We start from the raw sequence: 111063 nt of genomic DNA, 5'->3' as shown, positions 1-111063 counted from the left end.
TGCTTGTTGGCCGTGGTCTGTGTGTTATGATATGTATTTATGAATATGTATATATGTAGCTATATGTAGTTTATCAGTTGTGTTAGCACCCATAACACAAGTTAATTAATAACTTACCATGGGGCTAACCGACCGTGTGTGAAAAATGTGTCCCGACATTATATAATTAAATATTCACCTACATAAAGTGCTAAGCGGCCCCAAATTTGACACGTAAGGTTTCTCAAATCAAGTTAAATCAATTGAAATTGACAAGAAGCCGAGCAATACAATCCGTGGACCTTTATTGCGTTGTTGGAGAGATATACTATCTATGGTTGAACAAGGCATGGTTCATCGTATCTTTACTAGACAATAAACAGGAAACATGTTTTTGTATCCCAGCGGCTCCGAAACTACTGAACTGATTTGAGAAATTCTTTCATTGTTGGAAACCTACACACTTCCCGAGTCACATAGGCTACATTTTATTCCGGTACAGGTAGTTGTTCCCACGGGACGCGGGTATGACCGCGGGAAAACGGTTAGTTTATAAAGTCACAGCAAAAATAGCGGGCTTTAAATCAACATACCTACCTACATAAACGTGCCTGGTCGCTTAATGGGCTACTTACAGACGTTTGTTCGACGTAGGTACCTATGACATTGAAGTTTAGGAGCTGCTACAATATTTCAGTACATCTTGTTCATTAAGTGGTCTTCTGGTACCTATTCGGGAGTTAGACACACTAACGCTCCCTCTACCGCTGTTAGATAACTTTCTAGGACAAAATAAAAGACAGGATTTAAATAACTCTATATTTGATATCTGTATAACGTATTAACACTGGCCTTCCCCTATAATGCCAAAGTGCAAACCATATCTTGTGGATTCGTTTAGCGTAACATTCAAAAAGCACTACTTTGCAACACCAACCTACGTTTAAAATAATGCCTTTATAGTTAAATAAGATCCTATAGCACATTATAATATCTAAATATATGAAGTTTGATCGATAATACGTAACACCATTGTAAACTCAGTACTTCCACGTATAGCTGAAATAGGAAAACAATCAGGTACCTACTACGCGATGTATCAAAACTTTACACGTATAATAAAATATATTTAAAAATAGGTAAAAAAACTAGCTAGGTAGTATAAAAACTAAAAAAGGGTTAAAAAATATTTTTGGAACTTTTAACCATCAAATCAGATACATAAAATAATAAATATAGTACCTATCGGTTGACGTCCGATCTCCGTTATTTACTAGATCATGAAATGTTACAACGTAAGAACAAGTCCAGGTAGTGTAGGGCAAAATTATTTCAAAGCTTGGTTCTTAGCGCACTAAGAAAAAAACAATTTCATAGTCTGGCCAATAAATGAGATCGTAGGACAAACCTATTGAGATTTCAGCATTCTATCCCGTGACACAAATGCGCAACACAGCCTTTAAGGATTAAGGATAAAAATAGATAAATTCCTTTCATTTCCAAATATTACATAATACTCAAAATTAACACAAGTTAATGATATTAAATTTCTTAACGAGATACTGTAAATATCAACTAATAGCTACACAAAAATATTTTAAAAAAATATTCAGCTCTTTTATACCTTAATTCGTGGATAAAATCTATCGAAACAAAGAAAATGATAATAATTTCATAGTAACTATTTATGTAAGTACATTAATAATTTAAAATATTGCAAGTTTTATAAAAGCTTGTAAAAATGACTAAAGCATTTCGTGTAAATAAACTATTTTATCAATAAAATAAACATATACAGAATATTCCTATGTGGATTAGAACAACATGTAAACAGTTTCATTTGCATTGAACTTAACTTTCTCATAAACTAGCTTTAGCTGCAAGGTTAATCTGATCGTCAAAATTGACACATTGGATTAACTATGCGCTAAATATACACATCGTTATGTAAATAATAGAGCTGTAAAGTATTCTAGATTTGGTTTTACCAAAGGAAATTAACAGAAACTGTTGCAATGTACTTTCCATGAAATATTAATATGTACTTGCGTATAAACTAAGTATCTAGTTTATATAAGATCGTGGACTCGCGACTTTAAGATTACAATTCGATGCGCGACTGTTTAATGTCTAAATACTCAATGGCTATGCGATTAACACGACCAATTACACTCGCCAATACCTACTTCAGTGTAATCAGGATTGAATATTATTGATCAATCGAACTAAGTAATGCTGTCACTAAGACCTAAGAGAGTACCACATCTATAACACTTTTAAATACGAACAAGACGCCTACAAGGCTACAATTTATACAAACGTGTAGGTAATAAAGTTAGAACAATACCATAAGACGACATATACCTCTACAATGTCATTATAAAGAGAACACTCGAATGAATTACGTAAGTAAATCTATACTGGCTAAGCTGACCATTCAGAACGAGGCAAGTAAATCCTATGTAAAAATGAACAGATATACATAGGTATAGGTATCTAGTCGTGATGCGGAGTATCGTTTCTGTAATAGTAAGTAAGCCTAGGACCTAATGTCTCCAGAAGTTATGAAGATTTTCAACAATTGAATTTTCCACAAAGAAAATTTTTGGTAGAACTGCACAGTTGAAAAATTATCGTTTTTAAAAGACCTGATATAAGTGAGCCACTAACAGTATACAACATTACCTTTCAAATAAAAATCTGTGATTCCAAAATTTATAGAAAATATGGAACAGTTTACATCACATGGGTTTTTATGAACAACATCGGGTCGGCATTTAAAATCGATCGTTAGAAGAAGGCATGCGCTGCATAGTTGCAGGCAAAGAAGAGTTATGTTTGTTAAGTTTTTTTTTTCAATTCTACTCCGCTCAGATATTTATACAAAGTAATTTTATAGTAATAGTTATCGAGGATAGGCGCTCATGTAACGTAGGTCTTAGACCGATGCAATTAAACCGTAGATGAGATCAAGATGACAAATAAATGAAGCGTTATTCATTATAGTTAATAACAACAGTAGGTCTAAAGTAGCTGCAATGCTGTTGCTGAATAAATGTATCATTAACAGACAAGAACTTAACTGGGTCATTGTATTCTGATATTGGAATCACTCCAACTCTTTGAAAATAGTCGTATTTTTCGTATCGTTATCTTCATTGACTGATAGTAAGTAAATCTATAGATAGCTGTAGCTATTCAATAAACATAACATTTATGTATAACAACATGCATAGTGAATTTATATTGTATGTATATATATATTTAGACATAATCTCGTTTAACACCAATATCGATTTAATTTTTATAGATATGCCTATGAGCCCCTTACAAACACTGGAATAATCAACGCAATAAATGTAAGTAGAATATTTGTGTAGTTATTTGAACTCATCATTATAAAATCAATACAAAAAGAAGTCATTTTGTAAATAATATTTCTAATATTATTTTGTTTGCCACCGTTCTACTCTGTAAATAAAGTACTTATAGGCAAGGAGAGCAGCGAAGATTTTGTAAAGGTAATACTTATTAGATAACCGCACAGTCTTTAATCGTGCATAGACAAACCGGTACTTAACTCCAAGCTACGTATAAAAGTTAGCGAGATATAGATATTTAAATTCTTCTAAAATTAAAAAGCATTACGAAGCAATGCTCTGGAATGGATGAGGCACCTTGGGCCTATGTAATGCAATTTTCAGTTATATTTAATTTGTTAACAGCTTTTGTATCACAAAGTAAAGTTGAACATGTACGTACAATGACAATAAAATTAGTAACGTAATTCATAAATATTACTGATCTATCAGACTGATCAAACCTAAGTGAAAATAAGGAGAAAAAAATAAATTAAGGGTAACATAACTACACATTATTCCAACAATATGTTATGCACCTAGCTTACTACACTGGTCTAGGTCTCGCTGGCAACGGTGGTGGTGCACCCTGTCTGGCAGGGACCGGAGGCGGAGGCCCGGCGGGAGGCGGCGTGCTGCTCTCCGGGGGCGGCGGCGGCGCACACGTGGGGGGCGGCATGCTGTCCGCGGGCGGGGACGCTACGGGCGGCTGGGCCACCGACTTGCCTGCGTCGGGCGGGAGCGGAGCGGGGCGCGGGGGCGGCGGCCGAGCCGGGCTTATTGCAGGCGCTCTGGATGGCACCAGGGGAGTCGGCGAAGGTGCTGGAGGTCTGCTAGGTTGCTGTCTGCGAGGCGTTGGAGGAGCTGATCTAAGCGGACGTTCCGGTTGAGCTTCTCCAGACAGAGGCACAGTATTGTTTGAACACAAACCTATTTCAGATCGGACAATGTCAATCCAATTAGGAGTTTTTAAAGTGATTTGAAGAGGGATTGAACAAGCAGATATTTGCCCTTTCTGTGCCGCTGCTAGGGCATTTTGTCCTTCTCGAAAAGTAATACTGAGAGAAGAATCGTCAATGAACCGAACTAATGTTACTTCACCAATGGTGGATAATTCCTGCAGCACAGCTGCTACAACGTTATCGTCAAACGCTGAGTCTTCACTGTTGTATTCTTCAAAAGGTTGGACAATTATGCTAGCATCAGGGGGTCCAAGGTCCTTCACTACTTCGTAAAACACTTCCATGCATTTTGTATAACTAACCTGCAGTACTTCGATTTCTAGAATTGCGATAACTGGGCGATGATCGCTTTGTTTCAGTTCTGCGCGACCATAATGTAACAATTTGCCTGCTGCTAGTTCTGACGTGCTATCTGGATCAATAGTATATTTTCTGCTTCTCCACAACACGCGGTCGGTCCAGGCAGGGGCTCTACATTTCTCACTCGTATCGTAATCATCACTGAATAAATCATACTTATATGTGGGGGGGAATGTTATTTCACCCTCAAAACAATTTTTGAACACCAAACCTTGTTCTTTCTGCTGTATCAATTGATCATGGTCTAAGATTCGTTGTAAATTATTTTGTGACACCAATAGACGTATTTCATCTTTATCGAGATCGACGCGGTAGTTAAAGTCTCCACACCAGAATACATAATCGTGAGAGTATAGAGAGCGGCCCATTGGGAAGGCGGTTTTTCGAGTTATTTCAGTATAGTCGGCATTACGCTCTGTAACCTGAGATTGGCCTGCAGCAAAATGAGCACATACAAAGCACAGAGATGTTCCATAGAGAACCATTCGAATGCCAACTGATCCTTTGTTTCCCGTGGTTCCACCTAGACCAGTTTTGACGCAATCAAGAGCAACATCTCTTATGTGAGGTATTAGGTCTTTCCTGACAAATATGAAAAGGCAAACCCCAACAAGTTGATGACTCGAGAGCAATGTGTAGGGAGCATCTCTGCATAACACCTTTTCCAACTCTTCACTCCAAGCTTTTGCATTGTCAGTGCTGGCTGCCATGATATTGCTAGCATTTAAGTCCACAATTTCTTCAAAGCCAATTGCAAATATATCAGATGGGTGTTCTTTTAAATTAACTGTGTTGACTAAGGCTGAGTTAGGACAATCCAGTAACCAGTCTGCTAATGAAACATCTTTATAGGCAAGACTTCTAAAATGTTTTCCTCCATTTACATTGTATGTGCCAATAGTGATTCTTATAGTAGTTGGTTGTGTGAATTCACTTGATCTGCGACACATTTCCCTGAGAACTGGTGTGGAAGTATGCAATAAGTTAGACGGTAACAAAATACGCGAGCGATCAGCAAGTTCAGAGTTCAAAGTAGAGCCTAAGAGTAATATATCAATTGCCTCTTGTTTGGAATTATCTAGTAAATTATTTTGAATTGTTCGAGCAGCAGACCTTGCACCATCAATTAGTTTAGAGCCCCCTTGTATGGCACCAGTGCCAGCATATATTTTAGAAATTTCATTGCCATTATTGACCCACATTTGTTTAAATACTTCTTCAAATCTGCTGACATTTTGTTTTTTGTCAATACATTGCAATAGCATCAACTGAATTGCCAACATTTCCAAACCTATGAATGTTTGTATAGAATTGGTTCTGTCCAAACAATCTAAACAATTTGTTCTTATGGCTCCTTTTTGGATGTTATATATATCTGACCCTTTGGCACTGAAAATGCTTATTTCATCATAATGTTTTTCAATAATTTTCCTGAACTTTGCTAATGCATTTTCTATAGAAGAGGCTCTAACTTCTTGATGATAGTCAAAAATTATTTGAACTACATCATTATGTGCAGAGTCATTTAAATGTTTTTGAAATGCATTACTGAGAGTGGCTTCACCTTCACTGCCTCCAATCAAACTGGATCCCAACAAGTTAACAACAATCAATGATCCGTAGTTACGTTTTAGCTGAGAGAAATGTCTATCACATGCACTGGTAGATGCATCATATCCTCTAGACATCTTCACTTTGTGTGACCCTACCTGTATACCAGGTTGCTCCCAAAACAGTGGGACTGAACCTCTTGTCTGTATGTAAGAGGCTACTGAATCATCAATGTAAATAGCTTGCTCAGTTTCAACAAAATTAGCCACATTACCATCATCATTACAGCCTCGCACATTAAATCTAGTGCCAGCACGCTCACAGCTGAGTCGAGACACTAGTACTGCTCTTGCTTGTCTATGTCCAACATAAATGGTCCTTATTTCAACAGATCCACACATAGCTCGGGTTAACCACTCTTCACAATCAATTCCATATCTTATTAAATGTATAAACAAAGTCCTGTTCCAGAAAAATCTGTTGTCTGGGCTCGCTCCTTTACTTTTTCTTTGAGCGCACAAAGTGAGATCAAACAGATTGGTTGACTTTCCTGAATTCCATGAAAAGTAGAAGGTCCCAGAGTTTATTAATTTCCTCACTTCAGACACTTTGTCTTCACCTTGTGTATGATAGAACAAGGGTAAAAACTGCGTCTGGGTAATTTTGAAAACTTCGACGTCTCCTATCTTGCCGACGGAGCAGCAGCCCGTGACGAGGACCAGGTACAACATACAACTCTCGCCAGAATTTAACTGCAGTACCCCAAGAACACCGTAGGCGTCCGCTATTTTATGGTATTGTTTTCTCAAAGTTTCTGTTTCTTGAGACGACAGAGATACTACAGCTTGAGACTCGAAGAGAAGTGCACAGTCTTTATTTCTATGTTGCAATATTATACTGTATGGGTTCGGCGGAGCCGATTTCTCCAGAACTTTAAAACCTTTTGACATAGCCATGATTATTAGAGACCCTCAGTCACTTACGTGATAATAACAGCCATCCGCCCCCTTATTTCGAATACAATTTTGCACAACAATCAACCAAGCAAAATCCAATGAGAAAAATTCTAAGCAAATCGGAATCACAAATGTCAAATTAATACGTCAAAACTAATATAGGGCATCAAAAAATTGCTCCTCATCGCTGTCACTGGGTAATGTACCCAAAAGACTGGCAGCATTGCCACGTTGGATGGCAATGCTCAACCTCTGTGCGAAATAAAAGCCAGCCTTTGGGTCCCGGGAAGTGTCTATACCCAAAATTTACAGTTTTCTTTGGCAATGCTATAGATACCCAACAAAATTATTATACCGGAACAACCTGTTAGAATCCGCTGTTGGCTGTCAACAAGGTGATCCACTCGGGCCTGTGATTTTTAGTTTGGCGATTAACCCAATTATTCGGCAGCTAAATTCTGAATTTAACGTGTGGTATCTCGACGACGGGACCCTGGGAGGCAACAGAGATACTGTTCTTAATGATTTAATTTTCCTAAAAGATAAATTCCACGACATTGGCCTCGACCTCAACCTATCTAAATGTGAACTTTTTATACCCGACTCGACTGACAGACAGACTATTCTTCAAAATTTCCTCGCAATAGCTCCTGAAATTAAACCGATAGACCAAAGTTCTCTTTGCCTCCTTGGATCGCCTATACTGGAAGATTCATTTTCGGATTTTATTGAGAAGAAAATTCAAAATTTTAATGATGTTTCGGAAAGGCTACTCAAAATTAATATGCATGCAGCCATCACCATCATACGGTACTGCTGTTTTGGACCAAAACTTACATATAACTTGCGTGCTTCCCATTTATGGAAGCACACCAACCTTTGGACAAAATCGACGAAATTATAAGACATACACTATCATCCATTTTAAATGTGGCCTTGGACGACAGAGCTTGGTCTCAAGCGACTCTTCCCATCCGTATGGGAGGACTTGGCGTCCGTAAAATTTCCAGTGTAAGTTTACCAGCCTTTATTTCCTCGGTCCATGGCACTGAGAAATTGATCAGGAAAATATTACCCACCACACTGGTCAATTTTGAGGTGCCAAGCCTGACTGAGGCTTTAAACGCTTGGAAAGTCGCATGCCCGAACACCGACTTACCCGCCAACCTGTCCTCTCAGAGACAGTGGGATGAGCCGCTCTGCAGAGTAATACGGAAAAGTTTAATCGATACGTCAATGACTTCTGCAGAGCGAGCGCGCCTACTGGCTGTGGGTGAATGGGAGTCGGGTCTATGGCTTCTTGCACTTCCGTCTTCAAACACAGGCACCATGTTTGATGACACCACCTTCAGACTCGCCGTTTGCCTCCGACTAGGTGCTCCATGCTGCTCTCCTCATCGCTGCCACTGCGGGGAAGCTGTCAACAGCCTCGGTCACCACGGCCTGTCGTGCAGCCGGAGTGCCGGCCGCATACCACGACATGCCAACATAAACGACGTGATCCGTCGCGCTCTTGTTGCCGTCGGCGTGCCAGCCGTACTCGAACCAAATGGCTTAGCACGCGATGATGGCAAGAGACCAGACGGCATGTCGCTATTTCCGTGGAAGGTGGGTAGGACTTTAGTGTGGGACGCGACATGCGTCGACACTCTTGCGCCATCTCACCTTCCCGGAACTGCATGTCGTGCTGGCTCCGCCGCTGCACAAGCAGAGAACCTCAAGCGGCGCAAATATAGTAACCTTATAGGCAATTACATGTTTGAGCCGTTTGGGGTTGAAACTCTAGGGCCGTGGGGTCCGAGCGCCCACCTTCTTGCCAGGGATATCTCCCAGCGCCTGGTTGACACTTCCCGGGACCCAAAGGCTGGCTTTTATTTCGCACAGAGGTTGAGCATTGCCATCCAACGTGGCAATGCTGCCAGTCTTTTGGGTACATTACCCAGTGACAGCGATGAGGAGCAATTTTTTGATGCCCTATATTAGTGTTAAGTTGTATATATATATAAGTTTATTTTATTTTCAATTAATGTAAATATTTTGTGAATAAATTCATACGTTATTGTAAAAAAAAATACGTCAAAACTGTCAAACGGGGAAATAACATCGATCAGATTGCCAACTTTACAGTATAAGGTCAAAGGTCACGAAGGTTCATTTGTAACCATAAACTACGCTCTCTGTAAAGTAGTTTGCTATTGGAAAGATTTACATACAATTTTAACCAAGCAAATCAATATCTGTCTCGACTTTTCTAAATTTTTTCGATTCGCCTTGAGGTAAATGCTGCACTGTTAGCGGGAAATTTAAATTTATATGTTTCACACTCATGTTAATTTTAGATTTAAGCCGTGATAACATAATTCAACGTTATTTTTGTTCTCTTTGTTTACAACCGAAAGTTTTCACAATACAAATGTAATCCGAAATACTAATCATTTTTTGTATTAAAAAATATAACGGGAGTGATAAGTTTTTTTCGGAGTTAAACAGATGCATACTCCCACTTACAGTTGAAGTATTTACTCTTGGTGCTCAGACAAAGGCTTCCATCAGAATAAACCGAAAGAACGTTTTGGGAATGGGTACATTGATATTGGATTGTGAATTTACATCCATTTTGGCAATTATAAATATCTTTTATTAATTTATTGTAACTCGTGCATACATCTATATAATACATCAAATAAATACATTTCATTACAAACTAAAATTAACGTATTTCTGATATAATGCAACAGAATTGACATTTACATTCAGTCGGCCGGTATTTTTTTGTACATAATCTTGGTATATTTCGCGAGAAGCCTTGGAGACGGTCGGCGGTATGACGTCTACTGAGCTGTCGATGGTGAACGCACTGTTAACAGTCATCACCACGTGGATATCCGACTTGTACCGAGGATTTGAACGCCGTTCGAAGTTCACGTACCTTTTATACCTGTGAAAGCATCATTTATTTTGACATGTTTTTTTTTGTTCAAATCTGCTTACATATTAATATAATTAAAAAATAGAGAGGAAACATGTTTCGTTCATTTGTTTGTACCGTCAAGACCCCGAAACTACAAACCGATTTGAAAAATCTTTTACTGCAAAAATCTCTATCCTCAGGTGACATAGGCTATATTTTATTTGGGTACAGGAAGAGAGTGCAGCCGCGGGAAACCACTAGTGATCAATATCTAGAAATTCAATTTATCTTTTTACTTACATGACCATGTCACGTTTATTAGGTTCATTCAATAGTACCCTATTGCGTCGTTTAATAGCTGGGAACAATGGCGTTTCCTCGACTTCCTCTGCCTTTAAAACTTTGGCCACCACAGTGAGTGGCGAGGGCACTGACAAACGTGTGCTTGGCGTTGAGTTCGTTAAGTCGTCGTCGGTTGATGAATCTCCGTTGGAACTGTGGATTGTTAATATTGTTTAATATTTTTTATTAATTGCTATTTTCTTGTAGTGACTTGGATTCGTCCAAGATGAGAGTTATAGACCCAACAAGCGAGTTTATCATGTCAGGGCATCAAGCTTTGATCCGCAAAGATGTTAAAAATCAAGGGAAAAATTATATGATACAAAAAATTTGTAGGTCCTATTTTTGTTAAATCCCCACTTGGCTCGGTATATGAATATCAATTTGGCAATGAGTATTTTTTTTTTTAATCGGAAGGAAAATTAACAATTGAAGTGAAGCGGAAAGGAGTATCAGACTTTCTCACGAAAAATTATCAGTGATGAAACCAATTGTAGTTTTGCAAGCTAGAAGTTAATCTCAATACATACTCGCTAGAATTATTGGACGTTGTACTTGAACGCCCACTGATCACCGGGTTCTTAGAGGTCGGGCCTTTCGTCTGTCCCATCGCGCGGCCCCTCACTACGAATGGACTAAAACTTTCGGAGAACGTAGGAGCCAAGTCGCGGAGCGTGTGGAACATCTGTGAAAATAATAAGAGATGGGTTGAGTTCAAACTCATTTTCTTATTCCAAATAGGCCTTTTGGCGTTCTTCCGAAACGTCAAGCTATTTGCACGGTTCCAACGCACTCGTTGGTTCTTCTCCATGAGACCAGTGGGTCTCATGGAGAAGAACCGGCAAGAAAGTCCACAGCTACTCTTTTCAATGTATGTTCATGTACACATGTTTAGGCAAATAGGTGTCGGCAAACTTGAAGCTGGCAAGTATGTCCACTGTTACATAAACATGATTTTGTGTAGCATTTCTCGCGAATTTTTACGACTGAACCGCCATTAAGTTTAGCATCTATCTATACCAATGTGTCAAGTACACTTGTGTTAAGTCTCACTTTAAATTCGAAGCACTCCATAAGGACGGTATACTCGAAGGGTCTATTGTAGTCATGGTACGGGTCCACCATTTCTATGGTGCTGCTGCTGTCGCCCTGCATGCCGATGATCTCGCAGCAAAGCTTCCGCATCTCGTTGCACGGCAGCGGTAAGTGGCGGAGCACGTCGTCATCCCACCATTTTGTTAGTGATCTGAGAAAGTTTAAGGACACTTTCTGTTTTAATAAATAAATAAAATGGTAGGAAATATCCTATGTAGCTTGATGGATTGGGTAATAGAAACAATACTTATGGATGCCTTAATTATTGTTAATTTTACACGCCAAAGATGTTCAAATGACAGCCCACTTTTTTATCGAGCCTTCCGAAACGCAGGAGAAGTCATCACGAAAAAGATGGTCACCCATCCACGGACTAACTGCGCCAATCGTTGCTTAACCTTACAATCGATGGACTCGTGCGGTTCCCTCTTAGCAATGAGCTTCTCGTAATGCTTTATTATAACCTAACTAGACGTTTTCCCGCAGTTTCACTTGCGTCCCACGAGAACTATTTCCCGTACCGGGATAAAATATAGCCTATGTTTCTCGGGAAGAGTGTAACTTTCCAACAGTGACAGATTTTTTTTTTATCGGTCGAGTAGTATTTGAGTTTATCCATTACAAACAAAGAAATAAAAAAAAGTTTTTCTCTTTATAATATTTTTTTATATTATATCTAGCCTGTAGTGTCCCACTGCTGGGCAAAGGCCTCCCCATCTCGCTTCCACTCTTCCCGATCTTTCGACCGTGTCCACCAAACCGGACGATAGGCGTCTAGTTCGTCACGCCATCTCTTCCGGGGCCTACCCCGCCTGCGGTGTCCATCCTGAGGTATCCACTGGGTGATAATAGTGGCCCATCTCTCCGGATGCATTCGGCTGACGTGTCCGGCCCAGTTCCATTTTAATGTCGCCGCCTTTTGGCCTACATCAGCGACTCCTGTTCTGGAACGTATCACGGTATTCCGTATGCGATCGGTCCGTTTAATACCTAAAAGGCTACGTTCCATTGCCCTTTGGCAAACCTTGAGCCTGGACTTCTGACACTCGGTGAGAGACCAGGTTTGCGCACCGTAGGTTAGGACGGGCAAGATACACATGTCGACTAACTTTCGCTTGAGTGAAAGAGGAAGGTCCCCTTTCATGTATTGTTTCATGGACCAGTAGCTTTTCCAGGCATTCTCGAGTCGGCGATCTATTTCCTTCTCTTGCCTGTTATCGAAAGAAACTAACTGGCCCAAGTAGATGTACTCGTCGACATAGTGTAGAGCTTGCCCATCTACCTCGACCCTACGTTTCGTGCTGTTGGTCATTGTGTGTGTCTTGCTCATGTTCATTTGAAGTCCAACCTCCAGGCTTGCCCTGCTCAGATCTTGGAGCATTTGTTGGAGCTCTGCTGATGTAGACGCAAAAAGAACGATGTCGTCAGCAAAACGCAAGTTGGTCAGTCTTTTGCTACCGATGACGATGCCTTTAGATGTCCACGGCACAGTGAGTTTTCTGAAGACTTCCTCCAGTGTACAGGTAAACAGATTAGGGGAGAGCGGATCACCCTGTTTTACGCCTTTTTCTATGTGAAATGGTGGGCCAGGGGAAAGTAGTTTAATTGAAGCTGTGCTGGCTCTGTAGACTAACTCCAAAAGCTTTATATAGGTCTCATTCACTTCTTGCGAGCGTAAAGATGTAAAGATCGCTGTGTGTTTGAGACTGTCAAAAGCCTTAGAGTAATCCACAAAAGCCAGGTATAACGGTTTATGGTATTCGTTATATTTTTCTATTATTTGGTTGAGCGTAAACAGATGGTCGGTTGTGGAGAAGGAAGGGCGAAACTCAGCCTGTTCGACTGGCTGATGCTGGTCTAGCTGGCCTCTGATGCGGTTATGTACAATTTTAATAAAGAGTTTATACAGATGGGAAATTAGGCTTATGGGTCGATAGTTATTGATTTCGGACTTGTCACCTTTTTTATGGAGAAGAATTATATTGGAGTGGGCAAATTGCTTTGGTATCTGACCAGAATACAAAATAGAGTTAAAAAGATTAGTGATATGGGGTATTAATGTGTTTTTGAATAGTTTAAGTATCTCAGTACTGATGCCATCTTCTCCAGGGCTCTTGTTGTATTTTAAGCTTTTTAGAGCTGAATCAATTTCACCACTAGTGATGGGAGGGATAGCATCAGTGCAGAGGTAATCAATAGGTTCAGAGGGTCGCGATGAATCTGAGTATAAGGTTTTGTAAAAGTCTGTACATATGTGGGTTATTGTATCTCTACTATGCTGTTTAACACCATTTCTGTCGCGCAGACACGTCAACCATGTTTTGTGTCCCGAAATTCCATTTTTTGCCGATCTTAATGATCCACCTCTCTCTAGAGCAGTTTTAATTAATTTTGTGTTGTAGTTTCTTAAGTCTTTCCTGATATGTCTTTTTACTTTTTTATCCAGTTTCTATTTATATAGTTCTTTATAATATTAGTATATGTAATTACATTTAACGATTTTGATTACCTGTTTCTAGGTATATAAACCATAGCCTCAGGGTGGTGTAGATAGTAGTCGCTCTGGTACTCCCATATGGGTGCTCTAGCGGGGTCCGGTATGAACAGCCCGAGGAACAAGTTCATGGTGTTCTGCTTCTCAGCATCAGAGAACGTGTTGGAGTAGTACCGACTCAGGGTTTGCATTATGTCGTTGCCGTGAGACGACCATGGAGCCGTTTTACGATATGTTTTTATTCTGAAAGGAAAGGAGGAATAATGAAAATGCATATTAGTATTATGCTAGTACATAGTAATTTCCAAATAAGGGTTTTATGAAAATTTCGTCACTTTGAAAAAGTTTGTGAGAACACTCCCCATTCAGGGAGCTGTTTATTTTTAAAAATTGCTCTTTATTGTTTTTTTTTTTTATAATTATTATAACGGTACTTTACCCTATTTATTTGTAATAACCTTATTAAGGACTTCATAAATGTGAATGGTGGACATACCTGTGCACTAACTGTGAGCCTCCGTACTGCAACGCTAACGTGTCTCCATGGTCTTCATACAATCCTTCAAGCAGCCTGGCGCAGTCAGAATCGAACTCTATATTCGGTTCTCCTATGAGTCCCAAGGCGTATAACTGGAAATAAAAGAAGACTTTATATGACGTCACGCAGAAATATCAAGATATTCGACCCATGATGATTTGAAAGGACTAAGCGGAAGATTAAGATCATAAGATTCATAAAAGGAACGTCCTTTAAAATTCTGGCTAAGAACCCTCTCGACAAAAATTTATTTCAAAAAGCCTTTTAAGTATGGTGTAAGGTGTTTCCAGACATTGTGACGTGAGAATGACAATCGTGGGTTTCCGGACATTTACAAAGCCTGGAGCCTGCAAGTTGGAGGTTTCTCCGTATTTCAGATGTTGAGCTGCAGTCTCTGATCTTGTATACTAGACTTCGTTGTTACAATGCCACGTCATAGTCCTTCAAGCGGCTTTAAGAAAACACTGCTGCTGTGGTTCGCCAGCTTACCCTAGAAAGAAAGAAGGTTGGAAAAAAGGAGGAAAAGGTCGTAATTACCTGGTATGCCAGTACGCACTTGCCGATAGCGAACTGTGCGGTATTGGTGCGGTCGAGGCAGTCCACACAGTTGACGCGCACCAGCCCGGTCTGCAGGCGGCCGGCGCGGTGGCCGGGCGCGCCCGCCGCCTCGCCGTACGCGTCCGCGCTCAGGAACACGCCCGTCTTGCGGACTACCGTACGAGCTATAGCTGATAACCTAGAAATTATAATAACTATGTTATTGGTTTTATGCCCACAACTGTACATTATTGTCTAACCCGTCTCTCAGGCAGGTGAAGCATCTGCCTATCAAGTTTTATGTCAATCGGCCCAGCAGTTTATTACATTAAGACCTTATATTAGTATCTACGTTATTCATAAGATAGTAGACTCAAAGTACTTGTGACAGGTTACTTACTTATCCAAAACTTTAGCATCAGATCTCTTGTTAGTCCTAGCCATATCCAAGTGATAATACTGTACAGCATGCTCAGGCGGCAGGAACTGATTCAAATATTTTATTCCATTACTTATCACATCTGTTAACAGAGATTCATGCTTCTTCTTCTCTCTTTTCTTCACTAAATTCAAGAACATAATTGGAGAACCATATCTTCTCATCAGATTGTTTAAATGCTTGCCTGGTATCTCAGCAAATGGATCACTTAAATCAATTGATATTGCTGGTTTTGGCACCATTTTGGATACATCTTGGGACCAGAAGCTGGGTATTGATCCTCTCAATTGAACAAATGAGCTGAATCTGAAAAAACGAAAAAGAGAAATCAGAACTTGAAAATGGAATATGGAATGTGCTAAGCAATTAAGGAGTTTGTTACCTGCCAGCTGCAAATGATGAAACCATTGAATCATGAACAATTTGTTCAGTTTCCACCTCATTGGCTACATCTCCATGCATGTTTGCTCCTCTCTTCAGGAACCTTGTGCCTGCATACCTATTGCTCCTCCTTGCTATGAGTGTGAGGTATATTGGTCGCCCAAATATGTTTAAATTGCTCTGTTCTATAAAGCCATGTACTATGTACAGGATCCAGTCAGGGTGTAGGTGTGAATGTACTGCTGATAGTAAATGACTGTTCCACACAAATCTCCATTCTGGTACTGTGCGCACACCAAAGTCTAATCGATTTTGCTGACAACTGGGGGAATAGAAAATAGACCAGTATCAGCATATTTATGTTAGTGAAACTATAGAAAGAAATGTTAAATAATTTGATAGGTAATTATAAAACCATTACCCAGACTTTTGCCTCTGTTCCAACTGACTCTTCCAAGTTTCAAATATATCTTCATCATTATCATCATACTTGTTACACTCACACTTCTCTTCAGTTTCCTGGCTGGTAGAAGATCTAAGATTCATGTGGTACACCGCTGCTGTCACAGGCTTAGGAAATAAAGCTGGGGCCAGCTGCCTTGGAGGTGCCATATTCATTTGTAGTGTGTGAGTCACATCATAACTATAGCTATAATAGAAGTTTGTAGATAAGTCTATGGCTAGGAACATTTTCAAGTATCTCTGCTCGTCTGGGTGAGGAGGCTTACTGCTCTCATTAGGAATGTATATTGTAGCTGTGTCTTCTATTTTGTAAATGGAATGTGAACCAATGACAGCCACTTTTCTTCTTTTCGTTACTAATATTATGTAGTAGCCTTCTAAGAATCTTATGAAACCTGAAAATATTAGAAGCTTTAGTTTAGTATAACATTTAATAATCAACAAACAGAATTAATGTCTAAAGGAAAAAGATAGATAACAACCACAAGATGCCACAGTATTCACATTAGATGCTATCAAGGGACTGTGTGCCAGTAAATGGTCAAGCTGAACCTTTGATTTATTTATTTAATAGTTTTGTACACATAAAAACACAAAGAAGAATAAATAATAGAAACAATTGTACAAGGGCACAGCTTATCTCTAAAGAAATTTCTTCCAGCAGGCAGAATTTCCTATATTATATTACAATTTTTGTGATTTTCACTGTTGTGCCTCGAAGCAATATTAATACAAAATACAATATATCTACTTGTGTAATATTCAAGAAATATTTACCAACAATTCCAAATGCTGATACAAGTTTGTTAAGGCCAGTTCTGCCCGCTCTGTTCCCAAACCCTATCATGTTGAGTAACTGATGTATCTCCTGTTTGTTGTACTCGAACTTGTCGTCAACCAGTATCAGTTCTCGAGGGTCAGTTCTGTCGATCTTCAGGACACGAAACCTCGTTTCTGTGTTATTAGAACCTATCAAGTAGAACCTCTGAAATATAAAAAAAAATTAGGTATAAAGTCTGTTTAGCCTTTTGAGCATTTAATTGAAAGAAATGTTGTTCATGTATAGTGAGTGAGTCTTTTTTGTTTGTTTAATTTAGGTTTTACTTACAGCTTTGGTTTCGTAAAGAGCTATTCGTTGTATTGAGCTTATTATCGGGTGAAACATTATACTTTGCTTAGACATTTTGGTAGGAATAATAGCACTTCTCGGGTCTACTGCATGGGATGAACAGACACTGGATTAGTTTTGTAAGTAATAATAAATCAATTACTTTTCATTTACAAAGAAAGTAAACAATTTAGTAGGCGTAACAGCTGTTTTTGTTTATGTCAACGTCATTCTATTTCAAGTGTCAGCTGTCAAATTCATACTGAAATAGAGTAGATCGCCAAATCGACTAAAGCGTATCACTGCAATATAGTTTATTTTCTAATTATTTCTAAATAAAATTCGCTGTATGGTTCATTCAGGTCAGGTTATACACCCATTAGCAATACTAAAATGCAGAGTTATTGAAGCATCAATAGACGTGTTATGCTATTCTACTCGCATTTGGCTTATTTTAAAATCTTGTAAATGGTAACACTGAGCTAACAACAGAAGCACCAACATAATAAATTAATTACATGTTCCACTTTTTTGAAATATTGTTCTTGTAAAAAAAAAATATGATATTGTAAAGTAATTTTAACAGATAACGTGCATTATATTTCCTAAATATTTAAATTTAAAATTTATAGAGAAGCACCTACATGTACAGGAAAAAATCAAATTAATTGAATGAATTAGCTAACTATATTTGTTTAGTAGAACATCGTTAGGGTAAATATTTATGGTGTAAACAGAATCTTGAGACCAGAATTGGTTTTATTCTATATCTTTAAAGAGACCTCACTTAAAATAGTAATTTAGACCGTCAAGATATTTTTTATGGTTGATAAAATGTCAGAGGAGATCGATTTACATTATTAAAAATTAGACTCATGCACACTAACTAAACTCCTATCAGATATGAAAAAATCGAAATATGTACCTACGTCAGCAGTATTAGACCAGTAGCATAAAAAATAGCTGCAGTCGACAATAAATCAATTCGCTCACGTTCATACTTATAAGTAAATGAACTTCCAATAGGTATTTGTAATCCTTGGTCATAGGAAATAAATAATTAAATAGGTTCCTAAAGAAATAAGATTAGAAACTGTTATTATTCTCATAAAAAATACTTTTTTTTTAATTAGCCTCTGCTGTCCCACTACTGGGCAAAGGCCTCCCCCAAAGCCTTCCACTTTTCTCTATCCATTGCTGCTTGAGGCCAGTCCGAGGTCCAAGTCTTCCCTCCAGCGTTTCCTTGGTCTTCCTCTCGGTCGCCTTCCATCCTCCGGGATCAACTTTGTGGTTATATTGGCCCACTTTTCCGGATGCATTCGACAGATGTGACCCGCCCAATCCCACTTCAAGTTTGCAGACTTAAAAATTACTTATTGAATAATAAATAAAACGCCTTACAGAAATAATTCATATCTTCTATAGCTTCTTCTGTAGCTTTAACTCAACGAGTAGTCTACGCCAGTGCTACGACAACGCTACGACCGGCTACGACTTCTACATTATTTACAAATAATGGTTTTCCTTGAACGTTTTTTGTTTATTAATATAATGAGGATTTTGTTTTTCTACATGAACATTAAATTTTTGTCAAGTCTTGCACAACAAGCAACTAAACACAGGCTATTTTTTTTTAAATGAGAGTGCAACAGACTACTTTTTCGAAATTAATTACAGTAAGTAGATATTTACCTACTTAGAACAAAATGACTACATATTTAAAATTTTATTTAATGGTGATAATAGGTAGATATGATAATTGGTGATAAAGACATTTATTAGTCGATAAATAAAAATGATATTTTCGTTAATATTGATTGCGTTGATGTCTTTTCTATGCACTTTGCAGTGCATCACACACGTACGACGTGCGAGGCAACTCAATTTGACTGCGATTTTTAATAAAATTCTTAGGAATTCCGTGATTTTCTGTATATGGTTGTTAAATAGAATTTTTCAAGCTATTTAAGATTATATTTTTTTAAGTTTCAAGCAATCCATGAAAGATTTTGTAAGTTTGTTTGTAAGTAACATGATTGGTCTCGGAGCAGTCCTGTCCAATAGATTACTGAAAATTAATAAAAAATCAAGCTTCTACCAAGGTGTTGAGCTGTATTCCGCGATACCGAGGCATGTTGAAAAGTCTTAAACACTTATTCTCTTCGGAAGACGACAGTAATGTCGTGTTAAGATTTTAATAACACGAAGACTTTAAAAGCTTTAACTGTCTTAAGATTTTAATTGCTATTGTGGTGTTGAAACCTGTCGCTTACGCGGGAAGGGAAGGGAAGAAACACTATTGTTGTAGAAGATGTCTTCTATATAGAACTTAATGTAAAATATGGTGAAAAATATGGTGGTGCATTGACAAGGAAGTATGTCTATGTATTATGAGCCAATACTTAAGAAATAAGAGCTTGTTTACATTCTAAGTTCCATTGTGTAGGTACTTTCATGGTTTTTCAGCCAGGTTTGTGCCCTACTGTGCACACCGCGTTTAAGTAAGACAGCAAGTAAAGGGTCTGCTGTATTTATAATCCCCCGCATTAATTAGCATTATAAATTAAGATAAAAAAGGAAAATTCGCGTAAAACGAACGAGCTTTGAAATAGAATTTTAAGTAAAAAGCTTGAATCTAAACAAATTGAAGTGATTTATCAAATCATTTTAAATAAAAATATTTAAAGACCTATGTGGATAATTTGTATGGAAAAAATAAGGGCCTGAATGAAATTTAAAATTAAATAAATAAACAACGTTGGTAGATACCATACTCGAAGCTTTTCAGTAATTTTCATACAGCACTAACAAATATGATATGCCGCTCATTAATGCTTATGTTGAGGGCAGCATCAAAGAGAGCAGGCGTCAGACTCCTGCAGACATAACATAGGTGTACGTAATAACAATGTAACGAGACATATTGTTACGTCAAAGTGCCACTCCCAAGCTCACTGAAATATTTGTGTGAATTTGGAAGTGGGTCAAGCTGTCGTTATTCACGTCGCTATCCCGAATTACAGCCAGCGTCGGCTGGCGGCCATCCCGTTTTGTATTCGGAGGGTTTTTAGATAACCTGCCGGTCTGCATTGAACATTCATTGTGTGAGTCCATGTGTGTAAATGAGGCTGTGGTGCTGGCGGGCACGACAGCGGGCGGGCAGCGCGCATGCGCGGGGCGGCGCTGGCGTCGCGCGCGCCAGTCCAGCCCGCGCCCTCGCCGCCGCCGCACCGCGCGCGCGACGCAGCCTCCCACACGCACGACGCACTCTCATACTAATAACAATGAATTCCCACATCGGCCCCCTCGCAGCTGTGCTACTATAATAGTTTATGTGATCGCCACCGGCCCAGTGCTCTCCCGGCCGCGAGACCGGTCCAGATCGGGAAGCTGCGCCGGCCTCACGCCCGACTACAGTGGAATGCGGCAATTTTAACTACTGCGGACCCCGGGGACCCATATAAGAATAGGGATCGAACGATTACAATCCCAGCCGTAAGGTAAGTCATCTGTCTTTATATGTTTTAGTAGCAGCCTTCGAGAAATGCCGCATCGGCCGTTAAAATAATTCGATAAAGTAGAGTAGACGGCCGAAGTAAATAAAACATCAAGTTCTATTACATTTACTTATGATATGAAGGAGCGCCTATAGCCATTACTGTAACTTGCAAGACGTTTAACTTGGAGCTAACTTACTCTCGGATATATCTGAGTGAAGGCTTTTATCCTGTAAGTACGAAGTTTTACTAAAGTACTGAAAGAGGAGATTTCTGTTTTTGTTTTAAAGAAGTATTCAGACACGCAAAATTCAATGAAACGTTTTATCATGGCTTCAAAGCCAGTAATTAAAATTTAAATGAATCCTCACTTCATAATAATTAAGTTATGTTCACAATTATCAGAAGATAGGAAAAAATCGAATTGGAAAAATAATAAAATATCAAATAATTGAATCATGTATAATAAGCTCATATCTACTGAATGTTATTATGAAATTCGATAACACTAGCGCAGTGGATATCCTGTATTTGTTTTTTTACTCTTTATAGCTTAGAATAAAAAAGAGTTAAGTTTTCAGCATTTGGCAGTGGTAATAAAAAATAGTTTCAGCCAACGCCCTACATTTATTATAGTCAATAAGATTCAATATCAAGACGCTCTCTTTGATGAATATTACTATTTCCATGAAAAACATGAAATCATGCGAGGGTGGGGGCTTATTAAAAATAGGTAAATTAAAAATATCTAAGATTTTTAAATCAGCATTACAATTAAATCAAAATATAATTTAAGTTTTGTTTAAACTTAAATATCCAACAAATAACATAATTATTCTCTTAGCTTTTTTATTATCCTTGAACCACCGATCGTGTTATCATGAATCGCGATTCGCAGACTGAGAATCAATACTTAGCCAAAACCGTTACGAAATTCAAATACAATTCATAAAAACTAAGCGGATAACAAAACAGCTAGCGAATACGCTGCTATGTAAAACCGTACGCGAACATATTCATTCATTGTAAGAACAATTTTATAAAATGTACAGCGCACGGCCGAAGATCAGAAGTACGTTCGAAATAATCGCCAGCAATCATTCTTTCAATAACGTACCGAGACGTTCTAAAATTGCAAAAGAGGCGTGATGTCAGAGTACTCAGAGGTATACGACGGATTAAGTAAGATAGCCATGGATCGCTTTCTTTTCTGCCGACAACGAGTCTAGAACATCTATTCAGTTACGCTCTCAATTTCTCACGGCAAATGCGACTTGCGAGGCCTAAGAACGAAAATACTGAATATGCATTGTTGTATTCCTCTCCTTTGCAACTAATATCTAGCTCTGTGCAGTCGGAACGATTGAATGGTTCTTCAAACTCGATACTCCGATATTTTTCTCGAGCAATGATCGATCTCACTTTTAATTGGTTTATTGATTTAAGTATTTTTATTGCCGAAAATATTGGTATTAATTGGATGTATATCAATCATAATTTGATCGATATGTGCTGGAAATGATATTTACACACGATTTAAATTATTTACTATTAGAAGATTGACACCTTATCTGTGTCACTGTGGTATTTAAAATGTTCAATGTTGGTTTAGTTTATAGTAAGTGGAGCACGAGGCAAAGAAATTAATATCTTACATGCCGGTAACCACACGCTTGACTGCCCTCATTTGGTGGTGACTAGTACAAAGACTGGAAAGTGGAAACCCATTGTGATTTTAAATTGAATATGGGAAGGAAGGATCGATCAGAAATTGTAGCTAATAGGAGTTTTCTAATGAGTTATGAGTAACTGTATGATAATATCGCTTGTATGTCACCTAGCATTTATTTGTAACTTAACACCAGCTATCCATTATACATATTCATGAATATGTTATGAGGTTAGACACACAGTGACATAGACAGCGTCAGTAAAGCTAGAATTAACCGAGATAGCATTGGAATTATTCGATTCTGGCAACAGTTTCCGTGGTAACAGTTTGACCGCAGCGGAACTATTACGAAACCACAGTATGGAGCTAAACCCATGAGTTTGAGAGTAACACTGGTTCACCCAGGCTTATTACACTGCAACTGATACCAGCTCACCGCAATTTTCAAACTGAACTTCAATGCAGCCTTCGTTACAGATTTGAATAGCCAACACTTTTTTAAAGTGACCATTTCATGGTTCAGTATGGTAGTTCTGTAGGTACTTTAATTAACTTTTGTTTAAAATAAAACACGTATTAAAGGTTTATTAAAATGTTGTAAACATTTAAAAGCATTTTAATGGATATATTAGAGCTTGGAAACGTCCGTTCATTTGCAAGATATCCTTCGGTACTTACCCTACATCCTTATTTCATATTCTGGCGTGATATCATATGTGCCTACATACTATAGAAGTTGCAATAAGCCTCATAAAAATCATCATCATCCATCAGCCTTTTTCCCAACCATGTTGGGGTCGGCTTCCAGTCTAACCTCATAAACATATTCTAGCTTAAACTTAAGCACTTATTTAAAGGACCCAGTTCGTCTAGTCTTTAGTCCATCAGCGGTCCATCTAAGCGGTAGTTTTTTTTTTATTTTAGTAGGTAGTTAGATAGTTAGATAGGTAGTTTTTTTTGCCAAGATTCCATCACGTAAATATACGTACGTAGAATTATAGCAACATCCCACTACAAAGATTTCTGAAACTAAGTATAACAACATAGAAAATACTTGCAAATTTTTATTCACATTTAAAAAGACGGCTCTTGCAAAAGTGCACCAGTATTTTACCAAAAGTTTCCCGGCTCACATCTGTCGTCTAAGTTATTGTAAAATAAATAGAAACAGCACTGACCCAGAGAAACACACAAAGCAATACTTTAAATGTTACGTATTTTATTTTAAAGTTATTTATTCGGTGTATGCGTTTAAGAACCAGCGGTTTTGAAAACTTTCAGTAATTCGCCTTTTATGTTCCGTCTAATCCATCTTTATAAATGATTTTTTTTTAATGATTTTTGTAATAAACATGCATTCAGTGAATAGAAGATGTGAATTATTTCTTAAATTCTAGTCAGCTGTAACCGCAGTGCAACACCGATTACGCAAAGCCTAAACAAAAGTATCAAGATTGGCCATGGCCCTGTGACCTACACATGTATTATACGGTATAACAAACATATACTGACAAATTATACTATTGAATGATGCTCCAAGATGTGAAAATATTTCTCATAAACTTACACACACAGCTTTAAACTTACATGTTTAACCCATTGTTATGTAATAATAGGATATTCGCACCCTACTGTCCGAGAATATCCCAATACTTTGAAATTTTCATTAAAATAGGTAACATTTATTCTTAAATAATATTTTTTTCTTCTTGTAATAAAAGGCTTTCATTCACGCCGTATTTTCCAACGACGCGCGACGTGAGTACTTCACTTATAATCATATTCTAATTTCTTTAATACTCAACTATTCTCATAAAGTGGTAGTTCTTAGAAAAGCTTATTTATTTAAACTCACTCAATGAATTTCCAATGCATCACTTCAACTGTGCAAGAATCTTCTATGTCCCCGAGTCAAACTTGAATGACGAGATTTGAATAACCGTTTTAGTACTATTAGCCAGTTCTTTGGGCTCTCGTAATAAAAAACGGTCAAGTTAGAGTTGGCTCCGCGTGATTACGATATTTTCGAGACAATACCGGTTTAACTAAGAGGAATAAATTACGTTATTTACAAACTGGAGTACGAGATGAGCTTTTTTAAGTTTGTGAGAGGATGGTTGTATTGAATTTCATTATCTACAAATGGTTTGACTTAATTTTATGCTGTGAGGCTTTTTTCTGGTTTTTGCTCACTCTTAAAACTTTCCACGTATTTATCTTGTGCTAATGATGACGAAACAACAAATAAATAGCACGAATTCAATAAACAACACATGCAAGTATTAATTAATAAATGCATATAGTTATGCCAAGCGCGTGGCTTAATATAACCCGAATGTAAACTATAATATAATAGTTCAGGTTAAGGGAAATGCAATTTTCATCAGCAAACTATTTACTATAACCGCATCGTCGCTCCGCATCCCCCATCCAGTGATTATGACGATACGCCAAACCGATTACCGTCCAATTAATTGTGAACATGCTACCGAGTTATAATCGAATTTACACGTCATTAAATGTTGTTCCAATAAGTAAAACTTCAACACACAACTCGGAACTGTTATCATAGAGTAATCAGGCTGACATTGTCATTGAATATTTGGAAATAACGCTTTTGAAACAATTTAAAGAGAGAGCTATTTATGTGCTGCGTCGTTTTTCTTCTTGTCTGTACTTTAGTTGAATAAAAAGGTTTTAGAGTTAGGTATCACATTTCGAACTGACTATAATTTCTATTGATTAGATTATTTAATTACTAAGGCTCAGAATAAGGATTTATTTAATTTAAGTCATTACTAGCCATTAGCATTAATCAACATTGAATATATTACTGTCTATCGGTATATGCGACTAGAACACGCAAGCGTTCGTCGAAATTAATTAAATTACACGAGCACGTTATTACGCAAACAAACGCACAACAATAAGACGAGGTAGCGAGCGCTTATTTAAACTCAAATAGTATCAAGTTTGAGAGGAGGACCACAGCCAGTTCCTCGTATCAGGGACCGTTGTTCAGCAGGCATTGTTGCGGCCTCATTCAAATAGTAACACGAGGGTGGTGTGAAGTGTTTCATGCGAGCCCGTTCAATTGTACAGGTAGAAAACTATTGACAAAGCGACCGTGTGCGTTGCCTCGCCACCTCGCCGCCTCGCGCCTCGCGCCTCGCCGCCTCGCGCCTCGCGCCTCGCCGCGCCGCCTCGCCTGGCGCGCCGCGGGACGCTCCTTCACTAAACACGCAATAACAGTACAACTTCGCTCTATTTGAGGAATCAATATGCGGTCTTGGTCTTTCTTATAACGTGGTTTTATCTATCTTCTAAAAGAATGTGACTCTGGTTCTCTGCACTCAAGTGGATAGATAAAGCTTTTGTTATTTCTTTCGCAAAAAGCACATTTGGGTTATTGTTGTTCTAGATCTTTTGAGTTGTGCTACTTAATTATGAAAAAATGAGTTTTATGAAACATTCAAAAGAGACAATGGTAGGATCCTATCACTTGTCAAAGTCAAAATGTTGTGAAATGATTGTGTTAAGCCGTTGAATGCTGTGTGAGAATCCACACAATGTTAACGTGGGAACCAAGGGGAAGTCAAATAAATAAGACGTTTTTGTTTACTAATGTCTTTTGGGTACTCTTAAATATTAGCTTAGGTACTCCAATTGAAGGGGTTTGATTATATTGTACTGGAAGGATAAAAAGAGTCCATTGGATACTAAATAATGTGGTTTACACTACTTAAGTATGATATTTTGGAATACGATCTCAATACATTCAAGCACAAACAAACATTAAAACACACATACATTTTCACAAATGCAATTAATGCAACTGAACTTATACGATCATGAAATTAACGTACATACACTTTTACACGAACTCGCGAAACCAAACAGTTTGCAACTTATTTAACTCGTTCGGAAACATAAAGTAACATGAACTAAACACGCAATTTCGCAACCATCGCATAAACTCGTACATTCAACTAATAAGTGGTAAATAAATGAGTTTGGCTCGACTTTAATTAAAGTTTTAAAAAACAAAACAGTGTTTTCGGATTCGGGTCTCATCCGTGCCGTGGACGCGGCTAACGAGACAGGCTCCCCTAGACTACTACGTCTGTATAAGTTCTACAGTTAAAAAAAGACAACTTATATCTATACATAGTCATCAGTACTTTTCCTACTGCCTCAAAAATACAAATCTGCATAGGTTCTTACTCATCATCTGCTTAAGCCGCGTACGCACGTACGAACAAATTTGTTGCGTTACATGATATGCAACAACTTGGTTCGCACGTGCGTACCATTATCGAACATCGAACACTCTGTTCGTCAAACATGTTCGCGGCGATCCTTGTAGTGTGTTCTGTATGGACGGTGTTCGAAGCGCTTTAATAACTTCACAATCGACCACTTCCAACGGCGCCGTCAAGGCTACTAAGATAGAGTTCACGACTGTTGTTCGCGAACTCGACCCGAACTATGTTTGCGTTCGTGTTCGAATATGCCGTCCATACGTACGAACCAAATGTTCGGGTCTGGTGTTTGTGTTCGCTATGTTCGTGTTCGTACGTGCGTACGCGCCTATAGGCTTTTCAACAGTTAACTATGTTGGGGTCGGCTTCCAGGCTGGGTTCCAGCAGGTTTCTACTTTACTAAGATTAAAAGCTGAAATATGAAACTGTAAAATGAACAAAAACATTATCAAATAAATGTGGGCAACATTTGGTAACTTAAATAAAATTAGCAGCTCACAGTGCTTTTACAGTTGCAGATAGTCTGGAAACCGTCTACCGTGACCACGTGCGCCGTTATTTAGCTGTTTGGCGTAGGATGCACTGCGGGGTATAAACCGCATTAATGTAAGGCTATACTTAGACTTTAATATTTTATCATGTGGAATATCTGGTCATTTTTTAAACCATTTTTCACCGAGCAAATGGTTTTTTGTATCGTCATTCGGTCATTAATCATGATCTCTATAAAAGCATATATCGGCAAATTAAGTTGGATTTAAAAACTTAAGCATAGACGTCACACAATATCACCTAATACTCATTAAAACTATATTTTGCATTCCATTAAAAACAAAAGGCTAACGAATCAATCACAAGGCAGCACCTTATGGAAAAAGCTAGTGGTGCCCCATGGCGGGCGACACGCAAAGGATTAACATTCCGAGTACGTAAGTATGGCGCGTGTGACCGGGGTTACGATCAACACACTGACATTTCACTCACGTTCCACGCCCTAATGATCATGGATTCATGGCTCGACATGCTGTTTGACATGCTTTTGATTTGATACTTTACTTATAATTAGATCATATCCTGCATAATAGTGATGACTGCCGGCTCTTTTTTTGTCTATCCGTGTAATAGATCTGTGTAATGTAACATTTGTGATAGAAGCAGGAAAATTGCGATTTTTATCATTTTGAAAAACATAAAATTACTATGTACGTATATTCCGTACATGTCATGATTCCACGCCTTAACGTAGGTACACGTGAAATTATATCAGTTTTGCTTTCGACTGTACTTGGTTATATTCCATCCCAAGCATTACTTACCTCAAAACTTGCCGCCCTGAGTTCCATACATCATCGTTCCAGCTACAATCTAACTTTGTCTCGTGTGACATCCCTAAGGGCCCCGAAAATATCGCAGAACGAGACTTTTATTGCCACAGACATATGCGGGAATTGCGAGAAGCCACGAGATGTAGCTAGCACTCACTAATCGAGTTATACGAACTGAAAGTACCAATCGCTTTATATCGATTACCTACACTTGACGATTGCATGCGAAGTTTATAACACTGTGTTTGACTTGAAAGCTTTTTCCCAGTTGATATATGACCTACCTGCCTGATAAAAATCAAAACAGGGAATATCTATTATTTAACAAGGGGCTCTTTATTTGCTAAAATTCTTAAAGAAAATGTTTTTACCCACATAAATTACACGAAACGTTTGAAAGCAAATGCCTACGTTTTATATGAAAACACCCGACAAATATCCGTATATTGTCTTTGTTCGTAAAAGTAAAAGACACGGGACGCTTGTACTCGAGTATGATATTTTGAAATGCAAATGAGAGCCGCTGAAAGTATGTATCTATACTCGGGGAAAGCAAAACAATGTTATGTGACGCGTTCCGCTAGCACGATGCACATTTCTTCCAGCTACGTTTGCTGTAGCTTTTGTCCTGTACTAGCGAACTTCCATTTCCATATGTGCCCCAAAAGAGTAGAAAGTAACACTTTCAAATGATACGTCCGTATGTAAAGTAAACAGTGAGTGAGAAGTGCCGTGCAGTGCTAATGATGCAGTGTGCGGTAACATGTGCGCTGTCCACTATTACTCAGCGCGTCCGCAGAGGCACAACACTGTTTGGAGGACCCGCCATGACGCGCACAATGTATTTAACGTGTGGAAGCGACGCGCCCCGCCCCCTGTCCTATCAAATGCATGCTCTGTGTCGCCGTTGCCATTGCATTCTCTACATATTTCACTTGCATTAGAAGCTAAAATGTAGGACAAGCGAATTTAATATGTATCACAAAAGTATAATTTCATTTTGTTAGCTAGAGTCGGTCTAGACTGAAATGTCAAATAATGTCAATAGTTTATCGGATTCAGGTCGTTCAAGTTACTATTAATAGCAATTATCTGATAAAACTACATTAGTTTGTGATACACAGACTAATGTTTCTGAAATATCTAAAGATAATTAGTTGAGTTATTTGTTGACCAGCAATAGAAGTAGTGAAAGGAGCATTCAGCCCACACGCCACGTTTCGGAACGTGCTCGAACACTATCAATCCGATCGTTTGTACCGCGACTCGCGAGGTAAGTGTTATTTCTGCAAAAAGTGCGTGTAAACAGCAACATCGTTGGAAAGCTCTCAAAGCGCTCCGCGACACTATTGTGTGTCGATATCTTGAAAAGATTGTTCGCAAACACGTGTAGGTGGAACATTACGAGGAGGGTGAAACAACACGAGCCATTTGTAGGCGCCAAGTGTTTGCTGAAGTGTCGGTGTGGCATCGCTAATGAGTAGGGAATTGGAGAAAGTGCTCGTGTGGGATGCGAACCGCAGAAGCCGCACAGGCAGTCGCACTTGTACGAGTTGTAGGTGCACCTTCCGCCGGCCGCAGCGCCGCCTACTTCCTCTCCGCTGCACTCTTGTCACTCCGCACTGCCGCACTACATGTCCGACACACCATCAGAGGTATCTAATTCATATGGATACCACCAACATACGATGCGTGTACGGTAATTATACAGTCAAATACAGTCGACGTATTTAGAAGTCTTTGATTTGGAAAGTTTTACGACGCAACATGCTTTAATTGTATATAATTAGTTTCACACACCAAGTCGCATACAAGTACTTACTATTTTGTGGTAACTTGTTTACTCAAATAAAAAATCTCTTCAGAAAATATAGCAACAGCAGACTGTTAGAGCAATTACAAAAGTAGCACAGCCGACGTCGGCTTCCCTATAGCTCGGTACTTCTAATGGACAAAGTTAGAAGGTTGGTCGAGTAGCAAGTGTCCGTTACATAATTGCAGTTGACGCGAAGAGACAGATGCGTAGTGGGCCGGAGACGACAGCGGCAGGCGAAACCTGCTGGACGAGCGCGGTTCGATGCCCGGCCGAGCACTTGTCGCGTCCGTTCGTATCATTTTTTCTCAGCACTCCCATGGCCATACACTATCATGACCTTGAGTTTTTTTATAACATATCGTATTTTCGACCATATAAAGTTTTGATTTTGTATTTTCTGGTTATATGATATCTAAAATTAATTATAAGACGATCTATGATCAACAAGCATAGGTTTTATAGTCAACATGGCCGTCAATGTATTTTTGTCTTGTCTGATTGGATCTGGAGCGTAGGATTTACCATTGTCACTTTGTAACGAGATACTCATGTATTCCACTTGAGTGCTATCATTACAAAGTTCCTGGTCTGCAAGCCACATATCGTCCTTCACCTGTCCCCTACAAACAGGCTGTTTGCTGAGTAGTTCTATGTGATCCGCAGTTATTTAATAATTTCGCTGAGCAAAGACGCAGTGGCCGGGGAGTGTTTGCGCGGCCCCGGACGTCGGGCGTCGTGTTTGCACTCAATAAGCCGCGGCAAACAGTCTTTGCCCGACCTATTCTTTATCCGAAGCCTTTAACACTCACATTGTAATGTAAGTTAAAGCTATTCAACAAACCCTGTTTTGTTAGAAAACAAATAACGACGCCTCGGATTTACGACTTGATCCAAACCTGCTATTAGAAAACAATGATGATGATTTTATGTGAAAGCTTCAAAACTATCAGTATCTCAGTAACCTTTTAGCGTACATCATTACTCATTGTCAACTACAAAGCATTTTTTTAACTTTCTCTGTTATTGTGACTGGTATAGTTGCCATTTTCTCAAATTGGGTTTTCTAGATACTGTAAAGGAATAGTCGAATGTATCCAAACAAAGCTAGAGGAATACTCGGAAGCGTATAGATGTACTCTCTCCAAATCACCTGATGTCAATGTTGATGGATGGTCCCCGCACGAAGCGCGCAGCTTGAACATTCTTTTACCTATTGTCGCAGACTCGAACAAAAATAGAAATGCAGAATCTCCTGCTTGATCTCAGACGAAAATCACTACGTTCATTCGATGTTGTTTGAACTTCGCAGACTTCCTAAGAGATTGGATTCAGTCTATTTTTTACGTTTTGAGCCTGGCATAAATCCTTTTTCATTTCGCAGTAAGGAACGTGCATTTTCAAAGGCGAGAGCAAGTATTGAAAGGTGATTCATTTTTTAGTTTCGTATTACGGATGAGTAGTCTAGCTTATGGTAGATATCTTGCTCGCAGATATCGAGCCATTATGGAGTCTATGAACCGCTGCATGTATGTTTGTTGATTTCTCAATAATGACTTATTAGTTTCAATTATTTATTCAGGCTTTATTTTCTTCAATTAAAACAGAAAATGCCCAATTGCTTACCTCTAAATAACCGAACTAATGCACCATTTAATTCCGTGAAGCGGTCGGGACCTTCAAAGAATTCGCGTTTTGCTGCAAAATAGTTATAACTAAGCTCGGGTGTCGTAATACGATTTCTTGTTATTTGAGAGATTGAATGCACTGATTACTATTTAATTAGAACAGTGGTTCTTAACCGGTGGTCCGCGGACCACTGGTGGTCCCTGGAGGCATTCCAAGTGGTCCGCGAAGCTTAGCTTCGCGACGTTGCTATACGTTATCTAACTTAATTTTTATCGACTTATAATTGCGAGCGGGGGTTTTCGCATGGACGTATGTACATCGGGTGTGTCGTACCTAGTTCCCCCATTCATGAAAATTTATGTTTGGGCTACATTTTACGTAATTTTGGTTTTGAGTCTTAAAAAATAATTAAAATTTCAGAAACTGTATACCCTTATTTTGGCATTTGTCAACAAACAAAAAGTTAAGTACTTTTGGGCTAAATTTTACGTAATATTTGGTTGAAGTCCGATAAAAATTGCGCTCGCTTCGCTCGCGTATTCAGAAACTGTATGCCCTTAGGCATTTGTCAACAAACAAAACGTTAAGTACGTTTGGCCTGCATTTTACGTAATATTTGGTTGAAGTCCGATAAAAATTGCGCTCGCTTCGCTCGCGTATTCAGAAACTGTATGCCCTTAGGCATTTGTCAACAAACAAAACGTTAAGTACGTTTGGGCTGCATTTTACGTAGTATTTGGTTTAAGTCCGATAAAAATTTCGCGCATTTGGAAACTACATAGGCAAGTTTTACTTTATTTGCATTTGCTCACCTACACAACTGCAACATGCGTTTAGCTTTGAGTAGAACTGACCCAAATAAAGATTGATTGAAAAATTCAGATTTATTTTTTGATAAATAATAAAGAAATTAGTGCTAATTTTGGTAAACCGATGAGGTGGTCCCCGGCAAGACAAACTTTAGTTAAAGTGGTCCCTCATGTCAAAAAGGTTAAGAACCACTGAATTAGAACAATTTCCCATGACCACTGCATTGTTAGCTTTATGTGCATTGTATCCAAGTGCCGACATTATTGAGTAAGCGTTCGTTTTTTTTTAATGAACTTTTTATATACTCTTTTATTTTTGATAAATGCTTCTTTATTTTTTATTAAATGACACCTCAGCACTTTTTAAGATAAAGCTAATTATTGCAAAATTATGTACAAATTGGAGTTATAAACGATTTATTGAGTATTGCTTATTTATTTAAATAGAAACCTATAGTTTTTTTTATTTATGTTCTCGTAATTATAATTAAAAACTGCATCTGAAACGGTTTAATCAGTTCAGTCACGATAATGTTTGCCAAAATATCCGTAATTGAATGGTGACCACTGACCGTGACTCCACATAAACTTGTATAATACAACGTGTGAACGGAATTACTTAAGTGCGTAAATAACGGTGTCGGTATGTAATAAATGCCATTATTATTACAGCATGTGATAACATTTCATTTGATAGGCAAATTCCTGCTGGTTTTATTTTCTACATTCATAAAAAAAGTTTTAAGTGATGTTCAATAGGAGACAAATCCTCTAACAAATAGCATCAAAGTAAGTAGTAACTGTCTCCGGTGTACATAAACCGTAAATAGTTAAAACCATTTAAACTTCACGTGATCAAAAATACCTTACAGTATTCGGTGCAGTAGCTAGCTTTCCTATTTTGCAGTCTACATTGCGGATTGGTAATAAAATTGTCAAAGGCTAATGTTAACTAATACCAGGATCAGTAATCCTGCTAATTATTTGGCACTAACTGTAACATAACTACCAATTGTGGTGCAGCATTAAGCCTGCAACAAATACCAGTCGGCAGCCACACTAGACAATACTACTATATTAAATTCGACTACATGTAATCCTATTACAGTTACACGTTTACATATCGATTATTCGATTAAAACAACGCTTTTGTTTTAATTTTATGACGCATCAGAACTCATTCACACGTTATTGAATTAATTAATGACATCATTACATAAAATTTTAATAAATAACAATGAAAAGCGCCGCGGCACTGTTTACAATTCAAATTTAATTTTTCGTATGAATAAATAATCAATTATGTTCGCTGATGAATTGTTTAAACCCGGTGCATCTATGTACATGGGTGTACTACTTTCTGAAGATCTAGTATGTACTAAATATACACATATACAACCTATACTTATGAAGATTTTTTGTTCGCACCAACTTCAGTTTATGCATGTAGCTTGAACAAAATCTTGAAGCTTTAACATTTTTCCAAACATGTTAATATCCATGATTGTTTGGTTAGATGATTTTTGTTTTAAAATAACCGTTACCAGAATTTTGCCTATCATCATTTAACTTGTTCATAAAGCCCTGTTATACTTTAAGTGCAAAGCTACTAGCCACGTACTCCGTTAGTCTGCTTTTCTCTACTTTTCAGGTAAACAACGCTGGCACAATTACTGTTTCGTTATTCTTTCGCATTACTGTAAACAAAACTCTGTCGGATATAACGACTTCAAAGTATTACACGTAACTAGACTTTGCAGAACCCATGTCTGTCTATTTAGTTAATCTGGTTACACGGAATATAACGAAGTAAAACCTGAAGCACAAATCCGTGCGGCACAGCCGACGTTACGAACATTGTGTTACCGCAGCGCACCGCATCACAACTTTATTATATTGTACGTGGCATATCTAGTGGACATATCTAGTTGGATACACAAGGATAAACACAGAATGGAGTAAAAGTTTTTTATTACAATAACAATATGGGACCGATAAGTTGACGCGGTATCATTGTTTAGCTGTTCGCAGAGTTTTCTCATATCGCGCCTTCCGCTCGTTTCATCGCAACTTATGCCGTTCTACGCTAAACTTCAGGTTAATTAACTCGTCTCTGCCGTGTAACTACTGATAAACTGGCATTATTACACGCAGTTTTATTGTCTACTGTATTCCAATCAACTGTAGCCACTATTCATGTGAACTTTCTGAGCTTGGAGTTTGATTTATTTTAAGCAATCATTATGTACCTCTAATATCAGTGTGCAGCGGTGTAGTGTGTCGATAGGGCTGGTGGGCTGATGCAGGAGATTCAGATTTTCAGAAAATAAAACGGCGATTGCAAATAATTACGTGTATTCGGTCCGTGTCGCAGAGCAAGAGAGAGAGCGATGTTGCCACGGTACAAAAATATAATTAAAATTAACTTAATGTTGCAATTTATAAAATATAAAATCCAACAATCAGTACGATTCTATTTCCTTCTATCATAAAATACACGCCTACGTATGAAAGTAATGTCAGCAATTCTATCTAATAGTTAGGTACTGTTATCTGAAATCAAGTTCATGCTTAATGTAACACATCATAGCAACATCGATCCGCCCCACAGGGCCTAGAATTTCGGGAGAATCCAACAATTTAGGTATAAATAAACAGAGACGAATAATTTTAATTAAAACAAACATATTAATCTAAATAGCAGCTTGTTGAGGTCAAACAAAACGCTGAGGGAAAATTAGATAAGGGTGAGGCAGGTACGGCGAGCTTTGTCGGCCGAGCGATCCACGCCGCTCAATGTATGACCAAGTTTGACTGGTAGCGTTACTAGCTCCTTAATGAACGCGAATTTATCCCAGTCTCCCCGCCGATATCACCGACCCAATACGTACGAGCTTGTTTGTACACCGTATTCCCACGATTAATCACTCCGATACATAATATAGACCACATCATATCAGATTCTATTAGATAAGACGCTGCTACATTAACTAACCCCTACGCCCGCTGTGTGGGAATTTTCCTACAATACCTTAAACAATGGCACCAAAAAGAAAGACTAATAGTACGTGCCATTAATGTATTCCTTACATACCCAATTAAGTAACACATTTTTGAAGTTTAATAATCACAGAGTAGCCCTAGTACTTGTTCTACAAATAATTATAGTCGTTTAACGTCATTAAAAAGTCTAACTACAATAACTGTTCGAGAATGGAACACGAAAAATATGCTCTATATAAATAAATCAACATGCCAAGAAAATAAATAATGGCGCACACGCGAATACCCTACTTTGGCATAACCACAGACGTAGTAATCTATAGAGAAGGGTCGCTCAGAATTAACTGTGCGTACAGTTAGCGGCGAAAATATGTACCTAGCGGTGCAGCGGAGCTACCTGCGGCACTCGCCGAGCTGATAATAACTCGCTTCAGTAATCCGACCACTGCGCAGGTACTTATTATGTCATTTTTACGCTGACATGAAACACAAATTGTGTATCAGCATCGGCAATTGTCTCATTACGCATTTCAGCGACTAAGTGGAACATTAACAGGTCTTGTATTGATTTAGTTAACCTTTAATAACAACGAGTTGCGCTATGCTGGGCTTTAACACTGCGAACCATTATGTCAATTTCTCAGCGCGCTGAAATGGTATAACTTTTAAGTTTCCGTAAAAATACGGCGTTATTTTTCGTGTAGATCGGTCGCTTAGCAGGCAGGTCGCGGAGCCGCGCGGACTCAGGTCACGCAAATAGGTTAATAGCTACCGCCGAAAAAACGCCCTAAAGGAAGCTTAATCAAAGAAAAATATTGCTACTCCTTTCGAGTCGGACGCTTTTATTGAATAGCCGAGGTGAACGGAAGTCGCCCCTGATTCACTCGCCGAATTCGTTTCTACCTTGTTTCACAAATAACACAAGCCTTAGATAATGCAGCTCTCGCAGAAAAACCTCCTTTATAAAGACTTTGTAGGAAATAAACGGGTGATAAAAGAAGGCAATACCAAAAGCGGGAAGTTCGCATATCTACAAAGCTTTTACCAGAAGCCAGTGTTTGTAAAAAAAGAAAGTTTGTATAAAACTAAGAGGAAAGCAGACGCAACACAAAGTTATCAAATAAAAGCACTTATGATTTTGTGTCGAGAGAGAATTTCTAGAGGCATAAAAGCATTCTCTGCACTTCAGTGTAATTATTGAGGACATACAATCACATAGTATACAGGTACTCAACAGTTTAACTATCAAGATTTATCGTTTACGAATCAATTTCCATTTTATCGAACGTCACCCTTAATGCTAATACGAGTACTTAAGAAAGGCAGTAAATGACAAATTGTCCGTCATTATAGGAAAGGGAACGAGGTTAGAAAGCTTGTACATTTTTGGTATCGCGGCGATTATGTTAGTTGCATGCAACGGTTACAACACGAGCCTTGGACCCGCTCATTATAGAACATGTGCGCTGTACACTGTACAGTTAGTTATTAATGTCGAAACATCTTTTCGAACTAGCCTCAATTTTCATTACCGGCTCTTGTTTGCGGAGATACTTAATTGGATTAATGCAATTAGCACCGAGGAAAAATCCACAGCTTAATAAAAACAAAACTGAAAATTATGTTATTTAGGTCGATCCGATACTACACTAGTTCTAGTATAACGAATGTATTTTATACTCAGTTCACACCTCTAACTAATGGAATGACGAATAGTTGCCGCAAACCGATCAAAACAATTTTTTTTTGAGATCATTTTCAGTGATAATATTGTCCTTCTATCTATCCTCTATCCTATTATACCTTTGTAAAGTTCAATTTTTATAATTCATGACGAATGGAGAGACACGGTAATTCTGAGATATGCAGGTCAGTTGACGACTAAGTACCTTATCCATCGGTCTCCAAGGACGGAGAAAACTCTAGGTAATAGAGAATGATAACCGATCTCAGCATCAATTGTAGTAGCGGAAGCTAAGCTCTAAGATCGATTGCTCTGTGATGTAGCCATTTAGCCCGAAGCTCCAGAAACAATTTAGGTGTTACATAGGTTTATATAACGAGAGATAAGAGAATCCTTAACACTTCCGATCCGCGTGGCACCGTGCCAGGGATTGCAACGCTGCCTCTCCCAGCTATATTGCCATTTTCATGATAATTTATTCATCTTCAAGCTATAGTATATGTTTTAGGGAGCTGGTGGGGGCTAGCAGTAATCAATGCTTCTTGTAGTGCCAGTTAATAATTTGAACGTAAAGCGCCAGATTCGTTAATTAGCAAGGACCTCAAACTTCATCTGTATGCAGTGCAATTAGAGTATGTTTCCCGAAGTGTCCATATCCCGTTTGACATTCGTACCAAAATCGGTGCTAGCTAAAGGTTCACCTGGTCGACGAAAACTAAATTAAAAGACTTTTTTATTCACATATATTGTAATAAAAATTATTATTTTTTTTATTTCAATAATGTCTTTAGTTTCTTTTATTTGTTTCATTTTGATGTCCATGGTATTTCTGTTGTTAAATATTTACTGTATAAAATTTTACATCGACATTAGATAGCGTTTCTATTAGCTATGTGTTACATAGTTATTATTTTTAATTTGAATAAAGAACGCCACGCGTGTTGTTTTAAGGATATTGACTGTTCGGAAACAGGTCCGTGGGTACAGTTACTTTATTGAATAAATACCCTATCTAAATATTTGTAATATGTTTATAGGTATATTTTATGTAAATGTAGCCGCATATAGAAAAAATCCGCCTTAGGGGCCATTAATCTTAAGGATAATGTAATCCAAGCATAAGGTCTTTAAACTATAGAATAGATAAAGTTCAGTGTGCGCACTTAAGTGACGGACTAGAAGTAAGTTGCCATTATAAGTATTCTTAAGTTGTTGAACAAACTTAGAAAGATAAAGCACTCGACTGCCTGGTTGCTAGTCAGACTTATAAAAAAAGGTATATCGCCAAACCCCTCTCAAATGTACTCATTATTAGGCATCCCAATTGTGGTAACAGGCAATTGACATATACCTATGTACATTGCCTGTTTCAAAAGTTAATTGAATCCAAACAACAAGTCAAAAGTAGAAAGTCAGGATTTTCTTAGTGTCAAAGTCTTATCCCACCTCGTAGTATTTTTGCCGAGATATTTCTTCCCATCATCGGATACTTAAGATGTTATGACGAAAAATGCCCAACAAGTCTATTAAAACCTGTAATCCATTATGTGTGATTTTAGTTGAATATGACAACAAAAACCGTCGAGGTCCTAAACTTCAGCTGCAAAGCTTTCTAAATTGATATTATGTTCCTTGATGACGCACTTAATAAATAACAAAAACCGCCCGTGTGACGTACTGAAGCCGCAACGAGTATTGCGTAAAATTGCCATCATGTACCGTGGAACGAGTAATATTAGGTAGGTAAGGCAAGTTCTGATTAAACCGTAAAAGAGATTGGTTCCTCGGCTGAGTGCTTTATCGTTGACGTTATGTCGGCAATTTGGTGTCGTCTCCCCCCGGCCCACGGCGTCTTGCCGGGATTTCTGCCGAACGAGTTACCTACGCATAAAAACCGAATGAACGAAATGAAAAAACTTCAATCGATACGAACGAATACTAATAGAGTGTCAAATTAAGCAGTGCACAATTTATTGAATGATTTCGTGAGTTATTCTCCGAAATGAATTCAGTCATTTGTTCAGTCTTATTCAATGAAACGAAGGAAGCAGTTTTTAAGGAATGACCTGGCATGTCACGACCCATGGTTTGGCATGACGCGACCCATGGCTGGCATGGCATGGAGGTAGGACAACTTATTTATAATTAGGGTTTCGAGGACTTTGCTAACTAACTTTTGGTGCAGTAAAAGACAGAGGGCTATAAAATTCCCGTGAGAAGCTAACTATAAGGATAATTACGAAAAGAAATGAAGTCGGAACAAATAACGCATCATTTCTTGCATATAAAAAAATATATTCCCACCGTATTAAAACTGAACCATAAAAGTGTTTTTTAAAATAAGTGCTCAGTGGCGGTACGCGGCGGGCGCGGGGAGGCACTACGGTAGGCACTTGGCACTTGCAGTAAAAACATGCTCAGATAAAACAGGTGGTGGCTGATATATGGGTCCGCATTGGCGACCGAACTGCAGCTGTCCCGGCCGCGCACCTACCGCTCTTATGCATGCACCCACTTATCAAATCATTATTTGTACCGAACTTCAGGATTTTACACGGAATTTTCTTCGAACTTTCGAGTTTTGTATAAATCTCTTGGATAACTTTGCGATGTGAGTGTTGAATTTGTGATTTGTACCTCACTGTTCTGAGTCATTTAATTTTATTTATTATCGTGACTGCGAGCATTAAGAATTAGAAGGAATAGAAATAAATGGAAATTAATTCCATCAATAAATAATAGAAAAATGTAAATTCAACCTCGGTATGAATTGGGTGTTTGTAAAGGATCGTGACCTATGTATGCGCTTGTTTATGGGGCAAAGGCACACAGTGCAATGCCAGCTTATATTACGCCTAATACTAGAATAAACGTTCGCACATAACAATAACTTTGACATTTTGTAGCGTTTCTGTTTGGTTAGGTAAGATTAAAGGTTGGGAATACGCGGCGTAATAAATGCATATTTATTGTAAGCTGGTTATGTAAAACACCAATTTTCCTTAAAAAGTTAGTGAGGCGAACATTTGTTGTAACAATAACGACGTACTTAAGGGGGACTATCATGTTCCTGGCTGTATGTTAATGTCCAGTAGTGAATTGGACCTCTCCGAGTCCCGTAATAAACCGCAAGTGCCGGCCTGGGGGGTTGTATTGTCATAAGCATCACGGTGGCTGCGCGCATCCTGTAGATAAAATCCCGCAGTCTTCTATACAACACCTCGGAGCTCGCCGGAAATGATAGGGTGGTCTCAACGCCTAATGCTATTTACCTGTTTCATTTGACCTGTTCTCTCTGCGTGAGTGTAAAAAAAATACAAAGCGGACCACCAATGAACCAATTACTAGTCGATTCTTTATTGTATGCAGTTCAAAACTTTACAAAGAGAAAACATTTGCTTTCGAATAAAATCGAATGAAAGTTTGAGAAAACATTTGTCTTGCTACGTGTAAGTGCATTATTTTAGCACAAACAAAACGTTATCAGTGCACCGTTAGTGGAACAAAGCGACCGTTGCAAATACATATATGTGAAACGTGCCTTAAACAGTTCTAAGTGTGTTTGTAATGTTAGGCACGTTCAAATAAATCTGGGTCCAGTTGAAAATCTGCACCGCGACTCTGCGGTGAATAAATCTTGTAAAATATGTTCGAAAAATACGTAACATAATATTTTCATATAAGCAGGTACAAATATGGCAAATAGCATTTACATATTAACATAGTTACACGGTTTATTTATATACCTACAAGTCAATAAAAATGCAACAAATGAACAAGTGAAAATAAATTATAACATAATCCACGAAAATTAAATAAATAAAATTAATCTTAGATAAAAACTTTTTTCTTCTTTTCATTTTAAAGACCTAAGGAGTCACTGGCCGAAAGACGCGAAAAAATCCAGGATGCCATATTCTTAATAAAATAAAAGCGTTTCTTTTTTTATGAATAATGGCATCTTAACATTTTTTTTTGAGGTATTCCAGCCTGAATGTGTTGATTTTCTAATTTTAGGTAATGAAAACTTTTTGTAGTCAAGTATTTTTTTTATATTTTGTACTCTGTTTTCATAGGTTCTCTATGGTTTATTTTTATAACTATCTGTTTTAGTGATGGTTTTAGTTTATACGACATTTTTACGTTGCAGTTAATCTCATGAAAGTTAAATGTCTATTATAGTTATAATTACCGACTAAAGTTGTTACCCTATTTAAACCTAGCAAAGTAATATCGTGTTGACCGTATTAAAGGGCATTACTTCAAATATCTAACCATAACAACGGGTAAATAGAAGGTTTACGAATGTCGCGTTATTTACCAGTTATACTTATTTATCGATCGCGTGCACCATGAAACATCAAGACGAAATATACAAACGCTATTCACTTAAATCAAACATAAAATATGCTAACAAAAGTTAAACGATCGACTTATGTAACATGTTGAAATGAATCACAATGCAAGAAATATCGATCATAGAAAAGTTTTGACCGATTTTGTTCGCTGTTGACAGAGGTTGAATAAAAACAGTTTGACAGCCAACCAAACCGCACGCGAAGACGAAGAAAGAAAATATTGAATGCCGCTTAAGGTATGGAGTAAATAGAATAAAATGAGACTTTGAAGTTGTAGCCTGTACATCTGAGAATGTAATAAAGAAACTGCAGACGATGCAAGCAAGTTTCTCGCTGATTAGAATGGTGAGTCCAGCTTTTTTTGTACCTAATAGAGACAAAAACGCGCTGACGTGTAACTAAATAAGGTTATCATGTGAAAAACCTAGTTGCACACATAGCGGGCTAGCGGAGAGGCGCGTAAGCTCTAGCGGGGTCAGTGACCGCGGACCGGTCGACGCGTGATCCGCGTCTTCCACTGCGTCCGACACAACTGATAAGCTCGTTCAATACTGTTTGCTATTTTATTAACCTACGACCGTTTACGTTAATGACCGTACGGCGCTAGTGCCTCCGGAACCGGCTTCGAAAGTTCCTACAAACTAATACACCGTGGTAGTATGCATCTGTTATGCTGATCTGGCGATCTAGTCTTTTCATAGCTATCCACTAGCTAGACTGTAGATTACGAGATCACTACAACAGTTTTAGAATAGAAATTCCTATACATTGTGCATTTTTTTATACTAGTGAGAATTATAGTACCGAGCTCCCCCGTGAAAGCTTCATAAATATGGTACGTACCTATATGACGAAAAGGGGAATAAGTTTGTGTTTATATTTTGGCAGATATCATAAGTCAGCAGAACCGTCGAAGGGCTCTTTGAATGTTGAAACAATAAACTATCCTAAAATAACATAGGTAAGTGAATGTCTGTCTTTCTCGACCTCTCAGCATTCTTAATAAAACAGTATTTTCGTAACTTAAGACGACGTATTTACTGGAACCTATGCGTATAAAATGGCTAAAATATTGTGTCATTAAGTTTCGTAAACAAGCTTCCCACTTTAAAATTTCATGCAAAACTTGCCACTAAAATTATAGTTTTATAATATTCCCGTAACATAAACGTAGTCGTGGGAGGTCGCTGTAAATACCATTTAACAGGTATTTACATTAGGGCTTTTATGAGATAATAGTGTTACCGTTTTTACCGTATTACATAAGTGAGGTGGTTCGTACGTAGGCGATGCTTTTACAAGGACATAATGAGCGTGTAAACAATGGAAATGTGCATGTGGGAACGTAAGTAAGTTATCGTGTAGCCGGTCGCGGATGGATGCGTAGGCGCCCGCCTCGCGTCGGCATTCAGTCGCTTGACACAGCTGTTAGGGCAGGCTATATACCTCGCACAATGAGGCTGCATTACGCACTACATAATGCATACTTGTAACATGACATTGTACTGATCTCAAGATGTATGAGCTGCTATATTGTGCGCCTGATGATTCACTGGAGCTTACATGTGATGGCGTTTATTTATAGCCTTTCTCATACAAAGTTTGTTGGGTATAAGATCATGAGATATTCAAATAATAAAGTTCGTTTATGTGTTCATCGGAGTTCAAATCTGAAATAACTTTTATGAAAACACAATTATTTTGTCACAATACTTTTTATTGCGAAATCATTTTATCCAATGGCGTACGAAGTTAATCAACTGCTACATTTACTTTGAATAAATAAACTAATTTAGCGCACATAACAACGTGTATGCACAACATTAGCAATCAAAGGAATATAAATGTGATCAAAGATATTTCGGAATCGGATCGAATTCTTTGATGATACGTTAAATGGCGTAAATACGTAATCTACCAGTAACTAGAACAGTCTCGTAAGCACAGTCTCACTATTTATATTAATTTCTTGTTTATCCTAATACTTGTTGCTGACAAAAAATTCCTCGAGTAAAATTACTGCAGTATACTTTTCCACTTTTACTAAAGCTTACTAAATATATTTACTACCTAAGTCTTACGTAGAAAAAAGTGTAATTTATAAGCAGGATGTAAGTTATACCAACCACGTCCTGCCACCTGACGTTATAACGCATGACTTAATGACCTATTAGCTTATTACAGACCCAGGAAAGTTATAATTAGCACCACCAAGGACATTACAGGGCTTTTTAAATATTCATGTTTATGTACTGTGGCGCACTTGGAACTGTACTTGAAAGTTTAAGTATAATCATATAATTATTATGTTACATTAAACTACTGATTCTTATTTCGTAAAATGAAGCCAAAAATGGGTACGAATTCTCACACCTACGATATATGTAAATGAGACTATGTTACTAAAATATAATAGTGTACAATTTGTCTTATAAGGAGTGGTCGGTGAACGATTTGGAGCCAGTACTTACGTTTAAGGCAGATTGATTGTACTACTAAAGCGTCGGCGGCATATATTTACATGCCATTAGGTAAAAATCAATTTAGGTCAAGGTTTATAAGATGACGCAAGCTTAAACATTTTTGTTGGTAAATAGGAATATTTCATAAGCAAATATGGTTGTTCACTCAAATGCTTCTATAAATGGAAATTAAAACACCGGAAAGCAAGAAAGCACGATGTGAACTTTTCCGTTTTTGTTGTTTACTTAATTGCTTACGCATTGGTTTTCAGCATGTTATCCTGAGCTTTTCCTCTGGGTTGTATAAATAATGTGATTTAATACCAATTTATCACCAAATTTTATATTTAATATCAATAAAAATATTACAATTACATAAATGGCAACAGATTGTTTAACTCATATTTTGTTAAAATGATACAATATCAAAAATAGTGAAAATGCTCTTACAATGAAGCATTATCTTTTCAAGTCCCAGTTATAAAACGAATAAGTACCTACTATCAGTTACACAGAACAGTCTCGCAGCAACTTTTCTCTGTTCAATTTCATAAAACAGGAATAAAAACTTAAAGCATTTAAAAACTATTGGAGTGGGGTTACCTCTCGGCGTAATCTAGATCTGATCGCAGATCTGCATCCAGTGAGGAAGCGAGGAAGGCGCCGTCCCAAGATACCTAATTACTTACCGATAATAATTGGATTCCCGGTACCGCTCAGATAGTTTAATTTATTGCCCGGAGATTTACATCTATGTATATTAGAATAGATGTTTAATTCATGTAGATGTTTCAAATGATGTTGGAGAAAGTCTCGAATAGGCTTCTTACGTTTACAAATTCACTTGTAGTCTTTTAATTTTCTATCAACTCCTAGTTGTTTTGACTAGTGGTCACAATTATATCAATTTGCACCAAAAATGGTCAAAATTGTTATCGTAACGTTTATGTTTGCTCGATCAAACTCAAACTTCATTTAGTATGGGTATCCAACCTACACAAAACATGTTCTTCCAATTGATTCCGCTGTATTTTGAGATGTGGGAATCTGAGATGTCATAATAATTTGACTGTAATACTTGTCAATCGAAATTATGTGACTGTTGACCCTGACAATTACGTAAAGATCATGGTGGTGGCCTTTTGCGTGATTAATTATAACTAGGTAAATAGACAACAAAGTGACAGTAATTGTATGTGCGCACTGTGTTTACCTTGAAGCTGTGACAAGTCAATTCACACTTTAGTGACAATAACGATATGTCTTCAGTAGGATATCAATTTTCCGGAATTGTGTTGTAGCATTATATCATTATTTTTTATATTTTTGAATTATTTGTAACTAGGCATTGTTCCTATCAATATAGTAAGACAAAAAAATAAAAATTCAGATTTTTCAATGTCAGCATCATGGAGTTAGATTATAATTTCTGCATAGATATTTTCGTAAAGGAAAATATTGCTAAAGAATAGTCAGCAGCAGGTGTCCGGACCAGCCACTTACCAACTATTCATAACTCTTGGTTCTGATCGCTTTTCCCACTTTCTAATAAAATATAACAATTAATTATATATTTTATGGCATCAAGAGTATAAGCAGGTTGAATTTCGAAATAGCATTATATGATTATTTACATCAAGGGCCACGTCGCTATTAATATTCTAAAGTGTATAAGGTAGGGCGAAGGGCGAACGGGTTACGCAAGCTCTTGAATAAATTAGTAATAGTTAGGCGAATGTTTGAAAAAAACTTGGGTAACATGTGCGGTGAAGTGTTGCTAAATATACATGAGCCCGAGAGCATTGTAGGCCACCATTGAAACGTGGTTCGATTTCAATTAAGTACGTATTTACCTGAGATAAAAATAAACATTTATGCTTTAGAAAACCTTTTCAAGCGTTCTCTCTTTCCATTTTTCCGGTTTACTGCCCGATTTAACTTTCAGCTCTTGCACTCTTATCGTTTACTTAATTCAGAACATAATAAGCTCTGCGTGGCTTTAGAAAACTCAATGAGCGCCATGTTACAAAAGCTCTTTTATTTAATCGTAAATGGCCATAATATTGATATATTTTTCTAGTTTTTCAAATACGTTTATTCAAATAGAAGAAGACAAGTCTCGTTACACAGACTGGGCAATCTCACCCTATCCATATAATTATATAACCAGGAAACATTAGGCAGGTACGGCAACCCTCCGCGACAAATTAGCAGTATCGCGGCTACCTCACCTTTGCACTGTCGAAGTTAAAATATTAAAAAAGTCACTTAGCAGTAACAGACGCGCCCTCTTTGCGCCGCGCCTTCCCTGTGCCCATTTACCTCTCCCTCGGGAAATGACACACACAAATACGTATAACAAACATGATTTTATCAACAATTAAACATAATTCTGTAAGTGCTTTGGGAACTTTACTGAATTTAACAGCACATAATGTTCGATGTTAAACAACGAATAACTAAAGTGTCTTGGCCAATTTATTCATATCGTGAAGATACTTTTTAATGCTGAAAAACCAGGAAAGTGCGTGTCGGACTCGCCCACCGAGGGTTTCATGCCTATGATCATTATAATAAATGGTTGAGGAATCGATGTTATAGGAACATTATTAATATTAATCATTATAAATAAATAAATAATGAGTTGGAAAACGCTAGTAAGTATAAAATAACATAACAACGCCACACGCCAGTACCGACGATGTCTACTCTCCACAGTTAATGCAGATGGATCTACTTACGTACACTGCACTGATTCTACATTTTCAGAGTATTTTAGTCCAAAACAAATTATTCATTCGCCCAGTGTACATTTTCTAATAAAGCAAGAGTATTCTAGTCGGTAGTGCAGCCGCTAAGTTCACCGCGAATATCATTATCGGCATAAACAATCGTTATCCGTCTCCCACGGAACTCGGTGCATGTTTTTAAGTGTGGGCCGGGAAGCGCGTCGCCGCATCACCGGTGGAGTGGAAACTGCGTAATGAAGATGAATGTGACAGTAAATGAATGTTCAAGAATTACGATTCAAAATAATAACGTAAGATTTGACGTGTGATCATACAGACACGTATTTTTATAATAAAGCATACGTGAAACATCAGATTTAATACTAAAATGAAAAATATCATATGATTACGAATGACATTTGTTATGAAAGCGTTCCTCGAGCCAGCATGAAGGACATGTTACGAGACAGGTTTTGAGTAAAAACGTGGATGCTCGGGATAAACACGAAAAAGTTCAAGTTCTGAATTTTCGCGGCGCAGATCACATTTACTATGTACAAACTAAGTTACATTCATACATAATTTCCTAGTATATGTACAGGAATAGAGGTAACACTTTAGTTAAAAAAGTGAATGCTGGGAAAAGATTGTCGCGGATGGAAAACAAGGAAGCCCTCGCTTTGCTAGAGGGAATCAATTATTAAAAGATCCTCTCTCTGGCTACGGAGCGAAAGAAAATCCTTAAATACCTACATATGCAGGTCTACATTTTGGGTGTAACATTACATAGGATAATAGAATTATTCAACGTATGTTAGATACTAAAATAAAATGCATATTATACAGGAGCTTAGTAGGATAGGAATTACAATAATAATGTTTGAACTATAAGCCCAATAACGTATGAACGCTTATTGCTGGTTACTTAACAAACAATCACATTATCCAGCGGCGTCGGATCGATGCTATTTATTCCAGCTTCGCAAATTGAAATGAAAACTGCCTCAGATACGCCTGCGGATTAACTTCCAAGCTCATTTCAAAGCTTTGCCCCTAATCAGTGAAGTTAATTAATGTCTACGTCGATTCAGTCTTAGGGCTGCGTCTGATAACCTGAATACCCTTGTATCCGTAGCCACAGCGAGATTCAGCCATCAAATATTCACGTGTGGAGGTATGGTTGCCGTTTTACTGCCTCTCCCCCCCTCCCTCACCTCTCATCCTCCTGAAACCCCTCGCAGGCCCGCTCGCGCCCTCAAACGACCCTGTCTGAAACAACTGAATGTGCTAAAATCAATAACTGTTGTTTGACGACAAAACTTTTACTCTAGACGTTGAGCTATTAACAACAAAATTAGTGCTCACTGAAAAAATGCTACAATTTATTATGCATCATCACAATATATAAACAAACGAGTATCAACGGCTTCTGGTACCTACTTGACTATTATAAAACTACATAATAATAACGATTATTCTAACAATAAAAGTAATGTCCGCACAACGTGCTCTTGAGTGCAAAAAGGGAGAATTAAAGCTCTGTCGAGTTATTGTGGAATAAATGTAACATAAATACCGTTCCATGGTGCTGTCGTCGTCCCTTTAAAGTTCGCTAAATACTGCAATGACGAGTTAAGGCCCCTCGTCGAAACTCAATAAGAAGTATAAGAACCGCGACTGAGCCCGTCACAAATTATTATACCCACTCCCTGAATAAAGTTCAAGAGAACGTTTTCATTTATAGATGCTCAAGCGGACATCAACACGAGTTATTTACACCACTGAAAATGGTGAAATTTGAAATGTAACCTACATTTTACGTCGGTGAAGCGTTACCTCTTAGTACGTTATATTGCCAAGTGAAATGTGCTTGAATTTTGAAATATAGAATCCTTATTTTTAACTTTCATTCCAGCTTTCACTGCACATTTTTTATGTTTATATTACCTATCTAATAAAAATATTGCACCATGAGTTGAGAGAGTTCATTTAGTTTTGGTGCGGGGTTTCAATTTTTCCTGACTCGAGAGCCGACCCGCCACCCCGCAAAAGAGGCCCTAGAAGTTGGTTAGGTTAGTTGCCTCGGCCCATAGAGTTCTCAAACTACTACAGACCGAGCCGGCCCAAAGCAATGAAACCCCGGCAACCGGCCTTTATATGGATCCGCAAAAAAATCTCTATAGCGCGATTCAGAAACTGGCAGGAAAAGGACAGCGCCATCTAGTTTACCCTATAGAAATCAATGTTCCGGCTCTTGTTTTTTGGCTGACCATTTAGAACTACCACTTTTTATGACAAGCGGCTATTTATGGACTATTTAGCACCCTTGGCCAGGTAGTCCCATTGATAAATGGGATGTTAAACTTTGCACTTTGTATTGATAATGGTTAAAATTAAAGTTAAACTAAAGTCGTATTCAGTTTAAATAAAAAATACATATCCAATCCTACTTATATTATAAATCCTACTTGTATCATATAAGTAATTTAATTACAATTTGAATAATATACCTATGTATGTACCGTCCTTTTTTATAAACTTGCTTTCTATGTGTTTCTCTGAGTAAGAATTGTAGGATAAATTATTAGAACTGCCTTAAAAAGTACAAAAAAAATATGCTTTTATATTTAACGGCAATGGTTATTTACACTAATCTTGATATTGGCTTTACAAAAGCTATTATGTAAATTAAATCAATTTCGAAAATTGCGTGTGGGAAATTATTCTCGTTATAAAAAAATAAATAATTGTTTTGCAATTACTTTTATTCGTACACTTTTGAAAAAAAAGGGATTGACTTCTTTTATAAAAACGTACACTAGCTATGTATAGGTTATGTGGTCGTGGTTTGCGCTAGCTTGTACAGGATGGGCTTGTGGTTAAGATATGTCGACATCGACCGTCCCCCCGCTAAAAGAAACAACTTCATTGAAACCTAACCGCTCCACCATTTCCTCTCTCAGGCAACATCCTTCGTAAACAACTTTTTTCTTAACATACATTATGCTCTGTATGCCTACATATTTATTGGTAGTGAATGAAGTTTACCTCTTTGTTTGATAAGAGTTTATTCATAAAAAAATAAATAATATTATATACCTATTTATTTACTAAACGATTTTAATACATGTTATGTACCTATTTTTATTAAATTTAAACTTTCGAAATGTCCATCGCTCTCCCAATACTTACGATTAGCGATCTATCACAGCGGAAATTTGTTCTCTTATCTCGTGTCTGCAAAAATTCGCATTAGCTACCCTCTATCTGCCGTTACATGGAAATTAAAATCCTGGTTCGTCGGAATAAAACGTGCTGTAATAAAAGTAACGAAATGGACAATCTGGTATACATCTGTGTATGTTTGGTAATTATGTAGCTTGTGTACGTAAAGACTCGATAATGCCGAGCAATTTCCGCTCGAAACACAATCAAACCGAGTTGTAATTGAGTTTAGTTTGCATCGAGTATCTGCTGTTTGAATTTTGGCGTTATAAGCAAGTGTGTAGTGAATTACATTAACTTGATTTGGTATTCAAATCTCGGTACCTACATAAATGTATCATTTGTGATTGCTTTTCTCTTCATTCAGTGTTCAGTTGCTCACATTACGAGGAAATTGTGAATTTAACGAAAATACATACAAGATATATCCATTCAGTCATTTCAAGACCGATAACTCGTAAACAACTAAGTGAGTATATAGTTCGTAATAAATAAGACAAAAAAAATAATGAGTCCGTTATTATAAGCACTTTATGCTTTACAATAAATGAACGTCCATTAATCGCATTTCCTAAAATAGCGATCATATACAGCAAACAGAACAAATTAATTAGTAAACATGCGACGTACAAACAAGAACATCGTTTTGAGGGGGGTGTTTGCGAGGCCCCGGGAGCTGGTGTTGCGAGCTCGCAGCTAGTGGCCGCTGGGGTCTGGTCGCCAAGCAAATATTCCCGGCGCATTCCCCGCTTCCTTCCTCCCCACTTTGCACTGATAAAACTGAAATTTAGTTCACATTTCGAATTGAAACTCACCAGATTATTTCGCATGTTGAAATTTGATATTGGATTATGTGAAGCTGTGGTTTTACTAGTTGGGTCGATATTGAATATTATTGTGACTATTTCGAAAATGTTTGCTGTATTTTGTATGCTGCTTAGAAAAGGATTCAAAATACTTTTTATCCAAGTTCAACTTTTGTATCTACTGTAATGTTTAACTGAATCCGCGTTCACATTGAGCATGCAGGATTATGCAGTGACGTCACAATACCGCTACGAGCGTAGGCTGAACTAGCTTGCCTTATGAATCCATCTCCTGCTTGGCACAGAAACTCTGTCTAATCCATTTGTCACCTACAGCAACAACGGAATATCTAATTAAAGCACAAATTATAGTTAATACTGTGCAATTATGTCTTTCCATCTTGACCTCCTTTTTCCAATAGCAACAAAGTCTTAAAATAAATTCATATTATGATCATTTAAAGATTCACGGCTTTATGACCGTCATTACAATAGATGTCAGGCATTCTGTAATACTTTAATATCTATCCGTCATGCTCGAATGTAACGGATTGTAGCTTTGGCATTTAGAAAGAGTATTACAACTGAATTATCTCCATAACCGTATTCGAGACAAACCGTTCTAAGGATTGAAATAACTCTCAAATGAGGGGTGCTCTATGTTTCATAATCGCGTTACGAAAATTTCCGGACAAAAGTACAAGAATTTTCACGAGATTCGTAGATATACCTATGTAGGTGGAGTAACGTCATTTTACTCTCGGAAAGCGAAAACGTAACCGTAAATTACATTTATTTAGAGCAGTATCTGACTTGATTTATTCCCTTTTTATGGTACTTAGCACATTCACGGCGGAAGAAAATGTATACCTGTGAAAATGAAAAGAAAAATGTGAAATTTATTTTTGAGTCATTGTGGTAGCCCTGTAAATCAAAGTTAATAATAATTTCGGTAGGAGCATTGTTGTTATTTATCTTATATCAGGTTTATTTTCAGCCTTCATAGCACTCTTATAAATCGAAGACTTTAATCTGCTCTTAACAGAATTTTGACCATGTTTTGTCACTGAGACAGAAAAATTCAAAACATGCAAAATAAAATCGAATACGAGCTAACAATTGAGATAGGTATCTATTGATATCGGTATCGATACAGCACCGCAAACGGTTGCAAATAACTAGAACCATTGAGAGTGTAGTCGTTATTGTGTCATGTCGTTTTAGGATAAACTGTTCATGTATTCAAATAATGGTGGCATGTCGCGAGCTGGTGTAGTAACGAGTAGATATGGGCAACATGGCCGCGGGAGGCCGTGTCGAACACCCCTCGATGATTAAAACCAGCCCAGTTGATTACGTTGCATGTTTCTACCCTTTCACCCGCGTATGAATACCGACCGATAGGTTTATTTAGGTTAAATATGTTTCGCATATTTTTTTCATAACTGCAAGAGGAGTAACTTTTTAATATTTTTATTGGTAACTTTTAAAAAGTATAGCTGCTATCATAGCTTGCACCATATAAGGTGACAATAACTACCTTTAATAATTTTCTTAACTCTCCAGTATTAAAAAAAAACACCGGAATCTTTTTTTATAAATTGGGTACGAATACGCAAACAATGTCCCCAGCACCTTAAAATTTTGCCTACCACAAGTATTGCCCTTGCCATTATGTACTTTTTACCTTTTTGGTGAAACCACTTCCTTAAGTGAATTCATTCAACCCCCATGGTCTTAGCCGATTTTAATAAATAATCCATTTGAACTGAACTTTAACAGAGTTCCTCTTACAAATACACAAAAATCAGTAGTGAACCAAACATACATTTTAAATAGAATCACATCAAAAGCCAACAGATTTGGGTCACCAAAAAAAGAAAACACGTTACCTTAGATAAACACAGCGATTGGCGAGCACTCAATCGACGTGTTTATATTAAAGGCTTACAATAACCAGAAGGCGGATTACGTCGACCGAACTAGATCATAGCCATAAGCCGCGATGTTGTGCGGTGATTACCATGAACGTCGGGGTAATCAATTGATTCGCGAATTGTGGTACGCGCAGTATCAAAAGATTCATAAGCCGATACAGGAAACGGCGCGATTAAGCTGAACGGAGCGGAAATTACGCGCCGCCGGCAGCCGTCTCCGAATCTAACAATGCACGATATTGATCACATCACTACCTACCTACATGTTGTATACTAACTCAATGTTGATTGCTGACGGAATGTGCTCCTGACGTAGCTATTTGTTCGCAGGCTGCGCCGCCGTGGATTATATCCAGATCAGTTTTTAAGCCTTCTGTTTGCTGCGCTCAAATCTGTGGCGTTTAATGTCCCTCAATCAGGACTTAACTACTTTGTCGCAAGTAAACCCCAATTAAGCTCACGTTGAAAAATGAGAGAACACATCGTGAAAAAGGATTAACCAAAATTCGTGCCCGAAAAGTCTGAAATGAATATAATTTAATTATTTTGGGTCAGATATATTAAGCCGGTAGCTCGGCAGTAAAGAAAATTAATATTTTGCAGCTGAACGCCTCCCCGGTAAAATATTTTATACCGCACTCGTTGTGTCCACCGCAGACTGTCCAGGAGCAATTTGATTTCGCCAGCTATTTCATTTTCTTCGTTAAATTAGCTGATGAAACAAAGTTTATATTGCGGCGCGTAAGCGCTTAGTCGATGAACTCGGTAATAGTTTTGTGCTTTAGATAGGAGAATGCATTTAAGTACGTAATAGTGATATGGTAGGACATCAATCACATCTGCGGTGGGTGTCGAATGCGACGACGGAGCGTGCCCAACGATTTGATGTGTGACGCTTCCTTAGATCGCTCAGTACCATTGAGACGTTTTTGATTGCATTCCCGACATTCCTCGGCTCTTAGACCCTTTAGACTGTGAGCGATCTCAGTTTAAATCGGAATTTAGATTGCATGTTAAGGAGGCCGGTGGTTTTTTTGAGAAAAAGGGGAGTCGTCTATTGAGATTCCGAAGCGGCTGACTGGGTGGTAGCTAGCTGTGCTTTACTTCCTGAATAGCTAGTTTACGTGTTAATGAGGTTCGAAGTAATTTACTGCAAAGTTTTAATTGTTTTCAGGGGCCTTCATTTCGGTGTCGTTCTGATTGACGTTAGATTAGAATAATACTTAAAGTATTATATTTGGGGAGCAGTCGATGGATCTAATATGTAGGTGACATGACGAGAACGTCCCGACGTAGCCTAGATGCGGCTGCGTCTGCGGCAACACGCCAATCAATCATGGCGGCCGCTGACAGAGGCAGCTGCTGGCGACGCGGCACTACACCCGACGTCATTAACTACTGGTCGCAAACAAGCGCTGATTAAATAAACGCACACTAACTAACACGCCACATGATGTCCCTATAGATACGTATTTCATTAACAACCCTTTGAAACGAATGAAAATAACTCCACTTTATGTATTCCATTCATCATATAATTAAGAGCTTATTTAAATAAATACCACGTCTCCAATATAATTGAAGTACTTTAATCTCATAGTGGTCGTAACATATATTCCACAGTGTTGTTTACCTCGACTTATGATAATTAGGTAGATGGAACTTTAAAAACTTTATGGAATGTATTATTTCAAAATCATAAAAAAATAATATTAGGTACCTACCTACATAAGAAGGTTTGCTGCTACCTTCTTATGTAAAAAATATATGTATGCCATCTGTAACACACAATGGGAACTATCTGAAAAAGGAAATCATTTAAAAAAAACAACTGCAAAAGTATAATTATTTATCGGTTATCTTCTTTGCACATAGCACATTCAGGGACATATAAATATGTATCATTATAATATGTGGACTGTGAAACTGATTGCGTTACCGGATACCTATTTCTAGTTTATTATGTTTTTATCATTAAACATACAATGGTTGAACGCTTATTTCACATTTAAACTGAAAACTACATACTCAGGATCGTAGCTATGTAAATAGTCAAAGGAGTTCAAAAGAGGCAGCGATGGTGTTTAATTAAATACACACGTTATATCATATTGATAGTTTTAGGAGTTTAATCTTCCTTTGCTGGTAATAAAGGAACCGCAATATTCTTAATTAAATTATAGAGGTCAAAATGAAATTTAACTGAGAGTAGGTGGGGCAGGCAAGTGACAGAAGCACGTGTAGATCGATCATAAGGTTAAGCAACGCTTGACGCAGTCACTCCATGAATGGGTAACCACCTTACCAGCTTTGCCAGCCATTACGGATAGTCTAAAACTAGAAAGCCTAAAAATTAAAAACTACTCAGATATTTTTTGTGATTTTCTATACCTAGGTCACAACGCTCCTGTACCATAAGACTACTTACTGTAAGTCTACTATTTATTTGTAATTGTACATAAACTAATTGGTGAATTTGTTTGTTGCAGAGCGAGGCGCCTGGCGGTGGTCGGATGCAGCTCGCACTGGTAACGTATCCACTTGACTTCGTTACTCCCTCCAAACTATCCCTGATTCGCTCCACTCAACTACTTTGGCTCGGTGCCTCTCCACTAATTATATACTTCCACTTAAATAACATTTTTTGTATGTAAGTCAAGAAACTGGTTCATTGCTTTATAAGTTTTCTTGAAGTTCGCAAAAAGTATACGCTTTTTGAAAGGGCTGATTACTTTCAGATTAAAAAGTCAACAAAACTGGTCAGAAAATCCTTAACCAATTACCTACCTATTGTTAGTGGTAGTGCAGAAGCGAGGCTTACAGGGCAATTTATTTATACATGCCACTCATTTCATTACACAGAGATAAGGGTCTTGTGAATATTTGCGCTCAATTTGGCACATTTATGTTTTGGCATTGAGTGACGTGAGTAAAGAGCACTGGCCGAACACAAATCTGTCTTTATTTATAAATGGAAAAGTCAGCCGTAAAATCAAAACAACAGACGTGTGCATGCAACTTTGAGCAAGAACATCCGCCACATTCTATGTATAGCAGAGCCTTACATGCACATATGCAATTAGAGTCGGGTATCATAGTGCCAATAACAACTCGCCCAAACTAGTAATTGGCCGTAACTGCAGCCCCAGTGTATAATTGGTCGGAATCAAGTTGGCCGCGTGCGGTATCCGTTGACGTCACACTCGAATGCAAAACGCTAACTAGTGGCACTCAGCTCGTCTAACATGGACCCGCAAGGCTCACAATACGGGTGGGATGTCCCTCAACTCGGACGAGCTCAAATAATCGCGTTATCGTTGCGATATTCCCGAGAGCCACAGAGCGGGGGAGGCTGAACGAGTAATCCGCTTTGGTCGCGACAGCCACAACTTTGTCGATCGCTCTTCTGAATTCTCTACTTTAAACTTGCATGCCGCGACAAAAGAGTAATAAGATTCGTTCGCGGGTAACTTTCTTAAACCTTTAAACTCAAAGTTAGATTTTATTCGGTATAAGCACTAATACTTTGAAAAATGTTGGCGTTCGTGGCGACATAACTTTTTGAATAGAATAGCATGTACATATATTGAACACGTACTCGGCGCGTAAACTACGCGCACACGAGCCTCGTATGCTATCTCTACATTCATATTTGATTTACCTACGTATACATTGTATATTCGGGGAACAATAACAGCTTTGTATATTTTTTCTTTGATATTGATCACGAACGCTACAATATTAATACAATAATTTCGTTGGCACGATAGCACGAACAGTTGAAACTAAAGTTGACTTTACCTGTTCAGATAATAGGCTTGGGTCGCCATTAAAGTAAGGTCTCGTGCTTTATGATAAAGGGAGACAGTCATCGCATCGCGTCGACGACACTGCACGGACTCGCTTGCTGCATTATTTAACTGCATTCTGCATTTCACTGCTCGCTGTAAACTTTGTATCTGTAGTGCAGTGTTTTCGAATTTATGAAACGACACGTCTATTACAGTAATGCTACGTGATGTATCACTTTCTAACTTATTCTTGTGAACGTTTAACTGGTGTCAACTCAACTCGCATGCGCTGATACATCCACTCTTATTATACCTACTCCAAAATTTATCGACATCTATTTATTATAGGTCGGGTGCCTCAAACAGAAATAGTGATATGAAATGTCTATAAAACATAAAAGGCGGCGTGTAGTATTTTCGGTGAGAAAGTCATTTTACTGGGCGTCCCTTCCTGCGCCAACCCGACCGGTTCCCGTGTTCCATCACTCATTCCGGTCACGAAATAGCTGGATATGTGTGTAGCGTGTATCTACATGATATTTCACCACTACACACTCGCGAAAGGGTTCGCAGCGAAGCTGGAGAAAATAATCTTTTCTCTACACTACCTGCAAAATAATCACAGAACTGTCATCGAAAAGGAGTATGATTTTGTCTCCCTGAATACGTACCATTCCCTAAATCTATAGGTAACTTAGTATTTCTGTGTAACAGTATAAGAGGTTCTTTCAAGTTTATGATAATCTCACGGAAAAGAATCGTGAAAAACATTTCCCCTTCATTATTTTCAAGAACTCTAAAATGTAAATGCTTAATTTATTAGCGAGATGCGGTAACAAAGCTTCTTATTCTGAAAAATGTGTCTTTATATTTATTTGGGGTGTAGAAGGTATTCCTAAGATTTCCAGCAGTGGCTTGTAGTTTCTGAGTGCGCTAGTGGGTGTGTACAAGTGTAGTGATAGGCTTTCATGAGACGTTACCGGCTGGCAGCGCTCCACGGCGCGGGCTGGCGTGCGCTCGCTCCTTACACGTCACATTTGCTTTGTGTGTTGTTACACTCGGAATAATTTATAAAATTACGTGTGACGTTCTGTTTCGTTATGTTAAAATTTAATTAGGTCTCCGTTACGCGGTGTCCTGCGTGAGCGACGAACGCGACGCGACGCGACGCTACGAACGCGACGAACGCGATCAACTCAACGGCATGCCCTACATGCGGCCTATGTGAGTGTCTGCGGCGAGACGCGACGTAACGCGCACTTGATTTGAGGGCGACCAGATGCGACACCACGAACTATTCAAAAGTTTGTGGGACAAAAAACATAAACATTATAGAAAGCGTTTATTAGTACAAAGAACTGAAAGAATGTTGCTGTGTGTACTTTAAATATGAACTTTCAAGCAAAATTGTACTGTACTTCTCCATGATTTGAGAAGTAATGACCAAAATCACGTAGGACATTTGTCGCGTATAGCATCGCGTCGCATTACGTCGCGTCGTGTTGCGTCGTGTCGCGTCGCGTTCGTCGCTCACGCAGGACACCCCGTTAGACATTTAGGTTTGATTAGAATTTGAGTGAAGTAAAATAAGCGAAAAAATGGTTTTACTTTAAGTATATTTGATATCTACACATAAAGCTGTGATTATAGTAAAATACCTGCATGTCTCTTAATATTAAAACATTTAAAATAAATGTATGAAAATAAAGACTCATACGGCACAATTAAATGAGCGAAAGACGGGAACAAATATTTGCATTTATTCACAGAAACGTACTCGTCATGCCTTAACACAGCTTTAATCGCATCGACAATATATTCTTTGCACGCACAATGAAAAGATTTTCGAAATACGGCTTTCGGAGGGAGAAAAGCAAAATGTATTTTCTCTGCTCCAGATCTGTTACTATGTTTAAAAATATATAAATACAGTACGTTTCAAGTAATTCCCTGTTGTGTAAAACAAGAAGGGGACGTTTTAATTTTTTACATTTATCTTTGTCGCAATGCAAAACGATTGCACCTAAAAACTTTTTTGACATCTCTACAATTGAAATGTTCATCACGTTCTTTATTACCATTGTTACTTGTTATTATCATCATTTCAACTATAGGAACTGCTAATCATGGGCCTGCCCGATTGATTTTTAAAGGACCGCCCGGTTGGAAGCGGTCTACTTCCAGTGCCGCTTATTTAATTAACTGTTATTCCAATACTTTCAGTAACTTAACAGTAAAATTCATTAATGTGTTATCTATTCAACTATACCAGCAAATAGTTGCAATTTAAAGCTTTATGAAAATGCTTGACAGTGTCGTAGAATTTTCGTAGACGCGGCGTAGGCGGCGTAGCAACTCGTAGCGTCTCGTCTACACACCGACTTCAACACCTTTTCTAGCCTGTTAGAATATATGTTCATAATTATGAATTAAGTAGTTATTTTGTTAGTTAACATTGAAATGTAATAAATATTTATATTTATTTCATGATTTATGTACACATTAATACCTACATGACATTAGAAGGTACCTACTGGTTATTTCAAATGAAATCTCTAATTGCGTAAAATGAAAACCTGGCGAATACTACATAAATCCAGGGCTCGAGAGTTGAACTTTATTCCTTTGATTTTGGACCCTCCACACAACCAATTTGTTATATTTTGTTAGAGGGCGAGGGGGGAAACAGATAAATGAATAATAGCAATACGTTAACTCTCATGAGGCTTTGAAAAATAAGAGTTATCTTTACTTTATATTTATTTAAAAATAAAATATGTAATATTTTTAGACCTTGATCGAACTCTATTTTGGGAATATGAAACAGGAATATCTATCTACATAAAGTAGGTGCGCGTAGACGTCGTAGCGAGGGCCTACGCACGCGCCGCCCGCAACCTGTGTCACACAACCCTAATTATAACGTTTCGTAAAACATACATTTTAAAAGTATGTACATTCGAAACAAAAGCCTCTGTTACATTGTGTTATAAATAAACTTTGAATCATTTGATAAGCTACGGAAAAACAATATGACAATGTGGGTGAAAATATTTTCTGCATAGTCATCGAATCGGTAGCGTATTACGGAAGGTAATCAGTGCCGGTATAAACTGTGGCAGGGATCTGCTGTGATCAGTGACAGCACATTAAGGCGCATATTGCCAATATAAGAGCATGGAGCGTCAGCCGGCTCGGTGCCAGCGCCCCTCGCGCTTCACTCATAAACCTGTCTTTCAAACTCCATTATGATTCCTATAGAAAACATCGACAACCATGCAATTGTACAATTTTAGACTTTATGACCGAGACAACGCTTTTATTTATCATGCTATGCTAGCTACGACAGCTGGTATGTTATTCATTAAATACATAGTTTAAGCTAACGATACATAGGCATACTCTTGTCACATCTATTTAAGAATTATTGATATTTAATCATTCTAGTTTCAATATTAATTTTAGTTTTAAAAAATAATACGAAACACGGTTAAGATAAAAAGCTGTGATTAGGATTTGGGAAAAATGTAGACTATGGGTTAAGTAATTAGAATAGTAGCATGGTGATAGTGTAATATGAGCGTGGAGAGTATCGACATGCAGTGTGGTGGCGCGGAGGTCACGCCGCCGCCTCGCAGGGCCAGGCGGGCGCGAGCACGTGAGCTCCTCACCGGGGACCATTCATGTGCGAGGGCGGCGGCTTGCGCGCGCAGCGATCAATACGCGCTGGGCGCGGGCGGGCAGTGCCCGGCCCGCCGCGCGACGCCTCGCACGCGCCTCCGCCGCCGCGAGCCCATGACCGCCCTCCACAGATGACGGAGCCCGCCCGCACCCTACGAGAGCGCCGCACTGTCCCCGCACTCAGCACGACCACTCTCGCCGCGCGACCCCGCACTCGCTGTAACCGCGCGACGATAAGGTACGAAAATCGATACACGTCTCCGAGTGCCGCAGCATCCGCTGACCGCTCCGGCGGCCGCACGCCCGCCTCTGCCCGCAGCCCTGCTGGCCTGCTCGGGGCGAGCCTCCGCTGCTACCCCCCAGTACCCCACATTTGCCACGTTGTTCCATTATCACTTCATTTGTCAAAAACCATAATGTATTTAATTTGTATTTAACTTTTAATTCCTCTGTGAATACAATATGCAGATAAGTCACTACTTGTATCAATGATTAGGTACTGCAATGTCTTTTTGTGAAAACTAGTGTGGTCGAGGACAGGCGCAGTTATATTTTACTACGAAGAGTGTCGAAGCATTTCTCATTTTATAGGCGGGCTGATCTTCTGACAAAAAATACGTTCAAATTTTGGTGGTTTATACATTTAAGGTGAATTAACTTAGTAACCTTAACGAGAGACTTTGTGTAACGCACTGTATCAATATAATTTAGTACTTCTTCTAGATCTGTTTTACCCAGAGCATGTAGTGCACAAGCATGTGGCTCTGTTCCATTGAATAGTATCAAGGTAAAATAATGATTGCTCCTATTAAAAATATCTTTGAGATCTTAGACTAAACATGGTCAAAAAATATTTTTCTTAGAAAGTCCGGATAACCACTACTATGGAACGCAATTGGAATTCATTACAATTGTTCGTAGTGAATTTGACTATTTTCAGAATGAAGTTATTGTTGATTTCTGAACAAACGTTGTTTTTGTCCGATCAATTCTTCACATTACAGCTCGGTGGAATGTTTGGTGAATGGAGTAGACTATTTAATTTGTAATTTACCACAGTTAAGTCTGTTGTCATTAACTCAAACGTGGATATGTTGTTTCAGAAGTACAATCGTAAATGTAACGTCACCCATACAATTATCATAATTTTCTTAAAAAGACCTCGTGTCACAAAACAAAAATATATTCCTAGAAAACAAGTAAAAGCAAAGGTTCACTTTGTATCCCAAATAAGGTCGTTTAAGAAGCCAAGGGGGTGATGATTGAAGCACCCTATTCATACTGTAGGAAACAGTATTACCAAAATGAATTGTATCGAAACTCATTTATCAAGAAGGACCCTATCATAAAGGGGGACATTTGGTAAAATCACCCGAATACAAACACTCAAAAATGCCATGATACAAAAATTGCTTTCGAATCCTTTTGGGGCAGCTTTTTCATAAAACGAAATACTATTCAAAACGGACCGTGATTTCATTTAATATTATGATAATTTATTTTATTGTTTGTCGATTTTGTTGGATTCGAGGCACTGATTTACATTTTTCTTACAACCAAAGTTTAAGAATTAACTTGTAATGCTCTTAGACGGTAGACCAACTCTGTTTCAATAATTTTTGACCTTTCATTGGCTATTACAGTAATTATAATGCAAATATCATAAATGCTCGGTGGGTATATAGCTAAACATCGCGGTCGTTAGAGTATTGACGGCTATGGCTGGCTGTAGGGGCAGGGGTGTAGGTCGATTATGTGTCGTGATGCAGTGCAATTACTCGCCACGGGAAATAGTCCAAGGACGAGCCGCGGTTCAAAGGCCACCCACCTCTGGTATACCGCCTAGCTTATCGGCTATGCTAATATGTATAATATTTATATACGAGGCAGTCAACTGAGTTATTACTTACCTACTTTCTCTATTAAGTCCCAGTCGTATATCACATTCAGGTTACAACACATAACATGCACATAAATGAAATGAAATTAAATATATCATAAATTCTCGAATACAGAAGTTAGTTTATTTAATTATTTATTTACAGCACTAATCTACCATTACAGGTTTCTCTTACCTAGTACGAAGTTGTGCCTACCGTGAAAAGACAGAGGTCTTATTACAATTAGCTACGTTAATAATTATTTCTGTCACTGCAGGAATAGACTAAAATTGAGAATTTCTTCAGGTTCGGTTATTATTTACTATATTTATAAGTTTTAATTACTAAGTTTTTAATAATAAAATTACGGAAAGTATTTTTGGTACTGACACGTTTTCTAAAGCATGTACGTACGTATGTGTACCTATTCGTCGCCAAAAATGAAATTGATTAGGTGGGTACACGTGCCTATTATTACCAACAAAGTATTTTTTGTACAGCTGCCGATGTTCCCACGAAAAATTTAGAACGGAAAGATATTAATAGGTTAAGGGTTGTTCTCGTTTATTGACTTGAGCATGACGAAACAAAAGTTGTTCTACGTACTTCACAATGTGCAGAAATAAACATTTGTGAAAAAGTAATTTTAAAACCTAAACTTCACAATGACATAATTAGTCTTTCAGGACGACTTACCAAATACATAGTTTACCTGCTTTGGCTTATGGATCATTCGGCAAAAGCGCTTAATGATCTTGATGGTCATATATTGGAGTGGTATGTAGTTTTGAATTAGGTACACATGCCCAATAATGCACAAATATGAATGTGAAGTCAATTAATCATGTAGAGTACTTACGTCCCATTAAAATCAAATAATGCATAATGTTAGACTGCAACCAGCCAAGAGACTAATGCGATCATAAATAAGTCAAACACATCAGCATAGTAAATTGTCTGAACATAGACATTCGTGCTCGATTATTTATGGAATTTAAAATGTGTTGCGAACTCGTGATTACATTGGCAAAATTTAGACTAACACATGAATGACAAATAAGCAGTGTTTTCCGACTGGAAATACCTTTATCGTAAAATAAATGTCATTTCAATCGTAATAGTAGAGAAAGAAAAGAATCTAAATTGAAAACCGGACAAGTGTGGGTCCTTCCCTTGATCTTTATAAGCAGTTTATCAATAGCTTTCATTTTAAGTTATAATAAAAAGAGTAAAAATGCTTTCTGAAAAAATAATAAAATTTCACTTGATACGGAACACTAAAAAACTAAAGCTTCGTCAAGCTGCAGCACTGCTGAGACAGCTCAGTATTTTCTTTTTGCAGGGTGGAATTTGATTAAAAAACTTTTACAAGTTAGTCGTAGTTACCTGTGATGAGACGGAAGACTCGGTCATACTTAGATACTGCACATTTCTGAACGTTATTTTTTTCGTTCTGATAGGTACAACGACCGGGAAAACATTCTGAGATTCACTTATTTACCCTTGTGTCAGGGTAATGTGATTTTGTTTCAAAGTGGAGCGAACAAAAAAGCCTTCATTTTTCATTGACATCGTTAATTATTGTTGGACCATTGGACCATCTTGAAGGATGATGTTTGTTTGTGTCAGGTGATGCATCAACGATGAGTCGCCGCGCGCGGCCGTGACATGGGAGCGCAGGCATGGGCTGGCGCGCCGTGCAACCGCCGCACATCGCCGCCGGCTTGCTCCTACTGCTGCTAGTTAACCTGCCAGGTTTGAACTACCATCATTCACCCTTGAATCTGCCTCTTTCCAGAACTTACTCGTGTATTGAGTAGTTTGTCCAATTTCATTACAATATTTAGTTATCACACCCAATTTCATACTATTGTACAATGTTTGGTTTTGTGGAAGCAGTAACCTGCCACCAAGACCACCAAGATGCTGTGCACATCACGGCGATCCTCGGCGAGAGCGTGGTGTTCAACTGCCAGGTGGACTTCCCGGAAGACATCCCGGTGCCGTACGTGTTGCAGTGGGAGAAGAAGGTAGGCGAAACGGTACGACGGTCCACACTCCACTCTTACAATACAACGCTGCTCATCTACCGTGTGTGTGTTTCTGTTCAGTAGAGATCGGCTCGTCCGCGCGACGCGCCCCGCAGAATGTAAAGTATATCTCGTGATGTGTCGGCTCCGACACCTCGTATTGTCCCGTGCTAGTGGTAACGCGCGGGCGCCGCGGGCCGGGGGCGCCGCCCCAGCGCCCTCGCCCCGCGCGCGCCCTCCGCACGCCTTTTGTGTATCTCTGCCTCTTCTGCGTATTGCCTCGTGTACCTACCGCGCTCGTCACAGACCGGTTCGACATACACCACAGTGATAAAGGCCTTCAAAGCGAGTCCGAGAGAGCAGCAGACCCCCGTTAGATAACGAACATACACATACACGCCACTTTACATGTACAATAAGATTTTTTCCTCCTATTATTTTATTTGGGTGCACCGTTGTTATTGCGAGATAGTATCGGGCGCACTATCGCTTACAGGGCTGACACGGGGCACGCGCACTCTCGCGCACTGGCGGCGGTTCTGTCTGTTTCTCTCTTCCTGTGGCTGTGGGCTTCTCCCACGCTCTGTCGGCAATTGTAGATCCATATACAACTTACTTGACATACTTTGTATCGTATTCTTGTTGCTCATTCAAACGACTGCACAGTTGATCTACTTTGTTGCATGCTGTAGAGACGCTTAAGTTTCCCCGTTTTCACTTTCTGCATGCCACGATTATAACCTCATTGACTAAGCGTTTCATAGACTACTGTTCAGGCAAATACGAGCAAATTCAAACAAAGTAAGGTTAAATCATTATGTAGTACTGAATCAATTTTCATGATTTGTTTATCATCCTTGCATGTTTAAGTAGTTTTCTTTCTTTATGTAGATAGATAGTTTTTATCTTGTAACCACAAAACCAAAATGACACCCGCGTGCAACGGTGACTGAATTGCACGTCTCGTTACAAGATTAACCATCTGATTCTGTCTGTGTTTTGTGAAAACGCATCGCATCGTCTTGAAAGCTTTGACCAGAGTTGGAAATGTGTAGCGCCACAACCGGTTATGCGGCGAACAGTATTTAGAACATAAGTATTTAGCTGTATGTAAGCTAAGTGGTAGACGTAAAGAGTTCGCGCCAGTCGTGCTCGGTTGTTAACATGTGTGCGTGGGTGTGTAGGGACAGGACATCCCGATCTACATCTGGTACGAGAGCTACCCGACGCACAGCGGCGAGGGCTACGAGGGCAGGGTGTCGCGCGTGGCGCCCGACTCGCCCTACGGCGCGGCCAGCCTCAACCTCACCAATATCCGCGAGTCTGACCAGGTACACACTTATGTCAACTGCCATCATAGTCACGTTTCATTAGAAATAAACTAAATCCTATTTTAAATCTGCTCATTACTAAAAGATATGTTTCGTTTACCAGGGTTGGTACGAGTGTAAGGTGGTGTTCCTCAACCGGTCACCCAACCAGCACAAGAATGGCACATGGTTCCACTTGGACGTGCACGCGCCACCACGCTTCTCCATCACACCGGAAGACATTATTTACGTTAATTTAGGTAATTATGACTACCACAATACCATCCAAATTATCATATACCGAATTACTTTATCATTCTAACACATTTGAGCTGATCGACCCCTAAAGAAATTACAGTTGGATCCTTTGACCATTTCCAGGAGACGCCATAATCCTCAACTGCCAAGCGGAGGGCACGCCGACGCCCGAGATCCTGTGGTACAAGGACGCGAACCCCGTGGAGCCGTCGGGAACGGTGGGCATCTTCAACGACGGCACGGAGCTGCGCATCAGCAACATTCGCCACGAGGACATCGGCGACTACACGTGCATCGCGCGCAATGGCGAGGGACAGGTCTCGCATACCGCGAGGGTCATTATTGCTGGAGGAGCTGTTATTACTGTGAGTCTCACTTCAAATTCTGGTTTAATAAAAGAACATATGTTCTACGAAACGACAAAAAAAAACATAGTTAAAACTTAGGTACATTTGAAAAGTTTATAATAAATATGAGGAGCTTACTTTCACGTCGGGTACATCTAAATCTATAAATATCTTGATAATGAAATGATGACTCGAGCTTAATTGAACTTGTAATTCGAGTAACCAAAAAACTATTATCATCTCCGAATAAAGTCAACGATAACGATCTATTGAATATCTTCTTCAGATGCCGCCAACGAATCAAACAAAGTTAGAAGGAGAGAAGGTCCAGTTCTCATGTGAAGCGAAGGCGTTGCCGGGCAACGTGACGGTGAAGTGGTTCCGCGAGGGTGCTCCGGTGGCCGAGGTCGCAGCCCTGGAGACACGCGTCACTATCCGCAGAGATGGGGCTCTGGTCATCAACCCGGTGGCGGCCGACGACTCGGGACAGTATCTGTGTGAAGTGTCCAACGGAATTGGAGACCCTCAAAGTGCTTCGGCCTATTTGAATGTTGAATGTAAGATCATTTATTATTGTTATTGCTAATAAAATTCTTATTTTATGTCAATAAATGCAATAGTTAGTTTGTTTGCTGAGTAAGCTTTCTCTCTAATACAGCTGAACTGGTTTGGGTGCGTGATAATGTTTTAAAACGGGAATCAGCATTATATAGTCGAGTTTGCGAAATCAAATAACTTTTAAATAAAAAAAACAAACCATAGAACACACTTAATGATTTTGACCATCTTAAAACTTATTTACTTTTCCAGATCCAGCGAAAGTTACGTTTACTCCAACCGTGCAGTACCTCCCATTCCGTCTGGCGGGTGTCGTGCAGTGCTACATAAAGGCCAACCCTCCCCTCCAATACGTGACCTGGACGAAGGACAAGCGGCTGCTGGAGCCCTACCAGACAAAGGACATCGTCATCATGAACAACGGCTCCTTGCTCTTCACGCGGGTCAACCAGAACCACCAGGGTCGCTATACTTGTACACCTTATAACGCGCAGGGAACCCAAGGCTCTTCTGGTTAGTATTCAATCTAAAATTTTCCTTAGATAAATTATTTTATTGAAAATACATAAGTAATCATGCTTTCTTTCAAACAGGTCCGATGGAAGTGTTAGTTCGTAAACCACCAGTGTTCACAGTGGAACCGGAACCCCTGTACCAAAGAAAGGTAACATTTTCTAGTAATCTTTGCATTTGCATTTTTGCTAGATGCTCACTCGTGACGAGCTTCGTTACTTTTCGTGTTTTCGAATTTATGATTAACAGTATTCCCTAGTCAACTGTCACGTGGTTTGTTAATGTTCTGTTTGCTATAATCATGGAATATTAAGACCAATTTGTCAGATGTGTCAAGGAACCCGAACGCCTCTTTAGCTAAATCGTAACAAATTGTTTTGGTCACACCTACCGTACGTGTCCTAACCTCCAAGAAGACGTTTGTCCGACCTGCCTGATGGCATATTAGCTATATTTCCTCCGCCCGTGTCTACAAGTGCTCGTGTCGCAGGTGGGCGAGTCAGTGGAGATGCACTGCGAGGCGCAGGAGGCGGAGGGCACGCAGCGCCCGTCGGTGCTGTGGCGGCGGCGCGACGGGCTGCCGCTGCAGAAGGCGCGCGTGCGGGCGCTGGGCGGCAACATCACCATCGACACGCTGCGCCGCCAGGACTTCGGCATCTACCAGTGCGTCGCCTCCAACGAGGTAACCATACGCATCTGATCGTTTTCGCAAATATACTCCCCTAAGTCTTAAAAGCAAGAAAACAATGTTTTTGTACCTTAGCAATTAATTATCAGACTTAAAAAATAGAAAGAGGTTCTCAATTAGTCGGTCTTTTTTATATATGTTCTTTGATTTATATAAATCAAATACAGTAAAAATCTGTTATTACGACATCGAAGGGACTACTCCTATTTAGTCGTTAAAACCGATAGTTGTAAAAACCAGTGACAGGTATAGCATATAGCATTCAGCCCGGACCTTTGATTATAGTCAATTTAACCAGTATTTTGTTCTAAACGATGTTGCCATAATCGGTTTTGACTGTACATGCATTTACATGACTAACTCGTAAACATTTCAAATCCAGGTGGCAACGATAGTAGCGGACACGCAGCTGGTGATCGAGGGCACGCAGCCGCACGCGCCGTACAACGTGTCGGGCACCGCCACCGAGTTCCAGGTCACGCTGCGCTGGCAGCCGGGCTACGCGGGCGGGCCCGACTACAAGCAGGACTACACCATCTGGTACCGCGAGGCCGGCTTCTCCGAGTGGACCAAGGTGCCCGTCACGCCCTCCGGTGCTACTTCTGTGAGTATACTACCTTACCTAGACAGCATATTACCCTGCCAGTTTAACCGGTTACCGATAAAGTTCGTTACAGCCTTTTTTATCGTCGCACTGTTCGGCTGGGCTGATCTCCTCTCACATGAAGAAGGATAAAGTATCGGTTAGTTATCCAATCCAATAGCAATGGTCGTGAATGCCAAATAAAGTCCGCATAAAATTTGTGTCAGATATTGCTATCCGAGACCCGTGAAACCAAAAGCTATAGTTTATCTGTCAGATAATCTTCTGATTGGCTATCAGAGACTTTATCAGTAACAAGCGGAAACGGCAATAACTCTCTTCACCGAACGTTCATCAAAAAATTGCGTAATTCGCGAGCAAAATATTATCGTAGGTGTCTACGCAACTACGCGTAGCATCGTAGTTTTTCTCGTAGCACTCGTAGTGCGAAATTCACATAAGGAATGATAACGTGTATACTACTTTTATTTGAGTGAAGAAGATAATTAATTAAATCTTCATAATGGAAAATAGTTGTTGAAAAAGACTGACCATCTACCTCAATAACTTCTATTAAATAAAGTGCGATATTGAAAACGATTGTATCATGTTAGAGCCTACATTTCAGTAAATACTGACAATGTAACTTTAATTATTACACAGGTCACAATAAACCGGTTGCAGCCCGGCACCACGTATGAGTTTCAAGTGAACAGCAAGAATACAATAGGAGAAGGAATGATGAGTAAAGCTATTACGATAAGAACTCTCGGTAAGTACTGCACCTTCCGTATGTGTGGCGGGACTTAACATATTGTGTGTAAATAACCATTTAATTATTAAAAAGTGTCTGTGTGCATAACAGGTTTGGGATGTGGACTCGCTTTATAACTTTTGTGTCAACAGGGATTAAGTTCTAGGAAATAAAAAGACTAATAGATTTGAGGAAAATATTCCAGTTAGAAGGTTTTATGGATAAAGGTGGGTTGTTTAACTGGAGATTGCTTTTTGTAGATGTAGGCGCCAAACCGAAGGCGGCTCCGACCCCGGCGGGGCCTGTAGACGAAAAGATATTCCAAAACGCACCCGAAGGCTCTGGTATATACCCACAAATGTTGCACACTAATCACTAACTTCACTCCTTCATTTTCATACATCTTATCATTGTAGTCATAGTATTCACACTTACGTAGTTAGTGCACGGATCCATTGTTTCATATTTCATAGTTGTGTGCATTGTAGTGTTCAAATAATTTACAGTTGCATGATCAGAATGTTTTCTTCTTCTTTTATATTGTAGTTCTCTGAATAACTTACTCTTAATACTTTTTACACATGTATCATTAGCACATATCATACAGTAAATACCAAAGATAGCTTTTTATCTTCGGAATCATAACAAGTTGGTTTGTAGACAAAACTTAGAGCTTATAGTAAATTTTCTCCATATAATCAACACAGGACCTCCTCAAATTCAAACTATACACATTGCTATAGAGACTGCTATCACCACATTAAACATGCATCACCACCAGACACAAAGGACCAGAAACTTAGATCCCTTCTCCACCCAGGTCCGAAGTCTGGTCCTCCCCGGAACCTGACGGTGACGGAGGTGCACAACGGGTTCCTGATCACGTGGCAGGCGCCGCTCGAGCGCTCGCACCTGGTGCAGTACTACACGATCAAGTACCGCACCGACGCGCAGTGGAAGACCCTCAACCGAGGACAGATACGCCCTGAGGAGACCAGCTATTTGGGTTAGTAGTTTAACTTGCTGATTTTGTGTTTTTTTTTTAAATTGATTTGAAAAAAAATGTTTAGGTATTTTATTTTGATTTACCTCTCGGGTTTGTAAATTTGATGATTCTTTACATATTCATCGGTTTCACATAATAATAACACGTACCTACATAAACGTTTGAATTAGATAGAGATGTTTTTACACAGACCATATTTAGATTACAGATGACGATACTTCTTCCTAAACGTATAAAATAAAACTCTCTTATGCTTTTCATGATCGCCTTGATTCATTGTTTCATATCTTTTAGCCAAAAGCCGCTTTCCTTACATCAGCTGAATCATTATCAATGAACTGAAAAATTACCTCTACAGTCAAACCTTCAAAAACAACAATCCTAAATAATATTTACCCATTCCAGTAAAAAATCTAGTGGGTGGGCGTACATATTACTTCCGCGTGCTCGCCAACTCGGCGACGAGCTACGAGAGTTCCGAGGAGGTGAAGTTCCCGGTGCCGGCGCGGGTGAAGCACAAAGCCATCACGGCGGGCGTGGTGGGCGGGATCCTGTTCTTCATCGTCGCCATCATCCTGTCGGTGTGCGCCGTCAAGATCTGCAACAAGCGCAAGCGACGCAAGCAGGAGAAAGGTGAGTGACGTCACGAGCGGCCGCTTGTCCGCTCCCGGCGCTACTCCCGCGATACTAAATGCTAGCATAGTGGTGGACTAATCCCGGGTCTTGAACTGTCTTGTGTCGTATCAAATTTGCTGATGAAAGATTAAACAAACCTTTACTTCCAAAGAGACTTTACTTCATACTTTGAACTAGAAATAAAAGTATTTAGCAAAATAAAACTGAAAACAGAACCAAATAATCCAGCTCACCTATATGCTGGTCGGTTCTATCCATACTCGGTGCTCATTAAGATAATTGGCACAGTGACAAAACAAAAAAAACTGTCAGTAAAGCTACTAACGTTTCCTTGTACACGACACAAGTTCCGTAGGCTCTTACCATAGATAACACTTACTTTGAAGACAGATAGACTTCCTTACATAACTTACCATATTGTCGGCATTACATATTCGTCTATTATCTGCTTATTTCACTCATACAACATTGGCATTTCCTTTGTAAGCTTTTTGCATGAGCTGCGGTTATGTTAATCTTGTAGTTGTGTATTTGTACCCACGTAACATAAGACAAGTTACTTTTAAAACAATAAATTACACCTATGTTCCCCTTTCTATGTACCATAACAGAAAAAGCGTTTCGGAATATGATTCTTCTGCGTTTTGATTTTATCTTTCTTGAACCAAGGAAGGTGACTAAATTAGCGAAATTAAGCACTGTCGCTTCGCTGCAATTCCAATAAAAACATAATACCGTATTTTGCAACTTCTCTGCCAAAACATAATATAAGTACATAAAGCTTCAAGTAGTCAGAAACATGCTTAGGTACTTACTTCCCAAACAGAATATTAACGTGCATGCTGGGCCAGAAACGTATTTCTTGAAAATTGTGGTAAACAATTGTTATTCCGCTTTGTATCATCATCATGTAACATTACTGCTTAGTTTTATTTACAATAACGGACACTGAAATGGACTAAAATGTATCAAAATTAGGTGCTATGTTAATTTGATTAATGAATTGCACCCATATGTAAATCGTAATTAGTGATGGTAATACATGGTAGCAGTCCATTCGAGTGTTCGTTAGGTTGTGGTTGACAATATGGTGGGTGGAGGCGTGGGTGGCGGGCGGCGGCCGAGGCTGGGTCGGGGCGGAGCACCACTCCACTACGTTAATGTGCAGAAATTATTCGATTGCAGCATACAACATGGTAGCCGCGCGACTGACAGACCTCCGCGCCGCTGATAGCACTCAAGTGCCTTTTAAGAAGTGAGTTCATGTTCCTCAAATTATATTACCATAACTATTGTTAACTTATTTCGTTCTTACTAACAACTCTAACTTATACTCGCTACATTCACGCTGCTACAACAGGAAATCAGGTCAGTTCTTAAGAAAACAATCATGAAGTATGCAACACCGCTTTAATACCCATATTGAACTAACATTGGTATTATGTTTATCCAGATTTAGAGAACGCGGAATATCGAGTATAGTGCAGTGTTTGCGGTTTACTGCTAACTGGGTGTGGCCGGCGTCGCGCTGCGGCGGCGAGGCGCGCTACTGGGTGTCGGTGCGGCGCGTGTCGCCCGCGCCCTCCGCCTCGCCCGCGCCCTCGCTGGCGCCCTCCTCCTCCGACGACGGCGGCTTCCTGCCGCGCCTGCGCGCGCCGCTGCGGCCCTCCGCCGCGCCGCCGCTGTTCCGCGCCTCCTCCCCGGCGCTGGCGCTCCACTGGCCGCCCTGGCCCCCGTGGCCCCCCTGGGCGGCCGCCTGGACGCCCTGGTCGCCGCTGCACGTCTCCGACCTCAGCTCCGTGCCCTTCCCGAGCTCTGCGGACGGCTCGTTCCCGACGCCTCCGTCTCCCTTCCGCTTGAGATCGCTGCGACAGAGCGCACACGACGCGCGCTCCGCCGGCGCCCTCGCCCGCCCCCGCGCGCGTCCACTGCCGCGCCACGCGCGCCCGCGCCCCGTCGCCGACCTGCCGCCGCCTCCGCACGAAGCGTCGCCCGAGAGCCGCTCCTCCTCCAGCGGGTTCGGCAGCAAGAACGCGTCGTCGTCGCAACACAACCGCAGCAGTCGCACGGGCAGCCTCGCGGAGTGGAGGCCGCCGCCGTACCGGCCGCCGCCGCCGGCGCCGCCGCCGCGGCCGGGCTCGGGCGAGGCGGGCGACGCGGGCTCGGTGGACGTGCACTACGAGTGGGACCGCGCCACGCGCACGCCGACGCCGTCGACGCCGGAGCGGCCGCGCGCGCGGCCCTCGCGCGACGACGTGGAGGCTCGCGTCCGCGCCATGAAGGAGGAGTTCCTCGAGTTCCGCAAGCGCCAGGCGCTGCGCCGCCGCTCGCCGGAGCCGCTGGCGCCGCCGCCGCCGCTGTCGCCGCTGTCCCCGATGTCGCCGCTGGCTGCGCTGGCACACTCACCGCCCGCGCCGGCCGAAACTGTCTGCTGACCACCGACAAAATGACCATTCGAGTTTTATAAGCTCAGAATGGTTGATTTACTCCCCACCGAGCTCTAAGTTCTATTGATGTACGGTTCTTCTTACCAGAGATGTGATGGAAGAATTACCCATACATCTGTTTTAACTTCTGCTGCCCCTTCCTTAATAATTATTATTTAAATAACACTAATTAGCTTGAGCATTAACTTATTGAATATGAGGCGCGAGCGGTGACCGCTAGTCAATGCTGACTGTCGGTAAATGTTCAACAATCAGTAAAGCCCAGATCCACAAACGGGGGCTATTCGGATGTAGGTATTGATTTGGTACGTTCACTGTTTATGTAGTGTTAAAAGATCCCACCAGGTGACTGGCGCTACGACCACGCCGCCGGTAACCATTATTATAAATAATAGATACTTAGAAAATGATGACTTGAGTCGCACAAAAAAAATTGCGACTGTAATAATGTACGTATAAAAGTGGATGCAGTGGCGTTTTATGCTCGCACTGTCTGTTTTCCTATCTGATAAAATATGTCAATTAAATTGTTCGGTGTAATCTCGCACCTCGCAACACGTTTATTGAAATAAACATGGCACAATGTGACTGGCGATAGCCGCAAAAACGAACACACTTCCATTTTTTATTCCCATTAATAAATATGCATCGAAACCTTCTAGGTATTAGGCTAATGCACTGACTGAATGCTAAAATACTTACTATAATCAGAAGTGCCATACACACAACATAAAGTATCGTTGTAATATTTATTGTGATGTGGGCCGCATGCCCGGCGAGCAGCCAGTGCGAGTGACGTTCACCTTAACGCTTTAGGTATGAGCGGGGAAGCATCCACGGCACCGCTCATACCAACATTATATTGTAGTTATTATTGTAACTAATTACGAATAACGATTTACTAAAAGAACAGTCGCGACTGAGGGTCGAGCGCGCGAGCAGACGCCAGCACGCGACACGTGTGATCAGTAGCTGCCGACAGAGTTCCTGCTGAGAGGTTGCGCATTCGAGCTTCAGTCCCGACTGTTCGTTTATAATATACAACAAAATAATCATTAAGTAGATTTTAGAAATAATTTAGATTGATACAAAACGTGTAAACTCAGTTTTGTTTGATTTTTTAATGAATTATTGTTTTACAAGTACAAATTTATTTTATTACATTATTTTTATTTATGTAGTTACAACAATTTAAAATGAACAACTGTACATATGTAAAAACATATTAGATATTACCTATATACATTTATTTATTTAGGTGTGGTGTGGTATGATTGAGGTTCTGGAGAACTGTTCGCCAGTGCTTGTGACTTGCGAGGCACTCGACACTGTCGCCATTAGACACTGCCGACTTAGGAACTTCCCACAATTATATTTACTATCTCTTATATTAATGAACTTATTTTTTTATCTTGTGTGGCTGATGACTTATTGATTAATGTTATGAAGATGCGACTTGATGTGTCAATGCCCGAAGTAATCGCAAAGGTTCAGTCAATTGTTTTGGACTTCACTCAAACGATGAGTAATTTTTTTAAAGAATTTTTGTATGTAATTTTTTAAGCCCATTTCTGAAATTCATTGGGAGTTAACATTTACTGTATGTTTGTTATGTCACAAAAATAATATTAATATTTTAATGATGATCGGTTCCTTGAATAATCCCACCTATGTAGTTGACCAGTCAAAACCAAGACTGTTTAGTATTATGTTCGTTATTAGGTTTACTTATTGTGTCAAATGTGCTCTTAGATATTTCCTTGCATGCATGTTGCACTTTTTGTACCTATTGTTTGTAACGCAGAATTTTTTATTCGGATATCGAGTTAAGGACCTCCTAAAAATAAGTATAAAAATGTACGCTTTAAAGAAATTGGAATAAAATTACTCATAACAAATAGATAGGTAGGTATGATAAGGTGTAGTTAGTTGTGCGTGCATGGAAGCGTCTGACTCGGAGCACAGACGCGGGCGCCGCGTGCGTCGCTGTACCGCGGAGTGACGCGAGCGCATCACTGTTCACTGCTCACGACGCGACGGTGTACACTTAAGCTACGTATAACGACACAATAGAACCTTGTTTTGTTTTTATTAATTTTTTACTTGTTCTCTAAGTAACTTCCGCCATAGCATACACTTAGAATATTAGGATCGACGATTTGTGCAATAAATTATCCATTGTTCACTATAAATAAATTATGATATGTTTAAATAATTATGTATGTATATGCTCAATATTTTCGACTGACCAACTGTAAAAAATACTATCGAGAAATGTCTAAATCAATATTGTTTATTGCGAATTTATTAGTTATGCTTTGTTATTAGAGAAGAATACTTTGCAATTCGTTGATAAGAAGTAATGTAGAATACTTATCGCGAACAGACAACTGTTGGGCTAGCTTACAAGGAGGCCGTGTGGCGGGCAGTAGGGTGCACGTGCCTACATCGTCATTCTTATTGTTTGGTTGACCGTGGCGGGCATATCACGAATCTAAAAAATAGTCCTGTTTTTAATGTTTGATCTTTTAGTATAATACTTATAGAATTGTAAATATTTGTTTTATTGATTTCATGTCATTCGGCGAGTGATATAAAGTGACCACAATATATATCGCACACAATACGTAGGTGCACGACTACATTCAAGTAGTTTGCGTAGGTTTTATATAATAATGCCTAAATCACTCGTTTTACTGAAATTATATTTAAATGCGATCATTGTAACAACCACCAAGACTTGAAATTCAATTAACGTGAGCTGTTCACAACGTATGTACCTACTTAGGTATTATTTTGACAAATTTATTATAATTGTACGTACGAAAGTAAGAAACAAGAGTAATATATACATATAGCTCAAACCATGTGATATCTAGTCTTTTCCATTATAAAATTATCCTTCCTTTACATACTAAAATTATCATTAAAAATCGCATTTTCACTTATTTTAACCTTTTCAGATAATTTGGATATGACTGCCTACTATTTCTCTGAAATCGAATCGATCTGAAAATGTCGAAGTTACACTAAAGTAAGCCCAATGTCGAAGCACATGCATTTCTTGAACGGTCTACACACTGAACTTTTCTCGTCCATTTATTTCATAAACATAAGTAAAGGCTAAGAAGCATTACTGAATAAATAGCCCAAACATCATTCGACAATTTCTAGACTAAAATGAAAAAGATAGCAATATTTTAGATTAATGTAACTAAATCGTATTTATCAGTTTGTATAAAGGAAAGTAATTAAACGAAGTTATTGCACATTGGCAGAATGTATTGCGGTGAAACAGGGCACCCAACTCTTAAAAACTTAAGGCATAATGCACAATATCTCAGCACAATAAGTGATATTATAAAAATACTCGAATCTTCAAAATATCATACTGAGCACTTTAACTGTTACTCCAATGAATCCACAATAAGTTTGCCTCGATTGAAAGAAAATATGCACAAGCAACATTTTTATAACTCGAGTATAAATCCATTTTCATTTATAGAATATTTTTAGTTATAAGTGTTGAGATCATGTGTTTACTGTGTAAGCACAAAAAGGATTCAATTCAAAAAAATAAAAATACAATAACGTTGCTATGATTATCTTGTTGTATTATTTTACCTGAAGCTGTTTGAACAATCGACTACATAACTTCCTTAACACCGATTCCTGCCTAGGATGATTCGCGAAGCTATTGAAATTAAAAAACATCAAAAAAAGATGGGAGCGCACCACGACTTGGAACCTCATCAAAGAAACTATTAAATCCACATCCCAAAAACTGCTACACCTAAGTAAAGGATACAGTGAGCTCGTTTTGCGTGAATCGGATTGTCAATAATTCAACAAAATGTAGGGTAGCTGTGTGCAACTAAAATATCGAGACGACCAACACCTCAGTCTGCCCGTGACCATGGATGCTGTAAAGTGTAAAGGATCCGAAACTTACAAAACTGAAAAAGAAGCTGAAGACTAGTATGTGAGTATTATATATTGAAATAAGTATCAAGTAAAACGTACAGCTACTTATATCAACCTTTTCTATCACAAAAGCATTTTAAGGTAGGTACAGAGAATCCTTTTCCGAAAGATAAAATTGAAACAATGAAAAATAATGATTTGAAACCCCAAAATCCCTATGACCATCAGGATTGAGGAGCCACTTTTTGTATCTTAATAAAATTTTGTACTTATTTAGTAGTAAGTTAAAAAGTATTGTAGGCTCAATCTCGGCATTTGTAGTATAATAGTTCAAAAGTTATATGAACACAAAGGTGGCTCCTCAATCTAAATATTTGGACTGAGGAGCCACGTTGGAACACATAAAGTATACGATGTACATTCTTGCAAATTTTGTATGATTTAGTAATTGAGCGCAATGCGTACTAAAAAATTAATTCCAGTACCTTTAATATTTAAGAAGATACAATACTTTTAATGTGGCACCTCAACCCATACAATGAAAGTGTGAATTCCCATGAATCGTAAGTGGCAAATTCAAATTACACCATTTAAGGCTTAAAAGAAGTATGGGCCTTCTCTATATGAGAGGATGCTAGTAGACACGCAGCAATAGAACGTAGTGAAATAAACCTGTCTTGTATTCGTAAGATTATAAGCCAGTTAGAACCTATAGAACTCTATATTAGGTAAGTAAGTACCTACCACAAAGCAGGCTTATCATACAAAAAACTTGCTTGTTTTATCATCAAAGTAATGAATAAAGATAAAAATTCCAACAAGTCCATTGATAAGAAAGCACCGACATTTCCTGGATGCATTGCCATAGCCCATAGGCTATTCTCATAAGTCGAAAACGCTGCTAACGCACGCAAGTCGAAGAAATGTTTTCCAGACTGCTTGACGTATTCCTCTGCTTATTGGGTAAATATTAACCTACTCACACTTTGAAACTTACATAGTAAGAAATAAAACTATTATCAGTTGTGCCTACTTGATTTCAATACTCAATTAAGATGCGCCTACGTAACAATACGTTACAGGCTCATCGACCTATGCCCTCCCGTATGAAAATGAACAAGGGCCCGAGTACGGAGACGAATGGATATATTTTTACGACGATGAAGGCAACACTCATACAATGAACTTCTCTACTCTACCCCAGGAGACACGCGGGATGCTTTTTGGAGAAGCTTACTTTTATCTGTACACCAGGTATTTTTCCCGAATCTAATTTCATATTACCCTCTACTTCCTAAGGAAGCGGAACGTAACTATGTACAGTTACCGGCACGGATGTCGGGCTCTCGGCGGAAGAGTGGGGATCGCTTTGCGCGCCCGTACGCATAAGGCAATAAGGCAGTAAATCGCTTGTGCGCAGGTGAAGGTCAGGGCTCGACATCCGTGCCGGTAACTGTACGTAGGTATATCTTACTAGATGTAACTCAAAGTACTATTTCTAGACGTAACACTGATCCAGAACAATTATTTATGCCTGAAGAAAATCAACCATTTTCAAGCCAATACTTTAATTCATCCAATGAGATCAAGGTAGTGACACATGGGTGGTTCTCGAACGAGAAGACGGAGTGGCTCCAGGAAATTAAGGACGCTTTCTTAAGAAAATCAGATTTTAACGTGATCACCATAGACTGGAGCGAACTAGCGAAGAACCCAGCCTATCCATGGTCAGCTTTTAGCACGAGATACGTAGGGAAAAGAACAGCAAAAATGTTAGACACCATTTCAAAAACTTATGGACTGAATGGCAGGGTTATACATTTAGTGGGACACAGTTTAGGTTCCCATGTAATGGGATATACAGGTTTATTCTCAACGCAAAGAATAAACAGAATCACGGGTGAGTGTAAACGTTAAATTGAGACTTTGCCTATTAGCAAGTTGTCAAACTCCAGCGCCGCACGATATCGAAATGTTCCGAATGTTGTGTAATAGTTAATTCAATCAGTGTCGACAACGTAGCCGAATAAGTACCTGCAATGTTAATAATGTTAATGACCGACAGGGTTAGATCCCGCCCGACCTCTCTTTGAGCTTCCGTTAATGCCTCAAGATTATCGGTTGGAAAAAAGCGATGCCGAATTCGTAGACATCATTCATTCATGTGGTGGAGTGTATGGGTACCGGAAAAGTCACGGTCATGCTGATTTCTATCCAAATAACGGGCAGGCTAAACAACCGGGCTGCGATGGAGCGCAACAAGTCATAGGTAAGTGCAACTGAAGCGTGATCAGGGCCCCGATTCTCTTAAGTTAATAATGTCAAAATCGAATAGAAATCGAATCGCAATATGATCGTAATAGCAGTTTTAACCATATCAGGCATTCTGCTACTAATAAAAGACCAATCGTATTCGATTGACATTTGATTGGTGTGCGATTGGTCTGCTATTTTGATGATTTTGGTCTATACGGTAGTTTGCTGTACAATCATTTTGCAATCGTAAATCATTTGCAGACAAAATGATTCATTATTGAATGACAGAAAAGGATAAAAACGTTTATTTCAAAGAAAAAATAGCGGAATGCCGCTATATACGCTTCAATCGTAATCGAGTCGGGATTGGATTTCAGTCGAATCGAGTCGAACGTCAATCGAATGGCGCTTAAGTAAAATTAGGAGAATCGGGCCCCAGGAGCCCGATTCTCCTAATTTTACTTAAGCGACATACGATTCACATTCGACTGCGATCCAATCACGACTCGATTACGATTGAATCGTATGTGGCATTCCGCTATTTTTTCTTTGAAATAAACGTTTTTATCTTTTTCTGTCATTCAATAATGAATCATTTTGTCTGCAAATGATTTACGATTGCAATATGATTGTAGAGCAAACTACCGTATAGACCAAAATCGTGTGCGTTCGCGCAGCGGAATGTTGTTGAATTTAAAGATTTTAATTATGCAGATAATTAGTGTAAGACGTCCTATAATTGTGTATGGTAAATAAAAATTTGTGTATGCAGCCATTGTGGATAAATTCATCAAAAACAGATTCCGCTGGGCGAACGTTGGCGAACGTTGTCCTGGCGGAACTTTTTTTAATCCATAGACTTTAGAAGAAAAGAGATGTGTCCGAAAATTAGTGTGTATTTGTGTATAATTGATTATGTATGAATGAAATCAGTGCATGCATAAACTTCGGAGAAATTCAAGTTTCCGCTACGCGAACGTTTGGCCATTAGCTAGTTTTCATATAAAGCGCTTACATAGAGAGCTGTAGATTTTTACATTCGTTGTTTTGAATTTGTTTATATTTGTTTAAAAAACAGATTTAGAAAAAGTCGTAGGGTTTAAAAGATAAAAATAGAAACGTAAAATACACTTATTAGGTCTTAGTTCTTAAAGTATGCAGTTTGGGGTCTAGATTTTCACGTTTACACAAACCTTGTAAGTGTCTCCAACATGTTGCCAAGTATCAATGATGTTCCGTTAGTAATTAAAAAGTTATAGGATATATTACCATGAACAGATCCAGAACAGATCACTGTTTACAAAGCAGTCGAATATCACGACGTTCTAAAGGAATTGCATGGTAAAATGTATGCCAATAATTAGTTTAATCATTCAACTATTCACTTGCAAAATTTCATGTCATTAAATTCAGTAATTCAAGAAAGACAATTATAATACTGACGGAGCATCGAAACCCTACATAATCCGACCAAGTTCGGATAGCTACAAAAAAGCGGCCGTGCCATATGTCTAAGCAACGTTCTTAACTTGGAAGGTTAGTATAATTATTAATATGGTACAGTTGCGTACACAAGCGTTAGGAAAAAATAAAACAATTGCATTTCTATATATACACTTTGGTCGTGTGCGTTCGCGCAGCGGAATGTTGTTGAATTTAAAGACTTTAAGTATGCAGATAATTAGTGTATGACGTCCTATAATTGTGTATGGTAAATAAAAATTTGTGTATGCTGCCATTGTGGAGAAATTCACCAAAAACAGATTCCGCTGGGCGAACGTTGGCGAACGTTGTCCTGGCGGAACTTTTTTTAATCCATAGACTTTAGAAGAAAAGAGATGTGTCCGAAAATTAGTGTGTATTTGTGTATAATTGATTATGTATGAATGAAATCAGTGCATGCATAAACTTCGGAGAAATTCAAGTTTCCGCTACGCGAACGTTTGGCCATTAGCTAGTTTTCATATAAAGCGCTTACATAGAGAGCTGTAGATTTTTACGTACGTTGTTTTGAATTTGTTTATATTTGTTTAAAAAACAGATTTAGAAAAAGTCGTAGAGTTTAAAAGATAAAAATATAAACGTAAAATACACTTATTAGGTCTTAGTTCTTAAAGTATGCAGTTTGGGGTCTACATTTTCATGTTTACACAAACCTTGTAAGTGTCTCCAACATGTTGCCAAGTATCAATGATATTCCGTTAGTAATTAAAAAGTTATAGGATATTTTACCATGAACAGATCACTGTTTACAAAGCAGTCGAATATCACGACGTTCTAAAGTAATTGCATGGTAAAATGTATGCCAATAATTAGTTTAATCATTCAACTATTCACTTGCAAAATTTCATGTCATTAAATTCAGTAATTAAAGAAAGACAATTATAATACTGACGGAGCATCGAAACCCTACATAATCCGACCAAGTTCGGATAGGTACAAAAAAGCGGCCGTGCCATATGTCTAAGCAACGTTCTTAACTTGGAAGGTTAGGTTAGGTTAGGTTAGGTTAGGTTAGGTTAGGTTAGGTTAGGTTAGGTTAGGTTAGGTTAGGTTAGGTTAGGTTAGGTTAGGTTAGGTTAGGTTAGGTTAGGTTAGGTTAGGTTAGGTTAGGTTAGGTTAGGTTAGGTTAGGTTAGGTTAGGTTGTGTACGCAACTGTACCATATTAATAAATATACTAACCTTCCAAGTTAAGAACGTTGCTTAGACATTACACAATTATAGGACGTCTTACACTAATTATCTGCATAATTAAAATCTTTAAATTCAACAACATTCCGCTGCGCGAACGCACACAAATTATAATGCGTATGTATTAATTTTCAGAGGGCTGCAGTCACGGACGCTCAACGTTATTTTTTGCCGAATCTATCGACTCAAAGATCCCTTTTGTATCATATCCTTGCGAAAATTGGAAGAAATTTGAAAACGGCGAATGTACAGAAAACTCTACTCTAATGGGTTACCCGGTTTCAACAAATATTAGAGGCGATTACTATCTTCATACGAATAGCGAACCTGAGTTCGCCAGAGGTGATAATTAGAATCTGTTCAAAGCGGAGATGTTTAGATACTAAGTAGTAGCATAGTTGATGTTTTACTAGGAATTCTGTGACTACAAATTAATGATCGTATCGTAGAAATCACTAACGGGTTCGGCTACCAATATAGTATATACCAATATAGCTATAGTCCATTTGAAACGAGCTCAATTTGCTATTAGTTCTTTCTTTATTTTTGTCATTTTTTATTTCACCTTAGTGTTATTAGATATTAGTTATAAATTTTGTTTCTGAACTTCGTTTCTGATTTTCATATTTTATCCCTATTTAGTAGATTTCTATAATTTTATTAACCTTTTGAACGCCAATGTCGGCTATAGCCGACATGAGCAAGCGTGCCCTGTGCGCCAACGACGGCTATACTCGACAAAAAACAGGTCGCAGAAAAATACAAAATAAACCTATTAAATCATTACTTTTATGTATTTTTTAGTAGATATTTAAAATTAAGATTTTCGGGCTTGGCGTACAGGGCATAGGAATACCGATATGGCGTGGCGGTGAAAAGGTTAACTTTTAGTTTTAAGTCATCTTGCTAAGTACATCTTTGGTAAACCCTCTTAATTGGTACCCAAGATACAGGCTTGCCTAGTTTGGAGCCAATGTTAATATTGCAAACTGAAGGTACTTATTCTTTTTTTGGAAATAAACTCTTTAATAAAAATAGATACATATCAGTAATAACATAGGTAAAATACACTGTGTTATACACCTGCTACATCTTTACCTAATAAGAACTGACCAAATCGAGATAAAAATCAGAATAACCAAAGAAAAGATTTTGCTTGCATATTACAAGATGAGGAAGATTTGTATCTTACCTAGCTAGTTTACGAGCAACAATGACTTACTTTCCATTAATTCTTTATTTAACAGAGTATTCTTGCCGTTTGGTTCCATTGTCATCAGATCAGGATCTAATGACGGATATTCTGAGAAATCGAGGGCAACTCTCGAAAATAAATGAAGATTTAGAGCTTATTTGCTGATAGAAACAACAGAAATTCAAGGGAACTCCACGTCGATGTACATTTTACTGTAAAAGCTTGAACTACGGTAAATCTTAGTTTGCAGTGACGAGGTCTTTACATAAAACGGAACAGGTAGTTATTAATAAAACAACAGTTTATGACATTTGAATTTATTCATTTAAATAATACAACTTGCCTATTATTATGCAATCAACACTTTTGCTTTAATTATATTTGTCATCAGTTATGATTTACTGCAGATATATATCTTTTTAACGTAGGTACAATAACGAATCTGATAGAAATATATGAAAAAATACGTTATGGCATAAATATACAAGAGTTTATAAAGATTGCAAGAATGTACATTAATTAAATTTTGATTCTTGACGACTTCTCCCCATTTCCTTCTTTTATCTGCGAAGAAAAGAACGTTATATAGACATTGGATTCAGAGGACGTATTAAATATTTGTGACGAATCGTTAACTCAGAAAATAATAATTTATACTTCATTATGCCTCAGTCGGGAAAAGAAGACAAAAAATATGAATCATCACTGAATAAATTATCTTTTTTTTTGTTTAGCACTAATTAATAATTTTATAATTACCTAAATTCCTATAATTTAGACAGAAAATTTCCGCGGACACTTTCGGGGATGCCGCCGGTATTTCAGCACTGAAAAAGAAAAATAAAATCAGAAGAGCCCAAACACATACTAAAACACTACATAAATAGATTATTGGAAATACAGGCCATTACACTCAACGCGCTTCTAACCGCCTTTTAGTGTCAGACATTACTTGGAATTATATCACACTTCTTATTTTTATGTTGTCATTATATTTTAGTTAAGAATCGCATTGAAGAAATAACCTTTTGTCCAATTTAATCAGATTTCATGGGTTTATGCATCAACATACATCAGTCGGGAAAAGAAGACAAAAATAATGAATCATCACGTATAAGTGCGCTTTTCTGCGCATGAAAAAACAAAAAATGCGCCTTTACAAAAGTTTCACACATGTACAAGGTACTTAAGGTAAGCATGGCCTGTCAAATCACTTTTTACAAATACATAGTTCATATTTTGTCAAGCGCATTTTTAGTTCAATTTTTGTAATTATAGATATATAATTATACACCGTACCTTGCACAAATCATCCAATCGCCTGTTAATGGCAGCTAGCTCCTTTCCTGGCCATCTGGAAACAAATATAAATTATAATACTTTACTCTGAATTTAATGGCTTTAATAGGCTAGTTTCCTAAAAAATAATAATTAGTCCGTCTTGTAGATTGTCCAAAATTAAGCGATACGTATTTTTTCTTTTTTAAATTGGATCAGAACTTGTTAAGATATAGCATGTTAAAGTTGAGTGTGACGTCACAAGTTGCTACAATTTTCAGGACACTGTGACGTAAAAGGCCCCCACTCCTAATTTTTGAAGCGTATTATCTTTGTCATTTTATGTTTAATTAAAAAAAGAAAAAATACGTATCCAATATTTTTTGATTATCTAAAAAGCGGACTAAATATTATTTCATTATTTCGACCCTGGACACTACCCTATTAGATTGTGCCTGATTTACTTCTAAAACAACAAGAATATTCAAATCATCACTCGAAATTAAAAAATATTTCAGACAAGCTATTTACTCAGAAAAGATTGAACTTAGCACGGCAAACCACTGAAATCAGCAAGGTATATTTATTGTTACTCCTCCTCTGTTTACTCCTATGGCACATCCTTGTGTACAATATTACTAAAGAAAACATATCTCAGTAGTTACCTGAATATGTCGTCCTGGTGGCCTAGCTAAAAACTGACACCTGTGAACATAATAAAAATAAAATTAGTTATTATTTAGATAACAAATACAAAGAACGATAAGGATTACTTCAAATGAAACTAAGATTTTTACATACAGTCAGCACTATACAGCATTCTTTAAAATTAAAATTATTGTTATTGCAATATTGGAGTAATTGTTCAAAAATGATTGATCTGAATGTCTAATTAAATCAGTGCTGTAACACTATATCATTATATTGAGAAACAAAGCCAGAGCTGGGCGAGTTCATGCTGACTATACACCAACTATTTTAAGATTTTATTAATGTGGGAAATGTTAACACAATGCATTTTTTTCTAGGATCCAGTTTTTTTTTTTTGAAAAAAATAATAATAGAAAATTAGGAATTAGATTCGAGACACCTTATATATCATTTGGTAATTGTATAAGTAATAGTTATGATTATTATGTTTAAAACGTAGGTAATGGTATGTAAGCACTGATTAAAGTCAAATATTCAATTTCATATAACATGTAATACATTTGTGTGGGAGCGTTCACGACTGCGGAAGCGGGAGCGAATTGTGAGCAATGCTTTACTAACCAAAGCAAACCAAATACTTGGTTTGTGTTTGGAAAAGAATTATCAAGCAATCATTTACTGACGGGGATGTGAGACTATTCTTATTGATAAAAAGCTACTGCAAGATCTCGAAGTTGGCGTGTGTTTTGTTCGGCATAACTATTTTTAATATCGATTCCATCCACATCTTAGCTCGACTAACACTTCATCTCTAGTGGGATCCATGTTTTCTTTCATGTCTCTACTAACATTAAATATAACTTGACTCAAAGGTATGCTTTAAATTCGAGATGCTGACTTCAACTGCCAACCGCACATGCAGTGACTACAAGAAATCGGTTGATATTTATCTAGGAGCTGCTGTACTTGCTGCTTCCGCTTCGCTCCAAAACGATTTCACGTCAGTACACACAAAGCAGTGGTGCAGCTGCGGTACGTGCGGTCGGCAGTTGCATTCGGCGGCTCACTTCCAAAACAAACCTTTACATAGCACGTGTAATATGTCTAACATTGCTCCAACGCTTCAGCTTCCGCACATCCCGCAATGATACAGAATGCTTGCCCTGCATGTTAGAATAAACCTGTGACCTATGACCACGCCCGCAACAACGCACCCTACAGAACTTGGGACAAAATACTGTCCATATAAAACACGAGGGAATAAGCAGAACCTATTTATATTCACTAGTTTTAACCGAATTCCCAAAAAAGAAGAAGTTGACAAACGAGTGTTTGTACTTTTTTTCATATTTTATATTCATCAATATACAAAGAAATAAGAGCATTTTTAAACTATTAAACACACTGGTACTTTAAAAAATACGCAGTATTATAAATATAGGTAAACCAACGTTTATTTCCGAGGACGACATTTTGGATGAGATCAAACGCAGTATTTTGTAGTAACATACAATCCAAGATACATTGAGGTATATTAATATAAGTGCAGGTCAAAAGGTTTAATTTTATGAATAGGTACTTGTGAAGACATACAAATTATTTTGTATTTTGCCTTTTATTAATGTTTCTTTGCCAATGTATAGATGCGGAAATGCACTAGGCATTTTAATAATTTGCAGATCAAAACATTGGAATATAATATTTGCTCTTTTGCCATAGGAAACGTATCTTCATTACAAGCCAGGCAATAAACTTTTTGTTCAAAAGTAAATATTGTTTGTTTTTTTCATTATGCACCTAACAAATTTTATCAGACGTCCAAAATCATGAATATAACCGTTTTACCCCCATTAAATAAATATGGACGTGGATCTCGTCCTAGAGATGGGCACTTAATTACTAGGTGAGCATTCGTTAATGCGCACTTAATGGTAAGATTTTGATATCTTCCGAAAAAGCTGTGAAACACTACGATCATATTACTCCAAGCGCGCAGTAACTCCTCCACATATTTGACAAAAAAATACTTTCTAGAGCATTTTAAAGCCCTTAAAATAGTATAAGGAGGGTAGCACTCATACCGATTAAATAAAATAAGTGACCATGAAGATTCAAAGACTTGGTGCATTTAATTGATAACTTACCAGTTAGTTACTCAAGAGCATGCCGCAGAATTCAGATATAGGTTATACTAGGCGTCTTCCCTGAAGCAATTGTGGTTTCTTATTCCGTTCTTCGTGTAATTCTCCAATCCTTTTCAATATAAAAATTACAACTGCTAATATAAACTGAGGAAAAAATATTAACCTAGGCAGACACTATATTAAATCCCCTGCTGTCCATGAAGTTATGAAAACCTCAAAGGGTAAAAATGTGTTTCTAGTGGGGAAATTGTTTTCTTTTTGTCATTGGTACGCTTGAATCTAGAGAAACAATTGCTCGCTCCATTTATGACCATTTTTAATTCTTAATGGCTCTTTGTTGAAGTAGAAAAAGCATGTAACTGGTAAACTTTGCCTGCCTCCTTCAGAAAACTCATAATATTAATATTTTCCAATTAAAACAATACGCTATAAATGTCATCATGGCACTGGACTGTTCAGTCCGTGCAAACCATTTTCTGTAGCTTTAAAAGTTTCATTTTGCAAGTGTGCATTTCGATTATCTGGGATGATATGGATATACAACAGATTGGTCCTTTCCAAATAATACACAATTGAATACTATAAAGATATGTTTACTCAACTATTTAGGCACCTTCATTTTGTTATTGACAACGAGATGCTATTATTAATTTAGCACACGTCTGCAAAATTCTAAATGGAATGAGGTTTTATGAGGGAAATACTATTAAGGGAATATAGTAAATAATATAAGTTGTTCATACACTTCTGCATCCGTAAAAACAGAATCCTGCATTTTTTTTCCATTACACTACATTACTTGACAAATTATCGGTTGATTTTCGGGGTCATCGGGCATTTATATAACATTAATATATAATTTTATATTGGACACAGGTTGTTTTTAACCTCTGTTTGGTCATAATTTGTATAAGTGCCCTAATAACCGAATAAAATTATTTTTGTCATCGTACATCTGCTAAAAGTTGATGGAATTATGATCGACGGTGGCAACACGTCACAGCATGCCATAGCTGAAAGGACTGGAATACGTTAGCTGTGTTTTTATCCTTACGAGAAGGATACACAAAGTGGAATAGTTTCTTTATAAATCTGAAAAAAAAAGTCAGTCACTTCGTCACATGTCGTGTACACGACAAGTACTTCAGATGCAAGATGATGATGAACATTCAAGTCAGGTCTATATGGGCGTTTACACATTACGCGGAGTAATATGTAATCGCCCTAGTCTTAGATAGTTTCGTCATAAGTCACCCCCCGCCCGAGATAAAGATCACTCAGAAGAGATAATACTTTGACTGAATGTACCCACGATACCGCTTATGACAGTACTGCTAGTTTCGTTCTGATATTGCCATTTTGAGAAATTCGATCAGAAGTCTGAAATCCCTGAACCGCATTGAACAAACGTGATGATGCAACGGTCAGTTTCTGGGTGAGAAGAGGACCTGTGTACTTCAACGCCGACAATAAGTGCAGATGTTAGGCCACGTCCATGTTTTTTAGCACAGAGGGTGCCCCGCACACATACCTCCCCTGTGGTCAGTATAAGGGTGCGTCCACATCTGGCGAATGCGCCGCGAATGCGCAGCACGCGAGCCGATCGCGAGCTGTCCGCGAGCTGCGCGCGTGCATTTTTGTTCGTGCGCCGCTTCTGCGCCGCACGCGAGCGGCGCGCAGGCGGCGCGCGACGTGTAAGGGCGAGAACTGATTGCGCGCAGATCGAGCGCCGCTCGCGCACTCTATACGAGCCTTGCGTGAGTTGCGCTAAAGAGGCGCACCGAACTATTGCAGTGATTGCACGCGCGCAGCTCGCGGACAGCTCGCGATCGGCTCGCGTGCTGCGCATTCGCGGCGCATTCGCCAGATGTGGACGCACCCTAACCAACCTGCGTTGTAGCTTTACTTGTTGTGTACAGTGAGTGGAGTACAAATTTAGCAATTTTCCAATTTCTCCAAACGGTACACAATATTTTAGTACTTACCACAATAGTACATTATAATCCTTCAGTGTTTATATTGTATTCTCAAAAAAAATGAAGAATAACAAAACGCGTGTTAATCGTCGTTTTGGTTCGAAACCCCACACATCATTACGACCCGAAATATGTAGTCAGCCCCGGAAGTCGATGAACAACATCCAAATATCGAAAACTGTTAATGCACGATGCGTCATAAATTGCTAAAAAATGCTAGAAAAGTTTAAAAGTAGTTGATCACTCTCGGCATTAGGAAGTTAACAACAAGAACTCAATTTTTTTTTAAAACAAGTTGCTGAATACCAATAAACTCATAAATCGTTGAACAAGATTACATCCTAGTCTTGCTCACGTATATTCCTTGTTTAACTACTTGGACGAGAGCTTAATTTATTTTTCATTACCTGTAGAAGAAAAGAGAATTCAGCTACACAACTACATAGATACATCCATGACGACAGCCGCGATTTGAAAGAAATAAACTGATAATAAAATTAAGAAAAATTAGTTAGAATTTAACATCCTTATTCCTCTTTATCATACTGAAATACTGTTACAGTGAACCAGTGATGATAACGTATGAATATTTTGTTACCTTTACTTTAAACTCCATACAAATCTAGCCTTTTTTATGTATCCTGTGAGTGCATGTGAATAGAAATTTAAGAGCAAAATGCATATTGACAGTTTTTAGACCAGTTGCCCAAAGCAACCCAAACAAAAGCCCTCATTACATACAAAAAAATCCAAAATTAACTTTCTCTTTGCGTTTTTTAAATTTTCTACTGCTTACTTGTCTTTGGCGTACCGTGTACGTGGCTCGAACGGGGCACGGACGTGAAACGTTACATACATTTTGTAATGTATATGATGTATATGATACACGACACGCCCCGGCCACGTCCCGGCCTAATATAAATCATCCCTTATTCAGGTGAATAATAATGTAAAATAAAGTCGTGTTAGTTAAAATACACCACTTTTAAATTTTTAAATTTAAATCATCCCTAAATAGCCTGAATAAGTTTCAATAAAACATTGCAATATTGATGCTATTCTAAGACAATACCCGTCTTACTACAAAAACTTTTAAACGTCAGTTTAAGACTTGTCTAAAAAATTCAAATTATGACGTTGACATATGGTTAATTTTGCAGCCACATTTTCTTTAGACAAGTGTAAAACAGGTGTTTAAGTTTTTGTAGTAAAGCCATACATGTTTAAACCCTTGAAACACGTATATCTTAAACTTGATGACATAGAACTTTTAAACGAGAATTTGATCAGATCACTGAATCATCAACGTTTCACGATTTCCTAATACACATATAGCCGGATTATGGAAACAAAGTATTGAAAGACAGTTTACAGCAATCGGATCTACCAAAGCAAGCGGTGTATTTTTAACACGCTAGGTATTATTAGGTCGACCTGTATGTACTCGTCACGTTTTCGCTGAAAAACAGCGCTGAGGCCTTGTCCCGTATAGTGTCTCAGCATGATGCTGAGCGAGGGCCGTTTCACGTGGGTATGATGCATATTTCCCTTTATGTGTTCTCTTTCTCTTTTTTGTGTTATTTTTTTTGTTATACCGGCGTAAATAAATGTATATATTTTTTTCTTTCTTTTCGGACCTTAGCGTCATTAAAAATAATAACAACGCCTAGATCGTCGGCGGCTGCTCTCACATAATGAGATAAGCCAGCCGTGCAGGACATACAGTGCACAAGCATTTTCGCAGACACAGGAGCACTCTCTATTCCCTCTCTCTCATAGCCTGGTGGAATGTCAGTCTAACACGACCAAAAAGAGAGATCAGCCACAGGACCCTCATTTACGTGCTGTTTCAAGCAATGGTGTACCAATCACCAATTTCCAGAGTCCGGGCTGCTTTTCGAAAGTTTATAAAACTCACCAAGCGATTTCGGTCCGACCCGGGAATCGAACCCGAGACCATGGCAATCGGGCCATGTGACTATTAGCAAAACCCAGTTTTTCAACAATGCTTAGTATTTCGTTATTCAAATATCTCGTCTCCGCTTCACTTTTATCTGCGCTGGGAAGCCGTTGCAGGAACCATCAAATTTTTTCATAATAGCTACCATAATTGCTGCTCGGAAAGATTTGTGGTAATATACAATTTGTCCTGAAATGTATAAACATGACATGCAGAATGTATCAGGATGAATGATGCAATGTATGGAAAATGTATCTAAGACATACACAATTTAATCATGTTAACATTGAAGCTCCGACTGGAGCGGGAAATTAGTAAATAACGACATGTTTTTTTCTTCGATTTTCGAAATATTATTATATTCTTAATTCAAACGGATACACGTTTAAGTTTCTCGTTATCATTTAAACTGAAAGAACTTCAGAGTTAAGCAAACATGTACAACAAAAAATACAAAATATCTTATTAGCGGGATCATTCGAAAGAGTTACTGCGGCCCTGGTATCAAGATGTCAGAACTAGTCAGAAGGAAAAGAGATTGATTTTAGCCAGAAGAATTCTGGCACTCCCTCCCGCTGCAGCCACATAAAGAGGTATTATTTGATGAATTTTCACATAAAAATTGTATAGTATTAGTGCGAACGATAAGATCACGCCTCATACCTGCAGTTAGCTTATGTAAAATATCAAAAAAAGCTTTTTATGTATTATTAAAATAAAATATATTTGAATTTCCCGCTTCAGTCGCATTCATCTTAAGATAATCTCTCACTTCACAGTGCTATTAATGAATGCATTAGGTAATAAATAATTATAATGTTAATAAACATACAATATTTCTACATTTTGCTAGTAAATGCATTACGCGTAAATAAGGTTTAAAAATATTACATAAAAATGAATCATAATAGCATTTGATGTGTGACAGAAGACAAGTAAGTGTACTTTGGTGGCTAAGCATTCTAAGATTTTAATGCACCAGGGCCTTAAGTGGCATTAGTAATTTAGTATTCCACAGAATAAAAAAATAACAATTTGTTTACTAATGGAAGTAATGTCTAGTATGAACTATTAATTCTGCAACCCAGTTTGTTAGTATGTTAAGAGAAGCGTTATTATATGTATTACATACTCGTATGTATACAGAACAAGTGACATTCAATTGAACTATGGAAGTATTTTGAGATAATTTGTAAATACATTATGTACAATATTTAAGTAATGAGCGCAAAAATTGTCGTGCAGCTATTGGTCCATTTAGCCACAAAAAGAAATGCTGGAGCAATAACAGCCGCACATACAATCACTGCCGCAATAATCTGTCTTAGATGTTCCGATTCATGATGCTTAGGATATGTATACTTTCAGATCTAAGCTAGTGTTTTGGAAAAGAAAAAAAAAAGTTTGCAAGTGTATGTAAAATACTTCAGAAAGGTATTGGATGACGGATGACTTACCACACAAAGATGTATTTACGACACACCCGATATATAAAATAACGATTTAAGGTACATAAAATAAATGTGGTACATATGTATGTACTGAAAATACTGTTGCCAATGGTTGATACATCGATTTTTTTTTATTTGTCTCGGGCATCTATTAGAAACCTTAAATTCGAAAGATCATGTAGTGCCCATAATAAGTGAAAACAGTTTACTTACAAAATTAAATCATGATGTAAGAAGTGATGTGAAGATGAAAAATATCTGTTACAATAATATATATATCATCCATGTGGTATCATCACCTTGGTAAACAAATTGAAATGGACCCAACTGCGGAGTAAGTACAAGGGGCATGGCCAAAACGATCAGTTACGAGTGACCTGACGAAGCGTTTGGAGCGTTTTATTGGACGATTTTTGGAATTATAAAAAATGTGCGGGAACCAAAGAATGAGTATAAGGGCGGATGTTCCTAAGCCCCCCGAACACGAGCACACGACTATTTTTTTTACATTTTGCAATGGAGAAATTGACTTTTTATTATGGAATGGGTGGAATCTATAAATAATAAATAAAAAATGACTTAAATAAAGTTTTTTATTTGCGACGTAAAAATAAACTAATATACGAAATGTTAAATATAATTTTTTACACTCAATTCACTATGCACAAAGTTGTATTTAACATCAAATTAAGAGCATGCGTATAGATTTAACCCATAGATTCGTAAACTAGTCATATTGGAAGCATTAAAATTACGGAACTTATGAGGGACCAATGTATGCATGCCAGCAACTTGTGAACTGCCTGAGGTGCTGCTTGTAAATTTTCACAGGTATACTTGCGCCCTGAGGAGCACTACTTGAAGGGACACTACTTGAAGCAAGCATACGATCTTATTATATACTTATCCATGAACAAAAAGGTTCTGCCGTTTTACCGAAAAGCATGACTAAACGAATCATACAAACGTATTTTTTATATCAGCTAGGACTTAGTCTTTTACTTCAGATAATTTCGGTGGTATTACATCTAGAATAATGTCCACACACCACATGTTGCTAGTGGTAATGGAACTAAATATGTTGACGTGTTTACGTGAACGGTAATTTTGTGCCAGATTTACTAATATGACAATATCAGAAGACTTGTTATTGTGAACCACCCAGAATATTGGTTCCATATCGAAAACATATTTAAATTACTTATTATTTTAAATGCATGCCAGAATATTTTTATACGACACAAAATGATGTGGTACCAAGTTCATCGAAAAACGAAAAATTAAGTTATATACGTTACACAAAATGGAGAAAGAAGAAAAGTATATTAAAATTACCAAAAACAGATTTGTATTTCGACCTTGTTCCTAATATCGGCCAAAAGGAATACTGATTAATAGATATGAAGAGTGAACTAAATTAAGTATGTACCTTGTTATCAACTATTAACCTAAAATTAATTACAGATAGTATAGTGAGCTAAGTGGCTTTTGGTTTTGCCTGAAATAGAGCAGAAATTACATTTAATATTGAATGCATGTTAAGCATGGTACCGAAAAATACAGGAATGTTTATATTAATCTTTTAGATGAAATCATCTGGGATACCTTTTGTTTGGCCAAATAAAATCAGTAGCGCTTACCAAACGTTTTACACCCTTGACATGTCAGATAAATTCGAAAGAATGTCTCTAATATTATCGACAGTCCAATTATTTGTGGGCAAGAAAGTTTTTCCAAATAACGTGTTCATAATAAAATCATCTAGTACTACTACTGTTACCACCAACTTTATTGAGAATGTTTTTTTCAGAATCGATGTATCTAATAAATAGAAACTCATAATAAACTAATGTTAACGGCTGTTTTCGTCAATATCTTAAAATTGGCGACAACTCCACCCATGGACGTGGAGGGGAGAGCCTTATAATTTACAATACCGCAAAAAGGTTAATAAATCCATGCAACTCATTAGATTTTGACTTAACGAGTAGGTTTCGAACAGTTGATTTGCTGCGGATTACAATAACCGATCCATTCCTTGTGTTACAATTAGAGATTTGATTTTGTCATAATTCATGTGAAGCTTATATCAAAATTCAATCTCCAATCGCAAAACAACGGATTGGTCGGTTATTGTAAGCTGCAGTAATTCTATAGTGAGTCAAGTTGTAATTCATTTTCGTGATACAATGTTTACGGCCGTGATAATTAAAAGCCGTTGGTCAGGACAAAATGGGTTTTAATTTTTAGATTCCAAAAGGCCTGTTTGAGTGTAAATACAGGGTGTGATAATTTTATTCGTTATGTTAGGCATATAGCCAATACTTTTCATTTTATAACAACATCATAAATTACAAATGACAAAATGAGAAAGCACGTTTTACCCGAAGAACGCACCCAAATTAAACGAGATTAGGTATATCATATATTATGATCATGAATTTCATAAAAATGGGGATCAACTGTGCTCTATCATATTCCACAAATTTGTACCCAACCAACAACTAAGAAACAAAATAAAATGTTTCACATTCGGAACAACCGATAAAATTAAACACTAAAATCTCATTTAAGAGCTTGTTTAAAAGCGACGACGTTTGTTAGGGTAATCGTCCATTTGGCGCGGTCCTTCCCAACCGCGGTTTGGCGGCATGTCATCGTAACTCCCTCGTGGCATGTCGTACTGGTCTCTGAAGCCTCCATCCTAAGTGAGCAATCATAATACTTTCTAATAGAATTTTACTTAATTTAGCAAAAGAAGTGTGGCAAAATGTTACCAATTAAATAAAGATTGATTGCAAACCAGTTTGTAACTTTCCAAGAGTTAATTTTATATTTCCTAAGTATTTACTAGGGACCAAAAATTCCGGCGTTTTTTAATCTGCTGGAAATATTCATTAAAATGTTCACATACTAGATTTTTTATGAATAATATGTTTTGTTCTGTTATGATATTACTTATGGACCACATATACGTAATAATACTATAAATAGAATACTCGAGCGCATTATCTCCGTAGCATTAGCAGAGCTAGCGACTTGGTTCATTAAGTGTAACATCGTAACAACGCTTTCACACTAGAGGACTTTTATCGCGCGCAGTAAAACCGAGCGGCAAAAATATGTCACTCGATTCTAAAGGTCATCTTTCGCATCGGTATTTATCAAGTGTTTACGGTGTCGCGCGTACCTATACGCGTCTGTAGGAACTGAGCGGAAGAGTCGCTAAAGTGTAACCACCCTGGCATTGCATGCCACTTTCTTTACTCTCCAATTTATGCTTAAACTAATGTAAATACCAATGCTGGTTTCATTAATAGAAATACAGATTGAGTTAGCTATGCCAGATACGTACGTACCAATATTTGTAAACCTTTGAAGAATACTTTGCTCCTAAATCGGGAGTGTAGGAAAAGTAGCAGATAGGTTTCGTATCCTTCGGTATGGGAATTCACCAAACACATGCACATTAACGATGTCTTAAAAGCTACACCTACATTAAGCCTACAACTTGGAGTAAGCGAGTATCTGCATCTTGTGTACAGATTATAGCGAAATTATTATGAATGAAGCGTAGGTTGTTTGAAACGTGTATCGAAGAAAGCCTACCCTGCCGAACACACACAGAAAATTACCGGTTTGCAGAAGACACCAAACCAGAGCGCACAACAAGGGTCTGTAAGCTGTAAGGGATCCACTGCTAGCTGTGTATGCGCACAAAAGTTTCATAATGTTCGCGAACATTTCTAAAAATGTTCGCAATGCTATCGAGCCGAGCGATATTTTTCTCTCTCAAAATAGTTTTGCAGTATTGTTCTGGCATAGGACTCATTATTTATTCAGTATTTCGGTTTTAGTAATTCAATGTTTATAACCTTCGGTACATCAATCCGACCGACAAAGACCGGCAATCATCATAACTACTGGATGCTTTTACAGTTACCAAGTTGTTTACAGATAGTGGCCTCATGAGATACCTCTCATTTCAACAGTTATACTGTTTCGATTACTTAGAATCTTTCTGTTGTTTCCTATGCTTTCCCACAGCCTAACAAATATTATTGAAGTGCAAAAACCACGTCATCTTGGTAACTTCAAAAGCATGAAGAAGCGCTAGAAAAATTTGTTCCTTAGTAAATACTGGTAAAAACGAAAACGATAACATTAATGATTTTATCTCCCAGTAATAATTTTAAAATTACATGGTAGTTGCATTTCTGTAGCAATCCAGAATAAATCCAGAGTGCAAACTGCCGATGCTAGATACATCAAGTTTTCCGTCATTTTTATTATTTTATTAGTGAAAGGTCATCAAACTTACAAGTACATAAATGGTGCATTTTGTTATCATATATTATTCAGTGATTAATTTAGCTTATAAGAAAACTAAAAGAGAACGTAAAGATCCAGGCAGGATATCAATCGAATTTATGTTTGTTTAATTGGTGTGTAATTAGAAATATTTGAATTTCTTTTATAATATATGATTATGTGAGTTGCTAAATTTGAAACATGAAAAACATAACTTAAATGGATTTTTCAATAAGTTTATGGATTAACTGGTAGAATAATCGTAAATATTGCATCATAAAATCAAGAGAACACTGAATATTCCAGTGATCCAATGGCAGTTTGTAACAGAATTAATGACTCACCATTGGCTGCTGCTGGTCGAACATGCCTTGCTCCTGGCGGTCCAACATGGAATTGAGTCTTTGTGCCTGTTGAAATAATTTATCTTATTGGTACAATCGAGCACCATCGACATAGTTATACTACATTAAAATTTATTGCACCCTTACTACGTGTACTCACATCCCAAGGGAAATGCTTACCATATGAGGATAACATAAAAAAAATATATCCATCCATTAATGGCTTCAAGTGTAATTAATAAATAAAATATAAGGCAAGTGTAGCTTTAATACGAAAGTAGTACAGCATGAGTACTTCTGTGTTCAGATAAAGTTAGTACTTGGATAATGGAGTATCTCTGTGGTATTAGTTAGTTTGGTGGTGGTGTTACCTGCACGAAGAGCGTGTTCTCCTGCTGGCGGCGGCGCAGCTCGTCGTCCTGCTGGCGCATGCGCTGCGAGAGCTCCTCCTCCTGGCGCAGCAGCTGCGCGCGCTCGGCCTCGCGCCGCTCGTCGGCCGCGCGCTCCGCCATCTCCCAGCTGCGCTTCTGCCGCTCGCGGTCCTGCTCGCGCTGCCGCAGCTGCTCGCGCAGCAGCTCCGTCTCGTGCTCGTATCTGCACAACCATATCACTTACTACTCCGATTCACAACGTCAACTGTAGGTTTGACGACTACACAAGCCCAGATTACTTTAGCATCATGACATCATTTCAAAACATGGCTGATAATTAAACAAAAATTCCTTTTGATGTTAAACAATTTAAAGTCAAAACAAAATGATGATCATGTCCTCCAAGCCAATAGGGTAGTGTCCAGGGTCGAAATAATGAAATAATATTTAGTCCGCTTTTTAGATAATCAAAAAATATTGGATACGTATTTTTTCTTTTTTTAATGAGGGTTTTTGAAATTTTTTCTGCCACCGGGTGGCGCCACGTATGCGTCTGGTCCAAACAGCTGTCAAATAGTATGGAATTGTAGGTGCCGAACTTATTGTTTATTGAAATTCTGTTATATTGGAAGTGTTATTGATTTTATTATGGACTACGGTCAGAATAAGGTTTCCGAACTAAAAATTGAGCTAAGAGAGAGGGTGCAAAAGTCACTGGTACTAAGGAAAAGCTTGTTGAAAAATTTGTTAACACAATATGATTTAGTTTTTTTACTCAACCGCAATAGTAAAACAATAATGCAGTGCTTTAATTATAAAATAAAAAAAACACTAAAATCGTTCACTATTCATAGTAAAGATAAGCACTTTGACAGTTATTGGACCTGACGACTCGGTGCTGCCACCTCGTGGATTGCCATTTTAGAAAACCCTCATTAAACATAAAATGACAAAGATAAGACACTTCAAAAATTAGGAGTGGGGGCCTTTTACGTCACAGTGTCCTGAAAATTGTAGCAACTTGTGACGTCACACTCAACTTTAACACGCTATATCTTAACAAGTTCTGATCCAATTTAAAAAAGAAAAAATACGTATCGCTTAATTTTGGACAATCTACAAGACGGACTAATTATTATTTTTTAGGAAACTAGCCTATTATCGGCTACGGCGGCTATTTTCGTCTAAGGAGCAGACACAGGTGCACTCACTATTCCCTCACTCTCATAATCTCAACCGGAGGGAGAAACAAAATAATACTCACTTGGCATACTCCATCTGTGCTTCCAACTTTTCCTCTTCTGCGGCTAGTTCCTTCTTAAGTGCCTCTTCCTTCTGACGATGGAGCTCATGAAGCTGCTTCCACCTCGTGCCATACTCATGTTCAAAGCTACTGGGTTCAGAAAATCGCGGTCCGAGCTCACGCGCCCTCAAAAACTCTGGATGTTTCTTTGGCAAATTCTTTTCTGGGTAGCCATCAAACTCATCAGGCTCTTCAAAGCTTTCAACAATGACTGGACGAAGTGATCTAAAATAAATATTCGATAAAATTTTACATTGTATTGGACAACATGTCTATTACTACAGTAATTGAATTGAGGAAATAACTTACGAGGTCAAGAAGAAGCACTTCTCAGTGCAATTACGAATGGCAGCCAATGCACTTGGCTTCCTTGCAAATTCTACTACTCCTTCACCAAGTGTCTTCCCACGTTCATCTACTCTCACATAAGCTCTCTCAATTTTACCGAAAATCTCAAATGCTCTGTATAATAGCTCATTTGACACAAATGGTGGCAGATTCTTCACCCTGACTGCACTGTTGTGTGGTGCAAATCTAACTCTGAGTGTTCTCCCATTTCTCATTTTACCATCCAATTCCCTCTTTGCTCTTTCAGCATTGACTCTATAATCCTATGAAAAAAAATGCAAAGGTTAATTGTTACATCCCAACATGTTAAAATTCTTGAACTAAAAGAAATTAACAACTCAAGAATTTCCTATGTCTTTTTTCAGTTTCTATACACAAATAGCAATTTCTTACCATTTTAATAAATCCAAAGTTCTTTTCCTTGTTAATAAATAATTCAGCTGTTTCACCAAAGGGTGAGAACAGAGCAGTAATTTCCTCTTCAGTGACATCACCCGTAAGATTTCCAATGTACAAGCGGCTTCTTCCATTGAACTTCACTTCTGGTTGATCAATTTGGGGTAAATCTGTCAAAGGACCCATCAAGTCCTTCAGCTTGTTAGCTAACATTTGTTCCTGAAGCAGATATTGAATAGTTAATATATAAAGTACTTTAATGGCAAATGCACATTTTTGTTACAAAATTTACATGAATTTGTAATAATATATCCAGGTGATTACTAACCTCCCTCTGGACAGGTTTTCCTCCATCTTGCTGGGGCCCACGCATGTTATTGGGCCGTTGTTGGTTGCGGGGAGGTCCTCCAGGGCCACCTTTGTTGGGACCAAACTGTTTGTTACCCTGGCCAAAGTTGCCGCCTGGTTTGTTGCCGGGACCACCTTGTCCTCCCCATCCACCCTGCTTGTTGCCCCCAAAGTTACCATTGAGATTCTGAGGAAAGAAAAGGAATGTCAGACAATGTCTATGCATATAGCAGTGATGATAAATTATAAATAACTCATACACAAGAACTATGAACTTACCCTTTGCTGCTGATTTTGATTGGGGTTTTGGTTTTGGTTAGAGTGCTGATTCACATTCTTCTGCTCAACATTGATTGACTTATCAACATGGTCCTGGGAGTCATTCTTAGCTTGTACAACAGGAGCAGGCTTCTGCTGTTGTTGTTGCGGTGGTTGCTGTTGAGGTTTCTGCTGGGGCTGCGGTGCAGGCTGTGGCTTTGGTTGCTGAGCTTGCTGTTGTGGAGCCTGCTGAGCTTCAGGTTTAGCCTGCTGTTGTGGCTGAGGCTTGGCCTGAGCCTGGTTTTGTTGTTGAGGAGGTTGTTGTTGGGGCTTGTCATTGAGCTGAGGTGGCTTTACCTATGAATAGACAACATTGCATATTTTTATTACTTGCGCCGCAAAGACAGATTATCCATATAACAATAAACCACAAATAAATATGCTTGATACGTTATCATCAACATGATTTCGATTCTATTTTCGTCGGTCGTTCAGAAAGAAATGAATCGATATCGAAGCTAGGCCACCAGCTAACACAAAATGGCGTCGTCTCCGTCACGAACCTTTATTTCCCTTAAATCACTGTCTTTGAGAGACATAACCATTTAAATACACAAAAAATTTGAATCAGACACGTTTTAATTACAGACTTCATTGAAAACCCTATGCTTGTAGTAGGACAACTGATAAAATATAACACATACCTCATTAGGCCGTTGACCTCCTTGACCGTGATTCTGATTCCTTTGAACATTATGATCAAATCTTGAATTGCGGAAGCCACCTCGATTATTGCCACGACGACCCTGTCTTTGTGGCTGCGGAGGGCCACCAAAACCTCTATGATTGCCAAATTGATTCATGGCTTGCATTTGCATTCTCTGCAATAAAATGCGTCGTGAAAGTAGGTTGAGCAATAAAAAGGAAGTATACGAAAAAAAACTTACAAACACTTACATTAACCGACGTAAGGTGGTAGATGTATTTTTTGCTGTTCAAAATAATCCAATTTAACTAAAATAATAATTTACACTTAGCGACTTCGACTAGCTGACCAGCGAATTACACCGCATCAGCAAGCGAAAGAAAGTCGGCGTATGTATAACAACATGGCGTCCTTTCCGGTCTTTGGTTCCACCGAGGTTTCACTTTTATAGTCTATGACTCTATGGTTCCGTTATGGTTGCTCACAAGTATTATTAGGCCTTCCACAGACTTTCAGACGCCGGAATGGTTTTCTGAATGCCGAATTCTTCTTCCGTACTTCCTAAATAAAAATTCTTAATCCATTCCGGCTGTTTGAGGACGTCCTTTTACACTCAGAATGCCAGATATAACGTCGGACATCCATTGCTCAAAGTTACATTAACGCCACGCGACGACTAGGCGACCGACTTGCACAGAAGAGTGTATTCATTGATTGGATACCTACAAGACGTGGTCATCAGTCACGTCCGATAGTCGAGTCTGTGAAAAGCTCTATTCATAGTTTTGCGTGCGTTGTATTTCCTCCTGCAAAAGTTAGTCTCCGGTCCCTGTGAAGCTGTCAAGTGAAGTCTGTCAACTGTCAAGTCATCAAACCACCACTCGTCGCTAGGGACACGGTATCGAAGCAAAAGTATCGATACCGTACTCATGAGTAGAATCGATAACAAAGTATCGTACTCATTAAAGTATCGAAACAAAAGTATCGATACTTCAAGGTATCGAGTACTTTTTTAGATCAAAATTTGCTAGTTCAGAAAATAATGTCAGTTTTACTTCAGTTCAGCAGGACATAAAAAACAAATGGTATTGGTACACAAATTTAATAGAATAATAGAAAAATGGAAAATGGAATGAATGAAACAAATCGAAAATGTAGCAAAAGGAAACAATATTAAGTTATTTGAGGTAAATTAAAAACTAGCAGTGTCCCACAGTTTCACCCGCCGAGTTTCCTGAGGTTTTTATGGTTTTGAGGCATGTCTTGCATTTTACTTCGTTGTTGTTAATTTTAACAAAATACTGCCAAAGGTCACTTTTAGGCGGCATTCCTCTCAAGACTCGTAATAACACAGTTACACTTACACAAGAGAGAATAATAGAACTACCTACCTACTTACACTTATTTATAAACTTTAAGAAATCAAATACTAGTAATTAAACAAAATAATGATCAATCGTGCCGTATTTAAACAACAACAAACTGAACTGAACAAGTAAAGCTTGTGGCACATTGTAGCAGCACGGCAACAGCACGGCAGCAGCACGGCGTCGCCTCGAATTAAGACTACGGCTAGCTGCCAGCGCGCCAACCACGCGCTGTCCGCTCGCCGTCGGCGCGCCGTTCGCTCGCCGTCGGCGCGCCGGCCGCGCGCCGGCCGCGAGCTGTAAGCTTGCTGTCACCGCAAACTCAATATTATTTTAAGACGATTATGATTGATGTTATGATTGAACACGACGTAATGACGTTGTTTCGCTGCCGGCTCGGAGTCGGCGCGCAATTAGCACGCCGTCGGCGCGCTGTACGCATGAGGACCGCTCGCTTGCAGCACGCGGGCGGCGAGTCGAGTTGTGTGGAAGCGGCAAGCACGCTGACTGCTCGCCGTTGGCTTTTTCATATTGACATTACGAAATATATTATAATATACACGATTTAATGCTCTAAATTGAATGACAACTTAAATGCTGGTGTGGAGCCGTGCTGTTGCCGTGCTGCTGTAATGTGCCACGTCCTTAAGTGAACGAGTGCACAGAGTTAAGAATGATTGATTAGGAATTGAACTACGAACGACCGGCCCTTAAGAATGAGTTAAGACAGAATGTCTTAAAAAGTTTTCAACGAGTGACCTAGAAAGCGCTGTTAAATGAAATTCTTCATTCGATACGATACCTGGGAAAAAGTACTTATTGAGTAAAAGTATCGATTGCAAAGTATCGAGTACAAAAGTATCGGTATCGAACTGGAATGTACTCGATACCACAAAGCATCGATACTTTTTTCGTGTCCCTACTCGTCGCCCGGTTCGATTGGTTCAGATTGGTTGGTCAGCTGCTCAAAATAATTATCAAAATACCTCATATAGAAGAAAAATACTTATATCTCCAATCCTAATTGATAAGTAAACCTCACAATTCACAACTGATGAATAGGGATTGTAGTGTCATAATACGCATATTTACTACGTTGTGAATATTTCAAGATTTTATATTTACCAACATCGCGACGAACTTTCAAATAAAAGCACTTACTTACCGTCAAGCAAAAGCTTTAATAATTCATCATAGTATTATAAGGGATACTCTTATCTCCAATAACTAAAGAAGTTGGATTTGAAGACATGGAATCAACTGACACAAACACAGCTGATGCTGAAAAAGGCTTAGATGATGTTGAACTAAAGTATACTTTACTGCCATTCGAAAGGCAAATATTTGTAGATGCTTTTGAAAAAGAAGCACTTGTCGTCATGGCTAAGTATGTTATTATTATATTATAATTCATTTATTATGGTAAAGTACTTGTGGTGTATAAACTATAGACTAATATGTTATTTATGTATTTCAGGGGAATTAATTACAATAACATAATATCAAATTTATTGTGGATTTACAAAGACCCTGAGCATTTGGTTTTTGTGTTGAACAGTGGAGAACAAGAAGAAAAATATTTTACTGAAAAATTTGGATTATCACCTTTGCCCAATCTTGGAACTGATAGGTAATAAAGAAGCATTCAAAGATATCACTATATGTTAGGTTGCATGTATGTTAAATATATTTTTGTACTTGCAGAGAAAAAGCCTATTTAGAGGGAGGGATACATTTTGTTTCAACTCGCATATTAGTTGTGGACTTGTTGAAGAACAGAGTTCCCATTTCCCATATAACTGGCATCATTGTTTTGAGAGCACATACTGTTCTCGAATCATGCCAGGAAGCTTTTGCATTGAGGCTCTACAGACAAAATAATAAGGTTAATATTGTAATATTTGTTTTAACTTTTTTTTGGTTGATGTTACTGTTAATTATTTTTATTCTTTCAGACTGGTTTCGTGAAGGCATTCTCAAATTCCCCTATATCATTTACGTTTGGCTACAATCATGTGGAGAAGGTTATGAGGGCATTATTTGTTACAGAGCTATTTCTATGGCCAAGGTATGTATAGCTAAGATATGTAAGATAATTGGATATATTTGCTTTCTATAAATATTCTCGGAAACATTTTTCACCCCCTATGATTCTTGCAATTGTTTGTCTATTCAATAACAGTGGTATTATTCTATGAAACAATTCTTCAAGTGTTGTTTTATTTTTTTGTGACCCTTGTAAAGGTTCCATGGCTCAATAATCAAAAGTCTCAAGAGTAGACAAGCGGAAGTGGTGGAACTGCATGTGCCGCTGACCACCAACATGCGGTTCATTCAGACTTGCTTGCTTGATATCATAAACTACACTGTGAAACAACTCAAAAGCATCAATAGGACATTGGATATGCAGGTATTATTTTTATTTTATGTAGGTAATAATATTACAGTACAGTGAAATTTTGATACAGCAAAGATAAAATCTAATATTCTTCGATATAATATGATTGAACTAATGATATGCCTATTGGTTTCAGGAAATAACAACAGAAAACTGCATAACAAAAAAGTTCCACAAAATTCTTCAGTCACAGCTAGACTGTGTTTGGCATCAGTTAAGTACAAGAACAAAAGAGTACATACAAGATCTCAAAGTACTGCGGAGCATGGCTGTGTAAGTAGCCACAATAAAGGATTTCTTAATACATATATACCTAATAACACATTTTTTAAGAATTATTCTCAAAACATTTAAGTATAGCAATCTTTTCTACAAAATCAACACAATTGTTTCCAGGCATATTCATCATATCATATTATTTTTACTTTTAGTAACTTGATAGATGATGATGCTGTTTCATTCCATGCTTTAGTAAGTAAATACAGCACACAAGAATATGCACAGGTCAACTCTGGATGGATACTTTTAGAATCAGCTGAGCAGTTATTCCGAATAGCTAGAGGAAGAGTATTTAATCATAAACAAGGTAATCAACATTGATATTACAATTCTCAAAATCTACAGAAATTACAAAAAATAATAACTTGAATTAATTACGCTTGTGTTTCGGTTACCAGAATTCGATCCAGAACATTGTCCAAAATGGAAATGCCTCAGTGATCTGCTGTTGAAAGAAATACCTGAAGAAGTTAAGAAAAAAGATGGAGCCAACTTAAATAATACGAAAATATTAGTTCTTTGTCAGGATAACAGAACATGTTCCCAATTAAATAATTTTCTAACTATGGGCCCTCATAAATATCTATTTTACATGGCGTTTAGAAGAGACCTCACTATAAATAGTGTTTCATCTAAATATACAAATCTGAAGAAGCCTAAAACTGAGGAAACAAATGATAAAGATACAAAACGTAAGGAAGAAGCGAAAGATAATGATAATAAAGATGAGGAAGATTTTAATGCAGATGAAACTAAATCTAATTACCTGCTAACTTTAACACAGTGTAATGCCCAAGCTGAGGCAGCAGACACAAGTATGTTTGAGCCAATTTCGCAGGTAAGCAATACATAAAAGAAATATGATTTGCATAATTCTTATTCTTCAGTACTTCTAAAATTCTGAAACTTAGCGGAATCTTTTCCTATTTCTAATACCTAAAGCTAATACATATAATATTTTTTTTATTATACATATGTGAGTATCTATCACAGCCAAGAAACCTCAATTAAGCCATTTGTCAGAGACAGCTTCTCTCTTTTATCCTGAACAGCCTGGCAAAAGCTATGACATGTAAACAATAATTATTTTGCATTTCATATTCCAGATGGAGAGTTTAGATTTTACTCAACTTGAAATAGAGAGGCCCATTATTTGCATTCGAACGTTCAAAGAAAGTGGCTGCAACTTTTCCCTGGAGCGTACATTAGAAGCGTTGCGGCCAGAGTACGTGATCTTATACCACTGTGACGTCGCCGCAGTTAGACAAATAGAACTGTTTGAGTGCCGCAAAAGAAACGACGAACCCAAAACTAAAGTATACTTTGTAATTCATGATAAAACAATAGAGGAACAATCCTACCTTACCTCTCTGAAGAGAGAGAAACAAGCTTTTGAATTATTAATCCAGACAAAAAGTGTAAGTTATATCTATTTCTAGCAATATGCGCTTATTTTTTTCTACAATTATAGACAAGTAATTGAGATTATAATTTCAGGTAATGGTAGTGCCATCATATCAGGATGGCAAGACAGATGAGTATTTTACCTTGAATGTAGAACATGAGGACAATGCCTTAGACACACGGAAAGCAGGTAATTTGTTTATTTTTTTGTTCAGCAAAATTTCTAAACCTACAAGATCTAAAATCTACATTTATTTAACAGGTGGGCAAAATCAGCAAAAAGAGAAGCCTGCAGTTATCGTAGACATGAGAGAATTTCGTTCAGATCGCCGTGAGCCTTACTAAATTCTATACGATCTACAATAGCGCTTTCTCGCGTCATAATATTGCGATAAACCTGATCTACGTAGCGTTAGCCGGACATCTGTTGCGAGGAAATCTATTTCCGATTTGATTGGATCCCTAAATTCTGGCCGACTCTACACGCAATGCACCCAAATGTGTCGAAATTATAGTCGCCCCATACTTCTTATTGAATTCGACCAAAATAAGCCGTTTAATTTACAGGTAATGTTGGGGTCCTTTTTTTGGTAATCATTTATTTGAAATGACCAAGAAGATAGTAAGTTATGTAGTACTTTGATCAGCTACTTAATATAATTTCTTTTTTTCCAGGGCCACTTCGTAGTGTCGACCGACATATCAGGCGCGGACATACAACAAAAGCTTCAACTGCTCACCATACACTTCCCTCGGTTGAAGCTGGTCTGGTCTCCAAGCCCCTATGCTACTGCAGAATTATTTTATGAACTAAAAGTAAGTAACTTTTATTTCAGGCTATCGGACATGAACACCCTTTTTGATTAAGATTTATATTTTGGTGGATTAGTCAGGCTCCTTGCTAACTCGATTTAAGCTTAAGAACATGACATTTATTTTATTACAGCAAGGTAGAAAAAATCCTAACGTAGCAGAAGCTCTAGCCCTCAGTGGCGATAACACCGCTGAAGATATGCATTACGAGCGATACAACATCCTAGTTCATGATTTTGTGCAAAAGCTACCCGGCGTCAACTCGAAAAATATCGCAAGAATTATGGATCGAGGCAAATCTTTGGATCACCTCATTACTTTATCCCAAGTACGTATTTAAAATATAATTCGCTCTATTTCCCGCACCAGATGTCGATCATTCGTCATATTTAATTTAATGTAATTTTCAGGATGAGTTACAAACTTTGATAGAGAACAAAAATGATGCAGCAACCTTGCATTCTATTCTACACGTCAAGCCTCGCCCCGTGGATGCAAATAAGGACGACAAATCCTATGGAAAAAAGAAATTTGGGGGGAAACCGTTCCAGAATAAAAGAAAGTGATCTGTGATATGTAAATAATTTATTATTTAAACCATACAATAATTTAAGAAGCAATGGTGTGAACAATACAATAAATTCATTGGATATAAGGTGTGTACTCGTCTACTTTAATATTTCAAGGTAGATTACACTTACGATCAATAGTAATAATGGTCTCACTCGGAAATAATATCAACGCCAAGGACCTAAAACAAAGTTACAAATACTTTCAACAGTTTCGACTAGTATCTACTTATATTAATTTAAATAGTCACGTTTTATTAATTGAATTATTTTTATCGGAAATCTGAGGATAATAGCTTTAAAATGATATTAATTAAAAAGTTTGACTTTATTCCATTATACTAGGTACTGTCATCTATGATGCCCATTTTTCAACTCGATATTATCAAATAATATAACATTTCCCTGAAAAAAACAACTTACTCGTATATATGAAATCAAAATGATCTAACAATGATAATATAGGTGTAACAGCAGAAAATAAAAGTAATAAAAACTAGTCAGGGCTTTTTTCTTAAAAATCCAAAAAAGTTCCTCATCATACCTGAAAAAAAATCGTATTTAAATATACTGCCTTTTCAGTACTGCGATCATTTTGAAACATTACGGGCCGCTTATTAGTCATGTTTTTTTTTTAATGTTCAATATTATCTCTAATCTATATGTAGATATAAGTCTATAGATTTTATAAGTATTGAAGGCCTATTTAATTTAGTTATCCTTACGTTTAAATTCTATCAAAAATTAGGTAGACTACTGAATGCTGGCGGCTTCTTTCGTCGGCACGTTAAACAAAGGAAAGAGACAGCTTTAACCGGTCGCTCGTACAGGTCACAGACCCCGATGAATGCGTAAAACAATAATTGATTTTTAAGCTACTCTAAAATCTTTTAGCATGCGATTTTATTTAGAATATTTTAGAATATAAACAGTCCCTTTTAAAGCATTACTGGGGGCTCTAATATTTTATTAATAAAGTCCTATATCTTAAGGTTTTTTGCAACTTAGAACGCAATACCCTAACAATAAGTTTGGTACATGAGTAAAAAAATACTGATAAATTAATTAGTAGTTAGAAAATTAAAGAAAATTGCTTTCATGTAAAATACACAAATGTGTGATCAAGCCATTGTCCAGTACATATCACTTACGATATTGGTGGTCCTTGTCAGTCAGCGGTACATAGATAACACTCATTAGTTTTTTTATGGTAGTTGTGCCGTCAGCTGCCTTGTCAACCTTTAAAGAAAATAGCAGTAGTACAATTACTTACATGTACAAATGACCATTAACAGTACAAATGGAAATAATCAAATACCTGAGTCAAATGTTGTTCACCACCCTCAGGACCAATAGGTACAACAAGCCTGCCACCAGGTTTAAGTTGATCAACCAACTGAAAAAAAAAAAAATTGTCAAAAATCATTATTAACTGATCTGGGGAGTATGCTATGGTAAAAAGTTATAAAGACGCACAATTCCTATAATGATAAAAAATAAGAACATATCTTAGGGACACTTTCTATTTATTAAAATGTACTCCATGCCTGACACCAATTCAAACAAAAGAGAGATGTATAGAATAACAAAATGACTTACAGGTTGTGGTAGAGTAGGTGCAGCTGCTCCAACATGGATAGCATTATATGGTCCATCAGCTGGGTATCCTAGACGTCCATCACCAGCTATAAAGACATCATTGATTAGAATCTAGTTTTGAGTAGCAATAAATTGCGTCCCCTAGGGAATTTAAGTTTCTTCAAATAAGACTTACCAACCAACTTAACCCTTTCAGAAGTGAGCAGTGTAGGGTTGTCATTCTGAATGTTTTTAGTAGCCAATGTTACAAGCTCAGTTATGTGATCTATCCCAACAACTCGTCCAGCTTCTCCAACCATCATGGCCATACAAGCAGTCAAGTAGCCAGAACCAGATCCTACATCCAATGCTTTTTCTCCTGGTATTAGTTGGTTCTTTAACCTTTCCAATGCATGAGCATGCTAAAAATAAATTTAATTTAAATGCTAGAATTTATAATTTGAAATTAAAAGTAAAATTAAACAACTGTTACATAAGTAAAATCTTACCATGTGTGGAGCACTTATGGTGGCTGAGTATCCAATCGTTTGTGGTGAATCATGGTATGGAGCAGAAGGGCAGTAATTTTTTCGGTCAACAGCTAACATCGCATTTGCTACAGCATCAGATTTTATGATGCCATTGGCTGTATAATAGAATTGGTTCGAAAATAAGAAATATATAAACATCAAATAAATAGAAAAACGTATGGTCAGTGGGTCGTCTATTTTATGGAGTTTAATAAAGAATTCATCATGCTGATCAAAATTAAGTCGTAGTATCCGACTATTTATTAAAATGACTGTAAACGTAAACACCATTTGTTTCAGAACATTGGCCCCCTAATAAAAAAACTTTCTCATGTCATAAACTTTCAAAATCATATTATCTTAATTGAATAAATTTTATTCTTACCTCGTAAATTTCGAACCATATCAGCATTGTTTACTCCATGACTTCGCCAAGCCATGATTCTGCTAACGAAAATAATAACCAGCAAAAATACTTTACGCCATGAATTACCTATTGTGAAAGAAATATTACAGCATTTATTACACTCAGTTACTTATATTTTTTAGTTTATTTTCGTTTTCAGTATTGAATGAAGAGTTTATAGATGTCACTTGTCAGTTTAACTCTTCTAATGTCAGTCAGTTGACGTTCGAATCATTTGTTCTTTCGCAGGGATCGCTCTATTTACGAGAGGCTATACCTCAGGATAGCCTCTCGTATTTTATGTTCTTTTACACTCTATATTTTTAAATTAATAAATATATCTAAAGAGTTAGAACGCGCTATCCTCAGAAAAAACGTTTTTTTTTTATCAATCCTCTTTGTCGGTGAAGACACCACGATGACACGTCAGAGAGGTGTAGACCTAGGACCTAAAGCACAATTTATTTATTAATTTATGTTCAACAGCATTATAATCCCAGATCCTTAGGTATCCAGTCCCTATAATAGAGAATGTAGGAACTTAGGTACCATGTAGCAGAGAGCGATGAAGATGACAAGGCTAAGCCCAAAAAGGACTAAATGGGTATAAGCGGCGTTGTAAATACGTAAGATGGTGTGA

General features: G+C 38.1%; 7 protein-coding genes across 16 annotated transcripts; 3 read left to right on the top strand and 4 right to left on the bottom strand.

Annotated features, from left to right (window-relative positions):
* Positions 1-784: 784 nt before the first annotated feature.
* Positions 785-7315, bottom strand: LOC110371599 (synaptojanin-1). Its single transcript, XM_021327922.3, has one exon. It carries the CDS (start codon positions 7165-7167, stop codon positions 3886-3888), a length of 3282 nt encoding a protein of 1093 aa, XP_021183597.3. The 5' UTR covers positions 7168-7315; the 3' UTR covers positions 785-3885.
* Positions 7316-9782: 2467 nt separating this feature from the next.
* On the bottom strand, positions 9783-17571 carry LOC110371642 (polyphosphoinositide phosphatase). Its single transcript, XM_021327990.3, has 12 exons — positions 17475-17571; positions 17144-17351; positions 16326-16761; positions 15906-16226; positions 15485-15829; positions 15085-15283; positions 14506-14639; positions 14025-14252; positions 11474-11666; positions 10951-11105; positions 10379-10573; positions 9783-10105 (listed from the first exon to the last, which is right to left on the bottom strand). The coding sequence occupies exons 1-12, from the start codon at positions 17547-17549 to the stop codon at positions 9865-9867; spliced, it is 2730 nt and encodes a 909-aa protein (XP_021183665.3). The 5' UTR covers positions 17550-17571; the 3' UTR covers positions 9783-9864.
* Positions 17572-20651: 3080 nt separating this feature from the next.
* LOC110371612 (protein turtle) lies at positions 20652-76772 on the top strand. 7 transcript variants are annotated; one of them, XM_049840757.2, is made up of 18 exons: positions 20652-20974; positions 55175-55213; positions 63667-63792; positions 63937-64067; positions 65252-65398; positions 65502-65637; positions 65759-66000; positions 66269-66539; positions 66793-67053; positions 67134-67204; positions 67544-67735; positions 68124-68345; positions 68988-69096; positions 69339-69422; positions 69899-70084; positions 70490-70717; positions 71906-71975; positions 72174-76772. In XM_049840757.2, exons 3-18 carry the CDS (start codon positions 63720-63722, stop codon positions 73153-73155), a joined length of 3405 nt encoding a protein of 1134 aa, XP_049696714.2. In that variant the 5' UTR covers positions 20652-20974; positions 55175-55213; positions 63667-63719; the 3' UTR covers positions 73156-76772. The 7 variants fall into 7 exon arrangements, 5 of the variants coding, with proteins under 5 accessions (XP_049696714.2, XP_049696712.2, XP_049696715.2 ...); XM_049840755.2 differs by having other exon boundaries at positions 63937-64079; XR_002429292.3 differs by having other exon boundaries at positions 20656-20974; positions 63937-64079; positions 71889-71975; positions 72174-72313.
* A 1427-nt stretch (positions 76773-78199) lies between these two features.
* LOC110371640 (lipase member H) lies at positions 78200-82678 on the top strand. Its single transcript, XM_049840410.2, has 4 exons — positions 78200-78345; positions 78594-78991; positions 79157-79360; positions 82175-82678. The coding sequence occupies exons 1-4, from the start codon at positions 78272-78274 to the stop codon at positions 82390-82392; spliced, it is 894 nt and encodes a 297-aa protein (XP_049696367.2). The 5' UTR covers positions 78200-78271; the 3' UTR covers positions 82393-82678.
* Positions 82679-83535: 857 nt separating this feature from the next.
* LOC110384357 (hrp65 protein) lies at positions 83536-101506 on the bottom strand. Of its 2 annotated transcripts, XR_002430132.3 has the most exons (13): positions 101331-101506; positions 101078-101254; positions 100395-100730; positions 100096-100302; positions 99765-99986; positions 99333-99634; positions 98985-99248; positions 97721-97943; positions 97350-97415; positions 85178-85217; positions 84534-84588; positions 83994-84061; positions 83536-83798 (listed from the first exon to the last, which is right to left on the bottom strand). XR_002430132.3 is itself a non-coding variant. In XM_021345611.3 (10 exons), the coding sequence occupies exons 2-10, from the start codon at positions 101249-101251 to the stop codon at positions 95276-95278; spliced, it is 1917 nt and encodes a 638-aa protein (XP_021201286.3). In that variant the 5' UTR covers positions 101252-101254; positions 101331-101506; the 3' UTR covers positions 93270-95275. The 2 variants fall into 2 exon arrangements, 1 of the variants encoding a protein (XP_021201286.3); XM_021345611.3 differs by lacking the exons at positions 83536-83798; positions 83994-84061; positions 84534-84588; positions 85178-85217 and adding an exon at positions 93270-95398.
* Positions 101507-103369: 1863 nt separating this feature from the next.
* LOC110384442 (DNA repair endonuclease XPF) lies at positions 103370-107999 on the top strand. The gene is given in 14 exon segments (XM_064037614.1): positions 103370-103833; positions 103924-104076; positions 104151-104331; positions 104402-104514; positions 104691-104856; positions 104981-105117; positions 105276-105430; positions 105522-105961; positions 106230-106541; positions 106621-106717; positions 106790-107094; positions 107203-107343; positions 107474-107668; positions 107751-107999. Coding segments are annotated over 14 exon segments (2688 nt in total). The 5' UTR covers positions 103370-103696; the 3' UTR covers positions 107907-107999.
* On the bottom strand, positions 107909-110636 carry Pcmt (Protein-L-isoaspartate (D-aspartate) O-methyltransferase). Of its 3 annotated transcripts, XR_002430137.3 has the most exons (8): positions 110403-110636; positions 109997-110133; positions 109684-109909; positions 109509-109594; positions 109228-109305; positions 109061-109148; positions 108333-108453; positions 107909-108091 (listed from the first exon to the last, which is right to left on the bottom strand). XR_002430137.3 is itself a non-coding variant. In XM_021345732.3 (7 exons), the coding sequence occupies exons 1-7, from the start codon at positions 110455-110457 to the stop codon at positions 108078-108080; spliced, it is 684 nt and encodes a 227-aa protein (XP_021201407.3). In that variant the 5' UTR covers positions 110458-110634; the 3' UTR covers positions 107909-108077. The 3 variants fall into 3 exon arrangements, 2 of the variants coding, with proteins under 2 accessions (XP_021201407.3, XP_021201406.3); XM_021345732.3 differs by lacking the exon at positions 108333-108453 and having other exon boundaries at positions 110403-110634; XM_021345731.3 differs by lacking the exon at positions 107909-108091 and having other exon boundaries at positions 108126-108453; positions 110403-110553.
* Between the last annotated feature and the right edge of the window lie 427 nt (positions 110637-111063).

This window comes from Helicoverpa armigera, chromosome 13 (assembly GCF_030705265.1).
Source record: "Helicoverpa armigera isolate CAAS_96S chromosome 13, ASM3070526v1, whole genome shotgun sequence".
Taxonomy (NCBI): Eukaryota; Metazoa; Arthropoda; class Insecta; order Lepidoptera; family Noctuidae; genus Helicoverpa; species Helicoverpa armigera.
The sequence above is the reverse complement of the archived record's forward strand: the minus strand, read 5'-3'. Positions and strand labels throughout refer to the sequence as shown.

What these genes read in the sequence shown, in the direction of transcription:
- LOC110371599 (XM_021327922.3), bottom strand. Translation starts at nt 7,167, where the DNA reads ATGGCTATGTCAAAAGGTTTTAAAGTTCTGGAGAAATCGGCTCCGCCG.
- LOC110384357 (XM_021345611.3), bottom strand. Translation starts at nt 101,251, where the DNA reads ATGCAAATGCAAGCCATGAATCAATTTGGCAATCATAGAGGTTTTGGT. An exon ending in ATCAAAATCAGCAGCAAAGG is followed by an intron (nt 100,303 to 100,394) that starts GTAAGTTCATAG and finishes TTCTTTCCTCAG; the next exon opens with AATCTCAATGGTAACTTTGG. An exon ending in AAGTGCTTCTTCTTGACCTC is followed by an intron (nt 99,249 to 99,332) that starts GTAAGTTATTTC and finishes TATTTATTTTAG; the next exon opens with ATCACTTCGTCCAGTCATTG.
- LOC110371642 (XM_021327990.3), bottom strand. Translation starts at nt 17,549, where the DNA reads ATGTCTAAGCAAAGTATAATGTTTCACCCGATAATAAGCTCAATACAA. An exon ending in ATCAGCATTTGGAATTGTTG is followed by an intron (nt 16,762 to 17,143) that starts GTAAATATTTCT and finishes TAATATTTTCAG; the next exon opens with GTTTCATAAGATTCTTAGAA. An exon ending in AGTGCGTACTGGCATACCAG is followed by an intron (nt 14,640 to 15,084) that starts GTAATTACGACC and finishes TTTTATTTCCAG; the next exon opens with TTATACGCCTTGGGACTCAT.
- LOC110371640 (XM_049840410.2), top strand. Translation starts at nt 78,272, where the DNA reads ATGAACTTCTCTACTCTACCCCAGGAGACACGCGGGATGCTTTTTGGA. An exon ending in TACTTTTATCTGTACACCAG is followed by an intron (nt 78,346 to 78,593) that starts GTATTTTTCCCG and finishes TACTATTTCTAG; the next exon opens with ACGTAACACTGATCCAGAAC. An exon ending in TGGAGCGCAACAAGTCATAG is followed by an intron (nt 79,361 to 82,174) that starts GTAAGTGCAACT and finishes ATTAATTTTCAG; the next exon opens with AGGGCTGCAGTCACGGACGC.
- LOC110371612 (XM_049840755.2), top strand. Translation starts at nt 63,720, where the DNA reads ATGGGCTGGCGCGCCGTGCAACCGCCGCACATCGCCGCCGGCTTGCTC. An exon ending in GGCCTATTTGAATGTTGAAT is followed by an intron (nt 66,540 to 66,792) that starts GTAAGATCATTT and finishes TTACTTTTCCAG; the next exon opens with ATCCAGCGAAAGTTACGTTT. An exon ending in GCGACGCAAGCAGGAGAAAG is followed by an intron (nt 70,718 to 71,905) that starts GTGAGTGACGTC and finishes ATTCGATTGCAG; the next exon opens with CATACAACATGGTAGCCGCG.
- Pcmt (XM_021345731.3), bottom strand. Translation starts at nt 110,457, where the DNA reads ATGGCTTGGCGAAGTCATGGAGTAAACAATGCTGATATGGTTCGAAAT. An exon ending in CACCTACTCTACCACAACCT is followed by an intron (nt 109,306 to 109,508) that starts GTAAGTCATTTT and finishes TTTTTTTTTCAG; the next exon opens with TTGGTTGATCAACTTAAACC. An exon ending in GTGAACAACATTTGACTCAG is followed by an intron (nt 109,149 to 109,227) that starts GTATTTGATTAT and finishes TTTTCTTTAAAG; the next exon opens with GTTGACAAGGCAGCTGACGG.